Source organism: Gossypium hirsutum, chromosome A10 (assembly GCF_007990345.1).
Source record: "Gossypium hirsutum isolate 1008001.06 chromosome A10, Gossypium_hirsutum_v2.1, whole genome shotgun sequence".
NCBI lineage: Eukaryota > Viridiplantae > Streptophyta > Magnoliopsida > Malvales > Malvaceae > Gossypium > Gossypium hirsutum.
The window spans coordinates 78444999-78589177 of record NC_053433.1 but is presented as its reverse complement, the minus strand read 5'-3'; the positions used below and the strand labels follow the sequence as shown (position 1 = coordinate 78589177).

Sequence of the window (144179 nt, the reverse complement as noted above, 5' to 3'; positions counted from 1 at the left end):
AAAATGAATTTAACATTTTTAATCATATGACTAATATTTCACGAAATAATATAAAATCAAACAAAAATTAATTTTAAGTAAAAATTATTCATAATTAACAATAAAAAAATATAAATTAACAAAATTAGTTATATACCAATTCCAAATTTAAAATATACCAATTCTAAACAAGTTAAAAGTACCGTAACAATTCCAAATAATTTATTTACTTAAAACATGTTATTATATATATTATATAATATATCATAAATTAGTTGCATGTTCATTTTTAAGGTTGCATACTATTAATATAAAAATGTACTTTATAATATTATAATGGTATAGAAAATTAATAGCATTGAACATATTGTATATATTATAATCTATCATAAATTTAGTTATACATTTATAATTTAAGCTTATGTATCATTAATATAAAAACGTACATTACAATAACATAATTATATATAGGAATACATATCATTAATAATCTACCATAATTATATAAAGTTAATTTTATATATAATATATCATAAAATTAATTTCACATTTAAAGTAGATTTCGTATCATGGTTAATAAAAGAATGCACATTTCATAATATAATATGTGGTTAAACATTTATGTCTACTAGTTTTTGTAATATAATAAGTATTAAATATAATTATATTTCACATTATAAAATAAATTCATATTATAATATTTATTTTAATTATATAAATATTAATTAATTTTTTTATTTAAAGTAATTTAATTAATTGAGTTTATCAAATAATAAAAGAGATTAATAAAAAATTAGGGATTCTGATGATTTCTCTCATTGTTCGGTTAGGTTTACAAAAGAATATAATAGCTAAATGAGATTGAAGAGAATAAAAAGTTAAATATAATTTTTTATTATCATATTTAATTTTAGAAAATATTTCATTATATTTTTTATATGTCATTTATTAATTTATATAAATTATAATCAATATTTAAAGAAAAACTTCATGGGTAAGAGATATTCAAATCCTGTTTTTTTAATTAATAGATTCGAATTAGATATCTAAATTGATAATATAAAATATGTAAAATTCATATCAGATATGGATGGATATCCGAATCTAGTAAGAAAATACCTATAAAAAGATAAATCTTTGATGAAACTAACGAGTAGGATCTTAGAAAGATAAACGGTGAAGGCCCGATCAACGATCGGTGATGGATGAATAAGCTGGAATTTGATTTGATGGGTTTAGTTTTGGGGAAAGGGGGAGGCCAGCAGCAGATGGAAAAATGAAAATGATGATATCTTTTTTAAAGTTTATTGGTTAATAATTATTTGGGTTGATTTTTTTTTTTTTGAAGTTTTTAGAATTAGTTAGAGTTAGGTTGAATTGAATAGGATTGCCCGTTTAGAGATATATATATTCTTTATAATTTTATTTTAAATAATAAAAACATATTATTATATAAATAATTTTTTTGATCGAGTTAATGTGAAGACTCAACAATTGATAATTTATTAAAATAACTAATTAAATTTAAAATATCTTTAGATAAATAGTATATTTATCTCTGATAAAATTAAAAACAGCGATATTGACAAAATTAATTATTATAACTGAAAAATAAAAAAATTTACGGCACCATAGTTACCGTCCATCCAAAAGGTGCCTTAGTGTATTGCTCCACTTGACAAAACTCAAATAGAAATAACCGGTTACTTCAATTTTCTCGATTTTTTTTTTTTGTTAAGACTGAAAATTGCTCTTTCATATTTTACGGAGCCCGTCACATTAAGTAATGTAATAGCTTTAAGAAAGATGGTGATGTTACAACAATTGCAAGACTAGTTTTATTGTAATTCTCTAGCTTCTTTATTTTTTTTTTTTTTTGCTTTACGAAGGCAAGTTTTAAAAATGGATAGAGGCCTAAGATAGAAAAATGGAAAACAGAAATTGTTAACAAATGAAATAAGTTTTTAGGAGAATTAGGTAAATATATATTTTTTAATGAAAATTAGAATTTTAGGCAGATTCCCCCAAATTTAGAGAAATAGGCCTTTTTGGAGAGAAGATAAAAATGTCTCTTGTAGGAGGCGTTTTTGTCTCAACTAAACGTTTCCCCCACGATGTGTTTCTTAAAACTGTGCCCAACCCTAACCCTAAGCTCAGGAATCCTGAGATGAAATTTTAGAACCCCGAGAATTTCAGGATAAAATTCATACATCTCATCCAATCTCGAGACAAGCCCAGCACTTTATAATTCAATCTAACTCCATACATGTTTTTCTATTTTCCAAAATAAACATCATGATTAATTTAAATAAATAAATAATTTTCTCAACCCAATTCTAATTTTGTTAAAATCAAGATAATTTTACCGTAAAATAATTTATTAGAAAATATATTTATTTTTTCTACATTCAATGGATTCACAATGACTAATTAATTTAATTTCATTTTCGAACTTCAATTAATTAATTAATTAATTAATTAATTGAAAAACTATGAATTAATTCTCAAGTCATTTTCATACTTAGTGAGAAAACCACATTCATTTCCGAATGTTTCTCATTTCTCTAACTTTACCATTTCTATTCATTTTTTGTTCATTTGATTCAACATACAGATCATTTTCGGCTTCAATGAGCTAGCGGAGTGTAACACCCCTTACCCGTATTCGACGCCGGAATAGGGTACGAGGCATTACCGAACTCACATCACAAACAATCATACAATTTCGAGTCATAAATTTTGCGCCCAACTTAAAACCATTTGAAGTTAATCATAAAGTCCCTAATACGAGCATATGAAGCCGAAAACATACTTTGGGAGTGGTTCAGGACTAAACCGAGAACTTTAGAAATTTTTACAAAATATAGAAAATTTTCCACTATACAGGGGTCACACGCCCGTGTGGATATGGGGCACGCCCGTGTGGTCAGGCCGTGTGGTCACACACGCCCATGTCCCGACCACGTGTAACTCTCTGACTTGTAACCCATGAATAAATTGATATCACACGGCCAAGTCACACGCCCGTGTGCTAGGCCGTGTGGAAATTAAATTTTCATAAAATAGGTGCAGACTTCACACGACCAGGGCCCACGCCCATGTTCGAGGTCGTGTAGTCCACACGGCTGAGAAAAATGCCAATGTCTCTGCCCGTGTGCTCAATTCTGAGCATTCTGTTTCTCAAAATTAAGGTGCAGTGGACACACGGCCGTAACGCACGCCCATGGGGCAAACCATGTGTCACACATGGCCTAGACACACGCCCGTGTGTCTACCCGTGTGGACAAAATAAAGGCTATTTACTAAGCCATTTGCCACCCTTATTCATACATACACCTTCACCAAATTCAAAGGCAGAAAACATGGCATAGTTAGGCAACCAAACATCCACAATTATGGCTAATACATACCAATGCAATATCATCATCTAACATACACATGACATTAACAAGCCAAACCAAACATACCATTTTTCTCATTCCTAAAATACTACTAAGACTTATATCAACTTATATTCACTCTTCAAGGTGATATAGCATATTAATAAACCAATTCATCCATTTCACAACAAAGCATTGAACAAACAATCAACAAGTAACAAACTATTATAAATCTCATCACCAAGAAGCATTAGCACATACATGCATATAAATAGACTTACAACCATGTTAGCCAAAATAAGTAAATTTACATGACCAATTATCAAAACACCTTAAACGAATGTAAGCCAATACATTCGGCCAAATCAAATGACACATATAACAAAAATGACCAAGTCCCTATACATGCCATACATTCAAAATGCTAAGACCATTAATACCCAAAATGAGAGTTTGATAGTGTGATCCGAATCTCCGACGATCTCCGATTCCGAGTTAGCTTGGCGACACTATAAAAACATAAAAAATAAACGGAGTAAGCTATATAGCTTAGTAAGCTCGTATGAAAGAAATAAGCAACCTTACCATGTACATAACATTCAAATAATATAACATAATTAAATGTAAACCTGCCATAGTTTCATGATCATAGTCTATTCCATCATAAAACTTACCTCATATTCATCATTTCACACATTTAATAAGCATGAGCTTTATGTACATACCTGAGCCATCTCAAAATGAATTTACACATAATCTCATATTTGTCATACCTGTGAACCACTCGGAATAATAATGTCAGATACTTGGGAAAATTTGCACACTGAGTGCCACATATGTAGCCAAAGCTACCTAAGTCTCATATCACATAATCGCTCACTCTCGAGCTATCGACGGGCCTACTCACACAAGCGTCAGTCAAGACGTAGCTACACGGTGTTGCTCACACAAGCTGTCAAATATCCGTAACATATGCCGGTATACTCAGCCACCGGTAGGACGTACAAGACCAGCACTCGGATCACATAATCACATAACACATACTGACCCTAGTGACATGTCATTTGTATCCTATCCTATTCCTAAGGTTCAAACGGGATTTCTGCTTGTCGATTCGTCTTCAGACTCGTTCATAGGATTAAGCTCATCTATATTTATCAAACATATAATTCATGCAATATTAAAGCATTTAAATACAATTATTTTAAAACTTATTTTTAACCTACGAACTTACCTTAGTACGAAATGGATAATTGTTCAATTTAGTCCACAACCTTGTTCTTTCCCCGGTCTAGGTCAGAATCTCGTCTTTCTTGATCTATAATACCACATTTAACTTATTAAATCATCACATTATTCAATTTAATCCCAATATGACAGAAATTACATTTTTCCCCTAACTTTTCAACTTTTTACATTTTAGTCCCTAGGCTCATAAAATGATTTTCATTCAATTTCTTCATTACCCAAGCCTAACCGAATCTTTTTCATGCTCATAACAGCCCAAATTTTTCATTTATTCACATTTTAACACACAATTTACTACTTTTACAAATAGGTCCCTATTTGACATTTTCATCAAAAATCACTTAGTAAATTTTGTTCATCTAACATCAAACATACATTTTCTACCATAGACACCAAAATGCACAAATATTCAACATAGGTAAAGTTTTAGACTTTGATTTTCTTTTAAGTTAGTCCTTGAAATAGCTAGATTAGGTTACACAATTCACAATCGAGCTTGGAAGCTTGGTAAACCCTAGCTATGGTTTCCTCTTGTGAATTTCGGCCATGGGGGATGAAATTAGAAAAGATGACATCTCTTTTTATTAGTTATTTTTGTCTTTATTTACCAAATGACCAAAATGCCCTTCACTTAAAACTTTGAAATTTTATCTAACCATGTCCATTTTTGTCCATACAAATTATAATGGTCTAATTACCATTTAAGGGCCTCCAATTTAAGAATTCATTACAATCAAACACCCTTAGCTTCTAGAACACACATTTTGCACCTATTGCAAGTTAGTACTATTAGTCAAATTAGACACCCTATCGATAAAATTTCTTAACGAAATTTTCACACAATCATTCAATCATACTATAGACCTTAAAGAAATAATAAAATAAATATTTCTACTTCAAATTTGTGGTTCCAAAACCACTGTTTTGATTTGACCCTAAAATGGGCTATTACACAGAGGGACTGATTAAACATATGTGATTAAGGCTCAAATGATTGATAATTAAGTTCAAAATTTTCGCATATTAATTATAAACTCATTTAGTCATGAAGTCATTCCTGTAATGACCCAAAATTCACGGGCACCGGAAAAGTGAGTTATAAAGCCTCCGTCTTAGTGAAATAAGTTCGAAAATAATTATTAGAAATATTTATGAGTTTAGTGGTGTGTCTAATTAGGTTTTAATTAGGTGAAATTAGCTTAATTTAGAGTAATTAGTAAAAAGGACTAAATTGAATAAGGGGTAAAAGTTTAATTATAAAATAATAGAAAGTAGAAAGGCTAAAATGGCAATTGAGCCATTTGCAAAAGATGAGGCGGCATATGTGTTAAAAAAATTCTAAGATTTTATTATTATTATTAATTATTAAATTATTATTATTATTATGGTTCATATTAAGTTAAAGATATTTATTAATTAAATAATTAATTTATGAGATTTTTTTTTGACAAACAAATTGAATAATGACAATTGTAATAAAAATATTGGTATATTTATAATAAATAGATATGTACACTTGTAATAAAAATAACTAATTTACTTAATATTAAAGTAAAAGATATTTGTTAATTAAATAATTAAATTATTAGATTTTTTGTGTGAAAAATAAAATAAATGGTGACAAATGTATGGTATAGATGGTGTACACTTGTATGTATATGTTTAAATACTTAATAGATAATTAAAATAAATATATTATAATATATGTTAATTAAATAAACAAAGTAAATAAAGCATAAAAGAAAAATAAAGAAACAAAGAAACAGAGAGCATTTCCAAGGTAGCAGGAAAAAGAAAGAAAGAAAAGAAAAAGGGGAAATTGGTTTTTGAAGCTTGGAGTTTAATTGGTAAGCTCAATCAAGTCCTTTTCTCTTAATTTTGATGTTTTAAAAGTATTAAAACAAGGTTTTGATGGAATTAAGTTGGTAGTTTAGAAGTTCTTAGTTTTTTAAAACAAAGTTTATGTTGAATAAGATGATGAAATAGGGGTTTAATTGAATGAAATTTAAGTTAGAATAGATAAAGGGATTGAAATGTAAAGTAAACTATAAGTTTTGTGTTTTGGGGGCTAAATTGAAGAAAATTCGAAATTAGGAAAATATGTTGAAAATTTAATAGTTAAACTTGAGTTTAAATGAAATTTGAATAGAAATAAAGTGTGAATTGGTGTTGTAAATTTGGTTATTAACATTTTACACCAAAACAGTTTTGGGCAGTAGTAGTGTTCTAACTTTGAAAATTCACCAAAAATTGTAGAAATCGAAATAGAGAATAAAAAATATATAGAATTAAATCTTATTGAGCCTAGTTTCTCGTAAAAGAAACGATATAAGAAAATAAATTGTATATCATAAGATATTATAATTTTTGTGAGACAAGGTCAGAATGAATTCGGGTTCTCCTGTTCTGATTTTGAAAAATCACTAAAAATGTTATAAAAATAATAATGGGTTGGAATTTATATGTTTAAAATCCTTAATGAACCTATTTTCAAGATAATCAAATGGAAACATCGTCCGAATCTTGTACAATGAGATAATTAATTTTTAGTGAAGAATGGTCAGAACTGTTTGACAGCATAACAGGGACAAATTTAAAGAATAAACTGTACTTATTGGCTAAACCAAAAATTCTAGAAATTTTATGGTAAGAATATATGTGAGTCTAGTTTTAGGGAAAATTAGCAGATCTTAATTCGAAATTTCTTAACTCAAGATATAAATGATTTAGTAATAATGACTCAAGTAGACAGCTTTGAATGAACATATAAGTAATAGTGGAATTATATGTACAAAAAAATGGATAAATTTGCATGTTTAGGCTCATGAATTAAATTGAATTGTGTTGTATTGATGATTATAAATTATTATTATTTTCGTAGTTAACAAAGAATCCAAGACATCGGCGCACAAAGGGAAGGAGAAAGCTATCGAGGATTAAAACGAGAAATTCACGGTTTGTATTACTATAATTCAAATTACTTTTTATTAAATGTTTTATATCAATTCTATATTTAATAAGTGAGTTATAAGGTAAGTATTGATATTTGAGTTAAATGAGAATTGAATTGAATGGTGAATGTGTATGTATAATTGAATTGTAAATTGATTTGAATGTGAAAATTTTAATTGAAAAGTAATCTTGGATTGGAAATGAAAGTGAATTGAGAATTGAAATACCCTATTAACTAGTCGGGCTAAGTCGGATATAATTGGCATGCCACAGGATCTGGAAGTGTACGGGATTTGCCGGCTTTACTGATCAGGCACTTTATGTGTCGTATTTCAAGCACCTCTTGTGTCGTATCAAGCACCTCGTGTGTCGTTTTAGGCACTTTATGTGTCGTATTCTAATCAGGTACTATGTACCATTTTAGGCACAATGTGCTGTACTGGTGTGTTTGGGTTGGAATCCGTGTATCCGTCAAAGTCCGGGTTTGTTAATAGGGTGAACATCTAAAATGAGAAATTTAAAATAAATTGATTGATTATATTATTGAAATATTGAAAGAAATGAGAAAGTTGAATTATGAATTGAAATGAAGATTAAAAATGAAAGGCATGAATTTAATATTCATGTAGTAATTGAAATTGTTATATGTGATATGTGATGGAAATTGAAGAATAGTTAAAAAATTGTATTGTTGTTTTTAATTAACGAAGTTTAAGAATGAATTGATATTTGAGAAATTGGATAGTTACATGTTCGGTAATTATAATTCTTTATTGCTATTATAATTTGAATTATGGTAATACCACTGAGTATGGAATACTCAGCGTGCGGTTGTTTCCGTGCATAGGTTAATAGGAGTCTAGTGTCCCGGTCCAGCATCCGAACGATCCCGACTCCAGCAAAAAGATTTTTGGTGATGATTTTCTTTCCTTAATTGGAAGTGGCATGTACTAGGTGTTGTATAGGTTACATTGATATGCTTGTAATGTTGGTTGTAAGAATGGTATACCATATTTTGTTATCAGTTTGATAAAATGGTAAAGATTATATTATATAATTTGGTATTAAGTTAGAATGAAAATTGAATGAAGTTATTAGTTAATTTTGATTAATATTAAGAATGTTTAGTTATTAAATTATTATGTTAATGAATTGGTTATGATTTAGGTGTATTTAGGTTTAAATTGTTTTTGATTGTGCCATTGGTCTTGAATTAGTTAGTTTTTGGTTTGAACTTGCAGGGGGTTTTATGTAAAAATAAGAAAAAATGCTGTCAAAATTTTTTATAAAAAAAATTTAATGAATGAAGTCAATTAGAAATAAAAACATAATTTATATGAATTTATAATTATACTATAATATGTTGGTTAAATAGTTAATTGTTTAATTATTTATTTATTAAGAATTATCTGTAATTTGTTTGATTTGTCTAGTAATGCCCCGTAACCCTGTTCTGGCGAGGGTTAGGGTTGAAGGGTATTACAATTCCACTATAGTGTCATGACTAGGATTTCCCTAATGACATACTATTATGAAAGCAACTTGATCAGTGTTCGTCCAATGACATTGTCATAAGTGTGTTACATTCATAGGATATTTTTAATCTCTTTGGAATAAATTTTCTCTCCCAATATGATCTTATTTTATCTCATGATAACCATTACATCTTTCTTCATGAAAAGTCAATTACTATCAAATAGTAATTAAGTCATTCATCACAAAGATGAACGACCTGTGGCTGCGTTTACATTTTATCTATCATGTAACGTAAATGAGAGGATATCATTTACCCATGTCTTGGGCTATGAATTCCACTATTGTGAATGATGCTACATATTGTAGAAGTAGTATACCCAACGCACTAGCTTTTGGTTTCTTATCTATTTGAACTTAGGCTTTTACTTACATCAAAGTATACGAGTCACGTATACATAGTCCATCATCCATTCAGGATTAAGGTATGTCACACTGTGAACGTCACAAGTGAATAAATCTATAAACGAATTCAAGATCTATTCTTCTTGGGTCTAGTCCAATGTACTGTGAGTCTAGTCACTCACATCTATGTCTTTATCTTTTAGAAGTCATCCATTTCGATGCCTAAGATAAGGTGATCTACCACAAATTGATGTGGCAAATTATGCTTTTTTGACGCACTTAAGGAGCTTTTTCTCAAGTAAAATAACATCTTAGTGTAGGTTTTCGTTATTTTTGTTATTTTTATATTTTAGATTAAATAAGTGAAAATGTCTCGTTTTTTGTTTATTTTGTGACCTAATTTGACCGATAGCACCATTGGGAGGCTTAACGTGTGTTTAAGTGATCAGGGACGTGTTAGAGGTAGAAAACGAGCTAGAATGACACCAAGGGCAAGGGTATCACGATATCCAACCCTTGGAATCATGATACCTCCAACAATATAGAAGAGTGAAGACACCCTTCAGTGGTATTGCGATATCCACCCTCTAAGGAAAACCCCCCAAGTTTCAATACTGCTCGAGATATCACAATATCTTCTTCTAGGTATTGCAATACCACCTTTGTTAAAGGGACAAACTAGGACAAAAAAGGTAGTCTTTGTCTACTCGGTCTACCAATCACATAAGGTCATTTTTGGTAACAAAAAGTCATCAGAATACACTTCAAACCAACCAAAAATTGTTGAGGAGGAGAGAGACACATATTAGCTTAGTTTTAGGTTTAATTTTCTCTAAGTTTTCTTTAATTTTTCTCTACATTTTTCTAAGGTTTTTTTTCCTTTTCTTCTACCTTAGATTAAAGTTTATTTTTCTGCATTTAGTTCTTGTTCTTGTTGTTCTAAATGTTAGTTTAATTAGTTATTACTGTAACTAAGGTTTATTTACATTTCCAGTCTTTGTACCTTACCTTTAAGACATTTTAAGCTTTAGTTTAATGTATTTTAGTTTATTTTACCTTAAATATGTTAAAGCTTGTTCCTTTTATGTTATTTGCTTTAGATTTTTTGGTTAAATGCTTTTGGTTTCATGCTATTTAAGTTCTCTTGCATAAAAATCTCAACTTTCACATTTTTCTCAAGCTTTACTTTAATGGTTGTTCTGTTTTCCATGTTTATATTTATTTTCTTTACTTTGAACATGTGTAGCTAAACCTTTAAGGAGGTTGGTTGATGTAGATATAGGTAAACTAAAATCTTTGGATAAAGGACTAAATCGTAACAAATTGAATTAATTCGAATAGAATTAAGAACTTAGGTAGTGACGCATTTAAGAAAAATCAAGATAAAGTGACACCGAAAGGTAATTTTGTCACACACACGTTTATTAGTCTCAAATTAACCGGCGAGATTGAAAGATAAATCGAACCTAATTCGTCTAAGTCAGTAAAATTGAGATTGGAAGATAAAATAAGCCATTTGTAATTTATGCGATTTATGTCCCTAGTTCGAGGTTCAATGAATCATATCAAAATCAACCAACCCCCATTAGTTAATTATTAGATAGTCCCTTAATTTTACACTCTTTGCAATTTAGTCCCTAGAATAGAATATTTAATTTTCTTGCAAACTTGTCTTGGTATGAATTGTCGTACCAGAAAATCGTATTAGTAATCGCTTAGACTCTATTGTGTAGGCTAGTTACTGTTCAATTGCCTCTTCCTTTGTGTTCGACCCTTTGTAATACTTTGTGTTCCATCGGAACTATAAATATTACAACTAATATTGTACGCTTGCAGTAAAACCGAGCTTTCAAAATGATTATATAAAATTGTTGTTTTAATGTGCATGGGCGCAGTCGGTCACAATACACCTCTCTAATTAGACTTGATAAACGACATATTAGATTTTTCAATCAATTTGCTCATTTCTGGTTAGCCTAAGGATATGTTTAGGTTTGTCTACTAATATAAGTTGTCTTTCTATATTAAGATCCAACCACATAATACTACTTAGTATTAGATTTTTCAAATTCAATTTATTAGAGGTGTGTTTTATCGTACATGATTGTCATTATTTGCTTCTTAGCAAAACCATAGGGGTAAATTAGGGACTATTTCATCTAATTTAAAAAATAACAGGAACTTAAGAGCAATTTACACCGATTTAACCCAAAATTTTCTTGCCTATAAAATCTCTGTTTTTTTCTTTTTCTCGAGAAAATTTGTCCCTGTTTGGGAACAGAAACTCCAAACTTGTCCCTGTTTGAAGACCAAAAAAGGAAAACATATTTCAAAGATCAAAAAAAGTAAGTTCTAGTCCGAATTGCCAGCTTCTTTTCTTCTCTCTCTTAGTTTCTGGGTTTTACTAGTTAATGGCAATTACTGATTCATTTAACTTTGAACTTCTCTTTGGCTACATTTTTATGGTTGGGAAACTTAGATAGGATGTTTTTGAGTAATTTAAGAACTGGGTTTCTTCTGAATTTCTTAAGAAAATAGAAACAAAAGTTTATGTTCAATTTGGAAATAAATGCATTAGCATATTTGATTAGCAATGTACAAAGTACAAAACAAAAAGATGAAAAAAAGGGGAGTATTTGTTATGAGTTAAGGAATAATTTCCCTGTTTGGAAAAGCAGAAAGAAACAATTTTCCTGATTGGCATAACTTTTAGCTGTATAAAAGAGCAAAATTTGAGGTCTTGAACTAGGCTTTTCCTATTAATACCATTGATGATTTATGAAGTTTCTTAAAATAAAATGATGTTGGAAATATAATTTGGGTGTGGCTTTTACTTTCCCTTCTGTTTTTGGTTATATAATTTGCTTGATCCCAATTATATATTTTGAAAGAGCATGGTTGAATGGAATTAGATTTTATATATATACATATATCTTGATGAACTAAACAGCAACTTATGCGAAAATATTTGAACTGGTAAGATACTGTGTAGTTGAGGAATTAGATAATATTGTTACTGTCTTTCTTGTTAGCAGGAATAATGGCAGGGACTGCTGGTCCACATGAATTTTCGGATACTGATAGAAGCTCCGAGGATGAAACTGCAGTTAACATGGCCAAATACAAAGGGATCAGACCAGAACTGTTGCAGGAACAAAATATAATGGATAATGAGTTCATTTCATCAGAACAAGCTAATGAGGCTTTGGGTTTGGGGAATTTGGAGCCATATACTGGGATGACTTTTCAATCCCTGGATGATGCAAGAGATTTTTATTTTGAATATGCCAGGCGCACTGGCTTCAGCATACGAACAAATCGGATTCGACACTCACTAAAGAACTTGGCTATAATTGGCCGGGATTTTGTGTGTTCCAGAGAAGGTTTTCGTGCGGCAAAGCATGTACATAGAAAAGACAGGGTTCTTCCTCCAAGGCCAGTTACAAGAGAAGGGTGCAAAGCAATGATAAGGTTGGCTGCTAGGGATGGAGGTAAATGGGTTGTTACCAAATTTGTACGCGAGCATAGCCACAAGTTAATGGCACACTGCAAATTTCCCGGAGAGCTGCCAACTGTAAACATGCTAAGTGAGGTAAGTCTTAGATGCTTGAAAGTAGTCTACCGGGTTGATGTAACTCATTGTCATCATAATAAGACTTTGTATCTTGGTGTGGAACTAAATTATAGACTCTCAGAAGGGTCTGATTTTAAATCAATATTTCGTTGCCCCTGTTATCACTAATTTCAATTCCCTGAAACATATTGAGCATTTTAGCTAGGTAAGAACAAGATGCTCTGAGAAGATTATGATGGCTATGTTGTTTGTCCAGTAAAGGTGTTCTTTAATGTTCATATACATTGAGCATTGCCGACTGGAGTATGCAAACTGTGTAAATTCCGAAAATTTGCTTGTATGCTAGTCTGGTGTTGAATCTCATTCTCAATCATTTTCCATTTCCGTTATGCATTACATTTGGATTCAAAATTTCCTTGGAAGTTCTTGCTAGAAATTGAAAGAATAAAATACCTATGGGTATGTGATGTTTGGCAACTTGCCTAGGTTTTTATGCATTTGCTTGTACTTAATTATGTTATCAAATAATTCTATGAGAAGATCATACTAGAAATGGGAGATCCTTTTGCCTGCAAAGTAGCTTCTAAGAGTTCGAGAAGCATGGGAAACAAGGATGACACTATAGTAGTGGCTTAAGTCAAGCAATAGGACCAATTTAAACAATTTGAGGCTTCGAGTTAGTGTAAATACAAATATTGTGACTTCAATACTATGTTACATTGTTACTATGAATATATTTCATCCAAAGATGTTCAGTTGACTATTTAGGTCTTCTTCTATAACTTTTATCATGCCATACACGGCTTTTTATTCGACATGTTTGTTCATCACCAAGTTGTCAACCCTATGCATGTACTTCCCACGAGTGTGAACTTAGCAAATTATATGCTTGACTGCATGCAACCATTGTACTAACTTGATTCTTAATTTTTCAGTGAATTTCTTGTTTCTAAATGAGAATAATAATACCTTCTGTCTATCAGTATTTTCTTTGTTTTAAATGAGGAAATTTTTCTGGTTGAAAATCATGCATATGATGCTCCTTGACTGTAAGATACTTACATTGATGCTATTGCAGGAAGAGAAGGATAAGAAAATACAGGATCTATACAATGAGCTACATCGGGAAAGAGCACGGTCTGCGGCATTTCAACAACAACTGCATATGATTCTCAAAGATCTTGAAGAACATGCTGAATTCATGTCGATTAGAGTTGAAGACATAGTTGACAGCCTGAAAAGGGTTGAACTCGATGATTCTAGCTTTAACTAGCCATGATAACGAGTAAGTTTTTCATGGGATAGGCCGTAACTAGACATAATTTCAGAACGGTAGGACACTGGTAAATTCAGTCATTGGGTTTCATCAGTCTAACTGTTCTGAGGCTGACATTGTAATTCATTAACATAACATTGTATCTTAGGAACCACCATGATAGAAGAAATATGTGCTGGGGATTCCTCAGGTATTCCCCTCTCAATGTGTTCAGTTCTGTTCAAACAAGTAAATATGATAAAAAATTATGTAACCAAGGAGCTGTAGGAGGTTTGAGCTCAACCTGATATTGAAGGGTCGTAGTTCGGTTGGTCGAACTCAGTTGAGTTTTACTTTTAAAGCTCAACAACAATTTGCCATAAAAATCGAATAGCTGAAGCTCATTTGATTAGGCCAATTAGGTTTGTTTCCCAATAAGCTTCATTTTTGTGTGCAACCTTAAACTCGATTATTTATACTCAAGTTTGAGTTTGAATTGAGCTTTTGAACACTAATTTAGAGAAGAAAAAAAAAAAAAACCTTGATTAGGATCACAAGCTACTTGAGGCAAGCATTTCAATTTGGTTGATAGCTCAAGCTTAAGTTCAACTCGACAATAATAGAATTGAATTTGGCTTTTTGAGTTGAACCTTGGCGCAATAGCTTTGTTGCATATTAATTTCCTTGAACTTCAATGATGAGTCCTTGATATTGGCTGAAGACCACCTCCTTTCGACCCAACATGATTCAATACACCGATTACTAGATTGACTTATTACCCCAAACTTCGTATGCCCTCTCATAAGCATTGAGATAATTATAGTTAGAAAATTTCTCAAACATGGAAGATAATTCAGTATTTGTTTACCAGTGGAGATGGACCCTGAACAGGGTGGAAGACTCTTGTCATTTGAAGCACATCAAAGCTGAATCTACCCGCAAGTTTGGAATTTGAGCAGAGGTCAAATGTATGAACATGTTCTAGAAGTAGCCACTTATTCTTTCACGTTCTTCTTTTAGAATTTGACCAGCGAATGAGGGAAAGGTTGAATCTGGAATTCTCAATGTTGTAGTAGTCAATGCTTGATTTGAGAGAATACCCAGCACCACTAATAGTAGTTTTGCATTATGCTATTGTTATACAACTTACACCATAAACATAAACAAGATGCCAAAATTCAATTAGCTGGTCTTGTGGGATCGTTTAAATCTTGATTGACATCAGGTCGTAAGTTCAAATCTGGACAATCCCTTCTTTTATCTCTTAAAATAAATACAAAAACTAATGTGAAATATATCAATTTATTAATGTCAATTTTTTGAAGCATATAACATTAGATGTTACATTTGTGTTCATATGTGGATGCTGTCTAGGATTGAAAATGCAAAAGAAAAATTAAAGTTAGACTAAAATTAAAAGACAAAAAAAAATACACTAAAAAAAGAAAACCCTAATCCACATCTAAAATTTCCAATAACAACAAAAATCAATCTTAGAACCAAAAATATGCACAAAATATTATAATTTTGAAATAACAGAAGAATAACCCCAACCTGAAATTTGTGGATTATCTCAAATTTTGGATTTTAAGAGTTGTAAAAGAAGATTTTAGAGTGGGTTTAGGGTTGAAGAAGAAAGAATTCGGGGCATTTACTTTATTTTCCCTTTTAATTTTTTGTTTCGACTTAAATTTTGTAACCCACAAATAAAGTTGGCGTGTACAATCGAGTATGTCCAAAAAAGAATATTTGATTCTTGACTAAATCACAAAGGTAATATGAGTAATTATTTTGAATATTTATCTTAATTCAATTAGATCAATATTGATAATAATATTAATGTAAAAATACGTAAATTTAAACATATAATATTAATATAAAAGTACCAGGACAGAAACACTTAGTGATAAAAATATGATAAATAAGCAGATCACATATCAAATATACACAAGGGAATAAGAGGAATAAAAAAGAAATTAAGATTAGAAAAAATAAAGACAATGGGGAAATTCAGAAACAGAAACAATAAAACCACCAAATTCCCAAACCAATCTTACAATCCTGAAAAAATAAACCCAAATAAAATGGAACCAAAAACACCATACTGCTATCAATCTTTGGTGATAAAAATTGTTCCCCCATTCCTCCCATCCCATTGCATCCTCTCCCTTTCTTAAGTTATGGATTCCATTTTCCAACAAATGTAATGCAGCCCGAAGATCTTACAAGCTTATCTACAAATCCAATATAGACGGAATGTTTTATGCCATGGCTGTAAAGCCACCTCCTTTCATCATTTGCTTGAATTCCATAAAATTAACCCTACCGTCACCGTCTACATCCACCTTCGTTATCATCCTTTTACAATCTTCGATCCCTTTCCCTTGCTTAAGCCCAAGCGATTCCAAAACGGACCTCAACTCCTCCACGGAAATGTATCCGTCACCGTTTTGATCGAAAACATTGAAAGCTTCCTTCATATCTTCTTCTTCATCCTTATTATCCATAATGGATCGGTACAGCTCACTGAACTCGTCGATATCGATGCACTTATCGCCGTTGACATCAATCTTTTCGATCATTTGGGTTAATTCAGGATCAGGGATGCAGATACCCATATTCTCCAACGAATCGTTCAACTCTTTCTTGGAGATGGACCCATCTCCGTTCTTGTCGAACAATTGGAACACTCTCTTCAACTCAGCAGCGTCCATTCTTTTTAGAGGACAACGAGGGGAGACCGATGCCAATGCAACTGCCGGAGATGGGTTCTTTTCGGTTTCACCTCCGACAGAAACAAAGGGAGTGGTGATAGTACAAGAAGGAGAGAGGAAAGATTTGAGCTTTCTGGGGACCAAATAGTCGAGGAGGAGATTGTATAGCAAGAAAATCCGAAAGAGAAAAGAGGGCATTGAAAGTGGGGAAACGAATATTTGTGCGGTGGAAAGCAAATTTGGGAGAAAAAATAGTTGAGGAGTTTGGAAGGGAAAAGAAAGCGTATTTAGAGGATAGTTAGGCCGGCGTGTGTTCCAATAAACGCGTTTCGTTGAATTAAATAATTGGACCGTTGATAACGGATCTTTAGAGAAATGGGAAATTTTAAAGGAGGGGACCGTTGCCTTATTATTATTATTATTCTTCTTTACTCTACTCTACTTCCTCAACGGATGTTTACGCGTGTTTTAGGTGTGGGACTGAGACTTGGTTTTCTTCAAGCACGGTCATTCCGAACTCAATTTTACTAGAATTAGTCCACTCTGGCTTTCCCGCTGTGTCTAACATCCATTTCTTTTATATTTAGATTTTGACTGATTTTTGCTCTTTCCAAAACAATCACCCGTAACTCTTATTATTACAAAAACCCAACCTCTATGGTATATCAAATCTTCCCCAACGAGAATTAATTCAAATGAAAAAAAAAAAACAAAAGTTTTGAGAAGAAAATGATTCTATTTGATCCCTATACTTTATTAGTATTAAGAAATAAAATAATCGTGAATCTCGAGTAATTGACCAAGCTGTCAAAGTTGCTAAAATGGTAACAAATCCTATCAATAAAATAAGACATTCATTCTCATCTTGTCTCATCCCATCTTAACGTGATTTTTGCTAATTGTTTTAAATATTTTCAATCTTTTATTTAAACATAATTTTTCAAAAAAAAAACGTAAGGGATTTTTCTATAAAGCATTTTTATATTTGGTTAAAAATATGATATAAGTCCATGTACACTTCAATTTTTTTTTATATTTAGTCTCTATATTTTTATTTTCAGAATTTAGTTTATCTATTTTTCAATTTTCAAAATTTAAATCGAACTGTTAATATATATATATATTAAAGCTAATGATTTTTATATTTTTCAATAAATTTAATCTTCAGATTTTACACATTCAGTCTCTCTATATATATTTAAAGGTAATGAGTTATATATAAGTATATTTATTTTAAATTTTTTATATATTTTTAACAAATTTAGTTTTCAAAGTTTACATATTTGGTCTCTCTATATATTTAAAGCTAATGACTTATATATATATATTTCAACGTTGTTTAGTTGTTAAAATTTTATATATTTTTTCAAATGATTCTTTTAGAATATTGATCGAATTGAAGAATATGTAAATGATGAGAGATTAATTTATTATTATGTCAATTAAATTTATACACAATTGATGAATAACATTATTTGTCATAAATAATTATTTTTAATTATTCATTTTTAAAATTTACTGAGATTAAATTAATTTTATTTTTTTAAGAATGAACAATTTATCCTAAATTAAAATCCAGAGCAATAGGAGAGTTGTTTTTACCTTTTCATTCTGAACCTTGCTTTTTCTTTTTTGGGTAGAAAGACTTTTGCACATATTATATTTTATGCATATTGCATATTGTATAATATTGTTGTCATGTTTTATTATTCTGTATTATTATATTGAACTTCTGTCTTTTGTCTATTAATTAATTATTAAGTGTTGGTCCTATAATTCAATTTGTGAGTTTGTGGTAATAATTTCATCCTGTTAAGGGCGGGTAAGTTATACCCTAACTTTTTATTACATTTTATTTTTGTATATCACAGTTTTTAATAAATATAAAAAAAAATTTAAGCATGATTATGACATCAATACATAAATTGCCCAAATCTGCATTTAGGTAATAGATTTTTTAGGATTGAGATCCCTTGAAATATCAAAATAAAAAAATAAAATAAAAATTTCGAATATTTTAATTAGCACTAATTATTTTCATCTTAGACACATTATCATCAATGGATATTTTAATTACCAACAAGTGCTGGATGCATTGATAAGATATATTGTATGTCTAAAGGGACATGTAAATTCAAATTTAAAAAATAATATTATTAAGAGAAGTAACCACAAATCTCAAATATGAACATAAAAAATACAACAACAAAAAATCACCATATAGGCAGGCATATATTTCAATTTTACATTAATTTTATTTATTTTTAATATATTTTAAGAGGGGCACTTGCAAATGCAAATCGTGTAAGACTTAAAAAATAATTATATGCTGAGTTTCAAATGTCCTTTAAGAAAAATTAAATCCATAAACAAAATAATTAGAGTTTACGTTTTTTTTAATGTTTTTAAAAATACATGTACATTAAAAAAATGTATTAGAAAGTATATTTGTAATGTTTCTTTTTAATGTTTTATACTTTATATTTAGAATTATCGTTGAAATTTGAATATATATTTTTATCATTACACATAACATTATATAATTAGATTTATAATGTTAAACATGACAAGAAAAATACAATTAAATAAGCATTAACAAGTTACAAAACGAACAAATAGATTAGACGAACACATGAATATATATTTTTCCTTTTTTAAAATAGCAAAACAAAATAGGTCTCTTTCCGCCTTAAAATTCCCGCTAAAAATATTCATTTATTATTGTTATATGATATGAGACCAAAAAGAGGAAATAAAAAGATCCGTTTTATATATCAATAGATGAAATAAGGGTGTGAAAAACAAGATAGGGATTCTCTACAATGACATTGTAGACCAATTGAAAAGGATATAGCGCAGCTTAGTATCGTGTTTGTTTTGGGTACAAAATATTACGGGTTCAAATCCTATCACTTCTCCTTTGAGCAGGAATTTATATATATCAATATGTCTAAAATATAATTATAATGGAAATAACATGAAAAATTATAAAAGAAATAAACAAATCACACATATTAAATAATTTAGTGTGGCAAAAGCCAGCAGTGTGCATAATTAAATATGATGTGGGTACATGTTTCCCACAAATTAATGTAATGGATAGCAATTAATTGCCAGTTGGGTTTCATCAAAGTAGTAATGCGAATTGCAAAATTGGCAGAATTAAGGCTTTAAATTCTGACCCTAACCCTACCCCTATCCCTCTGTCAGTAACCACCCAGCTCATAATTTCCTTTTATAATACAAAATATCACTTTATTAAATATTTAAAGGATAATTATTATATGAATTCACTTAAGTAGTAAAAAAGGTTAGGGTTATGTAATATTTTGAAAAAACAAATAAAATAGAAGAAGAAGAGAGATAAACTAAAGAAGGGCAAGCTGTTAAGAGTTAATTATAAAAATAGGTAAGAGAAAGTTGATAATGTGAGTGAAGAGTTGACTAAGCCACTGAAATGTTGCATGTTAAAGAGACAATAGGGAAAAAGTTGAGTGTTAGGCATTTTATGTGTGTTGGAAACATAAATTAATGCAAGTGATGTGTGTGCATGAGCTGTTGTCTGGTTGTCTTTCATCCAATCTTCACTCTTCTGTATTTAAGGAAAAAAAAAAAGAAGCGAAAAAGTTCCATGAATCATGGCTTGGCACACGGTGCCACTAAGGTCAATCGCCACCTTTCATGTCTTTTCCCTTTTCTGCGCTTCTGTGGCTTCCAATAACTAACACTTGGACTGCCTTATCTTACATTGTTGTTGGAAATGTTAGATTCGATTATCATGTTTCATTTAACTTCAGTACAGTTATGCCCTCATTATTTTCCCATCTTACTTTTCCCCTCCATTACTTCCTTTTGTTTTCTGCTATTATTGTTATATGTTCCGATTCACCTGTATACTGGATTAATGTCTACTATCAACGGTCGTAAATTATTTTGTTGTTTGCATGTATAATGAAGAGGGAAAAAAATAATTAAGAGGCATATGAGGATTAAAGATAGGGATTGTAGAAATTATGTCCATAGCAACAAACGTTAATCATTCAAGAGGGGGATGTTGAGTATTTGAGGAAGTTCTTTTTCAAAATGCTAAAGATAGGGAATTATTCCACCAGTTTGACCTTGATGGATATAAAAAGGTTGAAGAATATTATTTGCATCCATCCTTAGAGTAAAGTTGCTTACGAAGACTTCTATTATGTAGTTTGTTTCTGTTGAGTATGACTCCTATTTCAGTTAAATTTGATAAATAATCTTTCAGTTAAATTTTGTTTATTTGATTCAATCAAACTCTGATTAGTCTAGATTATTTTATTATTATTTGACCTGTGATTAGACTCTTTTACAACCTTAAAAAAACACCTATTAGAGATTAGAACTCATAACACTTTTAGAGAATTTTGTGTTTACGTTTTGAGGGTTCTTTGTTTTCGGGTTTTCAGGGTTTAGTTTTTATCTCCATCTTTTGTAATTTTCGTTCTTTTGCCATTATAGTATAATTATCTTTGCTCGTGATTTTTTATCCTCTTTGGAGGAATTTTTCCAAGTTAAAATTGTGTGTTCAATTTCTCAATTTCTTCCACTATTTTTTACTTGTTCATTGTTTAATCGGGTCGATCCCCAACAATTTCAATACAATTTATCTTGTCAATAGGTATAAAACACCTTTTGCTTCATTTGTTAGAATTAATCACTATGATCAATCTACCCTATTAGATTGTGTTTTGCTTTCACACGAAGATGTGGGAACATTTAGGTGGTTTCTTATTACTTGGATATCTGCTATAAGACCTGACAAACCAGTGAGAAAACATTAAAGCAGCGATCACTGAAGTGATGCCAAACAGAATACATAGATTCTGCATATGACACATCTATGCTAAGTTGCCTAATAAGCTTAAGCATCATGCTCAGTATGCTGTTGGGATCTAGTGCCCTAAGTGTAATGTATTCGTCATATCATACTTGTAACTTTTTCGAACAAATTGGTTTACATAAAATTTCATTATATGTTAATATCATTTGTATATGCTCTCAACAGTTTTTGCATGTAAAACAAAATGTGAGCAAATATAGGTTCACCGATTATCTAATGTTTAACTAATATTAAGTTGCATTATGTGGCTAGATCATAATGCGAGAAGACAACTTATATTAGTAGATAATCTAAACAATTTATAGTCTAATCAAAACTGAAGAAATCAATTAAAAGACTATTATGTTGTCTATCAAGTCCAATTGGGGAGATGTCTTGTCTTGGCCATCAGAGTGGATGACTTTCAAAAGATAGAGACATAGATGTCATTGCCTGGACTGACAATACATCAGACAAGACCCATGTTGAATTTATCTTAGATTCGCTTATGGATTTATTTACTTGTGATGTTTATAGTGTGACATATCTTAATCTTGAGTGGATGATGAACTATTTATGTGTGACTTATATACTTTAATGTAAATGAAAGCTTGAGTTCAAATGGATAAGGAACCATGTTGAGATTGAAATACACTTAGAGGGGGTGAATTGGTGTATTAGAACGTTTTTGGGAAAGGCTAAAAATAACACGACTAAAGTATTTATAGTGGCTCGGCCTCAATTGCCTACATCTACTACCTTAACTTTCCTCAACTAAGGATTTCCCAAATCCACTAGATTTGAACCTTTAAGGACAAAGTTTAACCTTACAAATCCCTATCTTTTCAAAGGTAATAAAGAACCACTTCTCTTTAAGGTTTTTTACCCAAAACCTTAAGTAATACCTCACAAATAAGAGAAAAATAATGATGAATGAGATGATACCTCTAAAAGATAGATAATCAACAATTAAACACTCTCACACAAAGTTACAAAACTTGAAAGAATGATAGAAAACTTAACTCACAATTATATACAAGAAATATTTAGTAAAAGATATCCTCTCATTGGAATTACATGATTGATGAAAAAGGAACATGGCTATGGGTTATTTGTCTTAAGACAAATGTAATACCCCCTACCCGTATTCATTGCCGGAATAGGGTACGAGGTATTACCAGAGTTTACGAATTTATTATTATTATTATTTTTTAGGAAAATTCAATATAATCCCTTTACAGATATCTAACCTTCCCTGCAATATTATATCGAGACCAATCCAAATCAACCAATCCAATTCAACATATTTTCAAGATAAATTCATGCATATTTATAAAATAACGTCATCACATACCCAAAACCAGGTTTGTTAACCATACCAATGGCTAACTCTACATTCATTTCACAGAATCATTTCCTTTATTAGCTTATACATGCCATTGATTTCCAAAATAAAGTTTCTTTATATACTGAGGTCCTGAGGTTGATAGTGTGATGTGTCTCCGACCAAATCCGACCTCCGAGTTCTTAACACTATAAAACAGGGAAAAAGGAAACGGGGTAAGCACTTTGTGCTTAGTAAGCTCATGTAACAAGAATTATACTTACCTAATATTTTCAATACAATACAATAAACATTCATATATCCATTCAATGCATAATTACCCTAACATGCACAAATTCAACATTCAAGTTAGTACAATAATTTCCATGTATCAATAATATATACCATGATTGATGAGCTCGTCAATACCATGATTTCCATTTCCTTGTTATTTTTCCATATTTATCCCGTTGAATTTATCGGAATTTCAATGGATTTTTCAGAGGTACACTTTTAGTGTACAATTCCGGATCCGTCAATTCATATTCATGTGCGCATATATCCATTTCAGAGAACACACTCCCGTGAACCTCAACCTTGCAGCGGGATTACCAGTCCAGGCTAAATCCCCTGCAATATAAACTCATAGAGTATTGTAGGGATTACCAGTCCAGGCTAAATCTACTGCAACGACAATTACTCTAATGAGCTTGGATCTGAATTACCAGTCTAGGCTAAATTCAGACCCTAATTCGGACTACCCGTCCGGGCTAAATCCATTTTACACATATTCTTCGGGAGGGCTATATCAAGATAGGATCACCCGTCCGGGCTAGATCCTTTTTACCGTCAATTCCTTTTCAGAGATCCATCGAATTTTCCTTTCATTCAACCGGGATTTCTTCCCATTTTATCAAATATATCAATGTTTCATTAATTTTCATACAATGAACATTCAAATCATATTCACATCAATAACATACAATCTCAAGCATTTAAGAATATAATTCAAGTTACATGAACTTACCTTGATACTTATTTGTAAACAAAAAAAATCTACTAATCCCGAACTTTTTCCTTTCCTCGATCTAGCTTCGTATTTGAATCTTCTAGATCTAAATAAATAAATTTAATTATCAATTTAATACATTTCATGTTCATATGCAACATTCTCTACAATTCAACTATTATTTATAGTTCATTCAAAGCTGTCTACTTGAGTCATAGTCACTAAATTATTTTTATCTTGAGATACAGAACTCAAAATTAGGATCCGATAATTTTTCCTGAAACTAGACTCACATATCTTATTACTATAAAATTTTCAGAATTTTTGGTTTATCCAATCAGTACAGTTTATTCTTTAAAGTCACCCCTGTTCTGTTGTCTAACAGTTCTGACCCTTCTTCACTAAAAATAAATTATCTCTTTATACAGAATTCAAATGATGTTATTGTTTATTTCTATTAAAAATAGACTCATTCAGAATTCTAGACATATAAATTTAAGTCCCTAATTATTTTTATTCAATTTTTTATAATTTTTCAAAGTCAGAACAGGGGAACCCGAATTCATTCTGACCTTGTCTCACAAAATTCATTATATCTCAAAATTTACAAATCCATTGCTTACAATATTTCTTCTATGAGAAACTAGACTCAATAAGCTTTAATTTCATTTTTTTTTCATCTTCTAATTTGATTCCTACAATTTTTGGTGATTTTTCAAAGTTAGTCTACTGCTGCTGTCCAAACTGTTTTAGTGCAAGCTGTTTATTACCATTTTCCCCTAAGCTTTTAATAAATGATAATTTCGTCCCTACTCAATTAGCCTCTCAATTGAGCTGATTTTTATCAATTAACATTTTATTCTATCACCTTAAACTAGTTTACAACCTTTAGGAATCAGAATTTCAGCAATAGACTTTAATTCCAAACATTTTCACAATTAGGTCCTAAAAATCAATTTCCATTGAAATTGCCTAATAAAATCATCTCATAAACAAATTAAAGCTTTAATTTCATTCTATTTCATCATAAACTTACAGCACTCAATCATGGTAACTTTCAATTTCATCCATGAAATCAAAAACTAATGAATTTAATAGTAGGACCTAGTTGTAAAAGTCTTAGAAACACAAAAATTACAAGAAAAAGGCAAGGATTAACTCACTTGGTGCAAAAATTATGAAATACCAGCTTAGAGAACCCTCCTATGGCGTTTTTAGCTGCTGGAATTGAAGAGAAATGAAGAGAAATCTAGATATTTCCTATTTAGTCCTAGCTTTATTTAGTTAATTTTGTAATATTCCAATTTTACCCTTAATTTATCAATTTTTCTACTGATTTCATACCCTTGACGTCCAGCCCAAATAACTTTTGGGTCTAATTTCCTTTTAAATCCTTTCTCATTAGACTCTTAAGCTATTTAATCATTCTAGCAACTTCTACACCTATTACAATTTAGTCCTTTTCATTTAATTAACTACCCAAACATTAAAATTTCCTAACGAAATTTTAATACCACATTAATAACATTTCATAAATATTTATAAAATTATTTTCGACTCAGTTTTACGAGATAGAGGTCCCGATACCTTATTTTACCCAATTTCTTTAATAATTTCTTTTTCTAACTAATCACTAAATCGATAAAATTTTCCTATCAATATTTTCATACAATTTTCCTATCATATCAATTTTCAAGCAAAAATATTAAAATAAATTTCTCTTTAAATCGGATCTATGGTTACGAAACCATTGTTCCGATAACCTTGAATTTAAGCCATTACAACAAATGATTTAATTACTACGTGTTAGTAATTGACTTTTCATATCGGAAGATGTAATGGAAACTATGAGATAAAATAGGATTATATTAGGAGAATGAATTTTATCCCAAAGAGAAAAGGATATCTTATGAAGGTAACATACTTATAACAAGGTCATTGGACAAGAACTTAATAAATCAACTTTCGTGATGGTATATAATAAGAGAGAGTTCAATCATGGTAATATTTTAGAATGACTCAATGATTAAATAAGTTGCAATTTTTTTAAACCCTAAAATACCAAGAGGGAGTGAATTAGTCTTTTAAAAATCTCTTCAAACTTTTCTATATAATAAGGAAATGAAAAAAAAGTTTGGACAATTCAATTTATAGTGGTTTGACCCAATTGTCTACCTTCATTACCTTAGCTTTCCACCATTAAGGATTTCATAATTCACTATTAGAATTGATACATTTCAAGGAGAAAGTATAACATTTACAACACAATATTTTTCTTAAGTCTTAGAACCTTTCGCCCTAGCTTTTATAGTTAACACTAGAACCGTTTTTAGTTTTTATTGCTCAACTAATACCCTCTCAATTTACAATTGGTGATTTGAAAGAAGTAAAAAAAGAGACCTTTATAAGGTGTGTGTTTACAAAAATTTAGCTCTAAATACAAAGATATTTGAATGATAAAAGATTTGACACTAAGCTCCTAGAGAATAGTTACAAGAGAACTGAAAAAATAAAGATTTGGAGACTTTTCTCTTGATATTGATGCTTGGATATCTCTCGCTTCAGTCTTGAAGTGTATTTATATCAAAGAACAAGTTTGTGGATGTTTATGACTGTTGGGGATAGATTCTAGTCGTTAGAAGCATTAATTTTAGGCTTAAAAATCGTCCCTGCACATAATTTCTCGAGCCTAGCAAGATGTTTCAAGACATGGCCGAAAAATAGTTGTTATATAGCCGTTGGCAACTGTGTCAAGACATTCTGAAAAACGTCTCTAAAAATACTGGCCAATGTCTCTAGACATGCGGTTCCTGAAGTAGAATTTTGCTTCGAAGTTTTCATGTCTCGAGACATATGACTATATATGTCTCGAGATTTGCTTACCAGAGTCTCTTAAAAATATTTTAAATACCTTAGAACACTTTAGTATTAACCCAAAAACATTTAGATAAATTAAAACACATTTAAAACATGCTTTTGAGTATTTTGCAAGTCTTTAAAAATATTTGATAAAAATTTCAACCATATTTTCACCAAATGACTTAGGAAATATAATATACAAATTTTATCTTAAATGTTATTATATCAAAAGTTTGAAACACAAAAACTAACATAATTAATAAGCGAAGAACCGACACTTAATTACAAATTATTTGAACTCTTATTATATATGTTCAATTGGTCCCTCCACTAGCTTGAGATAATCCAAAACGAATGGCATGTAGAATCGATAAAATGTGATAAGTAAGAGAATAGATCGCATGTATCACCATCCATGATGAATGCGTTTTCTCGCTAAGTACAAAAGATGACTTAGGAATTAATTTAATTTCTTCAAATTATTATTTAATTGGCTATAATTAAATAATTGAATTTTGAAGTAAGAATTAAATTAATTAGCCATCATAGATTTATTGAATAATGCAATTAAATATTTTCCTCAAGGATTCTAATACGGTAAAGTTGTCATGACTTTAACGAAATCAGATTTCGGACGAGAAAATAATTTAATTGAGAAATTGATTTAATTTAATTAATTACTTAATTAATATTTTGGGTAATAAAAAATGGGTATTGGGTTGGATAAATTATACGTCTTGGATTAAAAATTTGGATAACTATCTAATACATGAAAGACCAAAATAGGTCCAGTTAATGGAAGGGGTGACAAACCCAAGTATTTTCTAGGACATGTTGCTATCCCTTTGTTCTACTTCAAGTAAAACATGTATTTTTTATTAAAATATTATTATTGAATCAAACCTTATTTGATCAGAATTCTTGTATTGTTTCTTTATAAATAGAAACTATCAGCTAACCTATAGATATAAATCATTGAGCATTGATATTCTGTCAAAAGTGGCAATATTTACTTAAAGAATAAATTGTGTTTTTCAAAATAAAGCTCAAAATTTTGGTTTATAAAGAGAATTAATTTTCTCACTGAAAGTTAATAAAAATTTTCATTATGTGTGCTTGATTCAATTTGTTTGAGCCCACTCTCAAAGCAATTCAGGGTTCAAGGATAGTAGAAAAGATCGATCAATTGAAAGTTAGGAAAATGACCTAAACCACCTTCATACAAAGAACATGTATAATTTCGATTAAAAATTTATTACTATAAATATCATAAGGCTCAATTTTAAGAAAAAAATTTAAACTTCCACTGTACCTATAAGCATTGTTTTTAAACCAATTTTTCCAACAATCCATTGTGCGCCACCCACCCCATGGTAAGGGTGTTTACAGTTTGGTTAAAATCGAATTAACTGGTCAAACTGATCTAATTCGATTAATCGGTCGATGACCAAATTTAGTTCGGTCGGAGGTCGGTTAATTTTTTTTGAAATTTCAGTTATTGGTTAATTCGGTTTGAAATCAGGTAATTAACTGAAATATTTATTGTTTTCAAGACTTATGTAGTATTTGGTTGTTAGCTTTCAAGACTTATGTAGTGTTTCTAATATCTTATTTGTTGTTTCCACCTCTATTTAAAGTTTTTTGAACTATTAAATAAAAGAAAATGAACGTTAGCAATGTATTCTTTTATATGTTTTATATTTATTTTAACTAAAAGAAAAAAATATATAAATTTTGGTTAATACGGTTAACTAGTCGAATTAACCGAAATATTTCGGTTCGGTTAATGTATTTGAAAAAAATTTGGTTCGGTTAACAGTTAAAGATTTTTACATTTTAGATAATTTGATTAATAGTAATTCGGCTTGGGTATTAATCAAACCGACCGTTTGAACACCTTTTGTTAGAGCCGTAAATAATATCAAATATAAAATTAGAACTGTAAATTAGGATCTATCATGTCAAATCATCAAGAATAAATCAAGAACAAAACTAGATACGGAAGCGTACCTGAATTCATCGATTTCTTGAAATCTATGAATCTTGGGGTTTTGATCTTCCAAATTAGCACACAAGTATTCTAAAGAATGTGACTCTTTCTTTTCTAAAGATGTGATATTAGAAAAGTTAGCTTGTGTGTAATTTGGGGACCAGAACCCTAATATATATAACTTTGGCACATTAGCCCTAACTCCTAATTAGCCCATCGTTAATTAGAAATTGATTGGAATTTAATTATTAGAGTATCTACACATAAATGACCCATACTTTATTTAAAAATTAAATCCCAATAAAACGTAATCAAATTAGATCACTTTTAATTTGGGCTAACCCATCATGACAGTAAATAATAACATGTAATTGCCCTTATTATATATGTAATGTCCATATTTTCCAACAATCTCCCACTTGGACCACATATATATACTAATTACTCTATAATTACATGTCATTATATAACATTATGAGCTAAAAATTTTACTATCATATTCAAAAAGTATTCCGAACAATCTCGTCCATTAATTATGTTAACATAGAACCAATGCGACTTTCGTTTCATATATCGTAACTAAATCCATCCCTAATCATGTATATTAACACAACCAAATGACATAGAACAAGTATGGATGTGTAGCATGGAAATTACATGCAATATGATCTAAACATGTCTATTTCCAACTGGTCCTTCTTAAACCTTAGTGAGATCAAACTTTACCAAAATCAGAGTGTGAATAAACCAAATAAACTTTATTTTTGCAGAAAATAAACTTAATATCCAAAAACTAAAATAACTAAAAATGTGTCTATAACATAAAAGCATTTAAAAGTACAAACTCCCACTAAAACCAAATATCCTTAAATGCCATTACACCCATATGAGTAGTAGTAAGCAGATCTGTAATCATGGAGCTTGTCCTAATATGCTTTATAGGCACCTAACCACTTTGAACTTTTACTTTAACAACCAGGAACTTAAAGTCTATGTGTTTTGACTTTGATGTGCTCTTGTTGCTATTGGAATAAAAGACTGAAATTTGTTTTCACAATTTGTACCTTAGTGACAAAATCTTGTATCCATATTCCATCAAAATCGGAGTTTGTATACCTGATGATCTCTAACTGATTAGACCTCCGATATGTGAGCATGTAATCTTTTGTTCTTTGAAAATACCTTATAACCCTCTTAGATTCTACCCAATGGTCCAAACCAGGGTTGTTTAAAATATTTGCCAAAAATCCCAATAGTGTACACAATATTCCAATATATACAAACCTAAACATACATAAGACTTCCCACTGCTAAAATGTAAAAAATCTTATGCATTTTTGTAATATAAAAAAATCATTGTTACGACATTAATTGAGACTATACTTATTATTGACAAGCAGTATGTCATTAACATATAAAACCAAATATAGAACCTTACTCCCACTAAACTTATGGTATATACAATTATCGAAAGAATTCATTTCTAAACTGAATGAGATAATCATCTGGTAAAATTTGTAATACTATTGACGAGAAGTATGCTTAAACCCATAGATGAAGTTTTTTAATTTGCAAATCATTAACTTTGCATCATCAGACAAAAAATTTTCTAGTTGCACCATATAAATGTATGATCAATGTTACCATTGAGAAACCATTAACTTAATATTCATCCGATGCAGCTTAAGGTCCAAATATTCCACTAAAGTCATTATAACCCTTTTTCTAGTGGACCTTTTTAATGGCATTCATTCTTGAGGTTGTTGAGTTTGTTCTTCTGGAACAATTACCTCATCTTGAATAGTGAGTTGTTCAACATTGTCTTATTGAGTTTCTAGATTCACTTCTTAATCAATGGTAGGTATGAGAACCTAAATATCATCAAAAGTGATAGTAGGAACTGAGTTAGAATTCAATTTCTCCTTTAAAGTAATGTATATAATATTATTTCTCCCTCCAAACACTACATCCTAAGAGAATGTTGTAATTCTCGTCTAAAAAATATTCCTAATTATGGGATCATAAAACTCATAGCCCTTAGATCGCTTAGAATTTCCTTGACCTTTATACTTTATAGACATCAAAGAAGTTAGAAATGATTTCATTTCAATCTTCTCATTTTTAGCAAAATGTTTCTTAATTTTGTCAAGGAAACCTTAGCCTAAGTAATCTTTTCAGATTCTGTGCCCTTAAAGGCTTCTAAAATGTTGTGCTTTATGATCATTAGACTCATGCAATTTGAACGATCCCACCTCTCAAGATCCCTTTTAGCATAAGGGGTGTTTTCCGTAGTGAAAGGTATGGGTTGTTCTTCCCTTAGTGCAATGTCTATGTTCATACAACTAAACACTATAGGTAAGTGCCTTTTCCATTCATTGAAATTAGTCCCATTAAGCATGAGTATAGAATTTATATTAGCAGATATTGTGGCGGTAAAAGATGAATTAGCTGAATATAAAACAAAAAATAAATAAAAATAAGCTCAAATTAATATTCATAAATAAATAATAAATTCAGGATAATGGTTAATCCCATCTCAAGATACCAAATACAACATTAATATCTAGTCTTTGGACAATAATATTAACAGTAAGTGATACTCTTATTATAGTAATCAAACATTGACAATAAATTATGTCAAACAATTAATTAACTTCTGGACTAACTTATTGCTCACATAAAATACCTTATAGTTGTCACACATTTATCACCACAGATGTCGTTAAAATTCTGCCAAAATATTAACTTACCTTTGGATCAATTAATAAACGCATGAATCACAAAAACATATAATCATCTCGAAATTTCAAATAAACTAATCTACACAAAAAAAAGTCACTTTGGCGACATTTTGTTTCAACTAATCTATTTAAAATATTAGACATCCTTAATTAAAACTTAAAGCCAAAATCTGAATTTATTTGTTTCAAAATATTTCTCTTAATTTCATTTTTCAATCAAATTAAAAGTTAATAGTATATATATGTATATATATTTATCCCAAAATAACATACAGTGATATTGGCAAATATAATAACAGCTGTAAATCAAAACCTTACTTAAGACTTTAAATTTAAACCAAAATAATTTGAATAAAGGAAAACCTTATATTAAGATATCGGACACTCCATTAATATTTCATCTTTAGACAAAATATTCACTTGTAAGTGATATCTTGGTGTAGTAATTAAACATTGACAATAAGAACATGTCAAACAATAAATCTTTCTTCGGGCCGATTTATTACTCACATGTAAAACCGAATAACCATCACATGTTTATTACCATAGTTGCACATGTAATATTATTAACATTCATTTAGGCCGATCAATGTTAACATAACTTAAGTTACATGCACACATACTTTTATATTTAAAAAATAATAATTTATTAAAAAAAACACTTTGGCAACTTATTCGTTTCAATTAAGTTGTTTTTAAAATATATATATAGACATATTAATATTCAAATTTAAAATTTACCCAATAGTCAAAGATCAAAACTATTTTTTATTGCTTTATAAATTCTAAAATAACCCAAAATAAGGTTGTCTAAATAATGCAATAAAAACCGAAAACCTTAATCTTTGACTTTTTATTTATTTATTCCAAAACCATATATATCAAAACCAAATAGAAATAATGTAGTGGTTCAAATCTAAATAATTAACAAGCACATGTATTCATAATTTTGGCATGGACAAAAACACCAAAGCAATTCACGCATATAAATGTATTCATAATTAAATAGAAAAACTTACCTTGAATATACTATGTAAATCCAAAGTTATATTTATGATTAAATAGAGATTCACATGAATACTTGCAAAATATCTTCAAGCTAATAAATCTCAAAAACAAAATCATAATAGCTGGCATATCCCACAATTCATACAATAAATCATATCATCATAATTTAACCAAATATTGTAGAACCAAATTTAAAACCAAATCATTTAAACGTGTATATAGTTGACATGAATTTGTATCAAAGGACCCATAAAATTGAATATATAACCATAACAAAAAATTTAACAACTTCAACGATATCTATCGAAACTTAATTTCACTAATTAAATTATAAAAGATATCTTATTGAATAATTATTATAAACACCTATTCTCACTAACTATAATCATGCATTAATCCTCAAAATCATTGATATGCATATAATATATATACACACACAATATATACACACAATTATGATAATAGAAAAATAATATTGCCTTGCTTTACATCTTTCATGTAAATTCAAATTTATATTCATGACTAAAGCATTATCATAAAACTTCTTTATACGCACAAATACTTTAAAAAAGAACCATAACCAACAAATATAAAAAGAATCTCAAATTGTATAAAAGCTTTCATATGCGCAACTACTTATTAAAATTCATAGCCACCATATTAAAAAAAATCCCAAATATTTTAATTTTAGTCGGGTTCCATAAGAACTAAAACTTATACAAAATAATTATAGCAGAAACCAAAAGTAATCATTCGTATATGTGAATAGAATTCAATGGTGAATATAATTCATTATGAATAAAGGCAAAAGATGATAATTCCATATACATTCAACCACAAACAGAAAATTTAAAACAAATAGTGTGAAAAAAAATCTTAACAATATTCATTTATTCGATTATTAAGTGAATTAACTTTCAAAACCAATAATACAATCCAATTAGAATTCTTTAATTGCAAAAAGTTATAAGTTTGTAACTTTAATCTAATAATAACTTTAACCAAAATTTATAAAATAATTGTGTGAAAAAAGAGAGAAAGAAATCTCACAAATAAATTTTTATCAATTGATTATAAATAAATAAATAAACCTTCATCTTTAGAATAGAATATGCAAATATTAAACTAGATTATATTTATAAAACCTTAAAACTTTATATAAAGAATCAAAACCCAAAAATTTTATCAAGAATCTCAAATATTCAACATAACATATAATTAAAATATCAAATCCATAAAATTAAAAAAGAAAAACGAATCAATACAAAAATAATAAAGAATCAATTCATTCTCAATTATTCAACATGAAAAAGCTCTGATATTACTTATTAGAACCGTAAATATTTAATATAAAATTAGAACTGTAAACTAGGATATACCAGTCAAATCATCAAGAATAAATCAAGAACAAAACTAGATGTGGAAGCGTACCTGAATTCATCGATTTCTTGAAATCTACGAATCTTGAGGTTTTGATCTTTCAAATCAGTATACAAGTAATCTAAAGAATGCGACTCTCTTTTTTCTAAAGATGAGATATTAGAAAAGTTAACTTGTGTGCAATTTGTGGACCATAACCCTAATATCTATAACTTTGGCACATTAGCCCTAATTATTAATTAGCCCATCATTAATTAGAAATTGATTAGAACTTAGAGTATCTACACATATTTGACCCATACTTTATTTAATAATTAAAGATCAATAAACCTTAATCAAATTAGTATCATGATAGTAAATAATAATATGCAATTACCCTTATTATATATGTTATGTCCATATTTTCCAACACCCATTCTCATGGAATTCTAAAAGAACTCTTGTTTTCTATTAAAATATTATTTTCTCTCTTTTCCTATTCTAGTAGAACTATCATGATTTCTTCCCTATATATGGAACAACGGAGGTGGTGAAAACACACAAAACACATATAAGGATATTTTGTCAAATTTTAGTGAATTTTATTTGGGTTAATATGTTGAACACAAATAAATTCTATCTTTCGTGATTACTTATAATTTAAATTTGTGATATTATAATTCAAACTTCTTGATAATTATAATTCAAACATGAGAGATTGAATTTTCATTTCTGCTTTTTCCATCCTATGTCTATTTCTTGATTAGAGTCCAATTTCTAAGCATATTAAAATTAGAGAATAGCAGAAAAAGTTATTCAATTGAAAGGCAGAAAAAATTAAACGCCAAATCTAAGATTTGACAAGTTTTCTTAACTCAAAAATACGGGTACTAAATTTAATAGAATTTATTGTTATAAATATCATTTATAAAAAAATTTAAAATTTCATTGTATCATAAAATCACTTTTGCATAAACCATTTTTCCAGGCTTTTTTACTTAAATAAATTTTTTAAAAAAATTATTTATCAAAATAAGTTGTCAGCCCGATTATATACAAAAATGGGGTGTTTTCTTCATTCGCGCCTATCTGACAGGAGCGATTCATTATTTTATATTATTTTTTTTTGTTTTTTTAAATAAAATATTATTTTTTTATTTTTATTAAAAATATTTAAATATATATACAGATAAAAATACGGTTTAACGAGTCAAAATACAGGTAAAAACGGGTCGCGCCTATCGGATAGGTGTGATTAATCGCGCCTGGCAGCTAGGCGCAAATGGGCTGCCCTGCATGCTGCCCACGCAGCTGGCCTGCTGCCTGAACAGTCTCTCCCTGCAGCCTGCTTGCATGCCCCCCTCCTTAGCTCCACAGACCAGCAACTGTTGCTGCTGCACCATTTAGTCCCTTCAATGGGAAAAGCAAATGGGGGACCTTATAAGTATGGTCCCCCAAACCCCATCCTCACACGGAAGAGAGAAAGGAGAAGAAGAGAAGAAGAAGAAGAAGAAAGAAAAAAGAAAAAAAAAAGGTAATGCATTTTTTAGTAAATAATTTTGTTTATAATTTAAAGAGTTTAATTAAGATATTGTGATTTTTTGTTATTAATTATTAATTATAAAATATTTATGTTTAGTGTTTATAGTTTTGGATTAATATTTTGTATGAATGTAATTTCTTTTGTTTTTATAATTATTTTAAAAATAATTTGTTAGTAATTTAGGATTATGTTAAAATTTTGTGTTTGTAATTATTTTAAAATTAATTTATTAGTTGTAAACACTAAATTTTTGTCCGAATAGAGTTTGTTGTTTAATTTTCAAAATTTAAAAAAATAAAAATAAAAAATTTTCAAAAAATAAAAATTGCATTTTTACCCCTAAACTTTTCCTAAATTTCATTTTGACCCTTAAACTTTCTTTAAATTTCACTTAGACCCCTAAACTTTCCTTAAATTGCATCTTAACCCTAAATTTTCTAAAAATTACATTTAACCCCAGAAGTTTTGCTGCATTTGTGATTTGGTTCTTCAAACAGATTACGTGATTTGGGGTACCCACTTCCCAGATTTTCAGGCCACAAACATGGGTAACTGTTCCTTCTTCACCCACTATCTGCAAATAGCATAAAAACAAGCAAAATGAGAGAAATAAAAAAAGAAACCACACAAAAAAGAGGAGGATTCTCCCATTTGAGAAAAAAGAGAAAAAAATTCAGCAAAAAAATTTTCCAGCAAAAAAAAACAACAAAAAAGGAACATTCAGCAATCTAAGCAAAAAAAAACTCCAATATCCGGCAAGCAACCAAGCAACCAAGGACTAACCACCATTAACACCACAACCAAGCTCCCAAACCGAAACCCACTCTAAATACCCGAGCCAATCGATTATCAGCCACCCCAAAACCCAAACCTCAACTACCCGTAGCCTGATTTCATGTGGTACATACGGTGGCTGCTGGTGACGCGCACGGTGGAAGGAGAGGGAGAATAGGCAGCTTGAAGTTTGGATTTTCTTTGTTTGCTGCTGGAACTTGTTTGTTTTGGGGGGATTAGTATTAAAAAAAAAAAAAGAAATATTTTAGTTAATGGGTTGGTTTATGTAAGGTTTGATGGGTTAAATTTAGTTTGGGTTAATTAGTGGGTTGGGTGATATGTTAAGTTAGTGGGTTGGGTTGGTTGTGTTGGATTATTAAGTTAGTGGGCTGAGGTTGATTTGTGTTGGGTTGAAGTAATTTGGATTTTGTATCTTTTATGTAGATTTTATTTGTAATTGGGCTAAACAAAAATTGGTCTAAAAAAACTACAATAATAAAAATATTAAATTTTAAAATGGTCGGGTCAACCTGACTCTATTTGCAGCCATCTGATCCGGTGAAGATCACCAACAAAGGCCCATTTCAACAGCCCAAGAAGAAAAGAGATTAATTTCAGTAATCCATAAACATTGGGGCTTCGGTATATTCTTACCCTTTTTATTATTATTTACCTATTCCGAATTTAATATATATATATTTTTATAACTATATTATGTACATATATATATATTGTACATATCATTATTTTATATTATTGTTGTAAAAAAAATTTTATGTATATATTTTTATGTATGTTTCCTAATATTTTCTTTTATTGTAGATATTATTATTATTATTATTACATATATTTATTATATGCATATATATATGTATTTTTATGTACATATTATTATTTTATATTATTATTACCAAATATATCATTTTTTCTTATTTTATTATTAGTAAATGATTTGTTTTTTATTTTTTTTTTGTAAATATCGTTATTATTGTTATTCTAATATTCTAGTATTACATGTTAATATTTTTCATTAATGATATCTTTTTTTTTGTATCGTTTATCTATTTTTAATTTCTCACTTTAGGAATATTTTTTTCTCATGTTTTAATTAATTTCAAAAATAAGGCAATGTACCGATTTAACATTAAGCCATCGATTTCATCGCTATGTTAGGTGAAATTCATCGGCTCGTGTTAAAAACGGGACACCCTTTCTAAAAAATCGAAAACTAAAAATTCTTATTTTTCAATTGGATCACGAGTAAATGTCAGATTGAATTTGTACTTTTGAAAATCAAGACAACACAAGTTTAATAAGATACCAATTTTGGACGTCGCGAGGGTGCTAATACCTTCCTCGTGCGTAATCGACTCCCGAACCCTATTTTTTTCTCTGGCTTTAAACGTAGACCTAAACTCGGCCTTCTTTTTGTTTAAAAAATAAATTTTCTTTTGAAAAAGAGGATTTATTAGGTATCTGATCACACCTAGGAAAAAGGATCGGTGGCGACTCCCTTTTTTAATAAAATCGAAAGTCGATTTTTAAATTTCCAATAAATCGCCTCAATTAGTGACCAAAAGAAGAAATTTTTACGTCGCTACAGCTGGCGACTCCACTGGGGATGTCAGTTTTTGAGAGTCGAGTCACTTAAACGCGTGTTATCAAAATTTTCAAAATTCCTTGTTCGAATTAATATTTAGTCGTGATCCCAAAATTGGTTTTTTGAAGTGTTGTATATATTCTCCTAACTTGTTTTATCCGATTGTTATTCAGCTTTAAATTTTTATGGTTTTAGTTTTGGTCTAGTTTTTTAAATAAAACGTAAAGGTTTGTGAGTTTCTCCCACACACTGTGCACTTGCATTTTGCATAACATGAGCTCTCTACCCGGGCCTCATCCGTTTAAGTGAAAGTAAACGCTAACCTTCGTGAGTTAACTCGTCCCTCCGTACAGGCTAGTGAATACTTTCGGGTTACATATGACTTATGCTTTCGTAAGTTAACTTGTCCCTCCGCATAGGCATAAGTAAATGTAACCCTTCGAATTGAACTCGTGAGCCTGTGATGGGCTATGACCGAAGCGTCGTACTAATCTTAGCAGATGACAGTACGGACAATTCGAGTACCTATCTAGAACCAAAACCGCATATAGTGAACCGTACGTGCCATTTAACTAGAGCCATGCCAAACCTCCGTCCGTTTAGTAGTCACCAAAATAAGTGCACGGAAGGAACGCCTCTTATCTTTTGTATCTTCACTTTCTATACAAGGGGACTGGGTCTGTTTAATAAATTAGATTTGGGTAGTTTGATTTGTTAAATTTTCCATGTTTTTCTGCCTATACTTAATTACTAATCAAGGTTGTTTGTCTTTGCCTTATTTTTTTTCCATCATGCATTATAGGCATTATATTAGGAAGGTGTTGACTAGAGATAGGTTGCCAAAAAATAGGTTTCTAATGGAAGAGTCAATTATACAAACAACTGAGAGGAATGCCGCGGTTCGAGACTGGTCTCTAAAGACTCAGAAAGAAAGAGGGGATAGTCTAGTGGAGGGATGTATTGCCAATTTGCCCGAGCACGTAACTGTGAATGTTCGCCAGAATAACCTTGAAGATTTGGTTCGGGTTTGGAATCAGTGGGACTTGGACACTAGGGGTATCTTCACTGAAAGATATGGGAACATAACCAACTTGATTACTGTCAACGTAGACGAACGATTGATCCAAGCCATGGTCAGATTTTGGGATTCGGCCTACTAATGTTTTACTTTCAATTAGGAAGACATGACCCCAACTATAGAAGAGTATGCTGCTTTGCTTCGTGTCAAAAACGTACAACCTTATAAGATATATGTGAAAGAACCTAAGCCAATTACCTTCAAGAAAAAGTTAGTGCGATTGACAGACATGACTGACGCGTGGGCCGAAAAATAGATAAAGAAGAAGAATGAAACCATTTTCATTCCATGGTCTTCCCTACGAGACTTGGTTCTGAACCATCCCGACATGTTGAAAAAGGTAAATCTATTCGCTCTGGCCATTTACTGTTTGATCATCTTCCTGAAGGTCCTTGGACACATAGAAGTTGCGGTGGTAGATTTCTTCGAAAGGTTAAAACAAGGAATCAACCCCGTCCCAACTATCCTGGCCTAAACCTTCAGATCAATAAGTAGCTATAGGAAGAAAGGGGAAGGTTGTTTTATCGGATGTGCGCAGTTACTCAATGTTTGGATTCTGAGCCACTTCTGGAAAATAGAGCGTACACCGTTCCATATGTTTTCTAAAACATTCTCCCCGTTAGAAGCTTATCTTAAGAAAGAATGGCCGAAGGAGGTCACCGAACAACACTGGGTCTCAGTCTTTCAGAATCTTCGCGCCGATGACGTAACTTGGAGAGCCCCATGGATACGCCCGTCAATTCTGCTATACAAGGTCGGAGATCAAGATTGGGTGCCACTACTCAGGTTATGGGGAGGAGTTGGATATGCTCCGTTAATGGTCCAAAGGCAATTTTATTCGCGACAATTCATACCTGCCATTGGAGGATTAGCACAGCCTGAGTTTGCTTTTGCGAGCGAGGGATATAGGAAGAGGGTTCGAGCTATCGCAAAGTCTTGAAAAAGAATTCATCTCATGGAATTAGCTTTATACGCTGACACTCTCACCTAAGATTACGACATATGAAGAAAGCAACGGGTGAACAGTCAGCAAATCTCGTCAATGAACTACACCGTTCAGAATCCTTTCTCGGAGGAAATGCCGTCTGAGCTAGAAATGGCAAGACAAGAATTTGAACGAGAAAAGGCCAAGATGTCTCGGGACCTTAGTGCTCTTCAAAAGGAAAGCTACAAATTGAAGATCAACGTTCAGATTGAAAGATCCAGAACCGAGAAAGTGCAAAAAAAAGTTGAAGTCGCGAGAAATGACTTAAGGGACCTCCATCTGGAAAAAAAAAAGTTAAGAGGCACAATAAAACATAGTGGGTTGGGCAAGTCTTCGGCAAAATGGAAAGAAGAGATAAGCAACATTAAAGGTGGGATGGAATTTTGGAAAGGAAAAGCGAAGAAAGAGGAAGAAAAGACTGTGCGGGCTATGATAGAATTGAGGAAGAAGAACACCGAATATGAAGCTGTGTCTGCTGAGGTAATGACTAGTCGATCTAAACGTCAAGAACTAAAGGAAAGGATAAGAGAGTTAGAAGGTATGCTGCAAGATCGTCAACAACAGCTAGATACTCTCTTGAAGGCTTTGGAAGAAAAAGATAGTCAGTATGATAGAGACGTTCGTGCTTACGAAGAGGGCCTCCAAGAAAAAGAAATGCAACTTAGCTATTTGATCAATGAAGTTCATGGGGTAGCCATGCACGTGGTGCAATTATCGGAAGAAGCTGAAATTCTCATTTGCAAATTCCCTCCAAGTCAAAGATAAAATATATCAGAGTTCTTAGCGTGAGTAAAGAAATACGGCGATATAGCTAGGAAGTTTGTGTAATAGCTGAATCGAAAACGGAAAAATATTTTGTAATGAACTCTTTTGATGAATGGAATGCCTAAAATAGGGGCTATCTTAAAATCAACACCAACTTCTTGTATTTCTCTCATGATTAACATTCATTTGACATTTATGCATTCATTCATTCATTCATTCATTCATTGCATATCCCATAATCGTTCGCTGAGGTTAAAACATACAATTCGCAGTTGTAATACCACGAGACTGGAACCACGTCATTCGTATAGAACGCGTCGACAAGCTAGGGCAATGGAGGCTGAATTCAATGAAAGAATTGAAAGGATGGAAAGACTTCAGAGCGAATTACAAGAGCAGTTGGCCAAGTCGCAGCCAGAGACAAGAGATTTAATGGTGAGATCTCGAGAAGAATCACTCGAACAAAGGGACCAAATGGCCAAAATGATGGAAATGATGTCAGCTTTAGTTAAAGGAAAGGGACCCTTGCAGAGCCCTGACGTCGAGGAACCACGGTCAAGATCCACTCTATCCCCTAAGATTCACTCCGCCGCATGCCCACGCAACACAAAGAGGGTACACCCAAGGGGAACCCACAGACCTGGAGCAATGAGCGGTGCCACCTGCTCACATAGGGCAAAGAGTATTCGTATCAAACCCAAGAGCTAGTCCTGCTGATCCACTCGTTCCAGATTTGGACGATCCAGCAGAGATAGCTAGGTTGAAAATGAATGATCATGATGTTCAAGACAAATATAGGAGCTTGAAAGAAAGGCTCAAGGCGATAGAAGGTACTGAAGCCTTCTCTGCATTGAGCGCCAAAGAACTCAGCTTGGTGCCCGATCTGGTTCTGCCTCCAAAGTTCAAGGTGCCTGATTTTGAAAAGTACGATGGGACAAGATGTCCAAAAGCGCATCTTGTAATGTTTTGCCTAAAAATGACGGGTTACGTGAACGAAGATAAACTACTCATATATTGCTTTCAAGATAGTCTAGTAGGATCGGCTCTTCGGTGGTATAACCAGCTTAGTAGGGAAAAGATCCGATCTTGGAAGGACTTGGCATCAGTATTCTGTGAGCAATACAAGCATATATCGGATATGGTGCCAGTCCGGATGACTTTGCAAATGATGGAGAAAAATCCGTCAGAAACTTTTAGACAGTATGCGCAGAGATGGAGGGACGTCTCAGCCCAAGTGGAACCCCCACTAACAAAAATAGAGATAACCGTTCTCTTCATCAATACTTTGAAAGCACCGTTTTATGACAAATTAGTGGGAAGTGCCACGAAGGACTTTGCGGATATTGTAATATCCGGTAAGCTTATAGAAAATGCCGTCAAGAGCGGTAGAATGGAAGGTCAAGAAAGCTCAAGAATGGTAGCGCCCATGAAGAAGAAAGAACCAGAAGCCCATATGGTGGGAATGGGAAGCCGTTATACCCCTAATCCATATCCAAACTAACCCCGACCTCGAAATTATCCTCCTCTAAATTTTTATTATCCCCCTCAAACCCCTTACTACCAAGCACCACCTCCTTCCTGCCCCGTATACGCCACGAACAACCAAAAACCCGTCACCACATTCCCACAAAACACGGTACCCGCTCAAAGCTAGCCCAGAAACGAACCAAGACCAGCAAGGCCTAATTCTGAGAGACCGCAATTTACTCCCATCCCTGTATCGTATGGGGAATTATACCCAAAAATTTTGGAGAAACAACTAATTTCTCCCCATTACATGGCACCCCTTAAACCTCCATACCCAAAGTAGTACGATCCAAACGCTAGTTGTGCATACCACGCGGAGAACCAGGGGCATTCCACAAAGAATTGCCTAGCCTTTAAGAGGAGATTTCAAGGACTCATTGACGCCGGTATCCTACGATTCGATAGTACCAGTAACGCAACTGGGAACCCATTCCCTAACCATACCGAAAGGAATGTGAGCACAGTGGGGAAAGAGGACGAATGGAAAGTCAGAAGATGTGTTTCAGAAATAAGAACGCCTCTGCTGAAAATCTGAGAGGTACTGGTTAAGAAAGGATTGCTTTGTCACCCCGATAGAATTCTTGGAGAAGAAGGTCAAAGTTTTTTCAATTTCCATGGAATTGTAGGACATGACATTCAGTCATGTAAGGATTTTAAAAGGTTACTTCAAGACCGATGGATAATAAGAAAATCAAGGTCCTTAACAAGAGGGAAGAGGCCAACGAAAGATAAATATGTGCCTCTGACAGCCAGTCATTAGGTCCTCCTTATAGCGCTAATCGACCATTAGTAATTTATTACGACGAGACGAAAGAACCGGTGAAACCAAAAATGATAATCGAAGTACCGTCTCCTTTTCCGTACAAGGACGATAAAGCCGTACCATAGAAATACGACGTCAATATCGTCACACCTGAAGATGAAAAACTCAAAGCCATAATTGGAGATGTAGGAGAGGTAGGTCATTTTACTCGAAGTAGACGATGTTATTCAAAAGAGGTCAAACCAGTGAAGAAGAACAGTGACTGGAAGCAAAAAGGGAAAGGAGTGATGCATGAGGCCGAAGTCGAACAAGAAATTCCACCCGTGCAAGAGACTAAAAAGCCTGTGGATAAAGAGGAAGCACAGGAGTTCTTAAAATTTATCAAGCACAGTGAATACAATATGGTGGAACAATTGAATAAGCAACCAGCACGAATCTCGGTTTTATCCCTGCTGTTAAATTCGGAGCTACACCGGAATGCTTTGCTGAAAGTGTTAAATCAAGTTTATGTGGCAAACAATATATCCGTGGAGAAGCTTGACAGATGGGTGAACAACTTGAATGCGGATAATTTTATCTCTTTTAGTGATGATGAAATACCACCCAATGGTAGAGGCTCAGTGAAAGCACTACATATTACGACTCGCTGCAAGTGCTACATAATACCGAACGTGCTCATCGATAATGGGTCGGCACTTAACGTCATGCCTTTGACCACACTTTCCAGAATTCCGATGGATTTGTCCTATTTAAGGCCCTGTCATTCCACGGTAAGGGCATTCGATAGGACAATGCGTGAAGTCATGGGGAAGATTGAGATCCCTCTGGAAGTGGGTCCCTACATATATGATGTCGAGTTCCAAGTCATGGACATTACACCCTCATATAACTGCCTTTTGAGAAGACCCTGGATCCATTCCGCTAGAGCGGTCCCATCATCCCTCCGTCAAAAGGTGAAATTTATCATGGATGGCTGTTTGGTCACTGTCGAAGGAGAAGAAGACATTGTCGCATCTATCTCTACTGATGTGCCATACCTTGAAGTAATCAAGGACGCAGTGGAATGCTCCTTCCAATCCCTTGAATTCATCAATGCCACTTTTGTCGCTAAGGGAAACAGAATTCCAGTGCCAAAACTGTCGAGAAATACTAGAATGGGTGTCAAGTTGACTGTAGGAAGGGGAGCTCGAGCGAGAAGAGGTTTAGGGAGATATCTGCAAGGAATAGTCAGGGCTCTAAAGCCAGTACACCACAAGACTCGATATGGTTTAGGGTTCCAGCCGGACATGCGTCAAAGAAGAAAGCAGTGGAAGAAAGATCAGGAAAGAAGAATCGCAAGAACATTAGGCCGAGAACCAGAATGAGAGCCCATGGAATTCCCTCCTTTGTCAAGAATATTTACGTCTGCGGGAATGATATACCGAGGGCAGTATAGTGCACAAAGCACAATGTTAATGATCGAAGAGGGTTTTCAGAATATTAGTATAAATGTCATTGACAGAGGAGCTGACGCGAGTAAAGACGTCTCAAAGATACGCCCTTGTCCCCCGGGTTTCATGTTGCACAATTGGACTACCGATGATCTTCTTGTAGTTTATAAGTCTTTAGAGTAATGCTCAAACGTTAACATTCTGTTATGTCCTTAGATATAATAGAATTCTTTTGTAAGAGCTTGCATTCGCTCTTTATCATTTAAATGAATATCAATGAAGATGCATTTTGTCACAAATTTTCGCATTATCACTAATTCCATAATCATTTCATAGCCTATCTTTACATTTGCCTCATGCCATACCATAACATTCAGTTTGTTGGTTTCAATACTTAGATGCCCCTCTATAGTTTCCTTTTCTATTCAACTTTCAGGTGCTCAGATATCAATTGCATGAACAAACCCGTTACGAGTCCTGAAATCGATTTTGAGAAGGCTGTTTGTTTAAGAGAATTCGAAGCCGAAGAAAATGCTGAAGACTATGTCTCGTCTCTTGACTTGCTAAGAATGGTGGAACAAGAGGATAAACAGATTTTTTCTCATCAAGAATCTGTTGGAACAATAAACTTGGGAACTGAAGAAAGGAAGCAAGAAGTGAAGATTAGGACCTCTATTTTAGGGGGCACCAGGCATAATTTGATTGCTTTGCTCCGTGAGTACAAAAATGTATTTGCATGGTCATATCAGGACATGCCAGGGCTGGATGAAGATTTAGTGGTCCATAAACTCCCATTAAGGCCAGAATGCAAACCCATTCAACAAAAGCTAAGACGGATAAGACCTGAAATGTTGTTGAAAATAAAAGAGGAAGTCAATAAGCAATTTGATGCTGGCTTCCTACAAGCCTCCAAATATCCAGAGTGGGTGGCCAACATAGTTCCGGTACCAAAGAAAGATGGCAAAGTACGAATATGCGTGGATTATCGTGACCTGAATCAAGCAAGTCCCAATGATAATTTTCCCTTACCACACATTGATACGTTGGTGAATAACACAGCAAAACATTCATTGTTTTCTTTTATGGATGGATTCTCGGGGTATAATCAGATCAAGATGGCCCCTGAGGATATGGAAAAAACTACCTTCGTAGCAATGTAGGGAACATTCTGCTACAAGGTGATGCCATTTGGGTTAAAGAATGCTGGGGCAACATATTAGAGGGCTATGGTGACGTTATTCCATGACATGATGCATAAAGAAATAGAGGTCTATGTCGACGATATGATTGCTAAATCCCGATGGGAAGAAGAGCATGTAGTGAACCTGAAGAAGTTGTTCGACAGACTAAGAAAGTTCCAGCTAAAGCTCAATCCGGCCAAATGTACGTTTAGAGCTACCTCAGGAAAATTGCTTGGCTTCATTATCAGCGAGAGAGGCATTAAAGTTCATCCAGATAAAATAAAAGCCATTCAAGAGTTACCACCTCTGCGCACGCAAAAGGAAGTCAGAGGATTTTTAGGGAGATTAAACTACATCGCCTGATTTATCGCTCAACTTACCAACCAATGCGACCCAATCTTTCGAATCCTTTGAAAACATAATCCCGGAGAATGGAACGAGGAGTGCCAAGTGGCTTTTAACAAGATAAAATAGTATTTGTCTAGTCCTCCAATGCTAGTACTACCAATGCCGGGAAGACCATTGATATTATTTTTGACTGTGTTCGAGAATTCAATGGGTTGCGTACTGGGGCAACATGACGAGTCCGGAAAGAAAGAAAAGGCGATCTACTACCTCAGCAAAAAGTTCACTTAATATGAGACAAAGTATTCGTCCATAGAAAAATACTGTTGCACTCTGGTTTGGGTAGCTCGTAGACGCAGGCAATATATGCTGTATCATACGACATGGCTAATTTCGAAGTTGGACCAAATAAAGTACATGATGGAATCACCTGCACTCTCAGGAAGAATGGCACGATGGCAGATCTTACTATCAAAATATGATATCGTCTATGTGAGCCAAAAGTCGATAAAAGGGAGCGCAATAGCTGACTTCTTAGCAACTCGAACAACGGAGGAATACGAGCTATTGAGATTTGATTTCCCAGATGAAGACTTGATGTGCCTTACAGAAAAAGAATGTGAGTCATCAAAAGAAAAGTCATGGAAGATGAGCTTTGATGGTGCGTCGAATGCATTGGGGCATGGGATTGGAGCAGTCTTAGTATCACCGGAAGGAAACCATTATCCGTTCAATGCCAGGTTGAATTTCTTCTGTACCAATAACATAGAGGAATATGAAGCCTGTATCATGGGACTTCGTGCAGCAATTGAACGAAACATCTAAACTTTAGAGGTATACGGAGACTCAGCATTGGTGATTTATCAAATTCGTGGAGATTGGGAAGTGAGGGATTCAAAATTAGTCAAATATAGTGATCTCGTGGCAGGGTTGATTAAAGAATTCAAAGAAATAACTTTTAATTACTTCCCACGAGAAAAAACCAGTTAGTTGATGCCCTAGCCACTTTGGCTTCAATGTTTAAAGCAAACAGAGAAACAGAAATAATGCTCTTCAAATGAGCATATATGAATTCCCTGCACATTGTTTCAGTATTGAAAAAGAGCCAAATGGACGGCCATGGTTTCATGATATCTTAGAATACATCAAGAATCAAAGGTATCCCGAGCAAGCAAATGAGAACGACAAAAGAACAATCAGAAGAATGGCAGCGGGATTCGTTCTTGATGGGGACATCCTGTACAAAAGAGTAAAAGATCAGGTACTCTTGAGATGCGTAGATGCTGTTGAAGCCAGAAAAATACTTGAAGATGTCCATGAGGGAATTTGTGGGGCACATGCCAATGGTTTCACTATGGCCAGGAATATTATGAGACTCGGTTATTACTGGCTGATGATGGAAAGCGACTGCATTAATTTCACACGAAAATGCCACAAATGTCAAATTTATGGTGATAAAATTCATGTAGCCCCTTTGCCCCTTCACGTCATGACTTCTCCGTGGCCTTTTTCTATGTGGGGCATGGATGTTATAGGGCCAATTTCCCCAAAAGCTTCTAATGGACACCGATTCATTTTTGTGGTTGTTGATTACTTCACAAAATGGATAGAAGCCGCATCATTTTCCAATGTGACGAAGACTGCAGTTTGCAGGTTTTTGAAAAAAGAAATCATTTGTCGATATGGTTTGCCTGAAAGAATCATTTCAGATAACGCCTTGAATTTGAACAACAAGATGATGAAAGAAGTGTGTGAGCGATTCCAAATAAAGCATCATAACTCCTCGCCCTATTGCCCAAAGATGAACGGAGCTGTTGAAGCAGCCAACAAGAATATTAAGAAGATTATTGGGAAAATGACCGAGACGTATAAAGACTGGCACGAGAAGTTACCATTTGCTTTGTATGCATATCGCACATCTGTACGGACATCTACGGGAGCAACTCCTTTTTCTCTGGTCTATGGAATAGAAGCTGTGTTACCCATCGAAGTTGAGATCCCCTTGTTACGAGTCTTAATGGAGTCGAAATTAGAGGAAGCAGAATGGGTTCGAGCTCGATATGACCAGTTAAACCTCATCGAAGAAAAACGTTTAAAGGCAATTTGTCATGGGCAGATGTACCAAAAGAGAATGATCGCTGCTCATGATAAGAAGGTACGGCCAAGAGAATTCCACGAAGGAGAACTCGTGTTGAGAAAGATTCTCCCAATACAGAAGGACTTACGAGGAAAATGGGCACCAAATTGGGAAGGACCATACGTCGTAAAGAAGGCATTCTCGGGCGGAGCTTTGATTCTCATTGAAATGGATGGGAAGGAGTTGCCTAATTCAGTGAATTCAGATGCTGTGAAGAAGTATTATGCCTAAAAAAAAGAAAAACAGAAAAAGAGAGAGGGATCAAGGTGAAAACCCGAAAAGGGCACCTTGATTAACACAAAAGATTAGGATGAAAACCCGAAAGGGCGTTCTATTGAAGCAAGCACTGGCTTAAAAAGCAAGGCGTTTTGAACGGTGGGTCAAACAGAGAGACTACAGTATTTGAAGCATTTCTGAAAACTCAAAATCTCTTACGCAAGAAAGCCACTCGAAAAGATTCTTGATTGAGGAACGTGGAAGAGTTCATGCGTTGAATATCTAGAGCATTTGTATTTGTTGAAATGCGATCCCCTTTCTCTTTATGACACTTTTTTTTACTATCATTGATTAACTTTCTTTGTTTGCTACATTTGAAATGAATAAATGTGAGGTATCCTTTTGTCCCTACCTAACCATTTTCATGCATCTCATTATGTGGTTCATTTACATGATAAATAGTGAAATGACATACTCTAAACACAAGAAGTGCTAAGCATTACCCGGATAAGAATTTGATAAGTACAAGAGCCTCAAAGCAAGGACAAAGTTCAACCAGGGGCAAAAGGGTGATATTTGAGAAATGTTGATTACTCGTGAAGCTTGGAGACGAGTACGAGGTTTGAAGAGAAGGTCGAGAATCGAAGCAACGAATGCAGACCCTCAAAAATCGTGACGAAAAAGGACATATGACAAACATGCCTAAGGCGCATAGCATAATCATGTAGGCATAAAGGCATTTAAGATAAACATGTGCATATCATGATGACATCATGCATGACATATACAGGTACTCCAGTAGAGCAAGAGGGTGTGATGATAGCTGTACTGAATCAAAGGAAAAGACACCTGAATTCCACCAAATGACAGGATTTAGTATTTTGATGTTTTTTTCTATTTTCAAAATTCAACTCATATTGCGAGAAGTGAGTTGAGCCTCGGGGTACGCCGAGGTATTTTCAATTACTGTTTGTCAAAAAAAAAAGTCGACTCATATTGCGAGAGGTGAGTTGAGCCTCAGGACACGCTGAGGTAATTTCAATTTATGTTTTTCAATTTATATTTTGCAAAAATCAATTCATATTGCGAGAGGTGAGTTGAGCCTCAGGACACGTTGAGGTATTTTTAATTTCTGTTCTTAATGACTGTTTTTAAATCAACTCATATTGCGAGAGGTGAGTTGAGCCTCAGGACACGCTGAGGTATTTTCAATTTCTATTTTTTCCAATCTATATTTTTCAAAAATCAACTCATATTGCGAGAGGTGAATTGAGTCTCAGGACACGTTGAGGTATTTTCGATTTCCGTTTTTCAATTTATGTTTTTCAAAAATCAATTCATATTACGAGAGGTGAGTTGAGCCTCGGGACACGCTGAGGTAATTTCAATTCCTTTTTTTTTTAAAAGTCAACTCATATTGCGAGAAATGAGTTGAGCCTCAAGACACATTAAGGTATTTTCAATTTCAATCTTTCAAAAAAATCAACTCATATTGCGAGAGGTGAGTTAAGCCTCAGGTCACACGCTGAGGTATTTTCAATTTTTTGCTTTTTCAAAAGATCAACTCATAATTCGAGAGGTGAGTTGAACTTCGGGTCGCATCCCGAGCTATTTTCAATTTTTTTTTTGTTTTTCAATAAAGAATGAAGATTGGACAATCGAACAAAATTTAGTGCTTTTAAGACTTTGCACTATCCCTGTTTCACAGAGATGAGCAAAGAGGGGCAACTGTAAACACTAAATTTTTGTCCGACTAGAGTTTGTTATTTAATTTTCACAATTTTAAAAAAATAAAAATAAAAAATTTTCAAAAAATAAAAATTGCATTTTTACCCCTAAACTTTTCCTAAATTTCATTTTAACCCTTAAACTTTTTTTAAATTTCACTTAGACCCCAAAACTTTCCTTAAATTGCATTTTAACCCTAAATTTTCTAAAAAATACAATTAGCCCCAGAAGTTTTGCTGTATTTTTGATTTGGTCCTTCAAACAGATTACTTGATTTGGGGTACCCACTTCCCAGATTTTCAGGCCACAAACATGGGTGGCTGTTCCTTCTTCACCCACTACCTGCAAATAGCATAAAAACAAGCAAAATGAGAGAAATAAAAAAAGAAACCACACAAAAAAAGAGGAGGATTCTCCCATTTGAGAAAAAAGAGCAAAAAAAAATTCAGCAAAAAAATTTTCCAGCAAAAAAAAAACAACAAAAAAGGAACATTCAGCAATCTAAGCAAAAAAAACTCCAATATCCGGCAAGCAACCAAGCAACCAAGGACTAACCACCATTAACACCACAACCAAGCTCCCAAACCGAAACCCACTCTAAATACCCGAGCCAATCGATTATCAGCCACCCCAAAACCCAAACCTCAACTACCCGTAGCCTGATTTCATGTGGTGCATACGGTGGCTGCTGGTGACGCGCACGGTGGAAGGAGAGGGAGAATAGGCAGCTTGAAGTTTGGATTTTCTTTGTTTGCTGCTGGAACTTGTTTGTTTTGGGGGGTTTAGTATTAAAAAAAAAAGAAATATTTTAGTTAATGGGTTGGTTTATGTAAGGTTTGATGGGTTAAATTTAGTTTAGGTTAATTAGTGGGTTGGGTGATATGTTAAGTTAGTGGGCTGGGTTGGTTGTGTTGGATTATTAAGTTAGTGGGCTGAGGTTGATTTGTGTTGGGTTGAAGTAATTTGGATTTTGTATCTTTTATGTAGATTTTATTTGTAATTGGGCTAAACAAAAATTGGTCTAAGAAAACTACAATAATAAAAAATATTAAATTTTAAAATGGTCGGGTCAACCTGACTCTATTTGTGGCCATTTGATCCGGTGAAGATCACCAACAAAGGCCCATTTCAACAGCCCGAGAAGAAAAGAGATTAATTTCAGTAATCCATAAACATTGGGGCTTCGGTATATTCTTACCCTTTTTATTATTTACCTATTCCGAATTTAATATATATATTTTTCTAACTATATTATGTACATATATATATTTTGTACATATCATTATTTTATATTATTGTTGTAAAAAAATTTATGTATATATTTTTATGTACGTTTCCTAATATTTTCTTTTATTGTAGATATTATTATTATTACATATATTTATTATATGCATATATATATGTATTTTTATGTACATATTATTATTTTATATTATTATTACGAAATATATCATTTTTTCCTATTTATTATTAGTACATGATTTGTTTTTATTTTTATTTTTTTTGTAAATATTGTTATTATTGTTATTCTAATATTCTTGTATTTCATGTTAATATTTTTCATTAATGATATCTTTTTTTTGTATCGTTTATCTATTTTTAATTTCTCACTTTAGGAATATTTTTTTTCTCATGTTTTAATTAATTTCAAAAATAAGGCAATGTACCGATTTAACATTAAGCCATCGATTTCATCGCTATGTTAGGTGAAATTCATCGGCTCGTGTTAAAAACGGGACACCCTTTCTAAAAAATCGAAAACTAAAAATTCTCATTTTTCAATTGGATCACGAGTAAATGTCAGATTGAATTTGTACTTTTGAAAATCAAGACAACACAAGTTTAATAAGATACCAATTTTGGACGTCGCGAGGGTGCTAATACCTTCCTCGTACGTAACCGACTTCCGAACCCTATTTTTTTCTCTGGCTTTAAACGTAGACCTAAACTCAGCATTCTTTTTGTTTAAAAAATAAATTTTCTTTTGAAAAAGAGGATTTATTAGGTGTCCAATCACACCTAGGAAAAAGGATCGGTGGCGACTCCCTTTGTTAATAAAATCGAAAGTCGGTTTTTAAATATCCAATAAATCGCCTCAATTAGTGACCAAAAGAAGAAATTTTTACGTCGCTACATTAGTAATTTAGGATTAAGTTATAAATTGTTGTGTTTAGTTTAGTATTTGGTGAGTTTAACATGTAAGTTTATAAAAAAATTAAAAATAATTTCATTTTGAAAATGAATTTGGACAAATGGTGTTTAAGGTCATTTAAATTTTTTAAGTTATTGTTAAGTATTGGTATGTTATTATTTGATTTTAGGCCAAACAATGAAAATTCATATTTAGCCTAAGCAGATGTGGATGCTTGCTTACTCTATCTTGCAAATATTATTTAAAAATACTCTGTTAAGATATCATATAAAATGTAACTAAGTCTGATTATTGAAGAAGCATAATATCGACTCACATTTTTAAACAAATTAAACCAATAATCGCATTTGGTTATGAACATATATATTATATTGATGTTAAATTATGCTGTCGTAACCATTTTTTGGAAAACGGGTATCGACTTGGAGAAAAAACGAAAACGGGAGTCGCCACCAATCTTTTTAGGTGTGATTGGATCACTTTGTAAAAGTGGTTGTTTTTAATAAATGGTTTGATTTATTTAAACAACAATTTTGGTCCACGTAAATCAAGAAAACAGGTTCGCGAGTCGGTTACGCACAAGGAAGGATTAGCACTCTTGTAACGCCCAAAAAATGGTACCTAGTTGATTAATTAGTGTCTTAGTGTCGAAAATTTGAAAACTTGAAAGAATTTAAAATACGATCCCTCTTTGTAAAGAAAATGCTCAAATGTTAAAAACCTTCTCGTCTCAAAACATAAAATGTCACATCCAGTAAGTTAGGACACGACATCTTGAATTTTTGAGAGCGAGCTTGTCTTTTATATAAAAATTCGTGTATTTCAAAAAGATATTCGGTTAGTTAAGGTGGACGAGGAAAATCGAGACCCAGTAAGTTAGGGCACGTTTTCCCGAATTTCGAACACCAAATATTGCCTTTGTGAAAGAATTATTTTCGTCGGTTAATTAATATAAATTCGTGGTAAAATGGAATAGCGAAAAATGAACAAACAAATATGAATTTCGATATCAATGAACATAACAAAATAAAAATAAACGCATAATAAGAATGATAAGATCAGAAATAAAGGAGTAAAACAAACAAGTAATGTAAGAGAATAATAAAAGATTAATAATAATTATAATAGTAAAAATAATAATAGTAATAATAGCTAAGTGAGAAATAGTAACAGTACATTAATAACACAAATAATATAATAATAGTGATAGCACTAAAGAAAAGAAAAGAAAAATATATATTAATAATAGTAATAAATATAATAGTAATAAATAGAAAATAATAGTACATTAATAATAATAGTATATGTTGATATCAATAATGATATATATAAAAAAAGGGAAATAATAATATGGTAAAAAATATGTTAATAAAAATAACAGTAGTAGTAATAAAAATAAAAATAAAAATAAAAATAATAGTAATAATGATATTAATAATAGTAATAAAACAGAGAAAAGAAAAAAATATATATATAACGATGAAAAGTAATGATAATAATTATTATAATAGTAATGATATAAAAATTAATGATGTAATAAGCAAATGAGTATAAAAAGAAAATATAATCATAGTAATAATAGTTGTAGTAATAATAATAGTAAGAAAAATAGTGATAATATAACAATAATAGTAATATAAAAAAATAATAATAGTAACTGAGATAATAATAATAATAATAATAATGATAATAATGATACTAATAATAATATAAATAAAAATATAAACAACAAAAAAAATAGCAATAGCAATAATAATAATGAAACGAAGGTAATAATAATAATAGTAAATAATATGCAAGAAAATAAAATACAATTATAATACCATAATGTTAAATAATAAAATAAAATATAAAAGAAAAGGATGAAAAAGGGGCTAATTTGAACTCTAGATAGAAATTTGGGGCGAAAATAATAAAGTAAAAAGAAATGGGACCGGAATGCTAATATACATAAGTATCAAAGCCAAATTAAAAAGAAAAGAAATAAATGAGGCATGATTGAATGTTTGCGCAAATGGGAAGGATCTAATGCACAATTTCCCCATTTTCAATTAAAAGGCATATATTAGGCCTGTTAAACGGGTTAAAGTGCAGGCCTTTTTTTTAAAAAAAAAAACTTAAAACCCCTTTTTTTATTTTGTATTTCCAGCCCCCATTTTGAAAAGCAAAAACAGAGAGTTCCTTGGCTCTCTCTCCCTCATTTCCCCTTTGGCTAGGATTTATACCCATCATTGCCGCCGCCATGGAGCCACCGTAGATGGTGGTCAAGGTTGCGCGAATGGGTCTTTTGACCCGGATTTTAGGGCTCCCGAAGGCCCTATTTTCCTAGCCCGAAAATATGAAAGGAGAAACCCCCATTTTCCTTTTTGAGAGCCGATTTCAACGATGGAGTAGGGCTCCGATGTCGCGGTTCCGAGGTTCGGGTAAGTCCCCTTTCTTCTTTTTTTATTTTTTTCATTTTAAAACTGATTTTTTGAACAAAGAAGGAAAAAAAATAATAAGAAATGAAAAAAAGGAAATAAAACTCAACCTCCGTTTTCTTTGATTCCTTAAATCGTGTATAATACAATCCCCCTTCCCTTTTCTTTTCTTCTCCTTTTTATTTCTTGTTCTTGAAGCTTAAAAGAAAAATGAAAAAAAAAGAAAAAAAAGAAATCAAAAATTGAAAAAAAACGTAACATTTTTCTCTCTTTTTTTTGCTCTTTTATTTCTGAAATATAACTGTAATACAATGCTCTTTAATGTTCAAAAAACCCCCTCCTTACATTGAGATTGTGGCTTTATATAACCTTTTACAACTTGTTCTTTTTTTTTAATTTATTTGCCTTTTCCATTGCAGGCAAGTGGAGCAAATGGGGGTGGGTGGCCAACTATGGAGTGGGTTATGGTGGCAGACAGTAGGGAGGCACACCTAGGAATTTTTTTTTGGGGTATTGGGCTAGGGTTAGGTATTAAGTTGGGCCAAAATTGGGCCTCAACAGCAGCCCCTCTTTGCTCATTGTCGTGTAACGGGAATAGAGCAAAGACTTTAAAATGGCCAATTTTAGTCGGTCTCGCCGAGTCTTAACTTTTGGTGCTTTTCTTCTTCGGCTAGTCTCATTGCAGTCTACTGTGGCTTGTCACTTTACTTTGTTCTATTGCAGCTTCAGAGAAATAAGATTTGCTATCTTCAGTCTGTTGCAGCTTCAAGAAGATAAGACATGTGACTCCAATCTACTCTGCTGAAACTTCGAGGAGATCTGCTGTGGCTTCGAGCCGCTCCAACGCCATTTCAGGAATATAGAATCTATAATTTTCAGCCTGTTACCCTATTGCTTTGGGGTTTAAAGCCCATCACCTTCGATCTATTTCCCTACTGCTTAGGGGGTTAAGATCTGTAAATTCAACCTATTACCCTACTGCTTAGGGGTTTAAGGTTCATCGCCTTCGATCTGTTTCCCTACTGCTTAGGGGGTTAAGATTTGTAAATTTAGCCTGTTACCCTACTACTTAGGGAGTTAAGGCTCGTCGCTTTCGATCTGTTTCTCTACTGCTTAAGGGGTCAAATCTGCTATCTTCAACTTGTTCCCTATAAACACAGAGATGCCATGCTGAAATCTTCGATCTGCTTCACTGTAAGCACAGTAATGTCAGATCTGTTATCTTCGATCTGTTCCCTATAAACACAGGGATGCCAAATCTGCTATTTTCAACTTGTTCCCTATAAGCACAAGGATGCCATGTTGAAATCTTCGATCTGCTTCACTGTAAGCACAGGAATGTTAGATCTGCTATCTTCGATCTGTTCCCTATAAGCACAGGGATGCCAAATCTGCTATTTTCAACTTGTTCCCTATAAGCACAGGGATGCCATGCTGAAATCTTCGATCTGCTTCACTGTAAGCACAGGAATGTTAGATTTACTATCTTCGATCTGTTCCCTATAAACACAGGGATGCCAAATTTGTTATTTTCAACTTGTTCCCTATAAGCACAGGGATGCCATGCTGAAATCTTCGATCTGCTTCACTGTAAGCACAGGAATGTCAGATGTGTTATCTTCGATCTGTTCCCTATAAGCACAGGGATGCCAAATCTGTTATTTTCAACTTGTTCCCTATAAGCACAGGGATGCCATACTGAAATCTTTGATCTGCTTCACTGTAAGCACAGGAATGTTAGATTTGCTATCTTCGATCTGTTCCCTACAAACACAGGGATGCCAAATCTATTATTTTCAACTTGTTCCCTATAAGCACATGGATGCCATGCTGAAATCTTCGATCTGCTTCACTGTAAGCACAGGAATGTCAGATCTGTTATCTTTGATCTGTTCCCTATAAGCACAGGGATGCCAAATCTATTATTTTCAACTTGTTCCCTATAAGCACAGGGATGCCATGCTGAAATCTTTGATCTGCTTCACTGTAAGCACAGGAATGTTAGATTTGCTATCTTCGATCTGTTCCCTATAAACACAGGGATGCCAAATCTGTTATTTTCAACTTGTTCCCTATAAGCACAAGGATGCCATGCTGAAATATTCGATCTGCTTCACTGTAAGCACATGAATGCCAGATCTGTTATCTTCGATCTGTTCCTTATAAGCACAGGGATGTCAAATCTGTTATTTTCAGCTTGTTCCCTATAAGCACAGGGATGCCATGCTGAAATCTTTGATCTGCTTCACTGTAAGCACAGGAATGTCAGATCTGTTATCTTTGATATGTTCCCTATAAGCACAGGGATGCCAAATCTACTATTTTCAACTTGTTCCCTATAAGCACAGGGATGCCATACTGAAATCTTTGATCTGCTTCACTGTAAGCACAGGATTGTCAGATCTGTTATCTTCGATCTTTTCCCTATAAACATAGGGATGCCAAATCTGCAATCTTCAATCTGCTCTCCGCCGCTACAGAGATGCCAAATTATATTGGATTTGCTTCAACGTAAACATGTGAAAGCCAAATCAGCTATGTCTTCGATCTGCTCCCCGCCTGATACAGAGATACCAAATCATCTTAGATCTGCTTCAACGTAAACACGTGAAAGCCAAATCAGCTATGTCTTCGATCTGCTCCCTGCCTGATACAGAGATGCCAAATCATCTTGGATCTGCTTCAGCGAAAACACGTAAAAGCCAAATCAGCTATGTGTTCGATCTGTTCCCCGCCTGATACAGAGATGCCAAATCATCTTGAATCTGCTTCAGCGAAGATCAGATCTGCTATGCTTTAGCCTGTTACCCTATTGCTTAGGGGATTAAGGCACATCAATCTTCATTGTCCCTTGAAGGACTTAACCTGTATAATGTGTATGAGTTCATGCCTAATGATTAAGATGCCATGACTCGATTGAGCCAAATGCTCCTAGGTAGATGTGTATGAATGGCGTTTGTGTGAATGCAAAATGTCATTTTTAATGCTTAGTTTGATATTACTCGTCGTTCACCGAGGTTTTATTGTTGACGCATTATTCTGTCGTCTTGTTTATCTGGCATAGAAAACTCGAAGAAACAATCTCATCTGCTCGACAAGCTTGTCCCACTCAAACTTTATGGAGTTTTTTTTTATCCAACCCACTGCAACTCAGGGTATAGGATTTGTTTCATCTTCAATCAATTTGATCTGTTACACCATTCCTTAGGTGTAATGACCCATTGTATATGCTCGATATTTGCATGAATGCAGAGTATCATTTTTTTCTCGAGAATGATCCCCTCTTACATTTAGGTTGACATTGCTCGTCATTTGTCGAGGTTGTATCACTGACGAAATAACTTGCCTCTTTATTCAACCGATATCTTCGACATAAAATTCAAAGAGATAGTCGCAATTTAGAAACATTTTCAAACCTTAGGCGTGGTGAGTTCTAAATGATGGTCCTGTTTCAAGTTCTTATACTGTTTAGAAGCTTCCAGAGTAATATGCAAAACTTCTTTTGTGAAAGTGTTATTAGTCTATTAATCATTATTTCAATGTAAAATGCTTGAAAAAAATCAAAACAATGAACAAGAAGGAAATTGATTAGAAGCATAGCTCGAAATGGATAAATTAATCAAATATTGCAAATGCAATAAGAAGGAAATTAACTCAAAATGAATAAGTTAATCAAATATAGCAAATTCAAAATGCAAAACTAGGTGCCCCAGATATCGCAACTTGAGCTTCTCTGTACCAACTTCTGGAGGACTCTTCTGAGCTTAATATGTGTTTAGGGGATCCGGAGTACTTTGTCGATGCCCGAAGACGTAGCATACTTCTTTATTGTTAATTCAGGTATAGCAAGACTGATGTATGCCCCACTTTGATCCAAATTTGAGCTGCCCTTTTCGGGTTTTCAACTCAAATCCCCTTTGGTCTCAATGCGCCCTTTGAGGGTTTTCGCCATGGCCTCTCCTTTTTTCTTTTTTTCTTTTTTGGTCTTAAAGCGCCCTTCGCGGGTTTCCACTTTGGCCTCTCACCTTCTAGGTGAGATATTTCTTGAAAAAATTTGAATTCATCGACTTGGGCGCATGTTTACCATCTATTTCGGTCAATGTTAATGTCCCTCTAGAACAGGTCTTCTTTATTTACATAAGGTCCTTCTCAGTTTGACATCCATTTTTCTCAGAAGTTCTTTAATATAGGAGGGATCTTTTCATTATCGAGTTCCCCTCGTGGAATTCTCTAGGATGAACCTCTTCATCGTAAGCTCACATCGTTCAATGAACCATGACGGAGGGCTTTCAACCTCCTTTCTTCAAATTCAACTGATCGTATCGGGATTGCCTTATCCACCTTCAGGTCTGACAAGACTCTGAGACAAGAAATCTCTTTTTTAAAATCGTTTTTATCCCATAGACTGATGAATTACGCTACCCTAGTGAAGGTCTTGGCCAACGTTTGATGAGCATAGATGTAACGCCCCAATTTTTGGGAATCCTGTGAATGTTGGCATAGGTTTAATTATGTTAGTGGGCCTCTAGAAGGCCCAAGCTTAAGATAGAACCCGATAATTTTAGTTAATTTTTGTTCCATAAGAAAAAGGGAGTGAAATTATGAAATAGGACCTATGTGAAAATGTTTGAAAATGCTATAGGCTAAATTGAAGTGGCCAAATAAATAGGAGTGCAAAATAGGAGGATTTGCATGACAAACCTCCCATTTTACATGAAGTGGCCAGCCATCATGTTGTTGTAGACAAAATGTGCACTTGATATCCATAATTTATGGTACAAATTGATACAAATTGATAATAGGTTAGGTAAATGTTCCATGATAATGGGTTAGGTAAATGTTTCATGATAATGGGTTAGGTAAATGTTTCATGATAAGAATTTCATGTCTTTTGTATTAAAGAATTAAATGGATGAAATATGAAGTTTTATTAAAAGAAAAAGGGGTGAAAAGAACAAAGTTTTGTCCATCTTTGTTCATTATAGCTGAAAGTTAGAGAAAAGAAAGGAGAGGAGAAAGCTCTTGAGTATTCGGTCATTAAGAGGAGGAAAATTGAAGGTAAGTTCTTGGTACCTTGCTTCTATTTTGAGGTTCATGAGTTCTTCTTGATTCTACCTTAACTCTTGAAGTATATTTTGATTTTTGGTTGTATTGTGAGCATTTGGTCATGAATTAAAATGAAGGAAATGGTTGTCGTTTCATGTTCTTTTGATGAAAAATGGAAGATATGTGAAGTTGAGCCAAACAAATGAGCATGCATGTGCCTTAGATGCTAAAGGGAAAAATCGGCTAACATGTTGTGCTTTAAAATGATGAAATGGAGATTATGCTTAAGTAAAAATCATAGATATGTGATGATTGATTGGTGATATACATGTTTAAATAACATGCATGCAAGATAGGTGTATGAAAGAGTGATTTGGTAATAAATCTGCTTGCGACAGCAGCAATAACGTGACTTTGGAAAATCACCATAAATTGTGGGAGATGAATTAGAAGCTGAATAAATTATGTAATTAAAGCTTATTGAGTCTAGTTTCTAATGAAATAAACAAGAACATATTTTGAATTCTGTACAATGAGAAATTTGATTCGTAATGAAGAGTGGTCAGATTAGTCAAACAGTGAAACATGGGAAACTTTGAGAAAAATCTGGTATTGATTGGCTAAACCAAAAATTCTGAAAATTTTATGGGTAGAATATATATATGACTCTATTTTCAGGGAAAATTAACGGAACTTGATTTGGAGTTTCGTAGCTCCAGTTATAAATAATTTAGTGACTGTTGCTTAGGAAGACAGCTTGCAGTGAAATTATGATTATGTGGTAAACATTGACAAAAATTTGTTAATGAGTTGCTTATTGATTTCTTATAAGCTTACTATGATCTGTAGGTGTGGTTGGCCAAATATTGTAAGGGGTTAATACGTAGTTTGTATTTGAATAGTTAGATTAACGTGTTAGTAATCCAATTGTAGGCGGTTCGTGTGTGGATCTCGTCAGTATATCGTCGCAAACAGGTGTGTAACTAACACCCTCTTTCTTAGTCTAGATCAGCAAAAGTCGAAAATCAGAAATGCCGAAAACCGGTATTTTGTAGATTTGCGAGTGTGCTAATGCTCGTGAGGTAAATCGATTAATGTTTTTGGTAAGCTGCAATGTTTGGACTGCAAAGTGCATGATTTCTGTGCCCTCGATATTTTTGGGCTTAATGGGCCAAAATTGGAATGATGGGCCAACGGGCCCAATTTGGTAAGAACCCTCGGTACGTGATTCTGTAGTACGTGAAAGGTAGGAATATGCATGAAAAACCCTAAAATAGATAAATTACTGAAATACCTTTAAAAGTAGAAAATTTACAGTTTTACCCCTAGGAGATAAATTACCGAAATACCCCTAGGGTTAAATTGACTTAAATGCATGTTTGACTGTTGTTATTTACTGCATGCCATGTTGTTATTATCTGATGCATGGGATTGGGATATTGACAGAGGAAGTACTGAAAGTGGCTTGTCCACGTACTGGAGGCTTTGCCTCAATTTACTGTTAACTGAGCAGCAATGCTGCAACTGTGGAGTGTTGGGCTGGGTGGGTTGAGCTATCCCCACATGGAGTGTATGGCTGGTACGGGTGGAGTGTAGTGGTTGGTGGGTTGAGTAGTCTCCCAAAATGGGCTTGCATATGTTATTGATGTTGCATGTATTTTGAAATGGGCCTATGGGTCATACTGTTATCTGAATAAGGGGCTAAGGCCCAGTTTATTGTAATCTGAAAAGGGCTCTGGTCCAGTACCACTGTTACCTGAATGGGCTTAGGCCCAATAGGCTTGAGCTGACTTGGGCTTTGAATGGGTTTTCCTTACACACTGAGTTTCCCCAAACTCACCCCTTTTTATTTTCATCCACGCAGGAAATCCCCAACCATAGTGGGCTTGGAGCTGTGAGGGAATTCGGAGTGGCCACCCGTTCTGAAAGTTTGATTTTCTTCTGGTGAACTGGACATCCTTTTATTTACTTTTGAAGTTTTGGGTTTTTGAATGTAATAAGGCCGCTTAATAATTTTTGATGATTTTAATATGTATTACTAAGATAGGTATTACTTATTTTAACTGTTGAAATTGGATAGCTTTGGGGCGAGTTTTCAAAAAACAACAATTGATTTCAAAATAACACGACAACAAGCAAAGCTTCCGCAATGAAAGTATTTTCCAAAATTAATCACTTTTCCTAAAAATGACTTAATCAAATCGGTTTCCTAGAAATATCCATGACGTTAAGGTGTGGCAATGGGGGTATGCATGTCTAGGATTGGATCCGAAGGGAGCTTGGTACTTAAGCAGTCCGATGGACTCACCACCTCTTTTCCGGTTTCCTACCTGGTGCACAGCTTCCATTCACTTTAACCTATAATGAAATTATCTTTTAAAACACTAAGTAGGTTTTTCTGGATCAACAATATAAAATGTTTTTAACGCTTCGATGTGGCATGTCGGATCCAGCCATAACGTCTAGGCCGGGTTTGGGGTGCTACAATAGAGGGTAAATGGTGACTTCTTATGCCAACCTTTACAAGTCTCGGTCATCTTCCCCATGATCTTTAATTTGTTGTTGGGTCCTTTTTTTTTTTGCCTTTGCCTTTGCCTTTGCCTTTGCCATATAGCGCCTAATCTTTAAATAGACTGCAACCTTTTGACATTGTACAGCTGTGTTAGACATGATTTTCTGGCACTTATTGTTGGCACCCCTTTTTTTTGGAATTTGATGACTGTCGACCTAGTGACATTGGCATATGAAACAACTTTTACCCTTTCTGCAGAGTAAACGACGACCCCAAAGGCGAATCGGTATTGGTTAGAAGCTTTCAAAGAGATCGGCCCATAACCTCTATGCCCCACATAGAGAAAGTCGAAAGAATGAAGAGGCACATGAATTTTCTCTCTATAAATTTGGCATTTACGGCATACTGATGCAATCCCTTTCTATGGTGGGCCAGCAGAACCCAAATCTTATGATTAGCCTGGCCATCGTAAAACCATTAGCATATGTCATTCAAAACCCCATGTTTTAGTAGCCAGGCGTATCTTGATACGATTGTGGGAAAATGAGGTCTCGCTTTGTCTTTGTGGTAATGTAGACTCTGATGTTTGCCTATTTCTCTTGTCCTAGGCCTACTGTCTGCTGAATTTTTGTAAGAGAGGATATGTTTTCATCTTACTCTACCATCCTTAACAAATCAGAGAGTAGTTTACATCTCTATCATCTTCAAAGTGTCGAGATCCCTTTAGGTCAATATTTCGCTCAAAAGGAGACCCGAAGTTGGTGACAGTGTCGCTCACATCATTGATATCTGGGGACCTGTTGTAGGTACAAAGGTAGATTCCAAAGAATAAATGATTCTAAGGATGATTATTTGTATGGTATAAAAAAATAAATGAATATTTAAAAGAAATTTTAAAGAACAAATGAATCTAAGAACGATTACTCGTATATCATGAAATGAAATAAGAGAATATTTGCTCAAAAAGATGCATTTTATTGAAACAAAGATTCAGGACACAAGCCTATTTCACAAAAGGATTCTTATTGCTTCTAGGCTTAAAGTAATAAGCGTGTTTTGAATATTACTCTAGATTAGCTCTAAAAATAAAGGGATCTCTTCCACAGTCCCATTGTTCAAAACACTCTTAAGTATGCAAAAGTTTGGAGACTTTTATTCCTCAATTCCCTCTTCAGTGATAATCATAGGGGCCTTTCCTTTATTTGTTGCCCCTTTCAGCACCTGAGCCATTTCAGCCATCATATTCCTTTGGGCCTCCAACATCTAATCTTTCATTTTCTGTTGGATTTTGGCCAATTTTTCCTGTAATTGCTCTTGCATTTCTTTCTGGATCTGCTCAAGTCTTTGATCTATATTCTTTGTCCTAGTGCGTGTACCGTAAGGATATGTTGCTTCTAGATTTCTTCTTTCTCTCACTCTCTTTCTCTCTCTTTTTAATATTAATTAGGGTCTTTTTTATGGATTTAAATGCATGTGATGTGATGCAATGCAAATGCATGAATGCAAAAGAAAAGGAGATGTTGATCTTGAATTCAATTCCATTAGAACAACTTTTTTAGAAGACACATTTCTTTACATGAAAATAGATTACATATGTGGTCTTGCCCTTCATAGTCCAAGTAAATGCTAATGGTCGAATCCTGCAAATTCTCTAAAAGATGCCTTTGTTAGCTCATTGCTACTTAATCTGAGCCTCGACCTCTTGCTCACTTATCTCCATGATACTCATCAAAAAGTGCCAGCTCTTGGATAATCTTCGTTGGCAATCAAGTCATGTATTCCTTCGTGGACTTCCAGCTTTCTCTCGTCGTGTTCTTGGATAACCTTTGTTCGCTTGAATCTCTGGCAATTACATCATGTATTCCTCCGTGGACTATCAGCTTTCTCTCGTCGTGTTTATTTGGACTATATTCAGACAACCGCACTATAATCCACTTTATCAAGAAATTCGTTTTCTTATGACAAACTATTCTATTTAGGAATCGAATTTCGAATCAACATCTTCTTTTCTTTGATGTAATGTAATGCAAATGCATGAATGCAAAAAGGTATCGATCTCGATTCAGTTTCATTTTAGAAAACGTTATTTAAGGAACAAAAGTCTTTTCATAAAACGGATTACAAATACGTTTTCGCTCGTAGGCCCAGAGTCTTAACCCTATCTAATAACAAAGCTAACTTTCGACCACGATCTGACTGTAGCTGATATTGGTGCTCAACGGGCTTGCCCTTTCTACCAGTATCTGTAAATGATCAGCTATCTTTTGAATTTGAATTACGGCTTCACCTATGAATTAAGCTCTACAGCCAAAGACACTTCCTCCAATGTCTATGAAGTTGCTCTGATTACCTTGAAAGAAAGATTGGCGAACAAGTAGGCATTCCAGCTCCGAAGCATACTGCCTTAAATTGATATCAAACATCCTCAGTGCTTCTTGAGAGTCTTCAAATTTCTGCCCCCACAGAACACTTTGAATTGCTTGCATGGGTATCTTCGCAGCATAGCTAATCTCCACTTTAAAAGTCTTTAAACAATACGATCTTCTTTAATCTCATGCTCATTTGGGCTGTCTCGGCCATTAAGTATTGCATTTCCATTATTTCTGAGAGGTACAATCATCCTAAAGTACCACAGTAAATTCTAGCTTGTTGTTTGGCAGGGGTCCTATAGTAAGTGAGCCCTTCTACCATTATAAGCAAAATTCTTTCCATCCAATTCAATTTTGTATGTCTTATACCCCTACCATCTATGAGGTGACTATCTTCATCTGTAATAGTATAAGTGTCCCTCAGTACTCCCCACGCTCACCTTGAATTGTTCATCTATCTTCATGGCAAACAAATACTGCAATTCCCCATAACTGTTGTAGAACAACTGCTTGGCTTTGTTACTCCATTAATCCAATATTTCCTTTAACTCTTGGAGGTTATTTTGCATCACACTAATGAGAGTGTAATCCCATAATTCTGATGTGTATCTTTCGGTGGCACTATTTCCTTTTTCTATCTGGGTTTTCTCTGACCAAGCACAAACGAAAGAGTTGTCCTCCACTTTATTAAGATATTCGTTCCCCATTACAAAACTTTCTAACTCAAAAATCGAACCTTGAATCGACACCTTTTAATGATAAATGACATGCAATGATAGCAAAATAAGAAAAACAAGTAAGTGTCACATATATAAAAAAATATAATAAATAAGAACTTATAAAGGTAGGCACTAAAGGTCATCATCATACTACCTGGGGCGAGCACTTAAAGTTCACTATATGTAGTTCGGTTCTAAAGTAAGAGTACCTGAACCAGCAGATTCCTCGATCCTCACCCATTATAAGCTCATACAGCCCGAGTTCAGTTCAGGGGAATACATTTCCCTTTGCCCATGCGGAGGTGAAAACCTCACGAAGACATAAGTACAGATGTATTCCGGAAGCGATCCCCTAGCCCATGCGGAGGTGAAAACCTCACGAAATCATAGTTTCTCACTCCCACTTAAAAGGTGTGACCACAACAGTCATGCAATGCAATGTGAGAGGATATATGCATAAAAACTTGAAATGATTAAAGAAAATAGGAATAAAATGATGAAAACAGTAAGAAAAACGGGTGAAATGCAATGAAGGGATCGTATATCAAAACCCAAACTCTCAATTTTTGAAAAAAAGACAAAATTTAATCAACTTGTGGCTTGACTCTCTTATAAAACTCCCCAGTGGAGTCACCAAACTGTCGTAACCATTTTTTTGGAAAACGGGTATCGACTTGGAGAAAAAACGAAAACGGGAGTCGCCACCAATCTTTTTAGGTGTGATTGGATCACTTTGTAAAAGTGGTTGTTTTTAATAAATGGTTTGATTTATTTAAACAACAATTTTGGTCCACGTAAATCAAGAAAATAGGTTCGTGAGTCGGTTATGCACAAGGAAGGATTAGCACCCTTGTAACGCCCAAAAATTGGTACCTAGTTGATTAATTAGTGTCTTAGTGTCGAAAATTTGAAAACTTGAAAGAATTTAAAATACGATCCCTCTTTGTAAAGAAAATGCTCAAATGTTAAAAACCTTCTCGTCTCAAAATATAAAATGTCACATCCAGTAAGTTAGGACACGACATCTTGAATTTTTGAGAGCGAGCTTGTCTTTTATATAAAAATTCGTGTATTTCAAAAGGATATTCGGTTAGTTAATGTGGACGAGGAAAATCGAGACTCAGTAAGTTAAGGCACGTTTCCCCGAATTTCGAACACCAAATATTGCATTTGTGAAAGAATTATTTTCGTCGGTTAATTAATATAAATTCGTGGTAAAATGGAATAGCGAAAAATGAACAAACAAATATGAATTTCGATATCAATGAACATAACAAAATAAAAATAAACGCATAATAAGAATGATAAGATCAGAAATAGAGGAGTAAAGCAAACAAGTAATGTAAGAGAATAATAAAAGATTAATAATAATTATAATAGTAAAAATAAAAATAATAATAATAGCTAAGTGGGAAATAGTAACAGTACATTAATAACACAAATAATATAATAATAGTGATAGCACTAAAGAAAAGAAAAGAAAAATATATATTAATAATAGTAATAAATATAATAGTAATAAATAGAAAATAATAGTACATTAATAATAATAGTATATGTTGATATCAATAATGATATATATAAAAAAAAGGAAATAATAATATGGTAAAAAATATGTTAATAAAAATAACAGTAGTAGTAATAAAAATAAAAATAAAAATAATAGTAATAATGATATTAATAATAGTAATAAAACAGAGAAAAGAAAAAATATATATATAACGATGAAAAGTAATGATAATAATTATTATAATAGTAATGATATAAAAATTAATGATGTAATAAGCAAATGAGTATAAAAAGAAAATATAATCATAGTAATAATAGTTGTAGTAATAATAATAGTAAGAAAAATAGTGATAATATAACAATAATAGTAATATAAAAAAATAATAATAGTAACTGAGATAATAATAATAATAATAATAATAATAATGATACTAATAATAATATAAATAAAAATATAAACAACAAAAAAAATAGAAATAGCAATAATTATAATGAAATGAAGGTAATAATAATAATAGTAAATAATATGCAAGAAAATAAAATACAATTATAATACCATAATGTTAAATAATAAAATAAAATATAAAAGAAAAGGATGAAAAAGGGGCTAATTTGAACTCTAGATAGAAATTTGGGGCGAAAATAATAAAGTAAAAAGAAATGGGACCGGAATGCTAATATACATAAGTATCAAAGCCAAGGTTCGGGTAAGTCCCCTTTCTCCCTTTTTTATTTTTTTCATTTTAAAACTGATTTTTTGAACAAAGAAGGAAAAAAAATAATAAGAAATGAAAAAAAGGAAATAAAACTCAACCTCCGTTTTATTTGATTCCTTAAATCGTGTATAATACAATCCCCCCTCCCTTTTCTTTTCTTCTCCTTTTTATTTCTTGTTCTTGAAGCTTAAAAGCAAAATCAAAAATGAAAAAAAATGAAAAAAAAGAAATCAAAAAATGAAAAAAAATGTAACCTTTTTCTCTCTTTTTTTTGCTCTTTTATTTCTGAAATATATCTATAATACAATGCTCTTTAGTGTTCAAAAAACCCCCTCCTTACATTGAGATTGTGGCTTTATATAACATTTTACAACTTGTTCTTTTTTTTTTAATTTATTTGCCTTTTCCATTGCAGGCAAGTGGAGCAAATGGGGGTGGGTGGCCAACTATGGAGTGGGTTATGGTGGCAGACAGTAGGGAGGCACACCTAGGAATTTTTCTTTTTTTGGGTATTGGGCTAGGGTTAGGTATTAAGTTGGGCCAAAATTGGGCCTCAACATATGCCATTGCCTCTGTATGATGGTTTCAGCATTATAGGTAATATCAATTTATGGGGTGGAGACCAAAGACACCCACCACTACTATCTACCATTTCCGTTCACATCCTCTATTGATTTTCGTAGAATAGTTTAAGAATTTACCAAAAAATTAGGCTATTTTACCAAATTGACCCAAAAAATTTTGATATTTACAAAAATGACCAGGTTCAAAAACAATCACCAAAATGACCTGAAATGAACAATAGATTGGGGTTTTGGCCTGTCAATGGCTGGCACCAACTCGTATTTTACACACATGATTGCCTGATGATTGTGTCAGGCTTTAAAAAATTAATTTTTTTGGTTTTGGCCTATCAATGGCCAGCACTAGGGTATTTTTTTTCAAACCGTATCATATTGGTATACAAAAATACGATTTTTTAAAAAATATTTTAATTTAATTTTAATAATGCATATTTTATCCGGATGAAGTATGTATTAGCAGATTCAGTAATATGATTATATATATATATATTTACGCATATATCACATTACAAAAACAAAATTTTAAATACTTATACCTAATAAAACATGTATCTCATTACAATAATTGTTATTTCCCAAATAACATATTATTTTATAATTTTATTTATTATTTAATATTTTAATAATTTTAATAATGCATACTTTATCCGGATGAAGTATGCATTATTAAAATTAAAATTAAAATATTTTTTTTAAAAAACTCGTATTTTTGTATACTAGTATGATACGGTTGCATACAATTATAAAGTATTAGAAAAAGTTATAAAATCTTAATTCAAATCACTATTATATATAATTAATTTTCATGTGTTTGATTTTTCAATACAATATTTGAAAAAGTTATAAAGTATTTGTTATTTTGTGTAATTTTATTTTATTTTTCATTTATTTGACAATTTTTATTGATTTATTAAAATATTGATTAAATTTCACTACAGCAAAACAGATTTTTAGCGGCGTTTAAATGAAAACGCCGTTAAAAAATGAGCATTAGCGGCGCTTTTCGAAAAACACCGCTAAAGAATAAGCATTAGCGGCGCTTTTTAAAAAATGCCGCTATAGGTACACCTTTAGCGGCGCTTTTTAAAAAACGCTGCAAAAGAATTTTGCAAAACACTGTCGTTTTGTATTGAGCTTTTAATGGCTTTAGCGGCGTTTTTCAAAAAACGCAGCAAAAGAATTTTGCAAAACGCCAGCGTTTTGTAATGAGCTTTTAGTGACTATAGCAGCGCTTTTTGAAAAACGCCACAAAAAATATTTCATCTGTCACTTATAATTTAACTGGTTTATTTATATTAAAATATAATTTATTTTTAATTAAATATTTAAATTCTTCAGAAAAATAATGACATATAAAAAAAATTGAAAGTAAAAACATAGAAAAATATTTGTTAAAAATGAAAAAAATTAAAATACTATTATTTAAAATAATTTTAAAGATTTTTGGTATATGACTGATTGTTTCTTAATTTATATGTTAAATATTTTCTTATATAATTGTAAAAGAGATAGTATTAATTTTAAAATATTGAATTAATTATCATTATAGTTTAGGGTTTACAGTATATGGTTAAGGGTTTAATGTTTATGGTTACTATTTTAAGGTTTATGGATTATGGGTTTAGGGATTATGGTTTAATGGTGGTTTAAGTGTTGGGGTTTAAGGTTTATGTGTTAGAGGTTAATGGTTAGGGGTCCATGGTTCAGGGTTGATATTTTAGGATTTAGGATTTAGGGTTTAAGGATTATGAGTTTAGGGTTTAGATTAATTAGTGTTTTTTAATCTATATGATAAATATTTTTTTATATAATTGTAAAAGAGATAGTATTGATTTTAAAATATTGAATTAATTATCATTATAGTTTAGGGTTTATGATTTAGGGTATATGGTTTAAGGTTTAAAGTGTATGAGTTGTTATTTTAAGGTTTATGGATTATGGTTTATGGTTTAGGGGTTTGGGGTTAAGTGTTAGGTTTTTAAGGTTTAGAGATTATGTTTATGATTATCCCCGTAAATGTTTCTTTTTCTAACAATGGTTTTGTATGCAATTGTGCATATGAATTTTAATTTGATCTAGTTCTTGTAAATTATTAACACAATTATTGATATAACGTCATTTTATATTTATATATTGTATACATAAATATTTATATTTATATATTGTATACATAAATATTTATATTTATCCAATATAAAAATATATTATTGATGTATTTATTTTTTAAAACGTATATGATTAAATCAAAATTAAAGTTTCAACTATACATTTAAACCACAATTAGAATTTCACGTCTATAATTACATATTAAACTGAAATTCATATATAATTCTGAGATGTATCTCTATCAAAATTTAGGTGTATACATATAATTAAATGTCATTTATATAAAAATCTAAACAACTAATGTGGACCATACTTAGAAGAATAATGCTTGTATTGCTGTATCATTTTGTATTTTTTTAATTCATCGATTTCATTTTATTTCTGTTAAAGTTTCCTTTTGTATTTTATATGATAATTTAAAAATTATAAAAATATTCAAAAAATTTTAAAAATTAAAAATTAAAAATTAAAAAACTAAAATATTTAATATTTAATATTTTAGTCCATATTTCAGTTAAAAAGTTAAATATTCAAAATTAAAAAATTTTCAAAAAATGATAATGTTAGCACAAAAATTTTGAAAAAAAAATAGAAAAAAATATGTTAAAAATAGAATAAAATTAAAATTAAATAGGAAAACGCCACAAAAAAATTAAATTATAGTGGCGTTTTTATTAAAAAGGCCGCAAAAAATTAAACTATAGTGACGCTTTTTGTTGAAAACGCCGCAAAAAGCCATTAAAAAAGGGAAATTAAAATCCCGCTCAATCCCAAAAAATAACTTTTGGTTACCCGCTGGTTACTCCCTCCTCTTCTCAACAGTGAACAGACTTCAATTCATTTACCAAAGTATCACCTGACAGAATCATTTCCAGTTTTCCATTTTTCATTTTCTTCCAAAACAAAAACCCCATTGTTGCAAACTGGAATTTTGTGGAAACTCAGTCTCTCCCTTTTCTTTTTCTCTTCTTTTGGCTCTGGAAATTGAAAAACAAAAAAGAAAAAAACAGGATGAGTACTGAAGCAGCTAAGAGAAGCACCACCGGATCTCTGACGGTGAAACAACGAAAAACCGATGAATTGAAGCCTTCTCCGACGCTTACTGCAGAACCCAAGAAAGTTATCATCAAAAGCGCCGACATGAAAGACGACATGCAAAAAGAGGCCGTCAATATAGCCATTTCCGTTAGCTCTTTTTCTCTACCTTACAAGATTCCTAATTTTTATGGCTTTTTTATTGGAATTATTTTCTAGGTTTTCTTCATTTGATCTTGATTTGTTAGTAAATACTGTAAATTTGCTGACTTGGAGTGGTTGTTCCTTCTGGTTATTGGAATTATTTTCTAGGTTTTCTTCATTTGATCTTGATTTGTTAGTAAATACTGTAAATTTGCTGACTTAGAGTGGTTTTTCCTTCTGGGGGTTTTGACTAGGCTTTCGAGAAGAACAATGTAGAGAAAGATGTAGCTGAGTACATTAAGAAAGAATTCGACAAGAAACATGGACCTGACATTGAATCTTCTTAAGCTTTTATGTAATAATCTTCCTGGATTTGCACTAAGGGGTGAACTCATTCTATGTGGCATGCTGCAGAGACATCAAGCCTGACAACCTGCTACTTGATAAAAATGGTCATATGAAATTATCAGATTTTGGATTATGTTAACCATTAGATTGCAGTAATCTCTAGGAAAAGGATTTTACCTTAGCAAAGAATCTCAGTGGGGCTATTCAAAGTGATGGACGACCTGCTCCACCAAAACGCACACAACAAGAGCAATTGCAGCATTGGCAGAGGAACAGAAGGATGCTTGTAATTACTTGTCTATCATATAGCTAATTCAATGTTATTTATTGTTATCAGTGATTGAGCTATTGAGTTCATAAAACAAGAATATAGACTTGTTGCTTCTTATTTTCCATTGTTTAGAGTTTGCAAGGCTTATATTTTACAGCTGTTAGTTGCCTTAGATATTCTAGAACGACCATAAGCTCACCTCTTTTTCATGCTAAGTTTATTTAGAAAGCTTTTTTCTTTTTTGTTGAAATTACAAATTAATGTTGCTTAAACATGTAAATTCAAAAATTCTTGCTTTTGTTTTGTTTTGTTTTCTCATTAATTTGAATATATAATGCCTTTTTTTCTCCATGGAATTTGCTTATTTACATTAAATTTAGAGATCTGATTTACTGATTCTTATACCATTTTAGGATCGTAGTTTTTTCTTTTTAAATACAGAATGCAAAACAATGTTCTTATTATTTCTTCTTAATTCACATCGCTTGTAGATTCATTTACTATAAGCTTGTTCTGTTTATTGAGAATTTTTTTTCATTGATTTATCTTTTTCTTTTTTTGTTGATTAATTTCTAATGTTAAAAGCAGTGTGGCAAGAGAAGATCAATGGAAAAAGACACTTCATATTATGATATATTGGGTGTCAATGTTGATGCATCTATACCTGAAATCAAGAAGGCTTATTACCTCAAAGTAAGCTTTTCTACATTTGTATGATTTTCATGATTTTGATTTATGAACATTTGAAAGCAATGCCTTGATGCATGATTGAACCATGTTTCTTCTTCTGGGATTTGTGAGAAAATTTGGATGAATTTTTTGTTTTCATGTTGAATTATGCAATAGGCATTAGAGATTTGGGTGATGAAATTTGTTCTGCATTATTAGTTTAGGTTTCTTTTGCATTGTATTTTTCAGGCAAGGCGAGTTCACCCCGATAAAAATCCAGATGATCCGAAAGCTGCTGACAAATTTCACGTAAGCTACCACCTTTTAACTATGTTTTAGTTCATCAACTGTTTGAAAAATGTCCTAAAAGAAGACCCCTTTAGCTTTAGTACTGGCTTTTAACTACTTGTTGAAGGGAGGTTTGTCTCGGACCCTCAACGGAAAATATTATCCTCGTATCGGTGTTTTGCCTCCCATACTTTGAGCAGAGACTAAAAGGGCTCACGGAGTTGAGGGAGAGCCTCGATTATCATGTTCATTTATTGATAAGTATATGATTTTAGATTTATCATTATCAATGCAATATGCAGGCTTTTTATTCTATCTCTTATACTGATCATTTATGTTTGAAATTAATTGATCTGTTTTTCCATGATAGATTTCCTTTCTTAATCTTTGTTTATTTATTGTTTTTGTTCATTTTTTTAAAATTTTATGATGGGAGTTTTTTTTATTGGTACTTGAATTGACAATTATTTTTGTAAGAGGTCAGTATCCATGTATTATTTTGTGTGTAGGATTTAATACTATCCTAGATTCCATATCTTTACTTTTGCATGTTGGTTCTTTGATGCAAATCTGATCTTCAATTGATTAAATTGTCTGAACTAAATCTGGGTGTGAATATCATATAAACTTTACTTTTTTGTCTGATTCTAAGACCTGCTGAAATCTTTTATTTACCTAATCTGCAATTTGAAAGGAGCTTTGGTTCTTGGGTAAACTGTACTTATTGTTTGCTCTTATTCTCACCCTCCATCCATGAATTTCTATATTTACATGCTACTTCGCAATTAATATAATTCTATAATTTGCTGGTAAAAATTGTCAATTTTGTTATGATCAGGATCAGCAAAGCAGAGAGCTGTCTCAAGATCCCATATCTAAGCGAGCCAAGAAACTAAGAATGAAGGTATGGCTGGGGTGAAATGTTGGTACTTTTCTGGCTATGTCTGTATGTATTAGTCGGCTGTTGTAATTTTTTGTGTTAATTTTTGCATTCAACTTAGTTTCTTATTTTCAATTTCAGGAGGAGGAACTGAAATTAAAGCCTATTATCGCATTTGATTGTGGTATGATCTTCTGCTATATGCTCTTTTATCATTTAAACTTAAATGAAAATTTGCAAACTGTCTAATTTTGCATGGTGGTATGTTCTTTTGTTATGTCAAAGTGATCTAAGTTAGGCTCTCTCTTTCAATAAAAAAGCTGAAATCAGGGAACGAGATTGGTGCAATATGGTATGATCTTCTGCTATATGCTCTTTTATCGTTTAAACTTAAATGAAAATTTACAAACTGTCTAATTTTGCATGGTGGTATGTTCTTTTGTTATGTCAAAGTGATCTAAGTTTGGCTCTCTCTTTCAATAAAAAAGTTGAAATCAGGGAACGAGATTGGTGCAATGTGGTTACATGCCATATGGATACTGAAAAGGCATATGTGTGGCGACTTCAAAATTTTATGATTGGTGAGCATATCCTGAGACCATGTCCTGAAAATCCAACTCCTGTAAAGGTTATGCTCTATCAAATTCCTACTATTTTGTATTTAGTTCCACGAGTTTTATGTATTAATATATTTTTTCCTGCACCAAAATGTAGTGAATACATTCAGTGCTTTTTCTGAATTTGTCTATTTATAGAATATAGACAAGATGGCTGATGTATTCATCTTCATTTAAAACATTAAGCAGCAAATACTACTGATATTAAACTATTCAAAGATGAGAAACCCTGCTAGAAACTAGTATTTCATGAACTATACGAATTGTGACTGATGGTTTTTTCTATCTGGTTGCAGGCCTGTGCCATCAGTGCTTGTGGTAATTTTGCGGTTCTAGGGACAGCAGGGGGTTGGATTGAGAGATTCAATCTCCAATCTGGAATAAGTCGAGGTAGTTATGTGGACACGCCAAAAGGAAGTGCTCATGATGGGGAGTCTGCTGCTGAAAGGGCAATAAGGGAAACATGGGAAGAGGCAGGTGTTGAAGTGGAAGTCATTTCCCCTTTTGCACAACTGGATATTCCCCTTATTGGACAAGTTAGAATTAGCTTCCTTAATTTACTTCTGTATCTCATGTACATTTATGTAAGATGTTTATGTATCTAACATCGCTCTGTCTTTTTTGGAGCAGACTTATGTAATCTTCTTGGCAAAGCTGAAGAAGCCCCAATTTTCACCAGGACCAGAATCATCCGAGTGCTGTCTCTTAGAATTGGATGACATTCCCTTTGATTCTTTGGCATTTTCTTCCATTTTTGTTACTTTGAATTTGGTATGAGCTTTTTGTTTTTCTTTCTTTCCATAAATGTAAATGTGCTTAAAATTTATCTAAAAATTCTCATTGACATAAATTTTCATAAATTGTATTATCTCTGTTGCTAGTAGATTGCCCATTTATTTAAACATAATATTTAAATTCTAAATTTAAATTCATCAATTTTTATATTTAGTTTTAAAGTTAAAATTTTAATAGAAAATTTAATTTAATTAATATTTTTTATTTATCCTTAAAAGTATATAGTTTAAAGTTTCAAAAATAAAATATAATATAGAAAATAAATATTATTTAATAAAAATATATTTTTTTAAAGGTTATATTCTTTAGCGGCGTTTGTGAGAAAAGCGCCGCTAAAAGTTTGTTCTGTAGCAGCGTTTGTAAAAAAGTGTCGCTAGAGGTTATGGTTTTTAGCGGTGTTTGTTAAAAAAGCGACGCTAAAAGTCATGGTCTTTAACGGCATTTGTGGGAAAGCGTTGCTAAAGGTCATGGTCTTTAGTGACATTTGTGAAAAGAAGCCGCTAAAGGTTATGGTCTTTAGCGACGTTTGCTATAGCGGTGTTTTTTGCAGTGCTTGTGAAAACGCCGCTAAAAGCAAAACAAACGCCGCTAAAAGTCTGTTCTCTTGTAGTGTTTGTTGTTATTTTTATAGGTTGTTTGTTTGAAAGAAACTAATCAATGTTTCCATAGTTTATATTAATTTTAATTATATTATTATTGTAATCTAACATATTTTTTTATTGTAGGTAAATTAAGGGAAATTATTAGATATTTACCGTGTTTTGTTTCTGAAATTTGAAATAATTTATTATATTTTTTAAACAAATTAAATAAATTCATTTTTTTAATTGCAGATTTGCAGCAAATGAGTTCTTTGATTAATAATAATAATCACATATCAAGTACTATTAATGAGATGGTAATAAAATTTTTATTTGATACTCATGTTATTTGCAGAATTAAATTATATTGTATTAACTATTTTGCTAATTTAATAATGTCAGGGCCAGTACCGCGTATTGAGAGGTCGTGTTAATAGTGTAGGGTTTCTGCTAGATGAACGCCTAATACCATACTTGGAATTAGCCGGGTTCGAATCAGTGGCATTGATCCGGACTTTTGATCTGCGATACGACTTGATTTTCGCTTTGGTCGAGCGATGGCGTTCGGAGACCCACATATTTCATTTGCCATACAGGGAGTGTACCATCACTCTAGAGGATATTGCACTACAGCTCGGGCTTCCCATCGATAGGAATATGGTCACGGGCATAAGTTTGATCTCTAGGCCGGCTACCTTTTGCTATGAATTACTTGGACGCTCGCCAAGTGAGGGGAAATTTACCAGTTTGAGGTTTTCATGGCTAAAGGCCAATTTTGAGCATTTGCCGAGTACTGCCAATGAATGGGAGGTGATGCAAGCCACTCGAGCCTACATTATGCACCTTATAGGGGGTGTACTCATGCCGGATGCAAACGGCAGTGTGGTTCACTTGATGTACTTACCCCTATTATCCAATTTGCATAACACCCGTTCATACAGTTGGGGGTCCGCATTGTTAGCCATGTTGTATCGCGAACTTTGTCGGACGACAGATCCTTCTACGATGGACATAGGCAAATGCCTCATACTGTTGTAGTCGTAGGCACTTTACCGGATGCCATTCTTGGCATCCATTAGTCATCAATCATATATATTTCCACTCATTAATAGGTGATGAATTTTTACTCGTTATAAGAATTAGTTGACTTTTTTTTCAAATTATATTGTTCTAACAATTTGTTTTCCTTAGATGAAGCACTAATTTGGGTATCGGGAGGTCATACACGGTTTCGATATACCATCTGATGATTAAGAATCATGCTGGAGAGAGGGTAAGTTTTTCCAATATAAACTTAATTTTATTATTTTATCTCACTCGACCCGTATTAATATAAAAGTGTTATTAACTGTGCAGTTCGTTTGGAAGTCGTATTCCGTTCCAGAAATTATGACGGTTATTCCCTCATCTGCCCACGTCTACTCAAACCTATGGTGCATTAGCACACCTGTTATCAATTTTCATATAGTGGAATGGTATCATGGCGATCGAGTACTCCGACAGTTCGGTTGCATACAGTATATCACGACATTGCCAGTACAATTGAGGGATATCCATGGGATGAGCAGGAGGAGGGCGTATGGAAATAATTGGGGAGAATTGCATGAAGAATATATTATGATGTGGAACAACCGATTAAGGAGGGTACCTCAGATGGATCGTGCTTTGGATCTGCAGCCCTTGTTAGAATACATATAGTGGTATTGTGAGATAGGGAAACCATTTTTATTTGGTGGGCGGTCGATGGTAGTCCCTCCGCATACGACACGAATTGGGCAACCGTTTTTAGATTCGCATCATGCACCAGAGCCAGAGCCGGAACTACACTCTGGAGATAATTCTTATCATCCAGATTTGGGGGGCAATGACTATTTCCTAGGCTCGTCAGGCCACGGATATCATTTAGAGTTTGATATCTTCAGCCCACTACCACATAAGTACTCCAATCATCCTGGCTCGTATCCACCTCAGTACTTTGCTCTTTCCAGCCTGTATCCACCGCCGTACTCGACTCCTCCCGGCCCGTATCAATTGCTGTACTCCACTCCTCTCGGCTCAAGTTCATCGATGGCGTTTGAGACATAATTTTTCATCTATGTTTCCAATACCCCCATATACGGATGAATAGAATGTTGATCACCGTAATCACCCGCAACATGAACGTCGAGCTCCACAAAAATATACCCCTAGAACGACACCATCAAACCATCAATTTTAGGGGGTTTTGTAATATAAATAACTTCATATTTATTTATATAATGAATTTTTTAGCATTTTAATTAACAATTTAATTTTTTTAGCAATTTAAATAGTTAACTTTGTATTTATGTAATGACTTTTTTGAAATTTTATTTATCAATTTTATGGTTTTTTTATTTATTATTTAAATAAATAAACTTTATACTAACTATGTAAGTCAAATTAGATTAACTGCAACAAATTATTGACAAATTTGTGATTCAATCCTTTTCACATGTAATAAACTACATCTCAATTTCTACCCGATTGCGACGATTGTCCAACATGGTAGTTTCGGAGCAGACATTTACTTCAATTATGACCGGCTAATCTGTATACGCCACACAGTTTCCCGTCGAATTTCTCCCTAATGTCTATTTCGTTATGGATTCTGGATGATTGTGGACGACCTTTTAGGTTCCTACGTAACCCTTTATCTAGAACAAACTCGAAGGTCGTCGGAGGTACCTCCCAAGTAGATAGGTCAGGAAGCACAGGAAACTCGTTCTCCCATACACGCAACGTGCATTCGAGGGTGTACACTTCATCAATAAATTGTTCTACATTAAGTGAGACTTTAGCACAAGCTGCCATAACATGTGCACATGGATAATGAAGTGTTTGAAACCTTCTACAATTGCATCGTCTGTTTCGAAGATCAACTCCATAGGATCTAGGTGGTATACCGGGTCGACGACTGATAGTCTCAGTAACTTGAAACGTTTCATTACGTCGTAAATATACTTCTACAGTCATTGACCTCGCCATCCGACGGTTTGCAGCAATTGCATCCCTGACATCTTCTACAAACACGTGTCCCGCCTCCATTTGGTTAACTTGTTGCTGACCCATTCTTGGCATCAAAGTAGCCAACCTATAAAATGTACTTGAGAAGATAGATGAAATTGGAAGATGTCGTGTTTTTAACAACACAGATTTGATCTCATCCACCAAGTTTGTGGTCATTTGACCATAACGAAAGCCCTCGTCAAAACTTTGAGCCCATTGCCACGGCTCTATAGTACCCAACCACTGTCAGAAAGATGTGTTTGTTTGACCCTCCATGTCACTCTCAAGTCGAGTCATTCTTTGGCGAAAAATGTGTGGATCTAAGTTGTGCGCTGCATATGTATTAAGAAAAGATAAGTTACAGCACTGCCCTAAAACATTAAAACTTATATTGAAAAGATAAGGTAATCCTTTGCACATTCTTACAACTTGTCTCTTCCAGTCTGCATTCTTATAATCTCGCTAAAAGTTAGCCGTGATGTGCCAGATGCAGTAAATGGATCTCCATGGCACACCGGAACGCCTAATGACGGCAATTAATCATTTCCCTCTATCGGAGATGATGCAAATATTATCGTTGCTAATAATATACCTCCGTAGGTTGGTAAGGAAGAATTCCCACGATTCCATGTTCTTCTTATCGAAGATGGCAAATGCTATTGAGAGCACGTTCCTATTACCGTATTAAGCAACCGCAATAAGTAGGATCTGTGTATATTTTCCATATGTCAGGTCCCATCTACTTGCACAAACGGCTTGCAGTGGGGAAATGAGCGCACACATGGATCAAACGTCCAGAACATTCGATGAAAAATTTTTTTTCTCGATTGTAATTGGTCATCCGGCCCGTAATAAGGTCGTGCCTGTAACTTAATGACAGTCCCCGATACGTACTCCCTTATAGCAGCTATCCATCCCTATAACTCATTGTACGATGCATCGAAATTTCCGTACAATTGTTCCATTGTCATTTGTTTAGCTATCCATGCCTTTTGGTATGATACTCGATATTGGAATCGTGTCTGCATTTCGGCAATCAGTACCGAAACTTTAATGGTAGGCATGTATTTCACCATTGGCATGATACACGTACAGATAGTTTTGGAATCAAGTTTTCAATGATCTTCTGTCATACGTGTTAAAGTGCATGTGTGAGGCCCAACAAATTTTCGTATCTCCTACATCTACGACTTCTGGATAAATGCAGCTCGTATCCGCTAATTGCAGCGTTTCGCCGACCTCTAACACTCTCCAATATATAATGTCGATTTAGACGTTACAACTTTATAGTCTACTGATATATTCATGCTATACAGCTTAATGGCAAAAACGCATTCTTCCTTACTTTTGAATCTCTGGCCCACGAACAACTCATCAGGATCAGAATATACAGCCATCCAGTAAGCAGATAGTATTTCAGGGTACTCCGAAAACTCAACTGCGTGCGCCGCATCGGGATCTATTCGAGACAGGTGTACACCAGGATTATTATGTATCACAATACGACGAATCTGGTTCCCGACTAAAGACGTGTTAACGTTTCCATCATCATTCACGGCTTCATCGTCAATATCATCCGGGACCTCGTCTACGTCGGGATCACTCTCACTATCGACTTCGTGATCAGAAGGATCACTACTATGGTATACATCATTACCAACCACATCAGTCTCGAGTGCAGCATTAAGATCAATGTCGATCCCATGTATAGTTGATTGACTATCAACGTACGATATCGGAACCACCATACACGGCTCTTGAGCTCCATCTTCTTCACCTAATAAAGTAGGATCTTCAGTTGCCTCTATACTAGCTAACTCAGGAAATAACTGAATCGGTGCATTTTGGTTGCTTCGAGTCCCACAATAAAGAGCGACCATTGTCTTCACGTCTTCATCGTCTACGAGTTCCATTTCGGTGAATTTTATAATATCCGTTGAAACTGGAAACTTGTAGAAAAGTTTCGACATCCTTCTCCCACAATGTCTATAAAATTTTTCACTAATTTTTTCCTTCATATCATCAAACGAGATATTTTTATTAAATCTCATTGCTACTTGTTTGTGACATTCAAATATACATCCGACGGTTGTTGTCAAAATTTCTCCATCGAAAAAAACACATACGAAAAATTGATTCTCCATCCTAGATCTGTTAAAAAGTTTTCAAAATTTTCAAAACAGTTTCGAATAACAAAAAAAAATACATAAAATTTTTAATGCAAAAATTTTCATTCATAAGCTAACAAAATTAATAACCTAACAAAATAGCTTTCAAATAATAAATTACTAACAAAACTTTACATTCTATTTACAAAAAAAAAACTAAAATACCTTATCCTCCTCATTGTTTTCTTCTCATTTATTTTTTTCTTCTCCCTATCTTCTTATTTCCGTTCAACTTGCTATGCTAAAATTTGTGTATGTGTTCATTTGATTTTCGGGGGTATATATAGGGGAAAAAGGTAAGCACGTGTGGGCCCCACCATTTGCGCCTCTGGATAGGCACAACCATTTGCGCCTCTGGGATAGGCACAACCATTTGCGCCTCAGAGAAAGGTTCGATAGTCGCGCCTCTCAGGTAGGCGCAACCTGTATTCGTATTTTATACACGGTCATACTGACCCAAAAATAAAAAATATATATTTTATTTAAAAAATAAAAAAAATTAATATAAAATAATGAATCGAGCCTGTCAGATAGGCACGAATGAAAGAAAACACCCCATTTTCGTATATAATCGGGCTGACAACCTATTTTGATTAATGATTTTTTTTAATTTATTTTAGTAAAAAAGCCCATTTTTCCAACAGAATAAACCTTGAGGATACCTAAGCAGGAATTGTGTTTACAGCCGCCTAGGCAATGTTAGAATTAAGTAGTGGAACCCATACAACCCTATCCAATGTTACCTATGTCTCTGAAGCCTTGATCTCTGTGTCTCTCATGTAGTAGCGGTGAAGGTAAACAATTCATCGACACACATTCTCATGAATTTCCTTATTCCCAACATACCACACAACCCAATATACTAACATCATGTTTGGTTGGATGGAATTGCTATTCCATTCCTGCCTTATTCCGCGCGCTACAGTGATTCATACGTTTGGTTCACCGTTTAGGTGATTCTGCAGCTTAGCTATTACAGCCATATTCCCTTACGTCCTGTAATAGGTATTCAACACTGAAGGCTCTGAATTGCTATTCAACACACACGCCGAATACATTTTCAGATTTTAGGTCCAAAATAGCCTGTTTTCTTCTCCCCAAAAATCTGCTCCAGATTCCTTCCAACCTTTTTCCCCAAATCAAGCATTCATCTATCCGCCCTTCATCTTCATCTCCTTAAAGGTACGTTTTCTTTTTTTACTTCAAGCTATGATTCTATTTCTCCTTCCTCATAACTGCTCCAGATTTCTTGCCTGCATTTCAAAGTTGAGACCTTTGTTTAGTTTTATTTTGGGCTGTAGCATGTCGAATTCTCTTTTCTTTTGTTCCTGAATTAGGATTTTTGTGTAAGGCGGCTAGGGTTTTTATTTGACCTTCATCTGTCATCTATTATAATATATTGCATTCCTTCATCTTCATTTTTTTCATACTGCTCTTCCTTTACCTCTAGCAAACTTCCCAACAATTTCTTGCATATTTTTCCCACTTTTTTTTATTAAATTCCATACTTCAACTTTAAGAATTCTCATAGTTTTTTTCTCTTTAAACGCATTTTTCATCCAAATTATCTTCTGGGTAATTTTTACTATTCGCTGAGCATTGAGCATTCATTATCTTCATTTTCAAGTTTTTCGTTTTGGATTCTTTTTTATACTGGTAAGTTTTTGTTGTTTAGTATTTTTATTACACATACCGATCTCATTTTTTTTCTTTTTTTAATCGGATTGTTATATTCATTGAATTCAATCTGGTTTTATTATTTTTGTCAAGAAAAATAAGTTTTGGATTTTGATACAATTTTTGGATTACTTCAATAATTTGATTGTTATCCATTTGAGATTTTGTTGTCTTGCTTCTTTGTTAGGTTTAATTGATAGCATTGATCCAATACGCTTTGGCAGTTGATTTTTGGTAGATTAATTGAAAGTTAATAGTCTTGGGATAGAGTTGGATTCGATTATATAGATTCTTCTCCCATGAGTTCTAGAACTTAAGCATGTAGCATGTCTTCGTTAGTTTTGTTATATAGATATTTTTTTGTATTTCCAATTCATGACTAGTCAAAGCTTGTTATTTGTTTGACAGGAAAGCATTGCGGCAGAATTTCAGATCCCTTGGAAGAAGGTTGCAAGCTTCGCCCCATTGCTAGTAGAGGGCAGGTATTATTTCAATTTCATTGTTTGGTTTTAGGTGCTTTAAAGATTGTATTTTTGATTTCTTTGTTCCTCAGATTCTTAATTTTGTTGTTTTTGTCTGTGTAAATGTGTTAGTTTCTTCTGATAGTTTCGTGTTATCTTCAACTCCAAGTAGATTTCATCAATTGAATCGCTCTTCATAATCATCTCTATTTATTTGAGTTTAACTATTTCCTTAGAAAGGAGGAATGAATTAGTAATAGCTGAGGATTCTGGGCTTTGATTAATTTATTTATTTCTACTCTGTTGATGAGAAGTTGTTTATCCATTTATGGGGTTCTAATTTCTAATATGTAAAATATAAAAAAGTGAAAACTTTTTGCTCAGTTTAACAACAAGAAAAAAGGGTATTCTTTGTTTTCTTAGGGATAATGTGAATAAGAGCTGTAAGATGCCTTAGGTATTCTTTGTTTTCTTAGGGATAATCCGAAACTAATGTTAGGATTAGGATAAAGATTATAGGTAACCAACTTCTAAGAATATGCCTAAAAAAAGTCTGAATTTCGAAGGTTTCAAAAGCTATTTAAGCTAAGCTTTAACTGCACCTATTAGATGAACATATTCCTCTACTCTTTCTGGTTCATTTTAATATAAAGACCTGCCTCAACAAATTTATACAATTTTGCTTGTTGGGGGATGTCATTTTCTATGGAAGTATATCAGATTGTGAGGTGAGACATCTTCAATTCTGCAGCCTCATGTAATTCTTATACGATCATCAGATTTAAATGGCAAATTTGATTGAGTACCCAATGTATTGATTGTCAATTTAGGAATGATTTTAATATGGCATATAGGGGTTGGCTATATAATATGCACAATGCAGTTTATTTGATACACTTTTGTGATGGTAACCAGCTCCTTAAATCCAAATTTGGTGGTGTTTAAAGCCCTAATCACAAAAACAAGACATGGTTGAGGCCTGTAGGTTACGCACACCACTACATTTTTAATTTCTTGCTTCTGAATTTTTATGTGTGTGAGTGTTTGTAGGATACGGATACATGAACGATGTATATATTGGAATTTTTTTTTGGATAGTTCTGGCAATAAAAACAAAAAAAAAGAATATTTTAGGACAGTGTCCAGGTTACTTAGCTTATGACAAATAGCTAAAAATTGCAGGAAAGTATATTTATTTGTTAGCAAACCTAGTGCCTGGTTTAGTGCTGGCTTTATTCCCTTACTAGAAGTTTGTTGCTAAGAAAAGAATAGTCTCCTGTCTTTCAGGTTTTGCTGTAAAAAGTTGTTTTAATAGGTTCCTATTCTACTGTGGGGACATTGATGGAGAAGTTAAGTTCATCTCAGTAAACGGGTGAAATAGACTTGGTAAAACCTGCACAAAAATAAATGGATTTTCTCACAATAGAAGGAAATATAAATAAATAAATAAATAAATAACGTGCATTGCAAACGACTGTATGTAGTAAACTTCTGTCTGACTGACCTTTTGTCTCACTGACAAAACCAACATTTATATGCTCTTCATATCTCATATACCAAAAGTGTTATTCTAATGTTTGTATTTGTATTGTATGGTTGGTTTCCATGAATAGTTATTGTCTGAAACACAATAGAACTGCAGTCATGAGACAGTAAAGAATCATGCTTGGTTAGGTTATTGGAGGAAATGCGTTTTGAGGGAAAGCTTTATTCCAAGCAGAAAGGAATGTGTAAATCATATGTAAGAACATGAGATGCTTAACATGATTATGTGCAAATTATTGTGGGAATTACAGTCTCTATGTTCTATATCCGCAATCACAGATGAAATGAGTATTTGATCCTCATCATCTGCAGAGCACTGTTGTATATAGATTGTAGGGTAGTTGCCAACTTGTAAAGTGATTCGACATTTTAATAGAAAGTGTGCAGTAGATTAATTTTGAATATAGTGACTTTACGTTTTTAATTTTAATTTATTAAATATAAGCCAATCATTGTTCAACTTGTTGAATATAATTGAAATATATTTACTTATTTTGATAATTCAAATATTATAATATCTATAATACTAATTAAGTGTGAATTAATCTACAATTATAGTTCTTTCCTTATCGAGCAAAGGGAATAATTAAAATCATAGTGAAAGTGCGATTCAACATAGAAAAGAAGTGTAATTCGACTTGACAAGGGGGATATATAACCTTGCAAAATTCTAGATCATCCAACGCAAATGCTCATTTTCTTTAGTTTACCTTCTGCTGTGCGATTGGAATGGGTTAGAAGATTTCTTGCTGACTATTAAAAATCATGGTTGTGTTGATATTTTGGTAACTTTTTGTGTTTGTAATATTTGGATGGTATAATGACATGATAGAATGTCATTACAATGATGTAACTTTTTGATGTTGTAAAATTTTAAAACATATGGATTATGATATATAAACTAATGAAATCATGTAACTTTTTGTTAATATATGAATATTATGCTTGGATGTGAAATATAATTCTCAAGTTATTTATTATTTATTTATCAATGAGTTATTTATTACTTCCAATATTTAATTATTTTTTATTGTAGAATAATTAAATTAATTGTTTCAGTAATGATATTTTAACATTAAATATGTATTGCAGTTTAAAAATAATAAAGTAGATTATATATATTTTTATCATATTATATATTTTGATTTTTTAATTCATATAATAATAATTATATTAAGAATGTTATTAAATTATATTTAATAATAATTATGTTAAAATATGGTTAAACTATTTATTTTTTTATTAAATTATTTTCAATAATAATCTTATTAAAATTTAATAACAATAACAATAATCATCTATCTTATAAAAAAAAATTCTGTTAAGGGTATTCTAGTTATTTTAGTTTTTTTTCTTATGCTATTACAACATCATTCCATTCAACCAAACACAAGAATACTATTACAGTTTTATTCCATTTCATTCAGCCAAACAGTTGAATTACTTATTACAGCTCTATTCTATTACAGCTCTATTCAATTACAGCAAACCAAACGTACTATAATTGTACTTGTACGACATTTATTCATATCAAAATTAGTGAATAGAATTACTAAATGTTTGGGTTTGAATTATGATCTTAAACCACCTACGGTTTGATGAAAAATACATCAATCCCTTCAAAGTTTATTTGTTAAACAACTTTTAAATAAAACCTCAACTTTACCCTTTAATACTTAATTATTATCTTCATTCTTTATATTCAATAATTTTCAATTAAAAATAATAATATTCTAAAAATATTTTAATTATTATTAAATCAAATTATAATTTGCATTATATTGTATACAATTATATGTTAGAAATAATGAAATTTTCAGTTAATATATGTAATTTTTTTAGGAGTTACAAGTACTCATAATTGCAATTACAAAGAATACATCCGAATAACTTTAATCAAAATTAATCATTATAAAATACGATAGGACTGACAATTAGAATATATCTTGATCTAACTAGAATAAATCTATACAAAACTCATATATGGTGAAAAATAAACCAAAATGAATATGAAATGAAGACCCACGTACGACTTACACAGAGTAAGACTTAAACCTATGATCTTAAAGATCCTAGGGCTGTAACCTTATCACTGAGCTAAAGTTGCATTAAATGAAGGTTTAATTTTTTTTAAAAAAATTATTAGTATCAATTATAATTATATTTTGTTTTTATTTTCTCCTTTTATGCAAGTACAGGTTATTCATTTAAATTTTAATTATATAAATTAGTTATGAGATGAATTCATTTTTTTAAAATTTTTATTCTAATTAATTTATTTTTTAATTGGGTAACTAATTAATTTTACATAAAAAAGTAATTTAATGAATTCATTTTAATGTTAATATGTATAACTAAATTAAATATAAATATAAAATAAATATGAAAGAAGTCAAATACATTTGTTAGAGATTGTGTAACCCGAATCCTGTCACTTGTTGAAGAAATAAATATATTGGCAAAATAAGGGGATCTATAGGGGCGAAAGGTCAAGGGTCGTACAACACAAGTTGAATCCGTATAGAACTATTCTTCTTCTATTTGATTTTGACTAGAACAGAGTTTTTCAACCTTTAAATAGATGTAATCAAAACTCTTGTTGTATCATTCATTTTTCAACATTAGTGAATTTTACCTTCTCTACCTATGATTTATTTAGGTTTTCACATAAAATTTGTGCTTTTTTTTTCTTTTTTTATTGCTTTGCGACGGTTCTATCGCCATTTTCGACGTTTATTATAACAACATTTAATTTTATAGAATTAGTTAATTTTTTATTATTTTATAATTAAAATAGAGAAATGAGTAAAGTGAATAATTACAAGGATATAAACACCTTTTACATAAAATGTGCTTAGTAAATAGATTTATGAGATTTTCTTTTAAACTTAAAAGTTGTGTTTTAACTTTTTTTTGAAGGGTCGCATCATATTCTCAATTTTAAAAATGGAACATAATTTTAGAAAGATAAAAATTGGAATAACATCAATTGTAAGTTCCTAAGTAATTGAAGATGTGAAGGACATGGTGTAGACCTGCAGTGGCCCGGTTTGAAAAACGAGAGGGTTTGGTTTAAAATATAGACTCAAAAAAATGAGTTTGGGTAAAAAAATAAGGTCCATTTAGAAAACGGCTCGGGCCTCAAGTAAGACTTTTTTGGCTCGAGCCCAGCCCAAATATGTAAAAAAAAGAAACTGTTGTTTTTTTTACTGTTTTGTTGCAAATTTCTTGTTTTTTTACTATTTTATTACCATTTTACTATTGTGTTGTTATTGTATAACTCTTATTTTATTGTTAATTTTATTACATTTTAGAGGCATTTGCTCATTAAGTTACACCTATTTAGTGTTACTTAAGTATACATATTTTTTTAATTTATTTTCAATTTGTTGGGAAACATTTATTTTAATGCTTTTAGTATTTTTGATGTATTGTATATATATATATTTAAAAATTATATAAAAAAATAATACGAGCAGACTAGACTAAGCTCGGGTTTTAGCATTTTTATTTGAGTTGGGCTTGAGCGAAATTTTAGGCCAATTTTTTAGCCCGATCTTGCAAATGGACCTAAAATTTTAATTGGACCTAACCCGACTTACAAACACCTCTAACATGATGTGATACATGATGGTTTGTATTTTTAATGTGATATAGGTGAGAGTAGGATATAAACATTTGACATGTTTGGTTTGGTCATAAAAGTTGTTGGGATATACCATTCATTCAATAACTTTGGTTAACCATTTTATTGTATTTTTGTCAATCACATGATTTCTATAATGCACCACACTTCCTCCCCTTTAATAATTGATTCCACCATTATTCCACCATTTTTGTTTTAATGTTGGATTAAGTTGGTTTATTTCTTAAAAATATTAGGTTAATTTGAGATTTGAATGTTAAATGAAAATTAAAAAAAAAGTTGAATTAACTTGAACTCAATTTATTAAAAAATAAGAAATGATGTATCTTAATATTCAATTTTCAGATCCCTTAAGTATTAAGATGATTGTATGCAAACAATATAAAGGAGTAGTGATTCTTTTTAACGTATCAATTATCAAGATTTAAACCTTGTTGATTTTTATTAAAGAAAAAGTAAAATTGTAAAAAGGATCAAATTATACAATATGTAAATATTGAGGGTTAGATTTTTTTAGAATCGAGACTAAATTAATATAATGTATGAATGTTAAGAGTTAAAGTTACTATTATGCCAATTTTAAAAGTTGTCACTGTTGGTAGAAGACTAAAAAAATAAAATTAAATAGTTGGATGATTATTTTGTAACTTTTTGAAGTTGGGTGACAAAAAAAATACTAATAGTTGAATGACTATTTTATAACATTTTATAATTAAGTGACTAAAAAAAATTATTAATAATTGGATAACGAGTATTGTAGTTTACTCTTGTTTATTAAAATATGCTTCGTTTCCCGCCTTGACACTTACAAGTGGCAATGTGAAAATATTAGTTTGATCCATGGGCCGAGGTCACCCCGTCTTTTTCCTTTCTTCTCTTGGGAAAATTGATGGTTTTATTCTAGTTTTGGTTCTTTTATTATGCAAAAATATGTGATTTAGACTCTCTATTTTGGCTCAATTTGATTTTCTTACTTTTATAGTATCTTTAATTAGGCCAAATTATTAACACTATTAACTATTTTCATTAAAGTACTAATTTAAAAAAAATTCCTTAAAGCATAAATTTATTGAGCTAAATTGTTTGTTTGACTTTTTTTAAATAATTATCCTTAAGCATTCAAGCTCAAATGAAAGTCAAAATTTTAACAAGAACAATTAATTGTGTTAACAATTTAATCTAACTAATAACACTTAAAAAGTTGGAGATCAAATTGTGCAAAATTAGAATATAAAAACTAAATTGCATAACTTTTGTAGAGTAAAGGGACCAAAACTAGAATTAGACTATTTACATGAAAAAAGGGGCATTCCGAAAATTGAACTCGGGACCTCTCGCACCCTAAGCGAGAATCATACCACTAGACCAAACGCCCATTACGTTGGATGATTTCAAAATTAATCTTTATAAAACGTGACTTGAGAATATGGTCCGCTCCAATGAATTCCGAAACCCGTTCAGAATAGATATATATGTATATATTTGGTTCCGTCTGTTCAGGATATACATTTCGAAGTACATAGAAAAACATAAAATAAAAATAAAAAATAGAAAATAATCGATGTCTAGCACATAATTACATACCAGCAAGACCCTTTTTCACCCAAGTTCCCCTAATCTTGGTTAATTCCATGCATACTGCGAGTTTGAGCTGATCAACAGCATACATTCATTTTATATGGAAGATATTTAAGTCCAAAACACACAGAGAGACCAAAGTTTGACAGTAATTAATGTAAAGAATTTGCATTACTTTCTTCCAACATCGATCAGGTCCCTTGTCCTCCGGCTCATATCATACTATCTGTTCTTGCAGGCAATCTTTTGAAGAAGTTTTGGGGCATTGAAGGAATGCTGATTCGAAACCGAGGATGTCTCATCCCGAAAAACCCGAATCCGAGTGCAAAAAAGCGCCAAGGAACCAAATAGAATGCTATGCAAGCTATTAAACAAAATGCCATAAACAATGAAGTAGCTCTGGGATCTCTCCAGCTTAGCATAGAATTAAGCCTCTCAGCTTGAGTTGCCAAGTCTCCGATTATCGTCATCATCCTCCCCGCAATGCTTCTCAGCCGATCATACCTCTTTTTAAGAACTTTCACGTTTTTTGAAGTTGGGAATGTGTCGAACTCCTCATCGAAATCATCGGACTGCACGGACTCGACGAGTGACAACTTAGTATCCATGTGTGGAGGATGTCTTGGCCTTTTCCTGTACTGGGAAGCTCCATGTACAACACAAATGAGAAAAACTAAGGGTAATATCATATCGGGGAAAAGTATTAACATCGAATATAGAAAGTGAACCGCCATTGTCGAGATCGGATTCTTCCATTTCCGTATCTGATCGAACCATTTCCATGCTTCAACAAGTAGATTAAATGCTGCCAAGAGTCTTTCAAGATTAGCTCTCCCCTTCTTAAACTCCACACATTGGAGCCAACATCCAGCATATACTCCACAACTTCGCTCTGTAACGGTGGCTCGGCACGACGCAATCTAGAGGATAGAGTATGTGTAGCTTGGTGCCGTAAACTCTCGATTTGATAAACGGATAACGGAAGAAGGTAATGCATTTGGGGGAACAAAGGTTGCGTATAAGATTGTAATAGATTCCATGTAGATGAGCATGTAAATCTCACTGACAATTGAATTTCCCCCGTTTTCTTCACTCCATTAGGTTCCAACACTATAAGTGGATAAGAAAGTGTGTAAATCCGATCGGCATTAAGCGTAGACAGTCGGATCCTTACCTTCCCGATTCTCCGGTCCTGCGAATCTACAGCGTTACTTCCTCCTTGCAAGTGACAGTTATCGAAAACTCCGATGGTGATAACCGTATAAGGATCATAGACATCCCAGGTATATTGCTCGTTCCATTTCGGAGCAAAACTGTTGACAATCGTCCTCGTTCTAACCCATTTAGGCCCGTATTTTGCAACACAATAAGCATCGGTCGTTCCACGTCCATTTTTCGACTTCATTGGAAGCAAGCCAGATGCGTTCAAGATCCCGAGCTCCAAGACACCAATGGCAGGAGGCCATAAGAATTTGGATGTTGCCCTGAAATCACTACTGTAATAAATGGACTCATCAAGAACATGATAGCCTCCATCTAAACAGACCCTCAAATGTAGCCTGCTGGCAAACCTTACTTCCTTATTGTTTCGATTGTCCTGAACGGATTGCTCGAGATTGTACCAGTTTGCCTCGATAGGTATCGGCATTAGCCTCTTCTCGACTTTCGATAAATGAATCGAGCAACTCCCGAGTACTTCCTCCTTGTTATCACTTAACTTATCCACCACACTCAACATCAACGGATCATCAAAAGGTTCCGCTGCGACGAACATCAAATCCTCATTCCACGTCGGGTTTAGGCTCTTATCGGGCGAAAACCGACTCCTCAAAGCCATATTCCCAAGCATAGCTTTCACATAAACTTGAGGGATCCTTTTGTTGTTCATAGGCACCAAGTCTTGTGCTTGAATTATATTGATTCTAAGATACCAAAGTCTAGGGGAAATGTACACTTTGGATCGAGTATTCGCAATGCTTTCGCCGTTAACGGAAGCTGCATCCGAATGCCATGCATCGGGAAACACTTCATCGGCTTGAGTCCCCATCCAGATAGCCAACATCAATTCCCCTCTTTCACCTTTGCTTCCATTTTCATCCTCCAAGCTATACCACTGCGGCGCGAGCGGACTATCCGGGGGAACACGGCTAGGAATGTCCGGTATATCGAAACGGAGTTTGCCTACGACTTTGTCATTGGTCGAACTCTCTTTGTTCCTCACAGTTATCTCAACCGTGACGGCCTGGATTCGATCTTTGGAGAAGGCGAACACTTGGTTCCACTCAGGATCAGGGTTATTCTCCAAGGACTTGGTTGTGCCTTCGTAATTACCAACCTTTACTTCAACAAATGGATTACATGGTGAAGGTAGTAAACCTTTGGCCCTCACCATTTTTACATACAAAAAATGTAGCTGTTCCACAAGGTCGAATGATGACGTAAGCTTTTCACTGCCGGAGACTCTTCCTCCACCAATGTTTGGTGAAGTTTCCTTCAATGAAAAGTCTGTGTCCGGTTCAGACATTGTTCAAAAATCTGCATCAAATGTCGGATTTTAGTAACCAAAAACAAAAAAGAATGTCACAACAGTTGTTGTAAATGTTAGAAAGTATAGCAAAACCTGACATGTTAATTAAGTTACTCCTATTCAACATTTGTGCCGGATTAGAACATGAGTCTGAGATATTATGCAAAATAAAGGTATGGTGCTAACCCTAGTTTTGAAAAAGAACTGATAATGAAATGTAAATATTGCTTACCTGGTTTGTGAGAGAGAGCAAAGCTGGAGATTCTGGTTTTTAGGAGAGTTCAGCAGGTAAGGAAATCTATAGGTTAAAAATAATAAAGAATAATAATTTCCTTTAATTACCCTATTTAATGCTAAATAATCTTGATTATATTTATTACTTACATTTTGAATTTGAATGGCTATAACGTAATATGAATTATTAGCATTTATGTTACATTATTACTTCAAAAACCAATTTTCCTTTTATGAAATTAATTTATTCAAAAAGATTACTTAATTTGTGTTTTATATTTAAATATTGTCAAAATCAATAGTATCTCCCATAGTATAAATTTTAAATTATCATCATCATCATCATCAACAAGAAGATTGTCCTTAAACCATAATTTTCTTTCCCTTCTGTGGTTCCCTATCACCTTGATAATGAATTTGATGGAGTGTATTTTTATATCATAGTATCCCATATGTACTTTGAAGCTACTTGATTTCTTATTCTATATTCGGAATATAACTTTTTGTTTTATTTTTCTTCCCTATTAACTTGCTTCAAGAAAAGCAAACAATTTATTACTGATTGAGGGAGAAATTTTAATTAAGTATACTCATCTTTCCCAAAGGCTTAATTCGATCTCCAAATATATCACTTTTTTTTTTGATATTTTTAGATTTTTTTTTAAACATTGAAGTTTTTAGTCCGAAAATTACTACCTGAATAGTTCACGCCAGTTGTTTCATTTTATAATATAATTTTTTTTATTAAAAACATTAAATATATTAACATTATGGTTTGAGTATTCTTTGCGCCAATATAATTTTAATTCGAATTGTGCTAATCAGATTGCTATTAAAGTTTTATCTTTTTTTTATAATTACTCAAAAAAAATATTTTGCTTAGGTTGGAATAATATATATATTAAATGCAAGAATAATAATTAAAATATATTATTTAAAAAGTAAATGTAGATTAGAAATTAGTAATTTGGTTGGGCAAATTTACTCGTATTAAAAATGAAAATATTATAAGAAATAAGATAAATTATATACAGATTAATGTTTATAAAAGAAGTGAATATATAAACCGAAATCACAAGATTTTGGGGGACTGCCATTTTCAAATCACTGCAAAGAGCGAAACGAGATCCCATTTTTTGATTTTTCAAACCACGTTGCTGACTAAAGCCCTCTCTCTCTCCTCTTTTCTCTTAAAGTAAAGCTTGGTATTTTCCCTTCATTTTCCACCACTTTCTAGGCTATTTTCCGGGAAAAAAAGAACCAGGAGCAGGTGAATATTCGCCTTCCTTTTCCTCTCTCTCTCATCTCCTAAACAAATGTCAACAACAGATAAGGAATTTTCACCATTTTTTCTTCAATTTTCTTTCTCCGAAAATGTAGGAAAACAGTTATAAAAAATTCACTCTTCGTCATTTGGAATATATATATATATATGTTCAAATTTCAACTTTGTTAGTTGAAGCTCTACGCTTCAGCTGTTTTTTTCCCTACTGTTTCTTAGCTATCAGATAAGGTTGGTGAACAAACGTAACACGTTTTCTAAATTTTTTCTCTTTGGCTTGTGTGGTTCTTAAGGTGAAGTAGTTTTAAGGTTAGGAGATACTGAATTTGAGGTTAAAATAGCTTGGTCATGATTTGTTTTATATTCTTACTCGATATATACTTTCTATTTGATACTACTGATGTTTGAATTTTAGATTTTCGCAACTACTATAGCACAAACTTTCATTTGTTAAGTGCATTGAATGACTCAAAATTAATTTATCTGCTGCTGTTCTTTATAGATTTAACTGGTCGACAACGCATGGCCAATAAAAGAGATAAAGGTTTCTACCATAGCCTTTCAAGGAAAGAGCTTCAAAGTTTATGTAAAAAATATGGTTTACCTGCTAATAGGTCGAGCTCGGATATGGGGAAATCAGTGGCCTCCTATCTAGAGGTAATTTATTGAGCTGTCCTTTTCCTTGGCAACTAAGAGTTAAGAATCTAAGCATATCATACTCACTTTTGCCAATATGTTAGCTTAGATTACTTCGTGTAGTAGTTCCATTATGTTATATTTATGTTTCATTTGTTATGTTGTATTTGAGCTGATAATTGTATGTTGGCACATGTTGTTTATAGGAATACTTGATTAGATTTAGTTTTAGAACTTTCTTCATATGAGAGTTTGGGGAAAAAGTAATCTTTGAGTTTCTAAGTAGAAAAAAAGATCGGAACAAAGAACAAGAAAAATAACAGAAAAAAATGTAAAAAGAGTTTATAATAATTCGGAATGGAGATATCCAAAGAAAGCATTTTAAATGCCATAAGTGTTAATTCTGGCGCTCATTTTTTTTGTGTATATATTTTAGTAATGACGAAAAATTGTAAGATTGACATGCTTAATTTTGTTATTTTCTTTTAAAAGCTCAATTAATATAAATACGATGCTAGCTAGCAGGGAACAGGGAGATTCTAGCCAGCATTGGTTGCAGAAGGTATTTTTTGAACTAATTTTTCATCTGATGCTGTATGGCGTGCAGTTATATAAATGGATACAACATTCAAGATAAGTAGTAGGTGTTTCCAAAAATATGGAAAGTAGAAATATGATTAGGAAAAATGGAAGTTATGGGGACAAAATAATATGCCAAATTTTCAAGGGAAGATACTCATCTTTGGGAATTGATGGACTTTTTATTGTCCACCGTGATGAAAATTGCGCATCAAGAATTTGTTGAAAATGGCATCACTGGCAGTATTGCTTTTTTATGTCTACCACGAGTACCTTAGAGTTTATTTTGGGGGGTATTTATTGATATGAAATGTAGTTTTGGGAAAATGTCCTAACCAATTACTATATCCTGTGAGAGTCAGAAAAAAAGGTCTATGTTCATTCCATTTTTCTTAATAAAAGTTGTTTTTATTCATAATCTTCATATAAGGCACTATTTATTCGTGGCCATATCTTTTCTTCTTTTTGTTTGTTACAGAAGTTTTTGGCATGTTTTGCATTAACTCGTCTTTGTTAATAAACATCTCTTATCATCTGTCATCTCAATCACAGTTCTCATACTTAATGTTTTCATGCCAAGATAAGCTGCGCCACTTATCATAGTGAGTTTCATGGACTTCAGTCTGTTCCATTTGATAAACTGCATCTGGATGTAAAGTTTGCTGGCCTATCAAATACAAAACATTATCTAATATTCTTTATTCTTCACATGGGTTTTTTCATTTGTTGAAAACAAGTTCCCAAAATTTTCATAGCTTTTGAGTATTTTGTTTATCTCATCATAAAATATCTTTGAAAATATGCAGACCCAGAGATTGGGTTCAATGACTACAACGGAAAGATCAGATGAAATTCAAGAGTCTGGAATTCCGTTGGCCCTGAAACCCCCTTTCAGGAATGCTGATAAAGGTATACACAGGTTGTTGTGGCTAATCAGTTTTATCTTAGTTTTCTGTACTATGATTTCCTTACTACAATTGATGAGTCTTAGTAAGAATAACATTCGGCTGCTGCAGATTTTTACGGACTCATCTCTTGTCCAGCAGACAGTTTTAATGGAGGCAATTATCCTCAATCTGTTAAATGTAATGCATTCGGTTGTTGTGCAGGGGATAAGTTTTATCATAAGGTTCGTTTCTATTCTTGGATGTCTATGTTTTAGGTGTGGATACTATTTGACTTCTGATGCAGTCAAATAAATCCATAAAACTCCTCACTCCGTCTTCCTGACTGGTTCTTCTCCGCTGTTGCATGTGTTAGGCTAACGGGGTTGTTCCTGATGAAAGATATAGACTTTTCATCTAACCAAACATGAGATGATCACCCTCACCAACACACACACACAGCCAGCGCCTCCACCAAAATGAAGATACACTAGTGCAGTACGATTTTACCAGATGACACTTCTGTCTTTTAGTCTATAGACTCTGAAAAGTTAACATATTTTTAAGCAAAATTTATCTGGCAGAGAGATGTGGATGCTTTAACCTTAAATGCTTAATTGTTTGCTTTATGGGGCTGAAAACTTGTTTCTAATTATCTGGGGCAATCAATGCAGGATGGCTATGGTGTTGGTTCTACTTTTTTCCAGCAAACACCACAGCCTCAGTTTGTTACTCAGTATAATGACAATGGTTCTAGGAATAACGAGTTCCCAACAACATTCTTCAACAGAAATTGTTTGACTCTCACGAGGGATGGAAGGATGAATGATATGCCTCAAACTGAACACAAAGACACAAATGTTGGTGCATGTTCTAATGAGGCTGCGTTCTGTTCCTCCATAAATACTCCTACTCTTTCTCCTTCTTTTCAGTTTCATGTCAGTTCAGAAGAGGGGATTAACCTTTATGTTGATTTAAATTCAAACCCATCTGAATGGGTTGAGAAATTGAAGGGTGAGGTTTCCATATGCCAGGAAATGTCCCATAGCAAGTCTCAGAGTTTTCATAAGGAGCTTGGGTGCTTTGGGGAAAGTAGTAAACCAGTGAAAGATTCTTTTCAGTTGAATGTAGATGCTGAGAAAATAAAGGATAGCAATATACACTCTGGATTACCCCCAAGTTTGATCATAAAAGAAAATGATGCATTGCAGCTTGATCATCTTGATGGGGATGATGATGGGCCTTTGGATTCCACTGTAATGACATCACGTGCTGAAGCCGTAGAAGTATCACAGCTTTTAGAAGGACATCAAGGATTGTCCTCATTTAAAGCTCTTCCTGATTTTCAAGATGAAGTAAATTATTCTGGTGTATCCTCTGCCAAAGATGGGTGTTTGATAACTCTTGATTCAAATATTAATTCTCCTCAGGAGATGTTAGCTAGTGATGGCCTGTTAAATATATCAGATGGTCCACTAAATCTTCTCACAGTGAAGCATCAGAATTCTAATCTTGAAAACGAAATATGTGATAATTCTGCCTTGCATAAAGGTTCTAATCTTGTGAGTTCTGGGGAAATTGGGCCTGGATGCCTGTCGGATGGTTCATTGCAGATGCCAATGCCAATGCCGAAAGATGTTGTTCACCAGAAAAACAAATTACATCCACCTCGTGGAAATGGTCAATTTGTGAATTTAGTTGATCCAAAGCATAATATTTATGCAGATCCAGGCGGACTAGTAGGCTCTACTGGGCTTGATCAAGAGACATATAGGAATCAGTTGCCCATATTAGTTGAAGAACAGGTAATAGTTCACCTCTAGTTTTCTACTCCTTCCCCTCCTGTTCTTGTACTCTTCTTATTCTGTTTGCCATCTTGTTACATGTAAAAATTTACTAGCAAGTTATTATTTTGAGATATTGTTTAAGGTGTTGTTTTCAAGTTATTTGGCCATTCTTTATGAATATTTATCTAGTGGGTTCATCGTATGAGTAGAAAAAAATCTTATCTTCCTCCTAATCTGAACAATTTGGTTTTGTAAAATCAATTTATTTATTTTTGTTTCTTTTTATGGGTTAGGATTAGAGTTGGGCTTGGAAATCTAAGTACATGTCTGTTTGGTCTCTGTATACTCAATGAAACAACTAAAATTACTGTATGAAACTGCTTGCAGGATAGGAGCAAAATTATTAATTGGGGAGAGAGTTTGGAGTAATTATCCTTCTTAATTTAATTATATGCTATAAAATATTTATTTTATGTGTTGATTTGAGTGTATGATTGCCCTTTCCAGATGCTCACACAATGAGTTATTTGAAAATTGTGGAATGCTTGATAATGTTGATTCTAATGGACTCGGGAAAAAGGGAGCATATGTAAGTGGTGATCAAAATAATTGTAGCATGCTTGATTCCAAGGTTTTAAGAAGCGCAAAGCATCTTAGTAGGAAGGTTCTTCCTCGAAGATCCATGCGGCTGGTTTCCAAGGTTCTTTTTATGCTTTCATTTGTTCAATTAATTTCAGCATTTGCCCACCCCTTTTAAATAAAATCACAGGTTTATATATGAGAAAGAGGTTTGTTCTTTCTGTTCTCTTGATTTCATGTTTTAACATACAAGGAAATCAAAAGTTAGTCTGAATATAACAAGAAGATTATGATAAAAAAAGGCTGTAGTATTCGTGGTTGGGTTCATGCAACTAGTTTGCTGTTCATTCTGTCTGGTGCGTGGGAGAGAGATGGAGTGTTTTTAGCACCTATGTAAAAAAACCATAATATTTCCTACGATAACCTATCCCTTTCCCGTTCAAGGTGTTCAACTTCCACCAACTTTGTTCTCCTATCGGGGTTTGACTTTGACAGCTTTTTCCTCATACACCGGAACAAAGCATGAGGGTCTAGATCCACCGTTTTTGATACAGAGCATGTTCTATATGTTAGTGATAATAGTTGGCACTTGGCATATGTATATGGAGTGAATTTATGATGATAGTTATTTGATTAAATCATGCTTGATTGCATCTTTTTTAAAGATAATACTAAATTTGAAATGTAGGATTGTGCATAAAACTAATTTTGAACTTTTCTTTTTCTTTTTCTTTTTTCAATTTAAGGCAATATTACCTTTGCTGGGCTGTACTGTGCCCCCTCATCATTGCATGCAGAATTTATTAATCTTAGACTTGCTTTAGGTGAAGATGTTTTTACCTATTAGGAAAGAGGCAATTAGTTGATTTCCTTGCTTTTGACTAAAACAAGTGATTAATTAATTTCCTGGTATGGATAGGCAGTTAGGTTTAAAGTTACCCTTGAGAACATGGATTTTTAAGAATTAGCTTTGTTAGAATTCATTTATATATTTTCTGCTGTGACGGAGATAGTTTTGTATCCTCTCTGTTAGTAGTGGAACTTGTGCCTGAGGCACTTGGAGAGTTTCTAGTACTCTTTTTGGCTGCTATTGTAGAATATGCTGTGATAAATTAGAAGTTTCTTGATTTGAATATGCTCTGTGTTTTAGCTATTCTTCACATTTTGTCTAAACATATTCAATTTATTCTTTTTTTCTTTAGTGATTTGCGAAGTTTGCGCGGGCCAAATTCAAAACATTGGTTTCTGTTTTCCTTATGAATTCATATTGCAAAGCCAAGTATTGTCTATAGTAAGTGTTAAGTGCCTTCTCCTTTTCTCTTCTAGACCATGATGGATGCTGAAGAAAATTTTGCTTAGTATTATGTTGTAATAATTTAATTTGAGCGTATAGGAAGCTTTGACTGAGGTCATATCTAAGTAAGAAAATGTTGGTTCAAGTGAAATAATATATGCATCGGGTATATATTTCTTCCTTGCATAACTGTATAGAGGGAAGGAAAGGAGGCTTGTTTGCACAAGATGTTTGTCAACCAGGTTTGATTGGCCACCTGGAGTCGAGAAAATGATATTTATATCTAGTAAAAATGCATCCTATTTTTGTTGCTTTTTTTAATTTTATATACACAGATTATCATAGATTAATACGTTTTTGACAATGGATTTGTTCCATTAAATTTATACAAAACATATCTTAATTAGTAGTGATTACTTAAAATATATTGCTTTTAAATTTCTCACACTTCATTTGACTCGTAAAATAAGCAAGCATCTGAAACTAACTCATATTGAATCAAATTAATACTTTCTTTTTCTCTTTTTGAGTATTCATCTAACTTGATTGTCGACAGCAGTCAAATGAAGCCATCATTGTCCAAATCTTACATAGTATCAGTCATAAAAATCTATGTTGTTCCGATTAATGAAGCTGTAATTGTCCAAACCTTTGTTAGTAGCATTATCATGAAAAACTATGTTATTCATACTTGTATAACTGTCAAATATAAGAATATTCAAAATTTTTAAGTTTTTTCATGTATTAGGAGTCCTTGGAAGGTCATTTCCTTGTATTTATGTTTGAGCAAGTGTTACTTAGACATGAGTGTCGGACCCGGGCATTTCAAGAAGAAAAAATGAAGAATCTAAGCCAACGTATTGAAAACAAACTTAGTTAAGGAAAGGGTCAATTTCTACTTCGAACTTAGTCGTGGAAATTTCATAATATAGCATCCTCTTATCCGTGATGTCAATTTTTCCTGCAGGTCACTTCAATCTTTGCAGAACAGTTTCTCTCAGACAATAATAAGGTGAGCAAGCTATCATTTCAAATTGTTTGGTGCCTTCAGTTTTTCTTCTCTTTCTGCAAATTTCAAAGCAGATCGTTAGTTTTTGAAAATTGATACATACATAAAAACTATTCCTTGCTGCTAATGCCAATGTTGTAGTTAAATTTATTCCCCGTTGATTCTTTATAAACCGCTTTGTTTGTATATTTGTGCGGGTCATAATCCTTCCCTCCCACAAACAAATAGGTAATTTGCACAATCAAAATTTCAGATTTGTTGAATATTTTTGGTGTGAGTTGATGTGAAGTACGCAGTAACTGTGGGTGAAGATCTGAAATTCTTTATTTCATTCTGATCATGCTAGAAAAGAGTTCTTTCTCTTAATCTCTATTAGACGGAGTCTTTGACAATGGTTGTCATATGGATGTCAGATGTTTCATCAGAAAAGTGGACAATGAATGTGTTGGAAACTTCATTACAAAATTAGACAAGAAGATTGGTACCTTTTTTCTGGTTTGACCCATATACCTACCCTTATAGTATATCCTCTTTCGATTTTGATTTTTTATTGTTTGTATCTTGAAAGCTGAAGTAGAAAAGTTACACAGCTGTATTATTTGGATAGCGTTGACAAAATTTTATCCTAAAGAAGCAGAGACATTTTAGTGGTGAAGTGTCAGACTAATAAGAAACATTTGGAAGATTTGAATATGAAAAATATGATATTCGGATAAGTGGTTCCGGTTTGTGTGATGATAATCTTGTGAGAGCGCCTTTGGTTCACACAATGTGTGATATATTCTCTCAACTTCGGAAGAAGAGGTAAAATTATCACGAGGGATTCTATATCAAAGCTAGATTGTATTTTATTCTTTTTATTTAAAAAATAGAAAAATTAATCTTGTATATTAGATAAAAAAATGGTAAATCGATTTTTTTGTTAAAAGTTTATCCATTTTTATTGTTAAAAATTAACCTTTGTATGCTGGCAGGAGATACTCATGACACGTTATATGTTATTGTTTAGTTATTCTATCAAATACATCAGTTTTTAATAGTACAAATAAATAAAATTTTTAATAAAAAAGATTAATTTATTCTTTAATCTAATGTATAGGATTGATTAGTTAATTTTTTGAATAAAGATAATATAATTTGACTTTTAATACATGGCTTTTATGATACTTTTATCGGAAGAAGAATATCTTGAATTGTTAATAGTTATTATCAGTACCGAAATGGATAAAGCTTCTGTGTTGGCCTCAGGATTTAGGGATTGAGTGCTAGTTATTACATCTCTTCCACTTAATTTTATTGATGTTTTGAAAAATGAAACAATGATGAAGCTCATCTGATCATTGATTCTTATTTTTATAACTTCAATAGTTGCTTCAACAATAATAATTAAATAAACAATTAAAATTCATAAAATTAATTAAAATTTTTTTAAACCTATTCAACTATTAATTTTTTTAATTGATGTTGAATGGTTTACTCAAAGGTTGATTTAGTCATTTTGTTAGAATTAGTATTTTAATTAGTTTTCGATCTAACTGGTTTGATTAGTCGGTTTGGTTTTAATACTGACCGAATCTTACATTATCATAATAATTTTATCTTATTTTGAATAATTTTAAACCATTTTTGCAAGGACAAGGTGCAAAAAAAAAATATATTCTTAATAGAAAATAAGAAATTAATTAAGAGTCAACTTGTACTGAATTAAATCCTAATCGATAATAATTAAATCAATTTAATCTTTCTATTAATAGAAATCATTGATGAGATTTAAAAAATAAAAAATCCTTAAAAATATCAAACACGCTTTTGATTATGGGTAGAAAAGTCGACCCTTGGATGTATGGATATAGTGTTGGAAGGAAAAATGCTAAAATCACATTCAAGCTTCAGAGTTGGAATCAATTTCGTCTCTATCATTGGAATCCACACTGTAAACAGTCCCCATTCAGCAATTTTAGAAAACAACAAATTTGTCTAAAACCTTTCTCTTAATTACCGCAAACTAAAAGAAAAAAAAACTAAAATATAAACCTAAAAATTAATTTGGGGCTAAATTGATTTAAGTATGGTAGAAAAAGGCTTGATTGAGTTTTGCTGATAAAAAATGATGATGAAATCAAAAGCAAAGAGAGAGAGAGAGGGGTGATAGAAAGATTGGTCCCCTTTATGAGAAGTTTGGGGGAGTATTTAAGGGAATACTTATGTGTCGCGTATCCTTCTATTTTGAGTGAATGCTTGTTGGTAATGTGACTTGTTGTGATGGGGTTGTAGGATATGTTAATTGCGAGTAATAGTAATATTATTAGAATAAGTAATTGAGCTTTGTGCAAGCTTGATCTTATGTGGAATATAAAAATTGATGGAGGGCGAAATTTGGTAAGGTCTTAATTTCCGTTTTTAATATGTGTAACATCTGTCCTCCATTGTCGAAGAGAAAATAATAAATGATTTTTCTTGAGACAAAAAAGTATTGATGAAATCTTATAAGCGAAATTTATGGAAAAATATATGTTTCATTTTGCAAAATTGGAAAAAAATGTATGCAAAATTTAGCTTTAGAGGGAAAGTAGAAATGTAAGGGATGTTGTGTGTAATAATGTAGCATGTGTATTGCATAAAAAATGATGGTGTTAATAGAGGTGTAAGAAACGAGCTATTTGTAATAATGTAAAGCGAGTAAGCAATCTAAATATAAAGGTTTGGTAGAGGGTTGAGGAAGCAAATAGTATGTAAGAAAGTTAGAGAAGTTGAAAAAGTGAAATATGTGTGCGCTTAAAAAAACAAAACATGTCTAAAAGGCTAAGGCTCGAATGATTAAAAAGAAAAAAAAAGGGTGTTGGAGGCCAAGTTGGGTGTGTAAGAGTTTAGCCATGGAAGGCAATGGTCCCTGTGTTTCATGGGGGATAGAGGGAGGTTAGAGTTGACACTGTTGATTTGTACGACTTGATGATGACACAAAGCCATCAAACATGACAAGACACATCTATATAAATATGTTAATTAACATTCTAACATTATGACATCAATTTTGAATTTAGTTTTTCCTTCCAAATTTAATTACCTTTTTAGTGTTTATTAATTTTCAAATTTTTAAATGAGGGAAAACTGGAATGTTTCTGAGTTGCGTGGAAAGGAGCTGGGGTGGGGTAGGGTGGCAGCAAAGCTGGTTTCGTTTGTAAAAAAGGTTGCCATTCCTTTCAAGCTAAGTGTCATAATTTCCCAACGACTCTAACTATTCACATAATTTATAACCTTTTTCTATTTTTATTTTTTCTTTATTCCAATTTTTAATCCTTTTTGGGGATTTTTTTTATAATTATTTATTTGGAATTTATTATATTTTTTAATTTCAATGCAAATTTTAAAATTTTGCAATTCTATCAGTTTTTGAATTTTTAATAATTTCTTTCAAATTTGGAGACTTTTAATGATTTTTTTGGGTTGTTAGATTTTTTTGAATTTTTTAATATATTTTTTTTCAATTTTTTTTAAATTTCTAAAATTGAACAAATTGTTGAATCCATTAATAAAAAAATTAATGGGACTGATTATCTTTATATATAGGTATGGATTTGGAAAATTGAGAATATCTTTTATTTTTCGTCATATTACAACATTAGCATTTAAAAATAATTATAATATTTAATTTAGAATTATTAGTTAAAAAATTGATGTAAAATAGAAGTTGTGATAGTTATATTTTAAAAAAATTATAATTTAATAGAAGTTACTATAATTATATATTTAAAAATAATTATAATTTAATTTATAATTATTAGTAAAAAAATTGTGATACTTATAATTTAAATTGCAATCATCAATTTTATGTAAAATTTATTGATTTAAAATTAAAATATTACTTTAATAGAACTCTAACTATATTAATTATCACTTAATTAATATTAGAATCATATATCAATTACAAATAAAATTTAGTATTTCTTTATATTTAAATTATTATGTTTTCATTAACAAAAAGTAAAAGGAAATAATTATATTATTTTAGTTTTAAATTGTAAATTTTAATTATTTTATATAATATTAAGTAACTTTGTATTTATATATACAAAATTTTGTAAATAATATATTTATACAATCTAGTCTAATATATTTATTATTAATTATTATGGTCAATATATTGATTATTAAGAAAATAAATTAAAAAAATAGATAGTGAAGAGTTTAATTTACAATATAGTTTGTACGAATTAAAAAATAATAATTTTATTAATTACATTACTTCAGTTTTAAATAGTAAATTTTATTAGCATTATGTTTGAATTATCAAAATAATTTATATATTTTAATTATGTATATTAGTTATTATTTTAAATAATACTTTTTATATTAATTACATAAGCAAATTTATTTTGTACATTGAATATAGTACAAATGCTCTAATTATGATTTGGAATTTTTTCTTATTATATTTGAATTGTCAAATAATATAATATATTTTAATTATAATAAAAAATTCAAATAATGAATTAAAAACTAATTAAAAATATATTATTTAGAAAGTTAATTAAAAATTGAACTAAACAATACAATTAGTTTTAAAAACTAGTATAAAAATAATGGAAACTAATTTATCTAATTTCAAAATTAATATAATCTAAGCATATTTACATCATTTTTTTTATGAATTTTGGAATTTTATTTTGGTACCTTAAGGGCATGTACTCAAACAGCAAAGAAGGGCATGATGACATGAGATGAGATGAGAGTATTGTTGGTACTAGTATCCAAAAAGGAGGAGATAAGGAAGAGATGGTGGTGGATATTAGTGGGGTTTGATTCATCTGTAACAGGTGGAGACTCGGAAGAATTGAGGGAGGAGAAGGAGAAGGAGAAGGAGGAAGAGATAAGAGAGGATGAGGTTGGAGAAGGCCAAACTTGTGAAAGTCTTAAGTGAGGACAGGGGAGAAGGTCCTTAATACCTCGTGTGTTGGAGAATATATAGGGGAAGGTCCCCTTGTTTGGCACTGACAATATAGATGGTGGTCTACTCGTGTGGTCCGTCAAGTGACAAGTCCTTTACATGCCAGTTGTTGTCAAGAATAATATTGTGGTCCTGCTCTGACATTCCTCTTGCTGAGGTAATATGAGATTCTTATGTCCTAATAGTCCTTTAGTGGTCCCCGTAAGCAATCTGTAATGGGTGGCCAAAAGTGGGTGGCTTGTTGGAGGCCAAAATCGAATGGCTTCCTCGTGCATAGCGTGAGGCATGTGGGTGGTTTGTCATTCATTATTAGCCAAAAGGCCACCATTGATGGTATAAGATGGAGGGATATCTACGAATGTTTTTTAAGTTACTTATCATACTGTCACGTGTCCAAGTTGAAATAAGGGTATAACAAATATATAAAATTTCCATACAACAAGCTTGACCTAAATATAAAAATTTTAAAAACTATATATTAACCGTTTACTTAAAACTAACAAGTAGCCTTTTTGGCATATTTAATTTTTTAAATTATTTTATTGCTTTTTTTTCCTGGAATAAGCAATATATCTATTTATTTATATTTATTTTAAGTGTTTTATTGAATTGGTATCACAGATCAATTCGATATTAATTTAATTATAAAATTATTAAAATATCTTTTCATATACAAATCTAATATATATATATATATATAATAGCAGGGTTTTAGCCAAACAATGTAACTTCAATTACCTGAATAAGTTTAGTGAGCGATAATTGGTAACATTTGATTGGTGGACATCATTTCAATTTATTAACATATATTAACTTAATCATATCATGCATGGTTATTTTATTAATTTACAAATTAAATTGTTATTAAATAATTTTTAATCTTTATAAAATATATTAATGTAATATTGATTAATTTTAATATAAAAGAACAATGCATAATATAATTAGTAACAATAAATATTTTAAAAGAAATCCAATTCACCAACTTAAGTTTATCATATTTATTCTTATATATTTAAATAAATATTAGAATAGAAATGCATTTGCAAAAGTGGTAATCAGTGTTATAATAACATAATTATATGTTACCAAACTTTTCCTACATTAAATCATAACCAAATTAACATTGTTTTCAAAACAATTTTATGTAAATTATTTCTAAACACAAAATTAATATGTTTTTAAATAATTAATTTTTAAAAATTACTATAACACCATTAAATAAAAATATCTTAACTTAAATAATTAAAAATATCCTAATTTCTAAATTATTGGTGGCACTGAGTGTAAACTATGGAGGCGGTTTGATTTATGTAGCCAAATAGATGTGTTTCGGTAAAATTATTTTTTGAACTATTTCATTATATGTTTTGATCATATCTGTTATTTTTAACACAATGTTAGCTCTTCTCTAACTTATAAATAAAAGGATAATATGCTTCAACGCACTCGAACCCATGTTCTACTGCATTAACAATTATACTCATATCAATTGATCAACACTTATTATTTAAAAATATGTGGTATATGTAAAGCAATTGAAATTAAGTATAGTGAGCCAAATATATATATATTATTTATCTTATTTTCAAATAATTTCTAAATTATAATAGAAAATTGTTGAAATTGATGCATGTGTTTGCTTTATTTTTTTCAAATAAAAGGTTGTATAATATTATATATATATGTGTTAAGTAATTGATTAATAATTTTTGAATATATTTTATAAACTCTTTTAGAATGCACAATTTACTTCTTTTAATGTGCAAAATGAAGAAATGAAAGCATAATTATAAAAAAAAAAGAAAATTAAAAAGTTAAATAAACAATCAAATCCAATTAATTGATGTAAAATATATAAAATTTGGGCAGTATGAATTACATAATTAATTGCATCAAATTGGTTTTAAAAAATATTATAATGGTAGTTCCAATTTTAGATTTTAGAATTTAGAAATTCCCTTAGGTTCACTTGTTTATAAATGAGGTTGGTTTTAACTATCATATCACCCCTCCACGTCGTCGTTTATTCTAAATAATGTTAGTGGTTAGTTGGATGGTATTACCCCTCTTCAACTCACTTTCCATTTTGTGACATTTTTTTTTATTTATTTCTTTGGTAATGATACGCGCTTGTGTGGCAATAATTTACTTTTAGCTAGCTTTGTTTGGATGGTACATATTAATTTATCAAACTAGTTATATTATCTTATAATTATAAAAAGATTCTAATTCCTTGATACAGTGTAATTATAACGTAATTCCTTATGTCATGTTTAGTAGTATAAATTGTATTTATATTTTTCAAAAATTATTATTATTATAAAAAAATATTAGTATGATAACAATAATTTCTAAACAAGTAATTAAAATTAAAACCAAATCATTATATGTTTTATGTTAGTCTAAAAAAATAGTTGATAATACGATTACTAATAAAAATAACAAGAAAAATAAACATCATATGCAATTTTCTTTAATTGTTTTAGTGCTTCAGTATTTAACATATGCTCTTTATTATCATCTATTGATCCTTAATCGAGTTCATCATCATCTAAAGTTGAATCTGCATCATTAAGATTGTCAAGATCTTCTTCTTTTAAGAACTCTTTGAAGTATGAACCATCTCAATTTTACCTATGATTGAAGTTATGAAATATGCAACATACTAATATGACCCAACTTTATTTTTTTTACACTATACTAAGGTGATGTTAATATAGGAAATATTTTTTTAGAACAACAAGTGTCTACTCAACCACACTTTTTGAAGCATTAAATGTCTCAAATTAAAGAGTTTGTGAGCTGTTTTATAGTGCTTGTGCATGACACCATTTCTCAAATAGTATCGCACCCCACTATATGTTGGAAGAAGATCTTTTATATTTGCATAATTAACATCAACCTTAAAATATTTGGATTCCCAATCCAAATAATCTATAGCTTTAATTATAAAATCTTTATAAACTTAATTTGAAAAAAAAATTATGTTAGGTTATATCCTATTTTATAGCATGCAAATTAAGTCAAAATAATATAAAATTTATATAAAAAAAAGTTTTATAACTTGTCCAGTAACTTTTATAACATTTCTTATAAAAACTATAATTTTTTACCATATTTTCAAAAAGTTATTTTTTATAAATAAGTTATAATAAAAACATTTATAATATTTTTTTATAAATACATATATTATATTTATAATGTATATTATGGGCACATAAATAAATCATGTTCACACTTCTTTGTCATAAATTTTTATAAATAAATATATTATAGCACTTTTATAACATATAAATTATTATTTTTATAATAAGTTGGTTATAACTTAAAAAAAATTAGATTTAAATAATATAATTTTTTATAACTTTATAAAATACTTAAATTATTTTGGGTGAGTATTGGGTATATTGGTTTGTATTTTTTTTATTTCGCAAGTAGCCTTAAAAAATTGACATGTCTTTTTTTTTTTAAATATATACTTTTAAATATTTTACTATACCTCTACAAGATACTTGATAACCCCTTAATCACAAAAACTCCACAGTATACTAAATATTTTCTCAATTATTTTTATAATATAATTTTTTAGGATTTATAATATAAGAAATTTTTTGTCATAATCACCCCAAATGCTCATACATATTTATGTTTATACTATAAATTTTATAATTTATAGAAAAATAGTTTTTTAAAATTAGATTTAGGTGTGATCACCAACATAATTGTTCTAATTCTCACCCTTCCTTTTAAAATTAAAAAGTGTAGTTCGTGTGCTCCAGTTACTTTGAATTCAATGGGGCTCATAAATTACAATGATTACTCAAACATGTCACGTTTATATAATTACAAGTAATTATACCCAAATTCAATTACTAAATCATTTTCTAAGCACTAACTTATAATTACAATATTCATGCATTTTCTAAATATATTTCATATAGATGAATTACTAACATAAAACAAAAATCACTTTTTGAAATTTGAATTTGATAATCATTTTTACATTCCATATTCAACTTTTTTTTGGGTCTAAATAGGTTTTAAATTTGACAATTGTTCTTATATTAGGGTTTAAATTTTTTTTGTCCAAATTATTCCTTGATATTTGCTTGAAAGCCCTAAAATTTAGGTTTTAATGTGGAAACTATTGTTAAGTTCAAGCTTGGACAAAAAAAGTTCAAACCCTAATATGGAAACAATTATCAAGTTCAAAACTTAAATTGAATAAAAAATTTAGACATAATATGAGAATAACTGTCATATTCAAGCCTAAAGTAATGATTTAGCGAAATAATATTGTTTTTGAAAAGTTTACTTTATAACCATACTTACGTTACTAAACCGTTTAAAAAGATTTCACGAATGAGTAAATATAAATTACTAACGTGAAATATATGATTTATCTTATGCAAATTTCATTAATTTAATAAAAGATCCAGTTATGAGTTTTTATTTATTTATTTATTTATTTTATTGGTGCATGTTGTTAATTTATCTGTTAAATTATTCAAATATGTCATTTTTTAATTGATTAAATATATTGGTTTTTTGAAAATTTAGAGAAATAGATTAATTTTGAAGGGAGAGTGTGAAAGTATGTCCAGTTCGGCGTGTTTTCCTTTATGATATATTTTTGACTTTTTTTTTTAAATATAATCAGTTTCTTTTGTTAGATGATTAAATATTAGTAGTTTTGTCATTCAGTCCTGGATTTGATTCCTCTCCACTCACATTTATATTTTTTATTTCATATTTTTAAGCTTTTTATTATTTTTAATTAATATTTTTAGCATATTAGCTCCCTTGGTCAAATGGTCAAGTAATAATGATTTTATTTTTGAGTCTTAGGTTTAATTCCACTTCTTCTGAACACATTTGTGATTTTTATTTCAAATTTTTTTAATTTTTAATTAATAAATTATTATTTTCAAAAAAAATTAATTCATGTTTTTAATTAATAACTCTTTTATTTATAAAATCAAATAATTATTATAAACATAATTATTTTTAGTAAATATAATTTTTATATGTGTAATATTTATTTTTCAATCTATATTATGAGTGCAGTAAATTTTAATATTATATATTTTAATATGTGCATTTAAAGTATTTCGCATATAAACACAATGATATTTGAACTAATTAATTAAAATATTTCACATATAACAATATTTGAAATATCATAACCACAATGTAGATAAAAAAACAATGATATTTGAAATATTTTACATATAAAAATAATAATTATATTTGAAATAATTATTTCATTTTATAATATTAAAAATCACCATATCCACAATATACGTGGAGAAAATAAATATTTGACATATAAATATTATAAAGAAAAATATATCAAAAAAATTAGTTGATGTTTATATTATATATAAAGGAGTTATTAATTTCAAATATTTTTAAAATAATGATATATGTAAAAAAATATTTTTATTATATAATTACATATTTATTATTTGATTTTACGAATAAAAGAGATATTGATTAAAAAGATGAATTAAAATAAAAAAATTAAAACAATATATTTATTAATTAAAAAAGAAGAAGCTTGAAACAACATGAAATAAAAATTATAAATGTGTTCGGAAGAGGAGGAATTGAACCTGAGAATTATTATTATTTGACTAAGGGAGTTAATATGTTAAAAATGTTAAAAAATGTTAATTAAAAATAATAAAAAGCTTAAAAAAACATGAAATAGAAAATAAGAATGTGAATAAGAGAAGAATTGAATTTGAGAGTTAAAGATAAAACCACTAATATTTAATCGTTTGACCAAAAAAACTGATTACATTTAAAAAAAAATACCTCTTACAGGGAAAGCGCGTCCAGTTGGGTGTGCTTCCCTGTCACCCGTATAAAAAATACGCCCAGTTATACATACTTTCACACACCCTTTTAAAATTAATCTATTCTCCTAATTTTTTTTAAAACGTATATTTAAATAATTTAGCCTAATTTATCATTACACAATAATTAATTGTAATGGTTAATTACAACAGTTATATGAGATATTGAAAGAATAGATATGGAGTTTTTAAAATGAATTAAGTTGGAATTTGAATAATATAAATTATAAATGAATAATTTATGTACGATCTTAAATACCAATAATAATAATAATAAATAGTCAACATTTTATTTACTTATTTAACTTTTCATGCCTGTGATATTAATAACAGGAGTAATTTATTTTATTTTAAAAATGTCATTTAATCCAATTTAACGGAACGATTTAGTGTTATCAGATGATTTTTTTTTTAAAGAATTATCAAATGGATTAAATTTAGAGTAGAGGGACTAGTTTTTAGGACTAAATTTTAAAAGCGCAAAGAGTCTAGGGACTAAGAAGATAATTAGAAAAAAGAATGGAAATAGGTGGAGAAGTAAGTGAGAGTAATCGAGAGAGAAGTGAGCAGGCATGAAAAAGATAAAATGGCATTAACTTCTCATTTATTGCATTCACCAACATTTGCCTATATTCAGAAGCAGCAGTTTGATCCACATTTATTGTTCTTGTTTCTTTCTCTTTCTCACTAACATTCTTGGCTGCAAAAACTACACCAACCTTCATCACCTTCCACTCTTCACTTATCAAATTCTTTTTTCATTTACACTCTCTATGATGGAACTACATGCATAGCTAAATATATGAGCTGGTATCCAGGGTTTTGCCTGCCAGATATGTTGTTCACTAACATCTTCATTGCTTCTTCAAGCTGTTTGTGGCTCCAAATGTCGTAAGCTGAAAGCTTTTTTTGATCCCAAGTTGCACAAATGGAGAAATGGTAAGTTTTCTATGACATTTTATGCTATTGAAAAGAACAGTGAAAGTGGTGTGGTTTTCTATGCTACAAGACTTGCATAAGGAGTATTTTGATCTGGGTTTTAGGTAAGGAGCTTCTGATATTTGGTTTTGGTCTCATTTCTCAACTCCTGGAAAAATTCATATTTACACTTCATCCTGCAAATGGTGAAATATGAGGCTGTAATCTTTACTGATTTATCATATGCATTCTGGGTTTAAAAGAAAAGCATGCTACTTCAAAGCCTATGTAGTGTTGATGTGGGAGGTGGATTCCATTAGCTTTGGATAGTTAGTTTCCATCTTCTGCTATGGGGCTTATCAGCTTACTGATTAGAGATTCCTCTGTCTGGGTCTCACTTGGGGCTTTGTTAAATTTGTGGTGGGTAGTTTCAGGTTTAGGCTCAATGTCCAGCATTGCCATTTCTTATGGTGAGAATGGACCTGTATTTTGTGGTTTAAAACCTGATGGCTCACATCTTGTGACCTGCTATGGGTCAAATGCTGCAGTCATCTACGGGACCCCTTCTCATTTCCCATTTGTGGGTCTAACTGCTGGTGATGGCTTTGTTTGTGGGCTGTTGATGGATTCCAATCAACCTTATTGTTGGGGAAGCAGTGGCTATATCGAAATGGGAGTTCCTCAACCGATGATCAAGGGAGCTGAGTACGTAGAAATCAGTGCAGGCGATTACCATTTATGTGGTTTGAGAAAGCCTTTAACTGGAAAGCATAGAAATTATGCTTTGGTTGATTGTTGGGGTTATAATATGACCAAGAACTATATGTTTGATGGGCAGATTGAATCACTCTCAGCAGGCTCAGAGTTTAACTGCGGATTGTTTTCTCAGAACATGACTGTTTTGTGTTGGGGTGATGAGACTAGTAGCCGTGTCATTAGCTTAATTCCTAGAGAAATGAGGTTTCAAAAGGTTGCAGCTGGTGGTTATCATGTTTGTGGGATTTCGGAAGGGCTGAATTCTAGAGTCTTTTGCTGGGGAAGGAGCTTGAACCTCGAAGAAGAACTATCCGTGCCGGTTGCATATTCTCGTCAAGGAAATGTTGATTTGCCACCAAAAGATCCGATGCTTAGAGTTGTTGGAGGAAAGTTCCATGCTTGTGGAATCAAGAGCTATGACCACCAAGTGGTTTGCTGGGGTTTCATTCTCAAACCAAGTACCCCAGCTCCCAAAGGTGTTAAAGTCTATGTGATTGCAGCTGGAAATTACTTCACTTGTGGTGTTATAGCCGAAAAATCCTTTCTCCCGGTTTGTTGGGGCGTTGGGTTCCCGACCTCACTCCCTACCGCTGTCTCACCTGGACTTTGCAAAGACACTCCTTGTGCACCGGGTTCCTACGAAGTTAGTCCAGAGAATGCACCTTGCAAGTCTCCTAACTTACATATTTGTATGCCCTGCAGCATTGGTTGCCCCGCTGAAATGTACCAAAAATCGGGATGTACTTTGAAGTCAGATCGAGTTTGTGATTACAATTGTTCTAGTTGTAACTCAGTGGAATGCATCTCAAACTGTTCTTCGAATTCTGAAGCTACTAATGGAAGTAAGAATGAAAGGTTTTGGTCACTGCAATTGCCGATCATCGTCGCGGAGATTGCTTTTGCTGTGTTACTGCTGATCATCGTGTCCTTAACTGCAGTTTTATATGTCCGATACAGGTTGCAGTACTGTCGCTGCAAAGCAAAAGAGTCGAAGTCCAAGAAAGCTAATGAGATTGCTTCTTACCGAAAAGAAAACGTAAAAGTGCGTCCTGACTTAGACGAGCTTAAGATCAGGAGAGCTCAGATGTTCAATTATGAAGAACTTGAGAGGGCCACTGGTGGATTCAAAGAAGAATCTGTTGTTGGAAAAGGAAGTTTCTCATGTGTTTATAAAGGGGTATTGAAAAATGGGACCGTTGTTGCAGTTAAAAAGGCCATAATGTCTTCGGATAAACAGAAGAATTCAAAAGAGTTCCACACAGAGTTGGATCTATTGTCAAGATTGAACCATGCCCATCTTTTGAATCTGCTTGGATATTGTGAAGAAGGCGGAGAACGGCTTCTTGTTTATGAGTTTATGGCTCATGGATCTTTGCATCAGCATCTTCATGGAAAGAACAAAGCCTTGAAAGAGCAATTAGATTGGGTCCGAAGGGTCACCATTGCCGTCCAAGCTGCTCGGGGAATTGAATACTTGCATGGTTACGCTTGCCCGCCAGTGATTCATAGGGACATCAAATCCTCAAACATTCTCATAGATGAAGAACACAATGCTCGAGTGGCTGACTTCGGTCTCTCTTTACTAGGACCTGCAGATAGTAGCTGTCCATTAGCCGAGCTACCTGCTGGAACACTCGGTTATCTTGATCCAGAATACTACAGGCTTCACTACCTCACAACAAAATCCGATGTCTACAGCTTCGGCGTATTACTATTGGAAATTTTAAGCGGACGAAAAGCCATTGATATGCAATACGAAGAAGGGAATATAGTGGAGTGGGCAGTTCCATTGATTAAATCAGGAGACATATCTGCAGTCCTAGACCCAGTTTTGAAACCTCCAGCAGACATCGAAGCTTTGAAAAGGATTGCAAATGTGGCTTCCAAATGTGTGAGAATGAGAGGAAAAGAGAGACCATCAATGGATAAAGTGACCACCGCCTTAGAGCGAGCTCTAGCACAGTTGATGGGCAGTCCATGTAGCGAACAACCAATTTTGCCAACGGAGGTGATCTTGGGAAGTAACAGAATGCACAAGAAGTCCTCTCAAAGGTCTTCGAATCGGTCGGTCTCGGAAACTGAAGTTGCGGAAGAAGTTGAGGATCAAAGGTTTGAGTTTAGAGCTCCTTCGTGGATTACATTCCCGAGTGTAACTTCATCTCAAAGGCGGAAATCATCGGTATCGGAAGCGGATGTGGAGGGAAAGAACATAGAAGGAAGAAACATGGGCAATGTAGGGTACGGTGGGGATGGTTTGAGAAGCTTGGAAGAAGAGATAGGCCCTGCATCTCCTCAACAAAGCTTGTTCTTACAACACAATTTCTAAATGATCCCAACCAAATATTCTCTCAGTTTGTTCAAGGAAAAGGAACTGTAAAAATGGAGAATGGATGTAATTTTCAGAATTTTTATAGTACTACATCCCATTTGCATCTTGCAGCTATGACACCAGAACTTTAGTCGCCCTGTCACGGTTGTGTTACCGGAATTTCAGTTGCCCTGTCGCAAGCTTGGACCGTCAGCTGTTTCGATTTGTTGTCTTTATATTGTTAATTTGAATTCTTTCTTGTGACTATTGTACTGATTGTAACTTCTTTAATCCGTCTCTTTTAATGCTAATGGATGAAATTCATGTTTACTGTTTGAGTTGTTTGAATTACAAGCAAGAATTAAAATCAACTAATGATGGATGTTATTTTAATTTCATAAAATACAATTTATTCCATTTAATAGTTAATCCTCGAAAATATTTATGTTGTTGCAATGATGATCTTAAGTGCTAAATAACTCCATTAATATAAACAATTACTTGGATGTCAAGAAAGGTAACCATCCACAAACAATTTGCTTACACTTCAATTGAGCTTTGTAATGGAAGCATTAATTTATAAATATAATTAGAGGTTTGAGACATTATATAATCTACAAAAAGAGTAAAAACGTAACCACTCAACAATCAGTACAAAATGAGCAGATGAAAAAGCGCATTCACTCTTGTAATACTACAAGGACTTTAATCAAACTGAAATGGATCAAAACAGATTGTTATTAAGCAGGATTACAGGACATAAATAAACTCTAGAGATCCATTTCAAACAGTTTTTAGGCAAATAGAAAGATATCAGGGAACCATGGAGGCACTTCGGATTGTTCTACGAATCCTGGCAACCAGCATTGCCTGTAGACACAATACACAGATTGAGGTGAACAAGTTCTTGCCCAAACCAGAAACAATGATGTATTATTGTGATTTTCCTTGTTGATAACTATATCATTGACTCTTATTTTTTTTCCTTTTCTGTATCATGTTTACTACATAGACACATTTGTGTACTTACACTATTTCCGGACGAGTTTATGTAACATGTAGTGTAATTCGAGTCATAGTACAACAAAACCTAAAGCTGCAAAAAACTCCTTAGTGGCAAACTCAGGCAAAAGACTGTACATGGTTTGCTTCATCAGGCGCCAGAGGAGACGAGCAAAGAACAATTCTGACTGATACACCTACTGTTGGAAGGGCAAACAACATGCATTCAATTCACGGAAAAATACAAACAAAATCTCATTTTAGTAAAGATGTATTCTGAAAATTGTTAGAAAGTAATGATGGATATGACTGAGCATAGGGGTTCTAAGAACCTGATATTTAAAGACAGTACTAGAACCAAACTGAAGGGTTTCGGAATTGTGTCCCAATTGCATTCAACAGAAATCTTACAAGATCTTCTCTCTGAACCTCTTTCTCCTTCTTAAGATCAAGATGACGAACCTGAAGATGTTATCATTAAAAGTCGAGTTGCACATCCAATAAAGATAGGCCATCTCAAAATATGCATAGTCATCACAAATTTCGACTAAATTGTAAAGAACAAGTTAATGTCCTTGTAGTAGCAATATAATTGGAAAAGCAAAAACAGAAACAGCCTCCAAGGTCCAAATTACCTTGACAAAGCCAGTTTGAGATACACCCATGTCTGTTATAATAACAAGACATTTTATCTCCTGCTCACTTGCATATTCGTATTGCTCCGTGAGGCTTGGATCAGGTATAGGAACAAGCTCAGCCTGATGTATAGGAAAGACAAATGAGTATGAAAACAATAAGTATATAAAAAAATTTATGTACAACATTCCAACACCAACCTTGATATTCTCCTCCCATAATTCAGCAACAAGTTCCATGCGTTCAATTAACAGACCACCACCTCCTCTTGAACAAACAAGGATGTTGGTGGTAGCTTCATTTCTGCAGCAGGACACAAAAAGGTGATGGGCCAATGAGTAAAATATAAGACTGACCGAGAAGACAGAGATAAGCAATAGGAGGCAACTGCACCTAATAGGCTTGAAATCTACAGGAGAATGCTGGATAATAGTCTCAAGTGCAAGGCTGGTTCCAACAGCACCAGGAGGATTTGTTTTCTGGATGGTGAAAAGAAAACCCCAATAAATAGATGTGATATGATTTCATGCTGGAAATTATCGAAGTATACCAGGGTACTAGCACACAGGCTAATAAACTATAAAAAACCATGTTTTTCTGATTTTTAAGTTGCACATGCAGTTAAGACAGGAAGGGACTTATTGCTAGAACAATAATCCAAACATTCATAGTAAGTATTCAACAAATGACAAATGGAAGTAAAACCAGTTGCATAACTTTCTGTTAGAAGTTACTTAATGCTAAGCACTGTATATAGTGACTTGTTCTACCTGAACAAGCAACTATGCATGGCAAGTGCATATATGCATATACACATGTATAAAAAATGAAAAACAGGAAAGGAACCAGAGACGAATGACATACATATTCATGATCCCACATTTGATGAAGTAGATAGTCATATCGACCACCAACAGCAAGCAATGCACCTTCAGTAAGTGCTCCAGGATGGCTCTCCTTTCCCAAGTATATCTGGAGAACAAATTAGAAAATTCATTATCTAAATACTGGCAGATGTGATAACCATCTATATACACCTTTATAGGTAGAACTAGAAAAACAGAACATACAAAATTATGTGTCAACAAAGGTTACAGGCAATTACGGCCATAGGTTATATTTGACATTAGTATATGACGTTGCAAGTAGACATATTATACATATCTTACCGTACAATTATGACATCATTTTACATATAACAAATGAAAATGAAGCATTACATGTAAAAACCATAGATATACTTTCACCTCAATGTCAAAGCTAAAGTATACATTTTAAATCCAAGTTGCTATAAAGATTTATCGGTAAAGATAGATGCCCATGGTAACTATGATCAACATTCTGATATGCCCTGTAGTAACAAACTGGTATGGTAAAGGTAATATAGACATATCTATAAGTGCATTCAAGCCATGATAATTTAGTACGAAAATACACACACAAGCAGCTAAAGTTGTCATACCTGAAAAAACAAATCTCTATGATAATTCTCAGTTGGTGGCATCAGTGGATCTATATAAACATGTTTTTCAATCCTCCAGACCCTCAAGTAACTAAAGAGGTCTGACAACTCATCAAGAGCTTTGCGGGTAGGCTTATCTGCAGGCAATGCTCCCCTCAATCGAGGGAGGGCCTGGTCTACAGCTCCACAGAATCTTAAACCAACAGTCTGCAACCTATTTACAGTAGCTTCTGCTAAATTTAGTTCCTGGAAAAGAATGAAATTTAGAAGAGAACGCATAAAAATTAAGGTTATAATGACAACATAGGATTTCATCATATAATTCACTTCTGCATGTGATAATAATCATGCACAAGTCAAAAGAAACAACTTAACTTTATGACTACTGCCCAAACATTCTGTCACTACTTTTACAATTCATGAAGCATCCTACATCAAGCAGAAATACTATAAAGTTAAACTTAAAAACATCAAAAGCATCATGAATCATCCTATATCAAGCAGAAATACTATAAAGTTAGAACATGTTCACTGTGAATCTCAAATTTTTTTGAGGCACAAATACTATAAATTAGTTTTGTTTTATAAGATGGAATTAGCAAAATTCCTATCCTACTTTCTCTTAGTTCTAAAGTAACTACGTATTCCCATGTTCTAGCAAAAAAAAAAAAAAAGCAAAATACATAATTTCAAGAATGTACAAAGTAGTTCCATTAGGTTTTACAAAATTCTCATTATTCAGCAAAAAATCCCCAAACCCAGAAATACTATAAAGTTAGAACATGTTCACTGTGAATCTCAAATTTTTTTGAGGCACAAATACTATAAATTAGTTTTGTTTTATAAGATGGAATTAGCAAAATTCCTATCCTACTTTCTCTTAGTTCTAAAGTAACTACGTATTCCCATGTTCTAGCAAAAAAAAAAAAAAGCAAAATACATAATTTCAAGAATGTACAAAGTAGTTCCATTAGGTTTTACAAAATTCTCATTATTCAGCAAAAAATCCCCAAACCCTTTTATGCCAAACATTAAAACAAAAGGATATACCAGATGGGTTTAGAAATTATATCCTAAAGTTATTGGGTTCTGGAACAATATATCAAGGGCTTATTGAATAATTCTGTTCAAGAAACTAGAAATTCCAAAGTCAAGTAAAGCATTTGGCAGTGAATAAGACAAGATGTTGTAAAAAGATAAAAGCATCGTTCCTTTTTGGGTGTAAAAGAACTTTTGAATTCACATATCTTGTAGAAAGTGGAATACCAGAGACCCTAATCAATAGCATTATTATATCACACAGCATTGAAGAGAAAATACAACATAAGAAATCATTCTAATGTCTCTGCAGTGCCCCCTAAATTGTCAAGTCCACCTCCAGAATGTAGAACAATAACTAAGCAAAATCCATAATAGCCCAAGTTGAATTTTCCAGCCAGAATATTTGACAAATCAAATATTAATCCAAAAAAATGAACACCTTTTATAACGTTATAAATGCACTTTCAACCAACATGCTTCTAAATTTACAAGATATAATAAGCACAGCAGTCCTTAAAGTCTAATGGCTTTATAGCTAAAATCATGACTTTACATGAAGATTTGATCGTAGCGGCTTTGTTTAAGTGAAAGTCCCTTTAGGTCAAACAGCTTGAATATCTGCTTGGTTTAAGTCTAATCATATGAGCATATACTCAATAGACACAAAATTGAAAAAAGTCACTTCAACTCTAAGAGACTCTGAGAAGTACAAGTTCTGGTAATACATTATCATAATGGCAACTTTTACAGCTTAACCTATGCTAAGCTAAGCACAGTGTGTTTCATGGTTTCCACAGACCTGCAAAAGCTGACGCCGTATAACAACCCACTTTAACTTCCGTTCAGATGATTGTGGACGTAAGGAAGCCATCATTGAGAGAAGCTTCATTCAGTTAAGGAAGCAATTGTCAGATAAAAACTTCACATGGTCAATAAAATAAAATGCATGTTGAATATCAAAGATATACCTCAGCGACTTTCTGTCGGTGCTCTGCAGTGATTCCTGCCCAAATCCAAATAGACTCAAGCAGGTTCCCATGATTAAGATGGATATCACACAACTCTGAGTTAAAAAATCGAGTAAAAATGTCCATTGTCACCTGCAAACAAGTCCAAGATGAGTCTGAAGTATAATGCATTTAATGCAAGAACATGGCAGCACATAACAACCTTGAAACTTACAGCAAATACAAATTAATCAAGCCAAGTGCATGGGCATGACATGGTAGTACAGGTTTCATGGTCCTGAAGAATTAGATTTATAATGAATATAAATGCCATAAAAAATCACATTAAAACCCGACTACTTTTTCAAGTTGATATAAACAATGCTTTCTTAGTTATCTGCAAAAAAGTGAAAACTAACACTGTTTCTTAATGAAGCTCAGAAGTTTCCTCATTGACGGTGACATGTCTACAAAGTAAAGTATCCAAAAGATCACTGGAAAATCACAATTGAAATGCCGTGAAAGTAATAAAAATATCTTGCAAGGTTAATATTACAAATTCTCAGTTGTAAAAGGGAAGTAGCCATGCCAACATTTTACAAGATAATCCAAAAGTTATATCAACAGCAATGCAGAAGTAACTATGATACAATTTTTCATAGAGCATCATGAGAACACACACACACACTCATAGGAGGAAAACAGCTAGGTCAACAGTCATGGTTGAGCTAGAAACATAACCAGGTATAAGACAGAACAACATTACCTAACCTACATAACTAGGCAGTGAAGAATAGATAGATAGATAAAAAAAGATTAGAATACCTTGAGAACCTCTGCCTCTGTCAAAGCTGATGCACCTCCAATAATGTCAAAATCACCCTATTGGTAATCAAAAGTCATAATGCACAAAATTACAATAACTTTTGACACGAAAACACTATCAATCATATTAACATGAAACATTGTAGGAGAAAAGGTGCATCACAACATAACTGTTACAACATCTATACCTGAAGATAACGATTTGGAGGTGAATGACCGATTGCTCTTCTATAAACATATGATATCTCATATCGCTTGAATGAAAATTTCTATGACAGATAAAATGGAAAATCAAATTTAGGTCAAATAAACATCCGCTAAAAGAGCAGATCACAGACGATATGCTAAGCATGTATATAAAAAACAATGAGAGAAAAAATCAGATATCTTCTTTTGCAGACAGTTAGATTTGACAACACTAAATAGAAAGATATCAGTAAAAAAAAGTTCTAACCACTGACTTATGCCCTCAAATTTGTTTCTAGAGATGTTTTCAAGAAAACCTAATAAAGTATAGCTCATAACTGATCTTCCACCTAGGAGTCATTCCATCTTTCTTTCAATACTTGCACAATATATCATAAATGAAGCTAGCTAATAATAATCTTAAATTATTACACTATAGAGGCGTTAAATCTAACCTTGTAACAAATATGATGCAGAAGCTTAGCCTTAAACTAAGTCTTAAAATGAAATTATAATTAAGGATGAATATAACAACATGAAGAACAACAAGACTTGCTGTTATTTCAAATTCACTTCTAAGAATAATTATTTTTATTACTTTTCAGAAACAAGCATATTGAGAACAATAAACAGAAAGGTTTAACCATGATATGGAAGCCTGTAAAACTCAAAGATGAGTAATGCTACTAAATAACATTACATAATGTAGCATTAAGTTAGAATGTTATTAGACCATTTGGAAGTCCTCTAGTGGGGGGAGTGGTGGACAATTTTGAGGAGAGAGTTTAGGGATTTTCTGTATAGTGGGCGGTTGGGGGATAATCTGAAAGGTTGCAAATTTTGTTTTTTCAAAAAAAATCCCTCTTGCTTTGGCATTTTTCTCTCCTCACCTTCTCCATCTTTTCCAAAATTCCTCTATCATTCTGACCAGGTTCTTCGCTTGTAGCAGCCAAATTCTTCTAATTTTTCCCCTCCTTCAACATTCATTGATATTCGTTCGGTAAGTGATCGCTTAGTCGTTTTCTTTTAATTTCTTTATTTTGTGAGTAGCTCTCTAAAGGAGACCGATTTTGATTCTGTTTGATTTAGGCAGAATTTTTTAGTGGGGAATTCAATTCTGGTATTGAGAAGCGGTTGCAAAGGTTTTCTGTCGACGGTAAGTTGAGTCTGGGGAAACTCCTTAATAACGAATTTATTGATTTAAATCTCTAAATTGCTAAATCGAGGCTGTGTATACTAATTTGTAGGCTTGGGAGTGTTTTGGAGTGCTTTTGTAACACCCTAAATTTCGGGCCTAGATGAAATGGGCTTTGGGTTTCATAAAATTTTTAAGTGAGCAAGAATTCTTAAGATTCCTATTTCAATATGTTGGGAAAACCAATATCTAGAATGCATACTTGAGAATTAACCGAAGGACATATGGAAATTTTGTTACATCAAGCTTTCAAAGTCTATCAACTATTTCTAAAGTAGAAGTTTATCAACCTTATCAGCCTTGCATAATTGTATCCAAAAAATGAAGAAAAAAACAAAAAGAGAGGTGCAACTCTTGTAAGAAGTTTTGTACTCAATACCTGGTTTGCTACTATCCAGCTAACAAAAGGTAGGCGCAGCTCATGGCAAAGTTCAAGCATATCTCCTCCATGAGTCAGAAGTTTGACAGTACTCCTTATCATACAAACCAGATATAATCAATCAGTGGTACCTTTTATAAAAATTTTAAGGATTTTGACTATGAGAGGCACCTAGAGAACTTTGGACAATCATCTAGCAGATGCATAGGTACTATTTCAAGATGCTTAGCACAATGCTGTTTGAAAACTTCCCTGGAGACCTCAGCAACATAGTCACGAAGTTCGGTGTCTAAATCTGCAAACTGGATAGAAGAAGTATCATGGTGAACCATTCGCAATCTACCAGCACTCTGGTGATGGTTTTTCGTTGCTAACATTTCTTCATCAAAAATGGCATCCACAACTTTGCCATATACGCTTGTGTCCTCAGAAGTCTGCATTGTACGTAGAATATCTGAATAGGGAAAGAAATTAGCAAAAATAATGATTGATCAAAGGGCTAGTTGAATAAACTTGATACCAATTGCAAGCTGATTTGTTATATTATGACACATAGACATTTCTGTCAGCTTAAACAGCAGAATATCAGATGAGTACAGCAAACTATATTACAAGGTAGTTGTGCACCAATATTGCTACTAAAATTTTATTGAAACCAATTAGAGAGCTTACAATTATAGTTAAAACCATAAGTCTTTTGGCAGAAGAGATTCCTTTTTTGCCCACCAAAACAAGAGTAATGACAGATGAGTTAACCAAATTCCGTTGATAAGCCTGTGTCTAACTGGGATAAAAAATTATTAAAGAGGTTTCTTGTGGCTTACATGGACAATGAATTGTTTTTCAAATAAAAAAATTCCTAATACACTAGATGATTAAAATCTTCAAAATATTAAGTTCAAGATTTTTAACTCTTGTTTAGTAATAACCCCATTGTAACACTACTTTTTGTTTAATTACATACTCAAAAGCTACAGAGAGTTATATAAGTATGTATAGACAATTTATACTATGTTTCTCCCCACTTTTCTTAATCATAATAAAAGGTAAAGTACCAATTACTCAAAGTCAACTTTCAACAAGTAATGCACTTAACAACATAGTATAGAAAAAAAAAATGCTCACATCAAAAACAAAAAAAAAAATAAAAAAACTAGATTAGAACTTAGCTACTTACTATCCAACAGCTCGTATTCCATTCGTGGAGGAAAAGCATTTTGCAAAAGTTCCATGGCAGATGGGCGATCGGAAGGACTTTGTGACATTAAGCATCGTAATAACGATGCCTGTTCCGGAAATTCAGCTACCCATTCAGAAGGAAGTTCCCCTTTCAGTTTCAGATCAGATAAAATAATGTGTCTCTCCATAGCTGTCCCAAAAGGGTGCCAAAGCTCAAAGAAAACAACTCCTAAACTGTACATGTCAACCTGCAAGATAAGATAGCCAAATAATAGCTATGATTATATCAAAAGCCATGAAATTGTAGGAGTGCAAACTATCTAATAATAAAACCCATACTACTTGGCAACCTGAGCTTTCGACTCAAGCCTAAGTGCCTGCATTTTTTGCTCACAGAACTAGACATAAATACTTTCCCTCGGAATAGAAAAAAATAAAAACATACTGCTTGGTACTAAGTAAAATCAAAGACGGATTTATCATTCACCTTCTCATCAATCCTTGGCCATCCCTGCTCAATTTCTGGTGCAGTGTAAAAGTAGGTACCAACTTGACCAGTACCATCAACAGAAGATCCAAGTATATCTGTTGGGAAACCACCATCCTGGTCCACCTGTTCGAACCTCAAGAATTTTGCTGAAGCCAGAAGAATGAAAATTATAAATTTTACGTCATTTTCAATTTTGGGCTTCTAATCTAACTAACATGGCCATGATCCCAATTTGTAAGGGGAAACACATATTTTCTTCACTGACTAGTAACAATTGCTACTAGATCACACGCAAAAAAGCACTAACCCGCTAGAGGGGTAAAATTACACAAATAAATAACAGAATGAATAAAAAAACGTTAAAAATATTTGGTGACAGATTTTTTTTTTTTCAAAACATTGAATATTAATTTACATTTTGTACAACATGCTAGCACTTGCCTTTTGAACATGGTGTATGATTTAAAAATGTTACATTGTTTGAAGATGCCTACAGAATGAATTAATGACAATTTGACCGCAAGCAGATCTCAAGACATTGTAAAGCGTGACTTATGAACCTCTAATTCACTTTGTTCTCCTTTGTTTCATTGTATATTTAAGAAGCCTGGAAAGTCATTTAGAAGGTCTGATCTGCTTTAACAGAATTTCTCAAACCATAACTATAAACATTATATTCATATGTAAGTGAAATTTTACCATAGCATTCATTCTCAAATTAAATGAGTTCCTTTTTCGCTTTTGTTCCACAACTAACATTTGAGTTAGACTGTAAATCTCCCTCTTAGAAGCTAGATGAAGACAAAAGTTGATTTCACCATAGAAAAGATATATCTTACCAAGACCAAAATCTCCAATTTTAATGTCATTGCGAGCATCAAAAAAGATATTGTTTGGAGTCAAGTCTCGATGGATGATTCCTTGTCCATGTATGTGTGCCAAGCCTTCCACAATTTGGCGAAACAGATGCCACACTAATTCTTTGTCAAAATGGTTATAAGATTCAAAGACTTGACGAAGAGTCCTTCATGCCATAAAAGGAATGAATTTTGGAAATAGTCAAAAAAAGGGTGGAGGAAAGGACAAAAGGAAAAGACATTTCAAATGTATTTTAATAAAATAGATGGTTATGGAGTAATAAAATCATAGAAAAGAACGCTAACATAAATGCGTGTACATGTAAATAACAGACATTACAAAATGCATAAAAGAATATAACATGAAAAGCAGAAGAAATTGCATAATTTTTCTGTGAATATCGAAAAGGTAAAAGATGTTGAACTGAAATACCTACCTCAAGTCAATTACATGCTTCAAAGATAATGATTAAAAAAAATCCAATTAAAATGATTATTCCAAAGAGTTTCTTTTACCTATCCATTGTGAGAAGATATACTTTCTGCACTCTTACATTACTTCACAAGGATGAATGTCAAAGGAAAAATAATTACTAATGTTTGATGGTATAATCCACCAAAGAGAAACATTCATAAAAACAACAATAGTATCAAGAATGAATTCAATGGTTTTCAACTTCAAATTAGTTCGTTTTAAACTCCAAATTATTTCTAACAAAGTTACGATACAAAGTACAACATGAATGAGACCAGTCAAGATAAGAACGAAAGACAAGCAAACAAATCAGATACCTAGGGCAGTATTCCATCTGAATATATAGATACGTCGACTCAAGTTTGTTCTCCTGTCCAGGGACATCCGTCAAGCCCACACCCTTACTAAATGTGGAGCTTGTTGCAGTCTCTGAACCGCATGCATTATCACCAAAAGAATTAGCAACTCCTGTTTCGAACCATGCCTGGAAGTTTGCAAATATTTAATACTTAACAGAAGTCTAAAATGGGTGCATTATTTTTCATAAATTTGAAGCAAATATATTTCTTTCCTTCATTTTCCTAATATCTCTTTCATGGATAAAGCAATTAGGGAGTCAATTTAGTACCTTCCTATAAGACCTAGGTAAGAAAATATGGTTAAAAAATGTGGGCAAGGCAGAGGCTTGACAATTCCCAAAGATGCAGAGAGAAACAAAATCGTCAAACGCTTTTCAATTTACCTGATAGTAACGGACGACATGCTGATGCTGTAAACGTGAAAGTGTAGCTACCTCCCTAAGTACCTCACCAGTCAACATTATCGATTCATTAGCACAAAGTAATACAGTATCAAGCAGAATAAAGATGGGAAATTGCACCAAAACTCAGATACTGAGAAAAATAACCAAATTTAAAAAGTTGTATGGAAATTTTACACCATAAAGCAACTTCTTAATGAAAATGTTAACTAACTACATATATAACAGTGGAACAGAACACCAACAAGATAGGAACAGAAATACAGAATAGAAAGCAAGAAGGCCAACAAAGAAAAAGTTGGAAAGCAATATCATGCATACATTTTGAGAAAGGAAGAGACAAGAAAAAGGCTAAACCAAAGTATTACGGTTGCCTTTCGGGGCAAGACAAGAAGTCAAAGGCACCTAAAAAGGTAAGAAGACTGGAATGGCTGATGAGTATCAATTTCAACTTCAAGGGTTGTTGGCATGTGCTAGTGCAATGCAAGTAGACCAACAAGTTGACTTGTTTACTCCAAGATTAACAGATTCAATTACGCTTGATGTGGAGATGCAAAATCCCTCAAACCTTGTTCAAGAAATGAATTTGGCATGGGCCTTTGAGAAGAAGTAATAGGTAGCAAAAGTGGCAAGCATGCTAAGAGAACCTAGAAACAACGGGATTGAATACTAAAGGCACCAACACGGCAGTGACAGTTTCCCCTTTTGTTGCTAAAAATAGCCCTGGGTATGACAGGGTGATGGTTGTAGGTTCAAGTCTAAGTAGTGCAACTCCTTGTTTTGTTAAAAAGTTGACTTGTGCAGAGAAGGCAAAATGAATAGACAAGGGTCGTAGCTACAATTGTGATGAACTGTACTCATTTCAGCACCAACGTAAAAATTTATTTTGGTTGGAGATAAAGGATCCTGATGACGTTGTGCAAAATCAAGACATGAGTATGGAACCTAAAATATCCTTGCATGCAACAAGCTGATAACAAGCCAAAAAATGCATTAACTATTGAAAACCAAAAATAGAAAGAAGACATGAAGTTTATTTTAGAAATACTCCTAATTAAAATAATTTATTTAGCAAGTATTATATTGCAATTGAAAGTCCTTAATTCTAGTTTCTTATTCTACAAGAATAAAAACCTATGTAAGAATAAAAACCTATGTAACCTCTATTTAAGGAGACAATTCTTAGTGATAAAATAAGACTGAAATTATTCCAATTTATAGGGTCTTAAGACTCTATCTTCCTAAAGAGAGCAAGGTTAGGAGCTCCCTCTGGCAAGTTCCATAATCATATGCTATTCACGTGGGAGGAACCGCAACAAGGGAAAGGCTTCCTCAATTGAAGCAAACTTTATCATCGTGAATTGCTCGGCAACTCGATCCATATCCCCATAACAAGGAGATCTATAATTGTCTCTGATTAAACCATCTAAATAAATACAACACAGCTGACAAATTCCTAAATCTGAAACTGACAACATACACAAATCTTATAAAGTTGGAGTACTCCTATGCACCAAATTGCACCAAAGTTGCAGACATCCATGTTAACTACACACCTGAATAAGCTTCTCTATATTGAGAATTGTGACAAGCTGTAAAGAACAGACTCAAAAGTAAACCTAAGCAGCATATGGAGGCTCCAACTGAATTAGATAATGAAAAAGCAAAGACGAAACCCAACACACAAGGTATAAATTAGTTTGCTAGAAGCGTAATTATGTTAGGGACACTTATGGCAGGCAAAAGAATATCAATTAGCAAAAATTAGCATAAATAGAATATTTATTGAATAAGGATTCTTCTTTAAAGAATCCCAATCTACTAGTAGTATGCCTATGAATTAGGAGTCTTCCCTATTTTACTAGTTTCCTTATTTATCATATTTTACTTGTTTTCAAGGCTGTAAATCTCTATTTAAGAGAGTTATTTTCTTATTAATAAGATAAGCAGCATTTTATTTAACCTATGAGATTTGGATCTCTCTCTAATGAGCACTAAGGTATCAACTCCCTTTGATGAGTTGAACTTTATATAGGATAGGTCGCTCAAGAAACAAGAACAAGGGAGATAATCCCTCTTCTCAACGTGACTTAGTTGTAAATCGTCTGGGGACTCGATCCATCTCTAAGAAACATAACAAATTTGTAGGAATATTCTGTAAATATTTTAGGAATATTTTGTAGATTTTTTTTTATTAAAATCCCTTATTTTAAGGGATCATATCTCCTATTTAGTATCTTTCCTAACTTAGAGTTTCCTAAAGTAGTGTCATAGGTTGTATATAAAAAAAACTCTGATTTATGTTCTATTTAGTATCAAATACTCTGATTTCTACATGGTATCAGCTTAGGTTACGATTTCTTTATTCAACCTAGACCATGTCCGAAACTCCTTCTCCTACTTCGGAGATTACTTCAAATCCAGAAAATTTTTCTGGTTCCGATGCTCCATCAGATTCGTCTGGTCTGACTATCACCTGCTATCGATTGAATGGCAACAATTTTCTTGAATGGTCCCAATCGGTTAAGATTTTTCTCTTGGGCAGAGAAAAATTGGACTACGTTACTGGTGAAATCAAGAAGCCTGCTGTGACTGATGCTGGTTTTGCTAAGTGGATGCGTGACAATGGTCAGGTTATGACTTGGCTATTTAATTCCATGACCCTGAGTATAAGCAAAAACTTTCTTCTTTACACCACAACCGCTGAAATTTGGAGTGCAGTCCGCGAAACCTACTCTAGCACTGATAACATTGCTGAATTATATCATGTTGAAGATCAAGCAGCCACCCTTAAACAAGGAACCATGCCTGTTACTCTCTACTACAATACCCTTACTGCTCTTTGGCAACAATTAGATTTGTATGCACATTATGATTGGGTAGATCCAAGAGATGCTGCTCTTTATCAGCAAATTGTTACTCAACGAAGACTTTTTCAATTTCTCCAAGGCTTAAATAAGGACCTGGACGAGGTTCGCGGCAGGGTCCTGGCTATTTCTCCTCTTCCCTCCCTTCGAGAGGCTTTCTCTATGGTCAAGAAGGAAGAAAGCCGAAGGTGTTTGATGCTGTCTAATGAACCATATTCCACTTCTAAAAGATCTGCCTTACTGACCCATCAATCATCTCCCTCTTCCAAACGGGGGAGACCTTGGTGTGATCATTGCAAAAAGCCCGGCCACTCTAAGGAGAAGTGTTGGAAGCTTCATGGTAAGCCTCAGGACTGGAAGTCCAAGCACTCTGGAGATAATAAATCAAGCCTTGCCGTTGCCACCTCTGTCACTAGTTTCACTAAAGAACAGATTGCTGAACTTCAAAAACTATTTGGAAAGTTTCAAGGGTCTTGTGAGGGTAATCTGGTCATAAAAGATCCAGAAGGTAACCTTTCTTCTACTGCATTTTTCTCCTCCCAGTTGACTCCTAATTGGATCCTCGATTCTGGTGCTACGGATCATATGACTGGTAACAAGGCATTGTTTCACAATTTTTTCCATACCTTTGGTAAAGCTGTCAAAACGGCTGATGGTACCTTGTGCAAAATAGAGGGACATGGCACTGTTATTCTCAATGAACAGATTGCACTTAAAAATGTTCTCTTTGTACCAAATCTGGCGTGCAATCTCATCTCTGTTAGTAAATTGTCCACAGACTTGCACTGCTCTGTAATTTTTAATGATCGTGATTGTACTTTGCAGGCACTGAACTCGAAGAAGATGATTGGTAAGGCCAGCTTGCATAATGGTCTCTACATCCTCCCTACCTCTCCTAAAATCGAGATCTCCAAGTCATTTACCGCTTTAGGAAAAGTTGATACTGTTATGTTATGGCACTTTCGCTTAGGCCATCCTAGTTTCCAATACCTTGCAAAATTGTTTCCTGCTCTATTCATTAATAAAAGGCCTAATTCTTTTTCTTGCAAAGTTTGCTCTCTTGCCAAACATACTAAATCATCTTATTTTCCTTCTACATACAAGCCTTCTTACCCTTTTGCTTTGATCCATAGTGATATTTGGGGCCCTTCTCGGGTGAAGAATGCTGATAATTGTAAGTGGTTTATCACTTTTATTGATGATCACAGTAGGATAACTTGGACTTATTTGCTGAAAGATAAATCTGAAACTGCTAGTGTTTTTGTGCAATTTTATAACATGGTTCTCACTCAATTTGGGTCTAAAATCTAGCTCTTTAAATCTGATAATGGCAGTGAATTTTTTGCTAGGTCTTTAGGTGATTTTTTTAAGGAAAAGGGCATAGTTCAGATTAGTTCTCGTGTTGGAACCCCACAGCAAAACGGCATTGCCGAAAGAAAAAATAGGCACCTTCTTGAAGTTACTCGTTCTCTTCTATTTACCACTAATGTTCCTAAATATTTGTGGGGGGAAGCCTTATTAACTGCCACATATTTAATCAACTGGATGCCTAGTAAGGTTTTAAAATTTCAAACACCTCAATTTATATTTTTGCAGCACTTTCCTCATTTTAAGCCTATCTCCTCCATTCTGCCACTTAAAATTTTTGGCTGCACTGTTTTTATCCAAAATATTGCTCCTAATAAGTCCAAGTTAGATCCTAAGTCTTTAAAATGTGTATTGGTTGGGTATTCTTCACTTAAGAAGGGTTATAAATGCAATCATCCTCCTCCTAAACGATTTTTCACCACTATGGATATAACATTTTATGAGCAGGATTCCTATTTCACTCAGGCTGAAATTCAGGGGGAAACATGGAGTGATTTTCAGCCACAACAGGTATCTCCTCCTAATCTTCATTCTCAACCTTCAGAATTGCCATCTTGTTCGCCATTACCTGCAGATCTGTCACCTGTGAATGCTCCCATTGATTCTCCTGTAGTACCTATGACTAATTCACCTACACCCACTTTAAACACTCTTCCTGAAAATACACCTACTCCAATTGACAGTCTTCAAAAAACACCACCACCCAAACAGCTTCGTGTCTACACAAGAAAAAGAAGACATATCCCTGAGACTGTTTTGCAATCTGATTCTTGCCGAGAATTGGATTTGGGTCCAGCTACCGAAATGGAAGAAGAAATCAGTAAGTCCACTACTCTAGATGACTTTCCTATTGCTATTAGAAAAGGGGTTAGACAGTGCACCAAGCATCCTATTGAAAAATTTACTGGTTATAATTCATTGATGCCATCTTTTCAAGCATTTACAGCAACTTTGGATAAAGAATAGGTTCCCACAAGCATAGCTAAAGCTCTAAAGGATCCAAAATGGAGAAGGGCTGTTGAAGAGGAAATTTGTGCACTAGAGAAAAATGCTACTTGGACCATTACAGACCTTCCTCAAGGAAAAAAGGCTGTCGGCTGTAAATGGATCTTTGCTGTAAAGTATAACTCCAATGGCAGTATCCAACGATACAAAGCTAGACTAGTGGCCAGAGGTTTCACGCAAACATATGGGATAGACTTCACAGAAACTTTTGCACCTATGGCAAAGCTTAACACTATTCGAGTACTCCTAAGTTTGGCTGTAAATTGCGATTGGAAATTACACCAACTTGATGTAAAAAACGCATTTCTTAATGGCAAGCTTGAGGAAGAAGTCTATATGCAATTGCCACCTGGCTCAAAGTCTATTGAAGGTAGCAACAAGGTTGCATTGCAAGCTCAACAAGTCTCTATACGGGTTAAAACAATCACCCAGAGCTTGGTTCGAGAGGTTCACTAAAGTCATTCTTCAAGATGGCTACAAGCTTTTCATCAAGGTAACTTCTACAAATAAAAAAGCTATCCTAATTGTGTATGTGGATGACATCATTCTTACTGGAGATGATGAGGAAGAGATTAGCAATTTGAAGAAGTTGTTAAACAGGGAATTCGAAACCAAGGACTTGGGAAAGCTAAGGTATTTCCTAGGAATGGAGGTGGCAAGATCAAAAGGAGGACTTGTGATCAACCAGAGAAAGTATGTACTTGATTTACTCAAAGAAACTGGTTTTCTTGGCTGTAAGCCGGCTGATACACCAATGGAGGCAAACTTGAGATTCAATAAAGAAGATGAGTCCTTAGTAGACAGAGAGAAATTTCAAAGGTTAGTTGGGAAACTAATCTACTTATCCTTGACAAGGCCAGATATAGCTTTTCCCGTAAATGTGATAAGTCAACACATGACTAATCCTACTGATGAGCATATGGCAGCAGCAAATAGAATTCTCAAGTACTTGAAGAAAACTCCAGGACACGGCTTAATGTTTAAAAAGACACAAGACAGAACTGTTAAGATTTTTACAGACTCTAGTTGGGCTGGAGATCTCATTGAAAGAAGATCCACTAGTGGGTACTGCACTTTTGTTTGGGGTAACCTTACAACTTGGAGAAGTAAGAAACAATCTGTTGTTTCAAGAAGTAGTGCTGAAGCTGAATTTAGAGCACTAGCTTTGGGGATATGCGAAGGAATTTGGCTACTTAAATTACTAAAAGAACTTGGCACAAATCAGGAGGATCACTTTGAAGTTTTGTGTGATAATCAATCTGCCATTCAGATTGCCAGAACCCAGTTCAACATGACCGAACAAAGCATGTTGAAATTGATAGGCATTTTATTGCTGATCAAGTCAACAAAAAGACAACCACTCTTTCTTACATTCCTTCAGAAGGACAGATTGCAGACATTCTTACCAAGGCTTTACCAAAACCTGTGTTCAATAAATTCCTATTCAAGCTGGGATTATACAATGTATATTCTCCAGCTTGAGGGGGAGTGTAGGAATATTCTGTAAATATTTTAGGAATATATTGTAGATATTTTTTTTTATTAAAATCCCTTATTTTAAGGGATCATATCTCCTATTTAGTATCTTTCCTAACTTAGAGTTTCCTAAAGTAGTGTCATAGGTTGTATATAAAAAAAACTCTGATTTATGTTCTATTTAGTATCAAATACTCTGATTTCTACAAAATTACCAGCAATCCTTCATTACTAGACCATTTAATAAGTTGTAATTACTACACTTAGCATCATTATAAGTAAATAACTGTAAATTTCTATTAGGATATATAATATGAGAAATGAAGTTACCTCAATATTCGATCATTAACGGGCAGGTTTTTGTCCTTTAGGCGAATTTTCTTGACTGCATATTGTCTTCCATCTAGCTTGTTTTTGCACAATACGACATGGCCAAAACCACCATGGCCTATTGCCATCAAAAGAAAAAAGTCTTAGTAGTCCTAAAGTTAAAGAAAAATAATATAATCATGTGAACGAAATTAATACACAACTTTAAAAAATGAAAGGAAAATAAAAACAAAACAAAGAAGTCACCAGAATAAGTATTAAATGTGGGTTGGTGTCTTGGTGAATCTGAAAATACAGAGAGCTTGAAATTTTGAATAACATAGCAAAGTCGACTGCTTCTTGGGCTTAACTAAGGTGGTAAGGTGAACAGATTTTCGGTAAGGATCCTTGGTTCAAGATGTTATACCCAAAAATAAAGAAAGGAAGGAATGACAAAATGATAGATGAAACAATTGACACTTCTGATAGACATCATGAATTTCTCAAACAAGTAGGCCCATTGTTCATGGACACCATTTTTATTCCGTACAAATACACCATTACTACTGTTCCAATGCAGGTGAGGTCAGTGTCTAAACTTCTAGAACTTTCATACTTGAAACATGAGAATTTTAGCCTGATCAACAATCCAATATCAGGTGGAAATGCATCATCAGTTTAGTTCTAAAATCAAACCAGAATCACCAATTTACTATTCAACTGGAGAAATAGAAGCAAATGAATATGAATATGAATATAAATATTGGAAAAATTGTCATACCAAGTGGTTGTAGCTCCTCAAAGTCACTCAAATATCGAGAATTTGGGAGAGATGCACTAGGCCCGCCCAAATCAAAAGTAGGTTTCCAAAATTCAGAAACTTTGGATGAAACCTAAATAAATGCACAAAAAATTATAATGCAAATCAGAATTAGAGCTTAATTGATAAAGAGAAGGAAAACAAGAAAGAAAAAAGGAACAAAAAGTGATAACCATATGCTGATGGAAAGCATGATCAAAGGTTTTCTTGAATGTCAGAGAAGATTTAAGAGCTAAATCCCGCACCCATTCTGAAAACATCTGAACTCAAAATCATCAGAGAATCAACATTTTATCACGCAAAACGAATTCAAACTTTTAAAATCTAAACATAATCATACTTGTTTTTCCTTTCCAACAAGCAGATTGTTAATAATTACATACACCTAAATTATACAGCTCTGTTATAATCTGTGGTAGTGCATCAGTTAATGGTCCTTTAGAAGCACAAGCAAGACGAAGTAGATGAACCTGTGAGTGTAACGAAGATATACTAGACAAAGTTAATAGGTAGCCTTTAAAGCAAATTAAGCTTACATGTTGAAAAATAAAATAAATTGAGAAAATATGAAAAAGTTACCATCATTAAATCTTTTCCAATGACTTCTGATGCTTGTTTATCACCAATAGATGTAGAAGATAATGACTGCCAAGTCTCACTTTCAAGATCATCATCATCATCCTCTGTTTCCTCATGAACAGTATCCTAAAAAATCATCAAATGACTATGTAATATTCCACGAAGAACTAAACCATGAAATAAGAACAATTTGAACAACAAAAGTTTGATTCTTTCAGAAAACAAGTGTTCACCCACTCTTCTGCATCTTCTAAAATCATATTAAACACCAATCAGCTAGAATTTTATAAAAATCATATTAAAGGCAAACAATCTAAACTAGGGGTAAATAGCAATATACCTAACAATAAGAATCTACGTAATTCAATTACAGCATATAGTTATAACTTATAAGAAACCATATTTTGTGTATTAAGAACTTCTAGGAATACCTTCTGCTAGAGAAGGTTAGATAGCAAAAATAAAAGTCAAATAAGAATGATTAAGTTAAAGATTATTGGTATTAAACACCAATCCAGTATGGCTTACCTCCTCCTCGCTATTAATGCCATTTCTAACCAAGTCTGCCAAAAAATTGCTTGAATCAGCAGTAGATGAGCTCTTACTGTCATCTTCACTTTCTTCCTTCACGTTATTCAATTTGGCAACAGGTAAAGGTGAGACAACTTCATTTTTTCCTTCTGTTTCCAACAGCTTTGGGTTCTTCTCGAGTTTCTTTTGTTGAAAGTCATATCCAATGTCTCGACCATCTGATGCAAGTGACTGTACAGCAGAAATTATACCTCTGCTTTTGTCCATATCCACAGGCCAATTCCATGACTCTCCAGATCCACTGAAAAGATCTATAAAACCATAGACAAAAGGGCCCCTAGAAGAGGAACCCTTGTTTCTTGAAATTGCAACATCCTTCTGAAGCAACTGGCCATTGCTACCTGTGGTTGAACATAAAGCCTTCAAGAAGAAAGATAAATTTCAGACATGATAACCAAACAAAAGAGCAAAAAGGAAAAAGGAAAACAGATGGTTAACAGGAGTTGGATGCCTATTTCTTAACTATACAAACCACCCTTATAAAAGAATGAACATAAACTCAACAGAACAGCACCTTAATTCCAAACTAGGTGCACCAGGTTTCATAAATCCATTTTGTCCCTACTTTTTAATTAAAGGCTAAATCCTATAAAGAATCAAAGGAAGCTAAACCATCTGTTCCTTTTCTTTTTTTTTTGAGTGATCTTAGTCAATGAAGTTTTTTTGATCTTTTCATACCTTTTTCCATTTATCCTACTTGGCCCAAATCAATCTCAAATAACAGAGTATCCTTAGGTCTAAACTGCGTACAGTCCAAGTCATCTTTCATTAACTAATCATATCTTGATGCCATCACTAACTTCTTACGAATAAGTCATCTTTTGTGGTATGTAATGGGCATATCTCCATCTTAACAACTGTGCATTTCAACTACAGTCATTTGAGGTGATGTTAGGTAACCACCCAACATCCAGTAAGAATAAACTCTGTACTTTAAGGGTATTCCATAAAAGTTTCCCTTCAACCTACAGGCAATCACAGTAAGATAATATCCATGCAGCACTTCTTTTGTTCATCCAACCTGTTCTAACCCTGTGCCAAGACATCACGCTCAAGCTCTTCATCAGGGTCTAGGGTTTGTCAAACAGAAACATTGGATATCGACTCTAAGCATCTTTGTTAGTTATGTATACTGGCTCTATCTTCATCTCTATTTTTAATTTAACAAAACTTCATATTCAGCATTTGTCCTTCTTAACATTAATTGTTTCGATTTTAAGTACACCTTCAAAGCTCTAAGTGGCAATTATCTCCCACCTTAATCTCATCTACTAAAGCTGTATTATTAAAAAAATAGTATGAACTAAGAAATATCATCTCAAAATATTACAAAAAAAGAAAGTCCCTCCACAGATAAAGCAAAGAGATAAGAGTTTTAACAGATCATTGGTGTACTAGTCTTTAATACGAATTTCACATCATTTCACTAGTTGTTACAATTGAAACTACTTGGTTATGCATATCTTTATCTGCAGTCATACTCCATGTTACTCAAAACCAAGGGTACAAAGATTTTAGGTTAAAAGAAAAAAAAGGATTAGATATTTATTTTTGATTGAATACTCTTATCAACAAGAAAAAGAAATTTTTTGGCTAGAGAAAAACAACATAAATTTTGAAAGTCATTCTAGACAAACAAAGAAAACATATTAAATGACCAACTTATGGTCCATAAAGATATTTTCATGTCCATTTACAGCAATGTTTCAAACAAGATGAATAAATCGAACTAGGAAAAATTAAAGTTCAGTATATTATAGAAAATTATCATTATATAGAAGACATCACTAAGCATAATATGGATAGCAACTACCAGAACTTAAGCATGGAATACAAGGAAGTGCTCATGAAACCAAACTAAAGAAATGGACAATCACCATTGATCAATAAATATGACATGGATACAAGAAAAAATTGATATATTAATTATTACTGAGGATAAAACCATACAGATTCATGTGATTGGCCTGCTGGAACAATTTCAGACAGGAACTCTTGGGCAGCTTCCACCAAATTAAAAATCATTACCCGTCCTTCTCGAGCATTAGCATTTGCCTGGGGAAAAAAGTTAATAGTACTAATTAAGTATAAGATGCTAGAAACAGAAGCCAATGTATTTGCAAATCAGGTAAGCCATGCCAAGCAAAAAGCAGAGCGCAATGCAAACAAATTCTGAACTTTTTATAAGTAATCAATGTGCTCTTTGGGGAAAAATAAAAAATTATCTGCATGGACACAAGCTTCTAGAATCATAAAGACAAAGTAGTTCCATTCGACATTACAAATTACCAGAATCATTTATTATTGTCATTGGCAGAACTTATTAAATAGCATAAAAAGAACACAAGTCAACACAAACCTGATCATTAAGTAGAGTCAAAAGACTATCGGCCTGGCCTTTTGTAAGGCCTTTCTCCGGAGTGATCTGCAACCTTGGGCACTTGTAAGGATATCCTGGCAAGCACCTGATAAACAAGAAAAATTAAAATGAATGGAAAGGAAACTTATGTTGATATAAAATGAACATGAAGCAACATTCATCCACTATTTATACCTAACTAAGAGGAGAGCAGAAATATCAAGGTCCTCATAACCCATATCCTTTGAGTAAGGCCTGTTCAATTTTCATAACTAGAAAAACTGAGATCAGGAAAAAACATAGCTCAACTGACAATTAGATACAAAGTGAATAATACAAACCTGAGCTTAATGATGATTTGTGGAGGTGACCCTGAGTCGACTTTGCAGTCTTCTTGAAATATTGCACACCTAAAAGTATAGAAATTTGACATAAAATACATTTTTAGTATACCATATGTTCCTAATAATTAAATCTTCAATTTGATTTCATTTGAAAAAAAAAAGAAAGAAAAGAAACGTATGGATGATTCTAAATTCTTAAAACAAAGAAACTTGTAAACATGTTGAAGAGTAAACAAAATTTCAGTAGAACCCTTAAAGAAATAATGGAGGCAAAAGTTAATAAAATGGAAATACTAAGAGTTCAACATGTTAATGCAGAATTCATAAATCATAATGCATTTTTAGGAAAAGATGTCCATTCTTAGGATATATATGTATATATAGAAGATTCCAAAATAAAATAAAATAAAATAAAATAAAATATATAAACACTTTATCAAATACAATGAACTTCATCTTTAAGCACAATTTGTTCCAATCATCGTAAGCTCTACAATATTTGCGTGACAATAATAAAAGGAGTTTCCAATCTAAAATCATTTTGCAGTAGGATTTACTATCATTACCCCTTAATTACTTTCAAGTTTCAACCAATATAAGCTCAATAAGACCCTTAATCTTTTTCTCAACAGTGGCTAACTATTCCCAAATTAAGCAATCAATGTTCGCATGAAGCTTTTTGCCCGTTATTTGGGTCGGCCAAATAAATTGTATTGCACTACTCTGCCCCCATTTAAGATCATATCCTTAGTAAATTCAGTAACAAAGATGTCATTATTTTTCCTTAATATATACTAGCTATGCGAGCGAAGATTAACAAGGATCAAAGAACAAAAAGAAAATGGGTTGAGAGAACATTAACATACAGAGCAGTGATCTCTTCAGAGAGAAGTTCATTATCATCTCCATCATGGGAATTATGATCTTTCGAAGAAGCCCTTCCTTTACTCCTCCTTCCTCCCCCTTTCTTCTTCTTCTTTGAACCCATTTCTCATACCCAATCATCCAAAAACCTAAACAAGGCCTTGATTCATAAAGGGAATGATGGTGGGTTTTATTTATTTTGAACAAAAATATATATAAATTAGAAGAAATTTAATGGTGGCTGGGGTGGCGCTGAAGTTCTGGTTTTGAACAGAGAGACGTAAATAGAAAGAAGTTAGACTCCTCCTCAATATATATAACTCGAGAATTACTTAGGAAATCGCCATTTCCAGCTTATAATCAGAATCTAATCCTTGGATTCTCAAAATAATTAAATTATCATAAAAATTCATCTGGGTTCGAGCTCGGGCTTGAACGTACCTGTCCGACCCGCATTGGGCCTAAGCTAAAAACGGCTCATTTATTTATTTGTTTTTCCTTTTTTCCTAAATTGTCCATTCTTATTTAAATCTAAATATAAACTCTTTCTTCGAATTTTTTTCAATCCAAAATTTCCTACCCAACCATCTCTCACTCTCTCAAATATCCTGTTACCGGCGTCGCAATCGCTGCTGTTGCCGTCGCGGCCTCCACCGCCGTATTCTTTGTCTCTCCCGTTGCGATCATTTTCCTCCCTCTTATTTTTCTTCTTTCTTCGCTTCACTGAATTCCCCTTCACTTCTTGTCTGTTTCCGGTGGCTCTTCTTGCTTTTTCCTCGCTCTGCGACCTTCACTAAACTCCCCGACAGCCTCGCTTCCGTCACTCCTCATTGCTCGGCCTATAACACAAGGTACCTTTTCCACTATCTTTACTCTTGATTTTCCGCTAAATATTTTTTTCCTTCAGAATTTCTTCTTTTTTTTTGTTTATTTTTCTGTTCTTCCGCTAGATTTAAAGAGAAATATAAGAGGTCATTTTCTTTGAATTAATTTTATATTATTTGTGTTGAATTAAAAATCTATGACAAGGAAACTATAATTTGATGGATTTAAAAAGGGGAAGGCTTAATTTCTTTTCAAGATCAGAATTTATGATTTTAGTTTTATATATGAAACAAATATGTTACTATTTGTCTTGTGGATTTATTCATTTGTATTTATCTTTGAAGTAATTCTGATTTTTCTTTATAACAACTTTCGAACAAGTAAATTAAAAATAATATATAAAAAAAAAGAAAAGGACCAAATGGAGCCTTTCTTTAGGAATGTCACATTTTATTGGAATGTTTGGAAGATTTTATTGTCTTGGAAATTTGGGAAAAGGATTTGATTTGTCTAACTACCTCTGGGTTTGAATGGTCGGGCTTATAGGTTTTGATCTTCAATGGAGTCTGGTAAACAAAATGAGTATGCTGCTTTCGAGGAGAAGGTGAGGAGGACGGTTTACTTGGACAACCTATCACCGAATGTAACTGAGTCAATCGTGAGAACTGCTCTTGATCAGTATGGAACTGTCAAGAGTGTTGAGTTCATTCCAAACTATCTGGAGCCACGGAACATGCCACAATGTGCTTTAGTGGAGATGGAGAAAGGAAAGCAAGCTAAAGTTGTCATCTCTACATTGTCAGAATTCCCTTTCATGATGTCTGGAATGCCAAGGCCTGTAAGGGCACGTGCTGCTGTGGCAGAGATGTTTGGTGATCGCCCAAGAAAGCCCGGCCGACAGATACGTATCTGTTGGTTGGACACTGCCGACCCCGATTTCGAGGTGGCAAGCAAGCTTAAGCAGCTGGTGAAAAGGCATGCTACTGAAACTGCGGTGATGCTCAAGGTGAATTCTAAATCTTGTATAAAAATTCATTCATTTCAAGGTGTGTAAGATATTGTTTTTCATAGTGAACTTGTTAACTTGTTGCTCTGAAGCATCAACTGGAAAAGGAGGAGAAGCTTGCAAAGCAGCAAGGAGAAACTCTGAAAGCAAATTACAAGAAGTATGAGATGATAGATAGTTTGATGGCTGATGGAGCTGCTCGACGTTTGGCACGGTGCTATAATTTGAGGGTTTCAGATGACTCAGGCCCTTCTACCTTTCACTGACATGCAACAACCCTATGTACTAACGTAAGTAGAGAGGACCTTTACTTGTAGAGAGGATCTTTACTTGGCATGTATTAGAACACTTCAAAATCTGTGGATAGCTTCTCTTCTCTTCTAATTTAGGTGCACTTAGATTTTGTTCATGTTATCGGATTGCCAAGACTCCCATGCTGGAGAAGCAGAAAATCACAAAATATTATAGTCAAAATATGCCCTATTCTAGGTAATATCGTCATCATCATCGTTAAACCAAAGCCACGGGTTTCAGTTTACTAAAATTTGTGAGACATGAAAACATACATGGTTATCATTTTTTATTAGTGACGCCGAGAATCTGACTGTATATACTCTCTTTCATACTTTCAGGAAGATAAGCAGTGTAAATCTCACAATTTCATCTTTCCCCCACTTTAGCTGTATCCTTAAAGCCGCAAATAACCTTTCTTTCAGATTGACAAATTTATTAGGGAAAACTGATGGTTAGTGCTAATCATTCTCGTTGGTTTATGTAAAAACAATGTTTAGCCTTACCATTTATGAGTATATGTTATTGATGCATATATCACCATAGCTGATGTCTTGGTCACCATGAATATTTTGTCAAGGTAGAAATCTATCTAGGAGGGGAATAAGTTTTGTAACTTTTTCAACAACACTACGTAAATAGCTTCAGAAAATAACAAACTTCAAGGAGAACTCCAGTAAGCATCAAAACGATCAAATGTTCAACCTTTATTTAGCCTGGTCACGTCTATTCCGAATCTTTACAGATTAAGTCCTCTAAGTTCGATGCTCACTCATACATGCATGCCATCAAACATAATCCACGTTATCATTGAAAGGGTTTTGCTTTTTAGATGAAATTGTGGTTGGTTTAGTGAAGATTTGCGGATTGTTATGAGCATAAATACATTTTGATGGCCCTTTTGAGTTTTTTATTTGGATTTGTTTGTGTGTTTGATTGTTTGGGATGGTAATGGCCAGGTCTGCATTTTGATTCTCTCACAATATAATCTGCACATTCGTGATTTCTTCGAAACTAAATTAACTTTTCTGTAATTCTTTTAGTTTCTGAATTTAATTTCTTCATGAGTGTGGTTGTATACTTTGGCTATTTTTTTCGAAATTACTCCTACCATGTTCTTTTATGTAATGCTATATGGATATTTATTTATTTTGCCCACCATTAGTGGAATAAATAAGTAAAACTCCACTAGTCTTGTTAACTGTGCTTTTAATATTTTAAAAAAAATATTCTAAGGACATGGTTGATGTTTTAACCGGACCTGTCAACCGAATCAGTTGGACTGTGAGCCGGTTTAAAGAATGATATTGAACTGGTTGAACTGCGCATTGGTACAAACATGTTGAATCAAGTTTTCTTTTATATGTTTTTATAAATTTTAATAATTTTTTAATCAAATCGGTTGAATTAATCAGTGACTTGATCAGTTTGACAACAACTAATATGGTTTTAAAAACATTAAAATACCAGCATCAAGTTTACAGAATGATAATTCATATTTTATATTAAGGATTCGTGTAGAAATTCTTTTTGGGTTAATGGTAATTTAAAATTCAGTAAACAACTATGATTATTTTAGTGGGATAAAGAAATTTTCGAAGGTTTGTATTTGGTTTCAATTTTTAATTTGATATTTAAGGTTTTTTTTTAAAAAGAAATTGGTATTAAGTTTAGTTTTAATGTTTAAATTAGTACTCAAGCTAAACATTATTATATAGTCCAATAAATATCAACATGTGTGCTTTAGTAAAAAATATAAGTACTGAATTGGGATAAAAGAAAATTTTAAGTATTAAATTACATATTGAAGTCAACGTAAACAAAAATTAAGTAGTAGTTTGAAAAATCTCAATATTAAAACGAACATTGAAATCAATTTAGATTGAAACAAAAAAATTTTCAAGTATCTACGAGAACATTAAAATTTAATACAAATACCAAATAATATATTAACTATATAAATTGTTATAATAATGTAAAGGATGATGGTAAACACCAAAAATGGATAATTGGTGGGAATTTTAGTTTAACGTGTACCAAATTAGGCAAGTTAATCATTAGAGTTAATTAGCTACATCTTAGAACTTAGCCTAGTCCTGAAAAATGTGTCTACATTCATTGTGGCCTATAACATTTGATACATATGAATTGATAAAATAATTAACGAAAATACTAGAAAAGAAAAAGTCTGTTTTAAACCAAATTTATTGGATATGGTAAAGCTTTTTCAATCTCTTAATTTATATAAAATATGATAAATTTGGTTAAATATGCAATAATATTTAAATTGAACTTTCAAGAATTGATCGGAGTATTAATTCAGATAATAATTTTGAATTGATTAAATTAGGAATTGGTGTATATTAATTGAACTGATTAAAT

General features: G+C 32.7%; 7 protein-coding genes, 1 non-coding gene and 1 pseudogene across 24 annotated transcripts; 5 read left to right on the top strand and 4 right to left on the bottom strand.

Moving 5' to 3' along the window:
- Positions 1 to 11619: 11619 nt before the first annotated feature.
- On the top strand, positions 11620 to 14684 carry LOC107896931 (protein FAR1-RELATED SEQUENCE 2). Of its 2 annotated transcripts, none has more exons than XM_016822241.2 (3): positions 11620 to 11782; positions 12473 to 13029; positions 14090 to 14684. In XM_016822241.2, exons 2-3 carry the CDS (start codon positions 12478 to 12480, stop codon positions 14282 to 14284), a joined length of 747 nt encoding a protein of 248 aa, XP_016677730.1. In that variant the 5' UTR covers positions 11620 to 11782; positions 12473 to 12477; the 3' UTR covers positions 14285 to 14684. The 2 variants fall into 2 exon arrangements, with proteins under 2 accessions (XP_016677730.1, XP_016677731.1); XM_016822242.2 differs by having other exon boundaries at positions 11639 to 11782; positions 12470 to 13029.
- Positions 14685 to 16102: 1418 nt separating this feature from the next.
- On the bottom strand, positions 16103 to 17314 carry LOC107896932 (calmodulin-like protein 7). Its single transcript, XM_016822243.2, has one exon. The coding sequence runs from the start codon at positions 17176 to 17178 to the stop codon at positions 16528 to 16530; it is 651 nt and encodes a 216-aa protein (XP_016677732.1). The 5' UTR covers positions 17179 to 17314; the 3' UTR covers positions 16103 to 16527.
- Positions 17315 to 71113: 53799 nt separating this feature from the next.
- On the top strand, positions 71114 to 78179 carry LOC107896933 (chaperone protein dnaJ 10). Of its 6 annotated transcripts, XM_041079236.1 has the most exons (12): positions 71114 to 71512; positions 71761 to 72140; positions 72711 to 72818; positions 73044 to 73986; positions 74104 to 74146; positions 74248 to 74314; positions 74451 to 74590; positions 74876 to 75115; positions 75210 to 75350; positions 76358 to 77067; positions 77147 to 77228; positions 77312 to 78179. In XM_041079236.1, the coding sequence occupies exons 7-10, from the start codon at positions 74495 to 74497 to the stop codon at positions 76991 to 76993; spliced, it is 1113 nt and encodes a 370-aa protein (XP_040935170.1). In that variant the 5' UTR covers positions 71114 to 71512; positions 71761 to 72140; positions 72711 to 72818; positions 73044 to 73986; positions 74104 to 74146; positions 74248 to 74314; positions 74451 to 74494; the 3' UTR covers positions 76994 to 77067; positions 77147 to 77228; positions 77312 to 78179. The 6 variants fall into 6 exon arrangements, with proteins under 6 accessions (XP_040935170.1, XP_040935173.1, XP_040935172.1 ...); XM_041079239.1 differs by lacking the exons at positions 74876 to 75115; positions 75210 to 75350; positions 76358 to 77067; positions 77147 to 77228; positions 77312 to 78179 and having other exon boundaries at positions 73044 to 73103; positions 73921 to 73986; XM_041079240.1 differs by lacking the exons at positions 74876 to 75115; positions 75210 to 75350; positions 76358 to 77067; positions 77147 to 77228; positions 77312 to 78179 and having other exon boundaries at positions 71120 to 71512; positions 72714 to 72818; positions 73044 to 73103; positions 73921 to 73986.
- Positions 78180 to 89782: 11603 nt separating this feature from the next.
- Positions 89783 to 89854, bottom strand: TRNAP-AGG (transfer RNA proline (anticodon AGG)). The gene has a single exon. It is a non-coding gene; the product is annotated as a tRNA-Pro (tRNA).
- An 89-nt stretch (positions 89855 to 89943) lies between these two features.
- LOC107896934 (FT-interacting protein 3-like) lies at positions 89944 to 92662 on the bottom strand (annotated as a pseudogene).
- A 1240-nt stretch (positions 92663 to 93902) lies between these two features.
- On the top strand, positions 93903 to 101523 carry LOC107896935 (uncharacterized). 8 transcript variants are annotated; one of them, XR_005903539.1, is made up of 10 exons: positions 93909 to 94088; positions 94603 to 94757; positions 96122 to 96224; positions 96332 to 96444; positions 96874 to 98004; positions 98374 to 98411; positions 98494 to 98686; positions 99768 to 99856; positions 100827 to 100871; positions 101097 to 101131. XR_005903539.1 is itself a non-coding variant. In XM_016822249.2 (9 exons), exons 2-9 carry the CDS (start codon positions 94623 to 94625, stop codon positions 101306 to 101308), a joined length of 1785 nt encoding a protein of 594 aa, XP_016677738.1. In that variant the 5' UTR covers positions 93909 to 94088; positions 94603 to 94622; the 3' UTR covers positions 101309 to 101523. The 8 variants fall into 8 exon arrangements, 5 of the variants coding, with proteins under 5 accessions (XP_016677736.1, XP_016677738.1, XP_040935168.1 ...); XR_005903540.1 differs by lacking the exon at positions 98374 to 98411; XR_001683946.2 differs by lacking the exon at positions 101097 to 101131 and having other exon boundaries at positions 100827 to 100906.
- A 10771-nt stretch (positions 101524 to 112294) lies between these two features.
- LOC107896937 (serine/threonine-protein kinase-like protein ACR4) lies at positions 112295 to 115989 on the top strand. The gene has a single exon (XM_016822252.2). It carries the CDS (start codon positions 112945 to 112947, stop codon positions 115675 to 115677), a length of 2733 nt encoding a protein of 910 aa, XP_016677741.1. The 5' UTR covers positions 112295 to 112944; the 3' UTR covers positions 115678 to 115989.
- A 221-nt stretch (positions 115990 to 116210) lies between these two features.
- Positions 116211 to 140049, bottom strand: LOC107896936 (eIF-2-alpha kinase GCN2). Of its 4 annotated transcripts, none has more exons than XR_001683949.2 (30): positions 139678 to 140049; positions 138809 to 138877; positions 138663 to 138722; positions 138468 to 138573; positions 138059 to 138163; positions 136046 to 136468; positions 135518 to 135643; positions 135322 to 135408; positions 135112 to 135198; positions 134900 to 135011; positions 134140 to 134257; positions 127076 to 127130; positions 126651 to 126817; positions 125841 to 126025; positions 124999 to 125147; positions 124510 to 124759; positions 123504 to 123786; positions 123333 to 123426; positions 121761 to 121841; positions 121573 to 121629; positions 120769 to 120900; positions 120600 to 120683; positions 118760 to 119005; positions 118162 to 118269; positions 117691 to 117776; positions 117498 to 117600; positions 117297 to 117419; positions 116994 to 117123; positions 116690 to 116861; positions 116211 to 116529 (listed from the first exon to the last, which is right to left on the bottom strand). XR_001683949.2 is itself a non-coding variant. In XM_016822251.2 (29 exons), the coding sequence occupies exons 1-28, from the start codon at positions 139797 to 139799 to the stop codon at positions 117013 to 117015; spliced, it is 3729 nt and encodes a 1242-aa protein (XP_016677740.1). In that variant the 5' UTR covers positions 139800 to 140049; the 3' UTR covers positions 116211 to 116861; positions 116994 to 117012. The 4 variants fall into 4 exon arrangements, 1 of the variants encoding a protein (XP_016677740.1); XR_001683950.2 differs by having other exon boundaries at positions 116800 to 116861; XR_001683951.2 differs by lacking the exon at positions 139678 to 140049 and having other exon boundaries at positions 138663 to 138739; positions 138809 to 138876.
- A 144-nt stretch (positions 140050 to 140193) lies between these two features.
- On the top strand, positions 140194 to 141915 carry LOC107896938 (uncharacterized). The gene is made up of 3 exons (XM_016822253.2): positions 140194 to 140526; positions 141047 to 141506; positions 141599 to 141915. The coding sequence occupies exons 2-3, from the start codon at positions 141060 to 141062 to the stop codon at positions 141770 to 141772; spliced, it is 621 nt and encodes a 206-aa protein (XP_016677742.1). The 5' UTR covers positions 140194 to 140526; positions 141047 to 141059; the 3' UTR covers positions 141773 to 141915.
- Positions 141916 to 144179: the final 2264 nt, after the last annotated feature.

Excerpts from the sequence above, each read along its gene's own strand:
- LOC107896931 (XM_016822241.2), top strand. The coding sequence starts at position 12,478 with ATGGCAGGGACTGCTGGTCCACATGAATTTTCGGATACTGATAGAAGC. Across the intron at positions 13,030-14,089 it reads CTGTAAACATGCTAAGTGAG|GAAGAGAAGGATAAGAAAAT; the intron begins GTAAGTCTTAGA and ends ATGCTATTGCAG.
- LOC107896932 (XM_016822243.2), bottom strand. The coding sequence starts at position 17,178 with ATGCCCTCTTTTCTCTTTCGGATTTTCTTGCTATACAATCTCCTCCTC.
- LOC107896933 (XM_041079235.1), top strand. The coding sequence starts at position 74,357 with ATGAAAATTTACAAACTGTCTAATTTTGCATGGTGGTATGTTCTTTTG. Across the intron at positions 75,116-75,209 it reads ATATTCCCCTTATTGGACAA|ACTTATGTAATCTTCTTGGC; the intron begins GTTAGAATTAGC and ends TTTTTGGAGCAG. Across the intron at positions 75,351-76,357 it reads TTTTTGTTACTTTGAATTTG|GGCCAGTACCGCGTATTGAG; the intron begins GTATGAGCTTTT and ends TAATAATGTCAG.
- LOC107896935 (XM_016822247.2), top strand. The coding sequence starts at position 94,623 with ATGGCCAATAAAAGAGATAAAGGTTTCTACCATAGCCTTTCAAGGAAA. Across the intron at positions 96,225-96,331 it reads TTTCAGGAATGCTGATAAAG|ATTTTTACGGACTCATCTCT; the intron begins GTATACACAGGT and ends CGGCTGCTGCAG. Across the intron at positions 98,005-98,373 it reads CCATATTAGTTGAAGAACAG|GATAGGAGCAAAATTATTAA; the intron begins GTAATAGTTCAC and ends AACTGCTTGCAG.
- LOC107896937 (XM_016822252.2), top strand. The coding sequence starts at position 112,945 with ATGGGGCTTATCAGCTTACTGATTAGAGATTCCTCTGTCTGGGTCTCA.
- LOC107896936 (XM_016822251.2), bottom strand. The coding sequence starts at position 139,799 with ATGGGTTCAAAGAAGAAGAAGAAAGGGGGAGGAAGGAGGAGTAAAGGA. Across the intron at positions 127,131-134,139 it reads GTTAATGATCGAATATTGAG|GGAGGTAGCTACACTTTCAC; the intron begins GTAACTTCATTT and ends TGAGGTACTTAG. Across the intron at positions 123,427-123,503 it reads GATTGTCCAAAGTTCTCTAG|GAGTACTGTCAAACTTCTGA; the intron begins GTGCCTCTCATA and ends TTGTATGATAAG.
- LOC107896938 (XM_016822253.2), top strand. The coding sequence starts at position 141,060 with ATGGAGTCTGGTAAACAAAATGAGTATGCTGCTTTCGAGGAGAAGGTG. Across the intron at positions 141,507-141,598 it reads AAACTGCGGTGATGCTCAAG|CATCAACTGGAAAAGGAGGA; the intron begins GTGAATTCTAAA and ends GTTGCTCTGAAG.